The sequence below is a fragment of the Chiloscyllium punctatum genome, chromosome 11 (genome assembly GCF_047496795.1).
Source record: "Chiloscyllium punctatum isolate Juve2018m chromosome 11, sChiPun1.3, whole genome shotgun sequence".
In the NCBI taxonomy this organism is placed as follows: domain Eukaryota; kingdom Metazoa; phylum Chordata; class Chondrichthyes; order Orectolobiformes; family Hemiscylliidae; genus Chiloscyllium; species Chiloscyllium punctatum.
In genome coordinates this window covers 18,707,682-18,845,158 of record NC_092749.1, presented here as the reverse complement: position 1 = coordinate 18,845,158, position 137,477 = coordinate 18,707,682, and the positions used below count along the sequence as shown (strand labels likewise).

Below are 137,477 nucleotides of genomic sequence, written 5' to 3'. Positions count from 1 at the left end.
TTCTCCAGAACCAAAAAGTGTGCAAATTCATTTCAATAGATTCTCAGTGAGGGACTCAGTCTGAATTAATAGTCCTTGCTTCACCGGGATACTGTTGAACCATTTCCCATTTCCTTTGCATTTGATACAGGGAAAAAAATGGCTTTATTCTGGGAGGTAAAGTTATCATGCAATACAAATGCCAAAATAGACAACATAATTTTATATTCTCATGAGACAAATGGTAATTTTTTTACTTTATGTAGACAGTAATTAATAGCTGTCACAGGGCTGCCAGGAAGAGGTCCAGGTCCAGATTCTGAACTGGTTGATGGTGGTGACAGGGTGTTCTCAGTGGGAGTAGAGAATGATTGATCTTCTAGCACAGCATAATTGACCAAATGGTTCTCCCAAATCCTTTTTAAATTTTTGTGACTTTATGTTGGATCAAATGTCACTTATCCCTTCATGGGATTGCAAAAATGGGGTAATCAATATAAATTGTCACCTGAAAGCACTGTTTCTTTTAGCTTAAAAGCTATCTATAGACTTCACTAAAGACCATGAAACATTGTAGGCCATTCAGCCCTTCAAGTCTGCTTCACCGTTCAATATGATCATGGTTAATCTGATAATCTTCAACTCTAATTTTCCACCTTTTCTCCAAATTTCCTTGATTCCCTTCCTGGTTAAAAATGTGTCATTCACAGTCTTGGATATACCCAAAACCTCAGCCCCAACAGCCCTCTGCAGCAAAGAATTCCACAGATTCACTACCCTCCGTGAAAAGAAATTTCTCCTCATCTGACTTAAATGGGAGACCCCTTATTCTGAGATGACGCCCTCTGGTCCTAGACTCTCTCAAAAGATGGAATAACCTTTCTACATCCACCCTGTCAAGTGCTGTAAGTATCATATACTTTTCCGTAAGGTCACCTCTCATTCTTCTAAATTCCAAAGGGTAGAGGCCCAACCTACTCAATCTGTCCTCTTAAGACAGTCCCTCCATACCTGGCAACAGTTTAATGAACCTTCTCTGGACTGCCTCCCACCGTTCACAACATTCCAGCTGGGGTCTGACTAGTGCTTTGTATATTTGACCTCCCACTTTGCACTCTGTGCAAACTTGAGAACATTCAAAACATTGCTGCTCATGTCTTACTTTGCACTGAGTTTCATTCACCCATCACCTCTGCACTCACTGACCAACCTTGCTCCTGGTTAAGCAGTACCTTACTTTTAAAACTCTCAGCATTGCTTACAAATCCCTCTGTGCCATGTCTGAAGTCCTCTGAGGAATTAGCTGTTCTCTAAATTCTGGCCTCTCACATCCCAGCTTTTTGTTGCTCTGCTTTTGGCAATCACGCTGAACCTTGATCCCCGCATAACACTTGATTCCCTTCCTGACTAAAAATGTGTCAATGAGCTGAGCCGCTGAGCTCCGGAATTTCCTCCGTGAATTTTTTCTCATTTTCTCCAATTTCAAGTGAAGCAATGTTGTGACCAAGCACAGGTCCTCTGCTCATTTCTCCATGTATAGTAAAGGGTTAACTCTACATTTATGCTTATAATAAGTTACTTGCATATCAGGAGCTTTGTCATGCTGATAAGATATGATCTGCCTGGATAGCATACAAAACAACATATCACTGTCTCACAGTATATGTGACATCAATCAATCAATCAAGATTACAGGGACCTGTGTGTGTGGAGGGGGGCATTACAGGATGACCTTTCTCACTCTCTCCTGCATATAGTTATGTTTATTAAAGCTAAGCGATGTTCACTGGCATGGCTGTGGAATACATTCCATCATCAACTGGTACATCATAGTCCCTGCCTCACAGACTTGCACTTTCTGTTTAGATTAGATTAGATTACTTACAGTGTGGAAACAGGCCCTTCGGCCCAACAAGTCCACACCGCCCCGCCGAAGCGCAACCCACCCATACCACTACATCTACCCCTTACCTAACACTACAGGCAATTTAGCATGGCCAATTCACCTCACCTGCACATCTTTGGACTGTGGGAGGAAACCGGAGCACCCGGAGGAAACCCACGCAGACACGGGGAGAATGTGCAAACTCCACACAGTCAGTCGCCTGAGGTGGGATTTGAACCCGGGTCTCTGGCCCCTCAGTTGTTCCTATTATCAACTTTAATGAGTGGTACAACAAGGGAATATTACACATCCGGTGGATTGCATGTCTGTGCTTAGAGGAAACATGAGCTGCTGTCCCTCGAGATTCAAGCCCTTTCTCCAAACTCTCCAAAACATCACTGGTTCTGCTATTAGCCATGACTTGTAACCCTGAGCCTGTGACCCCTATTTGGGCCATATTTAAGACCCTCTATAAAGCCTCCTGCTTTGGGCTACCTGCCCTATTATCCAAGTATACAGGTCAGTGTCAAATCGTAATGGACAATATCCCTGCAAAGCACCCTGGGGCAATCTTTTACATTCAGTGTGCTACATAATTTTGAGTTTTTGAAAGGAAAATCAATGATGTGAGCTCTAAAACCACTGGAGGGAGCTCTCAGTATAGAAACATTTCAACTTTGCTCCATATCTCAATTTGGAGCTAAACCTTTTTGATTTTTTGAAAATGCATTTAGAAACTAAAGCACATTTTTTCTTCTTGATACCATTCGTACCATTATAGAAGATAATAATTGTCAAGCATTGGTACAAACTGCAACAAACTGACAATTATTTAGCAGATGTGAAGCTAACTTTTAAACAGCCAGAATCCATTTACTGAGTTTCGAATGCCTGCTCAATATGATGACCATATCAAATCACACAATCGTTCTTTTCTCATGGATCAGTTTCTCAGTAAGTCTCCTTGAGAACCCCCAGACAAGCTAGATTTTTAAAATATTTGTGCATGGGATGTGGATGTATCTGGCTGGACCCATATTTATTACCCATTCTGGACCACCCATGTTGATGTGACGGTCAAGAAGGCACAACAACGCCTCTTCTTCCTAAGGAGTCAAAGGAAAGTCAGCATGTCCATAAGGACTCTCACCAACTTTTATAGATGCTCCATGGAAAGCATTCTATCCAGATGCATCACTGCTTGGTATGACAACTGCTCTGTCCAGGACTGCAAGAAACTACGAAGAGTGGTAAACACAGCCGAGACTATCACACACAAACCAACCTTCCATCCATTGACTCCATCTACACTTTTTGCTGCCTCAAAAAAGCGGCCAACATCATCAAAGACCCCTCCCATCCCGGTTGTCATCTATTCTAACCTTTTCCATCAGGCAGAAGATAGAAAAACTTATACACACATACCAACAGATTCTTCCCCGTTGTTATTAGACTTCTGAATGGACCTCTCAAAATTTCAACCCTAATGTTGATCTTGTTTTTTGTGCAAGTCCTCTGCTGTAACATTGTATTCCTAGTTCTGTTCAATCACCCTATGATCTTTGTATGGTAATCTCTGCCTGCACTGCACACACAACAAAACTTTTCACTGTACTTTAGGTACATGTGACAACAATAAATCAAATCAATCAAATAATCCCTAATTGCATTTGCCAAGGGTGTGGTGATGCCTTCTGTCGAAAGAAGTAATTGAGCAGTTGGAAGAAATATTTTCACACAGCCACTGCCTCGGGTCTGAAAAGAATTACCTGGAGTGTGGTGGTGGCAGGTTCAAGGGAGGAGTGCAAGAGGCCATTAGATAAATAGAAATAATATGCAAGGTTACGGGGAATAGGTGAGAGAAAGGCATTAATTCACAATGTTCATTTGGACTGCTAATACAGGAACAATGGGCTGAATAGCATTCTTCTGCAGTACAACATTGGAATCCTTACAGTGTGGGAGCAGGCCATTTGGCCCATTGAGTTCACACCATCCCTGCGAAGAGCATCCACCCAGAGCCACCCCACACATCCCTGGACACTAGGGGCAATTTCCTGTGGCCAATCCACCTAACCCGCATTTCTTTAGATGGTGGGAGGAAATCGGAGCACCCAGAGGAAACTCACGCAACCACAGGGAGAATTGTGCAAACTCCACACAGACAGTTGCCCGAGGCTAGAATCATACCTGGGTCCCCGGCACTATGAGGCAGCAGTGCTAAACCACTGAGCCACTGTCTTGCTCTAGTGACCATAAAGGAGACACATTATGAGCTCAGCTCACTACCTTAAACAGATTGAGAAAGCCAGAAGGTCTGGAGAAAGTCAGTTCTGAAGAAGAGTCACACCAGACTCAAAAAACTCTGCTTCTCTGTCTAGAGATACTACCAGAGTTGCTGAGTTTCCCCAATATTCTCTTTGCTTGTTTCAGATTTCCAGCATTTATAATATTTTGCCTGTACACCTTCAATGGTTTCCTCTTTCTCTCAGCGCCATTATGTACTTCATCAAAAATATTAAATAAAAATTAAAAGAATTACGGACGCTGTAAATCAGAAACAAAAACAGAAGTTGCTGGAAAAGCTCAGCAGCATCTGTGCAGAGAAATCAGACATGCTGAGCTTTTCCAGCAATTTCTGTTTTTGTTTCTTTAAAGGTATTTTTGGGTCAGAAAAAAAAACGATGAGGAGGGTGACTGAAAACATGTTTGGAGCGATACAGTGTGAGGAGACTTTGAAAGGAAGAGAGATGATGTAATTGGCTTACCCAAGAAGCTAAACTCGATTATGCTGATGATCTGATTGGAGTAATTTTCCTGCCAAAATTGTGTTCATCATTTACCTTTCCCTGTAACACAAACCAGCGAAACAGGTTTGCTCTATGACTGACCCTGTCCTCTGAAGTACATTGTTTAGATATGAACAAATGATCTGCAACTCATGATTTAACTTTTCGTTTCCAGATAGTAAAACATTATTCAACATAGAAACTTGAGGAGGCATGACTAAACAGTAGATTCTTCTTTCCTGATTGGGACTGTGACTCATTCTGCCTCACATCCCCTGCTCCCTCGCACTGTTATTCGCAGCCATCAATCAGCCATCGCACAATTTTATTCACGTACTTACCTTAAGGCTATGGCCCAGTTTGGCTTCCTGAACTACACGAAAGTGTCCTTGGGTGTTATTATGTGAATAATACTTGTGTATACCTCATTCAATTGATTTGACCTGACAATAGGTTAGTTAAACTGTGACAAAACTACTGAACCGATGAAAGGAACCAAAACAGTCCAATCGCAGACAATCGACTTTACTCAGAAAGAATCGAAGGAAGTTACTCACTAACACATCTAGCACTGTGGCAATTCCTCATTCTGACCACAAAACACCAGGCTTGTCTGTGCTAAGCTCACGTATCTCAGCAAGGGTAGAAACGTGTTCCAAAAGGCTCACTTGGTCACATGCTCACCTCTAGATCTTCCTGTTTGAGTGTGGCACAGTGGTTGGCACTGCTGCCTCACAGTGTGCAGAGTTTACATGTTCTCCCTGTGTCTGCGTGGGTTTCATCTGGTTGCTCCAGTTTCCTCCCACAGTCCGAAGATCCAAGTTAGGTGGATCGGCCATGCTAAATTGCCCCATAGCATCCAGGGACTATGCAGGCTAGATGGATTGGCCATAGGAAATGCTGGGTTATGGAGATAAGGTGGGGAGGGTGCGTCTGGATGGGATGCTCTTCACAGGTTCAGTGTGGACTCAATGGGCTGAACGGCCTGCTTCCTCACTTTCGCGATTCTATGTTATGGGGTCAGGGACTTGAACACAAAATCTAGGTCAACACTTCAGCGTAATACTGAAGCAAAAAAGCAGTCCCTTCAATTAGATATTAAGCTGAGCTTTTGTTTGCCCTCTCAGATGGATGGAAACAGTCCATGGCATGGTTTTGAAGAAGGATGTGAGAGTTCCTAGTAGTTATCCCTCAAGCAGATAAAAACAGATTGTCTTTGATTATTATTGTCTTGAAGTTGGCTTGTGTGCAAATTAGCTGCAATGCATCTTCATTAATTCCTTCCACACACCACCCTCTGCGTGAAAAAGTTGCCCTTTAGGTCCCTTTTAAATCTTTCTCCTCTCACCTTAAACCTATGCCCTCTAGTTTTGGACTCCACCACGCCAGGGAAAAGACCTTAACTATTTATCCTATCCAGGCCCCTCATGATTTTATAAACCTCTATAAGGTCATCCCTCAGCTTCTAACCCTTCAGGGAAAATAGCCCCAGTCTATTCAGCCTCTCCCTATAGCTCAAACCCTTTAACCCTGGCAACATCCTTGTAAATCTTTTCTGAACCCTTTCAAGTTTCACAGCATCTTTCCTATAACAGGGAGACCAGAATATTTAATCTCTTACCTTAAGATGTATTTAAAGCCCAATTCTCCTTTAGTTTCTCATATGAACATGCTTTTCTTTCACTTGGTGCTAATGTTTGCACTTGTGCAGTATCTGTGATATTTTACTGCTATCTGGCCACAAGTTGTTTAAATTCTGCTCTCGCACCTGCCATAGTTTGAAATATAATGTTCCAAAGTCACCCACAGTGCTGTTGCTGTGGAACTTCAGAGTTTGTTCATAGTATAATTGCAGTAATGGAAACTAATCTTGATTGATGGCTGCAAAAAAAAATGATACATGAAAGAGAATGCTTTGCAGCACATCAAAGATTTCACTGCACGTTGCCTAGTTGTTGATCACCCTTGCCCCATGGCTTCATTCAAACAAATCCTTTCAAGATGCAATATGATCCACTCAACTCCAAACACCCAGGAATTATCACCTTTGCTAAAGTACATTGAGGTCATTTGCCAGGTAAATGCAGGTTCATGTGTTGTAGGGAATGTGAAACTTCAGCGCGAAGTAAATTTTTTTTTGTTTATGTCCTCTCATCTATGCCAGGTTGGTTCAATCTCATTTCAGGGTCAGATTATTGTGCGCCTCAGTGGGTTGGATTTGTAGTGTAAAGCTGCATTGAAGGCAACCAACCTTTTGATTTGATTTGATTTGATTTTTTATTGTCATGTGTACCTAGGTACAGTGAAAAGTTTTGTTTTGTGCACGGTAAATGCAGATCATATTGTCCACAGTGCATAAGGGCGATACAGCAATGCGAGGAATACAATGTTATGGCTGCAGAGAAGGTGCACAAACAGTGAGGTCAATATCAGAGGTCCCTGCAGAGTCAAAATGTGGCACTGGAAAAGCACAGCAGGTCAGGCAGCAACCGAGGAGCAGGAGAGTCGATGTTTCAGGAATAAGCATTTCTGATGAAGGGCTTATGCCTGAAATAGTGATTCTCCTGCTCCTCAGATGCTGCCTGACCTGCTGCGCTTTTCCAGCGCCACACTTTTCACCACTGATCTCCAGCATCTGCAGTCCTCATTTTCTCCTAGGAACAATTAGCAGTCTAATAACAGCAGGGAAGATGCTGTTCCTGAAACTGTTGGTCCATGTGTTTAAGCCTTTGTATCTTCTGCCTAAGGGGAGAGGTTGGAAGAGATTATAACTGGGGTGGGAGGGACTTTTGATTATGTTGCTGCTTTTAATGGGATCTCTTCTGCTTGTTTTAGCTTCCTCAGAGGGATATTCAGTGTCCCCTACCCTCCTTGAGGAACGTAATGAGTCCTTCTCTCATCCATGTCATTGCAGTTTGTGGGAGGTAGTGACTGTGTTTGTGAATGTAACTACAGCCAGTGTGCTTCAGGGAAGAATTCAACAGAGTGCTTTGAAGTTGTTTTGTTGTGATAAGAGCAACACATGGATGGAAGTCATCAGAATTATTTTTTCAACTCTTTCATCATTCTTAACTTCTCTTATCTGTTGTCCCTTTGATCTTTCAACATTGGCTTAACCAATTGTACTGTTTCCTTTTGAGATTGCCCTTATCCTTTCCATTCTAGGTGACTTACCTAGCTAATTAATTCTTCAATAGAAATGTACAAGTGAATTTAGAGAGGTGGGTGCTAATGTTGGTATTCCCTTGCCAGGGAGAATGGAAGGTTGATGGGTTGAGGCAATGATTTTTGCAACAATGAGGCGAACAGAAAATGAGAGAAGTGGTCCTTTGCTCGGTAAGCAGATTGTATAGTCTAAGAAATTTAGTTATCAGATACCCAAATGATGCACATTTTATTCCAATTAACAGAAATGATTACGTTTCATTTCTTTCCCTTTCTGTGTCTTTTGCTCACCAGCCTCTGACCCTTTTAAGTGCCACTTGCAAAGTTTTCAATGGTCATGCTAATTTTGGTTGCTGGGTTACCACAACATTATGAATATTAAGGCTCATTTATGTTTTATGTATTTACCATCCAGCTTGGTAAAAATTGTTCATACAAACAGCAGTTCAAACTGAGGATTATTGTTAATGTAATTCAGTACGTAAGGATATTACAAGAAAAATCAAGCACTGAGTTGTAAGATATTTATTTGACTGAAGTTATACATTTCACATTTCAGATCTAGGCAAGAACACTAGTTCCCAAATGTGTAACAGGTTTTATATCCAGTACTTTAAAATATCCATGCCACGCTTCAGCTCCTTCTGGTATTTATACTTCAAAGAGAAACCATTGTAATTTTTTAACTCAACCTGGTCAGGTATGACTGACACACATCTGGAGCAGGCAGGACCTGAATCCAGGAATTCTCTCCCAGAGTTAGGGACACTACCACTGTGCCACTACTGCCCCATTAAGAGATATTATAATCCACCGTTTATAGATCTCATGACACACCTCTGGAACAGGTGGGACTTGAAGCCAGCCTTCTCAGCTCTTTACTTTTCACTGAGTCCAATTCCAGGCTCAACCAATCAAGCACAGTGAGCACCAATAGTAATCAGACTCACATAATCAAACGCCAGACAATTGAACCATTGAACAGTACAGCAGATGAGATACTTCAGATGAATGACGGAGTTTAATCCAGATAAATGCGAGGTGGTGCATTTCGGAAAGTCTAATGCAGAAGGGAAGTATACAAGAAATGGCACATGGAAATAATCCACGTGACATTTTATAAATTCTTACTTTGGAAATAGAACCAGTCCGACTCAAGATTGGAATACATACAGACTCTAACCTCACACCTTTAATGCATTGTCTGAGCTGAGATGTCACCTTTTTTCATAAAACCTTTAGTTATCTCGGGAATGTGACTTGAAGGAAGGTCTGGGATTTACATATTAATGAATCAAAACCTGTAGCCCATCCTAAAAGATGAAAGACTTAACAGCAATCTATGTTTGTTCAATACACTGCATCAATGTAAGACACGATGATCTTTTGGTATAAACTCTGTATCCTATGATCCTACTTCACCAGCTACCTGATGAAAGTTTGTATTTCTGAATAAACCTGTTAACCTGGTGTTTTGTGATTTAAAGTTGAAGAGTGTGGTGCTGGAAAAGTACAGCTGGTCAGGCAGCATCCGAGAAGCAGGAGAGTCAATGATTCAAGCATAAGTGCTTCATTAGGAATGAGGGGGTGGCCCAAGGTGGCTGAGAGATAATGAGAGAGGGGTGGGGCTGGGGGGGCAATGTAGCTGGAAATGTGATAGGTAGATGAAGGTGGGGTGATGGTGATCGGCCGAAGAAGAGGGTGGAGTGGATATGTGGGAAGAAAGATGGACAGGTCTAGAGGGCAGTGCTGCTTAATCATCATAGAATCCCTACAGTGTGGAAACAGGCCCTTCAGCCCAACATGTCCATACTGACCCTCCGAAGCGTAACCCACCCAGACTCATTCCCCTACCTTTACCCCGACTAATGCACCTAACCTACACATCCCTGAACACTTTGGGCAATTTAGCATGGCCAATTCACTGAACCTGACATCTTTGGTTGTGAGAGGAAACTGGAACACCTGGAGGAAACCCACGCAGATACGGGGAGAAAGTGCAAACTCCACACAGACAGTTGCCTGAAGCTGGAATCAAACCAGTGTTCCTGGCGCTAGGAGGCAGCAGTGCTAACCACTGAGCCACCATGCTGATTTGAAAGGTTGGATCTGAGATAAGGTGGTGGAAAGGGAAATGGGGAAACTGGTGAAATCCACTTTGATCTCCTCTGGTTAGAGGGTCCCAAGGTGGAGGATGAGGCGTTTTTCTTCCAGGTGTCGGGTGGCTAGAGTTTTGCCGAGGAGGGGATGGTGGAGGACCTGATGCTGAAAAGGAGAAAGAGCATCCAATAGAAGGCATCACTCCTCTACATTGGGGAGACAGGACGCCAACTTGTGGAACATTTCAGAGAACATCTCTGGGACACATGCACTAAACAACCCCACCACACTGTGGCCAAACACTTTAACTCCACCTCCCACTCTGCCAAGGACACACAAGTCCTGGGCCACCTCCACTGCCAAATCCTAGCCACCCGCCACCTGGAGGAAGAACACCTCATCTTCTGTTTTGGGACCCTTCAACCACATGGGATCAATATGAATTTCACTAGTTTCCCAATTTCCCCTCCCCCCACCTTATCCCAGATCCAACCTTCCAACTCGGCACCGCCCTGTTGAACTACCCTACCTGTCAATCTTCCTTCCCATCTATCCGGTCCACCCTCCTCTCCAACATATCACTTTCACCCCCACCTTCATTTACCTATCGCATCCTCAGCTACCTTCCTCCCAGCCCCAATCCCCCCTCCCATTTACCTCTTAGCCCCCTCAGGCCATCCCCTCATTCCTGATGAAGAGCTTATGCTTGAAACATCTACTCTACTGCTCCTTGGATGCTGCCTGACCAGCTGTGCTTTTCTAGCACCACACTCTTTGACTCTGATATCCAGCATCTGCAGTCCTCACTTTCTCCTCATGTGATTTTAAGTAAGGCTTATGACATACTTGCCTTCATTGTGCAGGGCGTAAAGTATAAACATTGGCAAGTCACAATGTGAAGAATGAAGAACAGTATATCAAAGGAACAGGGCCTTCAGTCCACAAAGCCTGCATCTTTCTAAACTAAAAACCTTTAGCCTCTACACGGTCTGTATCCCTTTATTTCCCACCTATCCAAATATCTGTCAAGATACCTCTTAAACATTGTTATTGTATTCACCTCCACCACTTCCTCTGACAGTGCAGTTCTGGTCTCCAAATTTGAGGAAAGACATTCTGGCTATTGAGGGAATGCAGTGTAGGTTCACGAGGTCAATTCCTGGAATGGCGGGACTATCTTATGTTGAAAGATTGGAGCGACTGGGCTTGTATACCCTTGAGTTTAGAAACTGAGAGGGGATCTGATTGAGACGTATAAGATTATTAAAGGATTGGACACTCTGGAGGCAGGAAACATGTTTCCGCTGATGGGTGAGTCCCAAACAGCTTAAAAATAAGGAGTAGGCCATTTAGGACAGAGATGAGGACAAACTTCTTCACCCAAAGAGTGGTGGGTGTATAGAATGCTCTGCCCCAGAAGGCAGTGGAGGCCCAGTCTCTGGATTCGTTTAAGAAAGAGTTGGATAGAACTCTTAAGGATAGTGGAATCAAGGGTTATGGAGATAAGACAGGAACTGAGTGAGGATGATCAGCCATGATCATATTGAATGGTGTTGCAGGCTTGAAGGGCAGAATGGCCTACTCCTGCACCTATTGTCTATTGTCTATTGCATTCCAGGCACTTACCACCCTGTGCATAAAAAAAGCTGCCTCTCACATCTCGTTTAAATCTTCCCCTTTTACCATAAACCAAAATTGACATTTTTTTAATTTCAAAAATATATTTTCTTCATAAAAGTATTTGGATCTCTATACAATTGGTCATGCCATTCTTGTGCACACATTACATTGCTTTACATACAGACATCGAAATTTATTTTTCCTATATACAAGTCTATACACTTACTATCCAGCTGTTCTGCTGAGGCGTCAGCAGAGCCCAAATGACTGGGTGGGCCCCCTGTTCTTCTTAGGCAGGCAGATGTTACAAGGTGGTCTTTCCCCACCGTGCCTTGGCGGCAGCTGCCCCAAGCTTCAGCGTGTCCCTCAGCACATAGTCCTGGACCTTGGAATGTACCAGTCTGAACACTCAGTCAGGGTCAACTCCTTCAGCTGGAAGATCAACAGGTTTCAGACCACCCAAAGAACGTCCTTCACCGAGTTGATGATCCTCCAGGCACAGTTGATGTTTGTCTCGGTGTGTGTCCCGGGGAACAGACCGTAGAGCACGGAGTCCCGCGTCACAGCGGTGTTCGGGACGAACCTCGACAAGCACCACTGCATTTCTCTCCAGACTTCTTCTGCATAGGCAAATTCCAGAAGGAGGTGTGTGACAGTCTTGTCCCCCCCGCAGCCACTTCGAGGGCAGCGTGTGGTGCAGCTGAGAGTCCGGGCGTGCATGAAGGATCTCACAGGCAGACCCCTTCTCACCACCAGCCAAGCCATGTCTTGGTGCTTGTTGGAAAGTTCTGACGATGAGGCATTCTGTCAAATGACTTTGACAGTCTGCTCGGGGAACCGCTCGATAGGATCTGCCCTCTCCTTTTCCCGAAGGATCTCAAGGACACTATGTGCTGACCACTTCCTGATGGACTTGTGGTCAAAGGTGTTTTTCTTCATAAACTTCTCCGCGAAGGACAGGTGATACTTGGAGCATTCCGCGGCAGCGAGGCCAGGCCCATCCTTCGCAACACTGGGGACAGGTAGAACCTCAGTGTATAGTGATACTTGGTGTTTGCGTACCGGGGATCCACGTACAGCTTGATGCAGCCACACACAAAGGTGGCCATCAAGGTGAGGGTGGCATTGGGTGTGTTTTCTTACACGTTGCCCAGATCTTTATACATTGAATCCCTTCGGACCGGGTCCATCTTTGATCTCCATATAAAATGGAAGATGGCCCGGGTGACTGCAGCGGCACAGGTTCTGGGAATAGGCCAGACCTGTGCCACATATAACAACAGTGCCTCACACCTGATGACCAGGTTTTTTCCCGCGATGGAGAGTGACCGTAGCTTCCATCTGCCCAGTTTCTGCCTCACTTTGCTGAAACCCTCCTCCCAAGACTTGGCGTACGCCCCAGCCCCCTGAACCAAATACCCAGCACCTTCAGGTGGTCGGTCCTGACGGTGAAGGGAATCGAGGATTGGTCAGCCCAGTTCCCGAAGAGCATGGACTCGCTCTTGCCTCGGTTTACCTTGGCCCCTGAGGCCCATTCGAACTGGTCACATATGCACAAGAGTCTGCGCACGGACAGCGGATCTGAGCAGAAAACGGTGACATCATCCATGTACAGGGAGGCCTTCACTTGTAGGCCCCCGCTGCCAGGAATAGTCACCCCTCTCAGGCTCGCATCCTTCCTGATGGACTCAGCAAATGGCTCTATGCAACACACAAACAAGGCAGGAGAGAGAGGGCAGCCCTGCCTGACTCCAGATCTGACTGGGAAGCTATCTGATTCCCACCCATTGATTGAGACTGCACTGACAATGTTGGTGTAGAGCAATCTGATCCAATTGCAGATTCCCTCCCCAAAACCCATTTTGGAGACATCATCTCTCATATATGTGTGTGATATCCTGTCAAAGGCTTTCTCCTGGTCCAGGCTGATAAGGCAGGTGTTCAACCCTCTGTCCTGCACGTAGGCGATCATATCCCTGAGAAGTGTGAGACTCTCAGCAATCTTCCTGCGCGGTACAGCACAGGTTTGGTCAGGGTGAATCACCGACCCCAGAGCAGACCTGACCCGGTTGGCGATTACCTTTGACGGAATGTTGTAATCCGCATTCAATAGTGAGATTGGTCTCCAATTTCTGAGTTCCTCCCTCTCCCCCTTCCGCTTGTAGATGAGGGTGATGATGCCTTTCCTCATGGATTCACTCATGCTACCTGCCCGAAGCATACTGACATACACCTCCAGCAGATCCTGGCCAATCAAGTCCCATAGAGCAGAATAGAGCTCGATGGGTAAGCCGTCACTTCCGGGAGTTTTGTTCTTTTCGAAGGACTCGAGGGCCTTGGTCAGCTCGTCCAGAGATAGCGGCTGGTCCAGCCTCTCGCGTGTTCTGTCGTCTAAGACCTCTGTGATAGAGGACAGGAACGACTGGGAGGCCGCGCTGTCAGTTGGCTTCGAGTCATACAGACTGGCACAGAAGGATTTGCTGATCCTCATCACGTCAGCCTGAGATGACGTTATCGAGCCATCTTCTTCCTTCAGGCTGCTGAGCACGGAGCTCTCTTTGTGCACCTTCTGGAAGAAGAAACGTGAGCACGTCTCGTCCTGCTCCACCGAGCGGACCCTGGACCGGAAGATTATCTTGGAGGCCTCCGAGGCAAAGAGTGAGGCTTGCTGGCCCTTCACCTCCTTGAGGTCCTCTGTGACATCGACCCCCATCGACTGCAGGAGGCGCAGGTTCTGCATACTTTCCTGGAGCTGGGATAGTTTTCTCCGCCTCCTGAACACCTTTGAGGATGAAGAACCTCATGATGTTCCCTTTTACTGTTTCCCACCAGTCCGCTGGAGACTCAAACAGGGGCTTCACGGTTCTCCAACCTGCGTGGTCCCTCTTGAGCTCCTCAATGTTTCCCGGGGTCAACAGCTTTGTGTTCAGCTTCCACGTTCCCTTACCAACCTGCTGCTCGTCCTGTAAGTGACAGTCGGCCAGCAGGAGGCAGTGGTCAGAGAAGAACACCGGCTTGACGTTGGTGGATCTGACCGAGAGCGTTTGGGACACAAACAGGTAATCTATCCTTGAGCGGATAGACCCGTCTGCCCGTGACCAGGTGTACCTACGCTGCGCTCTGTCTGCAAGGGTGCTGAAGACGTCGTGCAGCTTGGCATCTTTTACCGTGTCCATCAGGGCTCTGGACGTGGCATCCAGTTTATTGTCACCCTCGACGGATCGTCCATCTGCGTCAATGATACAGTTGAAGTCTCCAGCCAGAATGACCAGCCTGGACGTAGCCAGCAACAGTGGAAGCTGCTGCAGGACGGCCAACCGTTCACTCTTACCCACTGGGGCGTACACATTAATCAGTCTCAGGGGAGCATTCCTGTATATGATGTTGGTGACGAGGAGGCACCTGCCCACCACCTCCTTAACCTCAGAGATGGTGAAGTTGCCTCCTCGCAACAGGATACCCAGGCCGGAGGCGCGGCTATTGTTGTCCCCCTGACCAAACTGACGGCCCATGGGCCCACAAGCTCGACCATCTCTTGTAGCTACTGAGGTGCGGTATCCCACACTCCTGCAGAAACAGGACCTTGGCTTTAACGTTGGCCAGCAAGGCCATTGTAGATACACATCACGCAGCAGATTTGATGCTACGCACATTGATGCTGGCAATTTTTATCCCCATTTTAACAGTTTATGAGGTTACCAGTGTCCATTTACTGCTGGTCTTGCCTCTCTGGGGTAGCTGTGTGCATCCCCGTGGTGATGGCAAACTACTGGACTCTCCCAGGGTTGGGGGTGTGTGTATGTGTGTGTGTCCTATGATCTTGCCCCACTAGCTACTTGATAAAGGAGCAGTGCTCTGAAAGCTTGTACTTGCAAATAAACCTGTTGCTGTACAACCTGGTATTATGTGATTTTTAACTTTGCTCACCCTAGTCCAACATTGCCACCTCCACATAGAGTCATAGAGGTCATAGAGATGTACAGCATGGAAACAGACCCTTCGGTCCAACCCGTCCATGCTGACCAGATATCCCAACCCAAACTAGTGCCACCTGCCAGCACCCTGCCCATATCCCTCCAAACCCTTCCTATTCATATACCCATCTAAATGCCTCTTAAATGTTGCAATTGTACCAGCCTCCACCACATCCTCTGGCAGCTCATTCCATACATGTACCACCCTCTGCATGAAAAAGTTTCCTCTTAGGTCTCTTTTATATCTTTCCCCTCTCACCCTAAACCTATACCCTCTAGTTCTGGACTCCCCGACCCAGGGAAAAGACTTTGTCTATTTATCCTATCCATGCCCCTCATAATTTTGTAAACCTCTATAAGGTCACCCCTCAGCCTCCGACGCTCCATCTTGATTTCTATTGGGATTTTATGTGTAAAATTGGAAGCTTATCTCTTCCTGGATGAAAGACGGAACAGGTCTTGTTCCAAAAGTTCTATGAAGGGCAGACATGCTTCTGAAATGTCTCGCTTTTTGACAAAAAAATGAATAAAATGCATTCCACTTACTGCAATTATGCTGGAATTTGCCACAAGGATGCAATCATGTACATTTTATTTTAAATAAGTCAGTGGGAAAACCAACATCATTGCAAGAACTGAAACCACGCCAATAAAAACACCCACCGACTTACATTTTTATAATTATACATTCATGTCCTGAGAGGCTCTGTGTGATAGGACACAGAGCAGGAGGTTGACACCACAGACTGAGGTGAGTGGGAAATAAAATAAAGTAGAACAGGAATGTTTCAGTAAGAGGGTGAGTGGGGGACATGGCAGAGATGCTTAAAATGAAATAAAAAAAGGAAGGGATGTACTCCTGCGTCGTTTTTCACGACCATCGAATGTTTCAAAGTGATCTACGTCCAAAAAAGTACTTTTAAAGTGTAGTCACTGTTGTAATGAAGGAAACACAGGAACTAATTTGCATACAGCAAGTTCTCACAAACAGCAACCTGAAAATGACCAGAAAAATCTGCTTTTGTGATATTGATTGAAGGATGAATATTTGCCATGATGCCAGGCACAATTCCCCAGTTCTTCAAAATATTGCTGTGGGAACGGTCACATCCATCCACCTGAGGGATTTTGGTTTAATGCCTCACCTTTCACTGTACTGCCCTGCAGCATCAACCTGGAGTTTTGTGCTCGGGTCCTGGAGTGTGAATTGAAACCAGAACCTTGTGACCTTCGACAGGAAGTTAAAGAGAGTTAAACCGTGACTGAGAGGACAGCTGGAAACAGTGGGATAGAAGGAGAAAAGAAGAAGAAAAGACTCCTTTGTGGACACCAAAATGTTGGATTTAGGAAACAGTTTTCATGTAGCATGTGAAAGGATGGAAAAGACGTGGAGTTGATATGAGATGGAGCAAGGCAATGGAGGAATATTTAAACAAAGGATGAGGATTATTTTTAAAAGTGGAGGTGTTGCTTAACCATGATTCCATGTAGTTAGTGAGCGTAGGGACAATAGGTGAACAGATCTTGGGACAAGTCAAGACATAGTTTTGGATGATTGCAAGAGTGGGAATAAAATAATGGATAAAGAAAATAAGCCACGGGTTGATGATGGACTGCAGCAGGAATTCATCAGCAATGGTGGGATGGGCGAAGCTAGGATCAGGACATGGGCAATGTTCCACTGGATGCAATATTTGTTCAAACTAACCAAATCATTTGTTCCAGCTGGTTCATACTAGTGCTTGTACACAGCATGAGACTCCTCCCACACCTCTTCATTAAACTTCACTTTGATAAACATCGATTCCTCTTTCTCTTTCTGTTTATCAAACCTATGCTTAAATGCATTTCTCTTTGCAGTGTGGCTCTCCAACCAGAAACCAGCATTTTCAACCATCTTGTGTCATTCACATGTTCTTGTTTTTCTATTTCAGTGCTGTTCAATTACTGAAATAGTGCGGAACAAATACAGTTCTGTTAATGATTAAAACTCTCCTGTTCAAGCAAACTTTCCTCATTTACAGCATTAACACAGCAATGGAAACAAAAGCACTCTTGTCTTCCACTTTGACCCTGCATTACTGTTCTCAAGTGTGGATTTTGTATTAGGACATCTCTAAGCAGGTTTCTTTTCAGACCATTCAAACTGCATGTGGCACACTGCCAAATGGTTTATTGCCCAGAGAACAGAGTTACAATTGCAATGCTTTGTTCCTTACATCCTTCAAAAAGTATTGGCTTCACTCTGTCCCATAAGAATTCCTGGATCAACCTTCCGCACCATTGGTTGGTCTGTCACCTCAGACAAAGTGATACGTCTGCAGTCCTGCATATAACTGATCAGCGTCAATGTTAATATTTTTAGAAATATTGCCATCAATCAGAGTTGCTGATGCTTACCCCTGTTTATACTCCAAGCCAAACAGTATAAAACAAGCATTTATTTTAAGATGAGCAGCTATAAGGTAAATATCATTGTTTCTTTGGTGATGAGGCGAGGGTGCTGGTCTAAGTACCATTTCCAGTCAGACATGTTGTCCGGGGGTCCCTGTAGTTCCCTCCAGCCTGTTTCTGCATTCACTGACTCCAGCTGCTCACCCTAATTCCATATCCATCCCAACTTTCTGATTAGTAAAAATCTATTGGGTACAGATTATAGAAAAGTGCTTGAATATTGATCGCAAGAATTTGTACTGCTGCTTATTCAATCTTTCTTTCCTGTAGAATAAGTTGTTGTGATCTCTTGAATTTCTTGAATGCCTTCTTGCATTTATCCTGATGAGTGCAACACAAAAGGCTTCTTATCAGCATCCTTTCTCCCCTAGTACTCTACCCCCAGTATTGCCTAATACTGTCCCCTCCACACTTCACTTCAGCTCGGATGAAGAGTCATCTAGACTCAAAGCGTTAGCTTGCTCTCCCTCCATGGACACTGCCTGACCTGCTGTGACCTCCAGCAATTTTTGATTTCCATCAATATGTCACTATTCCCCACAATGTTCACAGATTTAAAATTATTAACTAAGCAAATATGTACTGGAGAGAATTCCATTTTACTACCACCCTTTAGGTGAATTAATGTTTCTTAACACTCTCCTCACCATTACAATGTCAAATGATTGAGACATACTTTAAACGTATTAATCATTGAGGGATTAGACAGCTTCCAGGCTGGAAGCTGCCTTTTTCCTGTCTGGAGAGTGCTGATGGAGTAAAGGGATCAAGTGTTTAGGATTAAGATGAGGAGAAACTTCTTCACTCTTTGAATCTTTCAAAATCTGGATGCTCAGTTTTTGAACATACTTGAGAGATCAAAAGATTCTTGGACATTGAAGGAATCCTGTAATAGGAGGATAGATTCGTATTGAATGGCAAAGCAGTCTCAAGAAACTAGATCACCCACTCCTGCTTTGCTTTTTTGTGTGTGTGTGCGTGTGTGTGGTCATAGCCACACTTTGCTGCTCTCTTGATGAAATGGCCAAGTCAATGGAAAATAAACCGACAGAACCAGTGATTCCCTACAGGGGGCGCCTACTGTTCATGGAGCGGGGCTGGGCTGGCTGGCAGTGGGTGAATCACTAAGACAGATCATCCTGTTGTCCTGCCTTAAAGAACCAACACCCGAGCGGAACCAGCATAATAGAGTCCAGAGAAAGTTCTGGAAAACAAAAGGAGAGTCTGGGACAAGGAAGGCTACACTTGCATTTTGCTGGAAAGCTACATTTTTACCAATTACTCACAATCTGTTCTTCATGGTTGTGATCAAGAAGAAATCTTTGAAGGAATGGATTGATCAACTGTCCATTTATATCTATGTCTGTCACCTGCATATCCAACTATCCATCCATCTATCCAACTATCTATCTATCTATCCCTGCACATCGTTACTCCAAGCATCTCTGAATACATTTTGCTGAAAAAAGATTAATTTTGCCAAAGTCTTGCCCCCATCAGGATACTTTGCAGAATACCAACTCAAGCTCGGTACTACTAAACACTTATTTGCATCACTAAAGGCTTACTCATTTGAACTGATGGGTGAACAAGGAACATGGGGTCACCCACCTTGTTGATGAATGAAGATTCTCTCCAATAACACAACCATCTGAAAGTCAGGTCCAGTACTTGTTTTGTTGTAACCAACACAGTGTGGACTGGGGTAAGAAGGTAGTCTGGTACATGGAGAGATAAAACCCTGAAGCTGTTTATATTATCTTTCTCGAGGAAGTTGGTAGCACTGCCATTTTAACTGTGGGGGATAGGAGGATCCTCACAAAGGTGGTGCAACAAATTAGTTCCTGCAGATCCTTTCAGTCTCTGACTGGAATTTACTAACCGATTGTTTTTAACAAAACAGTCAGGCATTAGGTTCTAAAAGACATCAGCAAGCCCTAGCTGACTCACTGCTAATTCTCAGACAAGTTATACTAGACCTGCAGGATTGACCATAACCCAGTTTCCCCGGGTGTTTCTATGATCCTGAGATTGAACTCATTGAGAAAAGCAAAGTATCAGCACTTCAGATGTAAAACATCCAGCTGTATAAATATGCAGGTTCACCCTCAATACAAACGTTAGGCATAATTTAACTCATTTTATACATATTTCCCTCAATTATGCACCACTGACAGATGTACTAAAATATAGAAAATAACATGCTTAAAAAGATCACACACTATTTTGGAAAAGGAAAATACAATATATCTGTGATATTAATCTATGGGTTAGTAAAACCTTGTGAATTCTCTGAGTGAATTCTCTTCTGATGTAGAGACCTAGTGGTGGTCCCACCTGATTGCAAGAGGGATTTTCAGAAATCAGTGAAGTTTATGCAGAATGACATTGATCCAGTGAGGAATCCCTGAATACTCATGTCACAAGCAGCTGACTGACCTGGTCCAAATCCCTGGGCTGTCATTGGACAATGCCCCTGACTGATGACTTCACTGTGGATTATTCCCCTTAGACTTTGGAATGTGGCCATCAGCTGAATATATTATATACAATGGTATGTTTGTCACATGGTGCAAATATGACATTGACATAGCACACTGCTGTAGAGCATCATTTCCACCCCATTGACTGTCCACTGCAGGCAAACTGTCTGGCTTTGTACCTGCATTAAAAAAGCACGCCAAGGCAGAAGTACTGTGAGTCTGTGAATTCTGAACAAGGTGCCAATGTGCAAACAGGCAAAGCAAGGCAGAGATGCTGTGAACATCCAAATAGATGCAATGTGAGTGAGCACACTGAAAGTAAGTTAAGAGGTCTGAGGTGCTTTGGTGTAAGAGGTGGGTGCCTGTCCCTATGTGCCATGCAGCAGCATTGCAATGTGAGATATCAATGAGCTTCAAAGGCCAGTATTGAAGTGAGAGTCATTGGACCCAAAATGTTAATTCTGTTTTCTCTGTCCACAGATGCTGCTAGACTTCCTGAGTTTCTCCAGCAATGTCTCTGCCAGTATTGAAGTGGTGCACTGTATTGTAAGAGAATCAGAGATGTGCCATGATGGTGTGCTGAGGCTAGTGCTTGGCCAATGCCATCCCCTCTGAATGGAAGGTGCGAGGGTCACTGTTTATGGAGTGTGCCCTGAGATTTTGGGCACTGTTGTCCAAGGTGGATGCCCAGAGAAGACGCAGTGAGCAGCAGCTGCCAAGTACCCTCTCTGACCTTCATACTGGGATTTGTCCACTGTCTGGTTTCTGTTCACTGCCTAAGAGAGTAACTAGTTGCACATAAATGAAGTGGTGGAGATAAGGTGAAGGAACTACACTTAAATGAGTAACTTAAAATAATTTTACCAAACAAAATGGACATTACAACCTGAAGGCAAGCCATTTGGCCTTAGTGTTCTGTGGCATTGCTTATCCTCCTGTATCCTCCAATGCCAGTCCTGTATTTCTTCTGAATCACAGAGACACAGAACTATTATAGTTCAGGAGTTCTTTTGGCCATCGTGTGTGCACCAGCTCTCTGAATGATCAAATCACCTAGTGCCATCATCCCACTATCTCGTTACACAGTCTTCCCCTTCAGATCACAGACTCATTCTCTTTGGAATGCTTCAAGTTGATCCTGTCTCTACCACACTCTCAGGCTGTGCCTTTCAGACCTTAACCACTTATGAGTGAAAAATCTTTTTCTTGTGTTGCCTTTGCTTCTACCCACCGGTAGCAACTCCTTCCCTTTTTCTTCACCTTTCACTTAACTATTTATTTTTGTTATTTTAAAGTCTAGTCCTGACCCCCACACACTGAGCAAAGAAATCAATTTTGGCTTCAGTCCAGAGTATCTTACACTTAATATTCTATCGAGGTCCCCTTGTCGTAGGTCATCTGATTACTAGGAATAAATCTGTCTCTCTTGGATCACTCCATGATCATTAGTATTAGAATTAGATTTTATTGTCACCTCTATCAACCACTTTAGATTGTAAACCTCTCTCAAATTCTGTGATCTGTTTCTTTCGGAGCAGACCACAGGAAGCTGGGCCTGTCTCCAGACTACATTGTATGGACACTTACACTGACTATAATTTGAATATTTAGCGTGATTCAGCCTATTGAATCTAGCTTGAAAAAACCTCAGTCCTTCATTTCTAGATTCATTTTGTGATTAGAATGTGAAATGGCAAGATTATTGACAAAATGTATTTGTTATTCTCAACGCCCCTTGTAGTCCCTGATGATGTGCAGAATTTTTTTTATATTGGATGGGTAAAAGTAAGGAATTCTGAGATTGCTGATTCTGTTGGTAAGCAATCGAGGCCACTGAGATGGCCAACTCAAGCAGCTTTTACAGTGGAGTCTTCCCACACTTGCTTACAGGTAAAGCTTCTTTTTGAAGTTATTTGACAAGAGAATCAGGCGTAATCTTAATATTTTGCTGGATTCAAGTGCAACAGTGCCTAAGTTCAATTACTGATGGCATCTTTCTAGTTTCATAGCATCTGAAAGATTAAATGAGTTTGTGCTCAATTTTTCTTTCACATTAAAGACTTGGCCAGTCATAAAGGGAATGGTTCTCGTGGATATTTTTACCAATGCTATCCACCTAAAGAGAAACAAAAATGCTGGATAGAGACAGCACAACCTTTGGAAAGGGGAAATAGTGTGCCAACACTTTGGGTTAAGGGACTGCAAGGTCTGAAATTGGACCATCATCTGAAATGTTAGGCTACCTATGGGTTGATTTACAATGGGGAGCTTCACCCAGCTGCTTCGCCTGTTGCAGAATTAAGGCCACGGTGTTCTCAAACTTTATAACGACTGATTTTAAAAGATGAAAGATCAGGGCCGGGCAGCTGTGTTCTTCATAACTAAAGGCACAGCCAGCACCTGGCAGTAACACAAACTCAAAAAAAAAATTACTCCCACCCCACTCCTTTGTCTCTTGACATTTATTTCAGATTTTCAGCATTGAAAATATTCTCTCATGGTATGAAGAATGAATTGGAAACAGGTTGCTGACAGACAAAACAGTGAAGGGTTATGGGGACCGGGCAGGAAAATGAAATTGAGACCACAGCCATGGTCAGCCATGATGAAGCAGGCTCAATGGTCTAAACAACTTTCCAAATTCCAATATCTTTAATCTAAGGAGGCAGATCGGAGGAATTTAATCCATATATTTGCAATTTCTTAAATCCCATCTTTCTGATTCATTCAATCTTAATTTATTTAATTCTAATTTACCCAAATGCCTTTAGTGTTGAAAGGGCAATACACTTCCTAGCAACTGGAAACCCTCAACAACCCTCATTTAAATGCAAAGGATGAATCTGATGGTGAGTAAGGGTGAGCTTGAGGTGTTTGGGGAGGTACAAGGTGGACTGGGGAAGTTTGATCCAATAGTTTAGGGCCAGGAAGATTGAGAGCAATTAGAATCTTAAAGGGATGAGCCAGATCTATGGTTTAATGAGATTTTCATCTGAATAACTTCCAATAAAATATGGCAGTTTTCTATTTTAAATTATGTAGCGCCAGAGATTGTGATGTGCACATCAGTCCTTCACTTCTAGATCCATTTTGTGATTAGAATGTGAAACAAGAGTGTTGACAAAATATATTTGTTACTCTCAATGGGCCTTTTAGTCCCTGATGATGTGCAGAAATTTTTGTTTCTTGGATGGGTAAAAGTAAATGACTCTGAGATCATTGATTCTGTTGATATGCAATCCACTGCTGTTCATTTTCTGTGTCAAGAGTGGGGTGCCGGAAAAACACAGCAGGTCAGGCAGCATCCAATGAGCAGGAGAATCCTGTTCATATTTTGTACTTTGTGAACAAGCCTTTGGTTGGGATTACAGAGCAACCTAAGCAATACCTTCTCTCAGGTACCACATCCTGTCTTGATTCAGTGTTTACAAGACCTGAGCACAAATCTAGGCTGACACCTCTCACGCAATACTGAGAAGGTGCAGCAGTGTCGGAGGTGCCACCCATTATTCAAATAAGACATTACACTGATGTGGAGATGAGCTACATATGACACCATGGAAGCCAGACCTATGACCACAGATTTAGGATATGGTCAAAAAAAGTAACATTGCCTTGTCTGAACATTCAGAATTCTGCAAAATCTTCAAAAGAATTGCCTACTCCAGAAAACCAGAAGACTACATGAAAGAAAATACTTACAGATACAGACCTACAGCACAAGAAAACCACCCTTGGGCCCATCGCACCGGTGCTGGTCAAAATCAACCACCTTACCATTCTAATCCCATTTTCCATGGCTTGGCCCATAGTCTTGGCTTTGCAAGTGCACATCTAAATGCTTCTTAAATGTTATGAGGGTTTCTACCTCTACCATCCTTACAGGCAGTGAACTTCTGACACCAGCCTCTGGGTGAAAAGGTTTGCCTCACATCTCCTGTAAAACCTCCTGCCCCTTCCATTCTGTCTGTGTCCCCGACACTGAACCTTCCATCAAGGGGAAAATTTCCTTCTTATCTGCCCTATCTATGCCTTACATCATTTTATACATATCCAAGAGGAAACCTTCAAAGCCATCAATGATACCCTTACTGGCATAAAATTCACTGAAGAGGAGGAAAACAACAACAAACTGCCATTCCTAGATGTCACAGTAGAGTGAACAGCCAATGGGGAACTTCAAACCAGCATCTACAGGAAAACAACACATACTGACTAAATAAATTTGCTGCCAGACATACTGACTAAATACTGAACTACAGAAGCATCATCCCAACATCCACAAACAAAGCTGTATTAGAACATTATTTCAATGAGCCATTACACACTGCAGCACAGAGGAACTACACAGAGCAGAGAAAAATCACCTATACAGTGTATTCAAAAAGGACAGGTACCCAATGAACACAGTCCACCGATTCCTCAGCAACAAACCCGAACAAGCAGACAAAATGCGTCCAGAAACCCTAGCCACGCTCCTCTACATCAAAGACATCTCGGACATGACTACCAGACTACTCAGACCACTTGGCATCATGGTAGCCCACAAACCCACCAACACGCTAAAACAGCAGCTAATGAATTTGAAAGACCCTATACAGACAACAAGCAAAACTAATGTCATTAACAAGATACCTTGCAAGAACTGGAACAAACACCACATTGGACAAACAGGCAGAAAACTAGCCACAAAAAGACATGACCCACTCTCACTCTTATCTTTACATACAGATGAGGAAGGACAAACCAAACAGAGCCATGCACAAGAATCCTAGAAGCATGGTATTCCAACCAGAACTCTATCAACAAAAACATTGACTTGGATCCCATTTACCACCCCTGAGAAAAATAACAGGAAATGACATCACCGACCCAAGAAAACCTAAATACACAACTAAAAAGTTGGCCATGCCACCAGTGCTTCATTCGGAGGCTCACTGATGATGTTACCTAGTAGGGTGACGTAATGTCTGAAAACAAACCTTCTAGCTCAATGAGCAAACTTACATTCCATATCTCCATCACATCCTTCTCAATTCCCTTTGTCATAGAGTCGGAGTCATAGAGTCATACAGCAGGAGACAGACCCTTTGATCCAACCAGTCAATGTTGACCAAGTTCCTAAACTAAACTAGTCCCACCCACCTGCCTTTGGCCCATATCCCTTCAAGCATTTCCTATTCATGAAGTTATCCAAATCTCTTTTAAATGTTGTAACTGTCTCCACGGCCATCACTTCCTCTGTCAGTTCATTCCACACACGAACGACTTTCTGTGTAAAAAGGTTGTCCTTCATGTCCTTTTTAAATCTTTCTCCTCTCGCCTTAAAAATATGCCCCCAGTTTTGTACTCCCCCGTCCTCAGGAAAAGACCCTTGTCATTCACCTTATACATGCCCCTCATGATTTTATAAATCTCAATAAAGTCACCCTTCAATCTCCTACATTCCAGTGGAAAAAGTCCCAGCCTTTCCAGTCTATTTTTGTGTCTCAAGCCCTCCATTCCTGGCAACATACTGGTAAATCCTTCCTCAGATCCTCTCCAGTTTAATAATATCTTTGCTTTAACAAGGTGACCAGAACTGCACACAGTACTCAAGAAAAGGCCTGTGCTGTAGGGGAAACAATCCCACCCTATCCAATCTCTACTTTTGTTTTGATGGAGCAGCCATCTTCCATGATGGGCATTCATGACATTAGAGGTCACTTGCCCCCCCCAAGATGATGGTGTGGGAAATCTCCTCAAGGTTAGCAGTGAAGAGTTCACCTGCAATTAAGGAAATTAGAGTCCTCTAGAAACGTTAATGGACCGACTACTGAATTCAGCAGGAACACTTATCCTCCAGAAAGGACATCTACGAGATAATGATCCTCCAGAGAGAAATGATTTTTAGATAATAAGGATCAAGATCAACAAGCTTCAGCTGGAGATTTGCCAATCTTCCCAATCAGAACAAAATGGCTTTTGGGAAGAATTCTGCAATCTCCAGATTGTGAAGTCAGAGACCCAGGGACAGTAGGATAGTGGTAAATGAAACCTGATTGTGTCACATGATCTCTGGGTGGAGAAACAAATTAGTTTTGCACAAGATCCTGATGGGGACAGAGATGATCGACCTGGTTCTTGACAGTTGCACCAACAACCCACAGCGACATCAGGGTGTACCAACCCACAGCGAAATCAATGTGTACCAACTCACAGCGATATCACTGTGTACCAACCCACAGCAATATCAGTGTGTACCAACCCACAGCGATATCACTGTGTACCAACCCACAGCAATATCAGTGTGTACCAACTCACAGCGAAATCAATGTGTACCAACTCACAGCGATATCACTGTGTACCAACCCACAGCAATATCAGTGTGTACCAACCCACAGCGATATCACTGTGTACCAACCCACAGTGATATCAGTGTGTACCAACGCACAGCGACATCAGGGTGTACCAACCCACAGCGATATCACTGTGTACCAACCCACAGTGATATCAGTGTGTACCAACCCACAGCGATATCAGTGTGTACCAACCCACAGCGATATCAGTGTGTACCAACCCACAGCGATATCACTGTGTACCAACCCACAGTAATATTAGTGTGTAACAACCCACAGCGACATCTGTGTGTACCAACCCACAGCGACATCAGGGTGTACCAACCCACAGTGACATCGGTGTGTACCAACTCACAGCGATATCAGTGTGTACCAACCCACAGCAACATCAGTGTGTACCAACCCACAGCAATATCAGTGTGTACCAACCCACAGCGATATCACTGTGTACCAACCCACAGTGATATCAGTGTGTACCAACGCACAGCGACATCAGGGTGTACCAACCCACAGCGATATCACTGTGTACCAACCCACAGTGATATCAGTGTGTACCAACCCACAGCGATATCAGTGTGTACCAACCCACAGCGATATCACTGTGTACCAACCCACAGTGATATTAGTGTATAACAACCCACAGCGACATCTGTGTGTACCAACCCACAGCGACATCAGGGTGTACCAACCCACAGTGACATCGGTGTGTACCAACCCACAGCGAAATCAATGTGTACCAACCCACAGTGATATCAGTGTGTATCAACGCACAGCGACATCAGGGTGTACCAACTCACAGTGACATCAGTGTGTACCAACACACAGCAATATCAGTGTGTACCAACTCACAGCGAAATCAATATGTAGCAACCCACAGCAATATCAGTGTGTACCAACTCACAACGATATCAGTGTGTACCAACACACAGCAATATCAGTGTGTACCAACTCACAGCGAAATCAATGTGTAGCAACCCACAGCAATATCAGTGTGCACCAACTCACAACGATATCAGTGTGTACCAACACACAGCAATATCAGTGTGTACCAACCCACAGCGACATCTGTGTGTACCAACCCACAGCGACATCTGTGTGTACCAACCCACAGCGACATCGGTGTGTACCAACCCACAGCGACAACGGTGTGTACCAACCCACAGCGACATCGGTGTGTACCAACCCACAGCGACATCGGTGTGTACCAACTACAAGATGCACCACAGCTACTCACTGAGGCTGTTTTGAAAGCACACTACAACACAAACATCTCTAATGTCTAGAAGGACAGTAGCTGCAGATGTTTGGGAACACCACCATCCCCAAGTTCCCCTCTACATCACATTATCCTGACTTGGTTATATGTCACCATTCCTTCAGTGTCACTGGGTCAAAAACCTGGAGCTCCCTCTGTAACTGCACATTAGGTGTCCCTATAACACAAGTAGCCCCAACAGTTTAAACAGGTAGCTACCACCACCTTCTTAAGGATAATTAGAGATGGGCAATAAATGCTGTCCTAGCCAGCAATGCACAGGTTCCATGAATGAATTTAAAAAAAAATAATTTATGTAAAGCATTTTACAACCACCCAATATCTCCAAGCAGTTTATGGTCAATGAAGTACACTTGAATCAATGGATTACTGCTATGTTGTAGGAAATGAAGCATTCAAGTTTCTGAACAGTATGTAGAAATGACCGATTTATCTGTTTTTGGTCATGTTAATTCTAGAATGAGTATTAGGCCAAGTCACTGCAGATAACTCCGTGTTCTTCTTCAAAGTCGTGCCATGGACTCTGTTACCTTCCCCCAAACATGCAGAGGTGGCTTCAGTTTAACATCTCATTCAAAAGACGGCACGTCTGACAGCGCAGCACTCCTTCAGAACTGCACTGTTATAACAACCTTTTGGGCTCAAGCCCTGAAGTGGAACTTGACCCTAGAATATTGTGACTTACAGCCAGTGGAGGGACTGTCCGAGCCCCATCTCAAATACAGAAATCAAAGAGAAAAACCTTCAACAGGGCATTTGGTTTTCAATTTCTTTAAATACTTTAATTTATTTGTTGTATAAAAATGACAAGAGCTGGGAAAACAAACCTGCTTGACTTGGTTAGAAGCAAGAGGTCATGTGATAAAGCATCCAAATGAACTTGGCTGACCCTAAGTGTATAGTAGTAACAAAGAAACATTGACCTCAAATTGGCTGAGCAACATATTTGCAGCAATGTTTGATCACTCATTCATGAAGTACAGCTGTCATGCTCATACGTCACTCCCACAAGATTTATAATTACCCTGTCATTATTATTCAAACATCAAAGTCCCTGGAAAGAAACAGATAAATATGGAGGAGGGCCTGACATTTGAAGAAATATTTGATGTAGAATTGTAGCGTGAAGGTGTACAGTGTGTCTGGTACTCCTTTCTGCTATCACGCAGATTGTGGGCTTTATGTGTTACTGCTGTTCATCTCACTCAGCAGGACATGCAGGGGCTGGCAGAGGTGGGAAACATTTTCTTTGCAGCTTGTGTCGAAAATAAGTCTTCAGTTACGGAAATACAGCATCAAGAGTGACTTTGTTACCCTAATATTTACCCATCCATCTAGAATAAGTTAAAGTTTGCTGCTTTGCACTGCCCTACTTCATTTCCCCCAACCAAATTACAAAAAAAACCCTGGCCTTTATCATGTTGCTGCAAGTGGGATCTTGCTATGCACAAGTTAGATCCTGCATTTTCAACGACAGCAACCATACATCTAAAGTTCTTCACCGGCTACAAAGCATCCAAGAGTATGATGGACGCAATTTGATCAACTTTACTTTTTAAACTTTATTTTCTCTTCCTCAGTCTGCTCCCCACTGTCCTTACTCCCACCACCCATTCTGCAGGTTAGAGCAGCTCTCCAGCCATCGCTAAGCAGGTACCTCCAACCAGAAAGTTTGAATGCAGATTTTGTTTTTTTAAATTATGGCCAGTTGTGCCTCAGTTAATATCTGACATGGTTTTTCAACGTTAATGAATATCTTCTATGTGCCTGAAGGCACCCAAGTGGTTAAACAGTGTTCACGATGCTCACAGGATTGAAATAAGCTTGTGCCCTTCAAACACACCCTCTCCTTCCCCACAGAACTGAAACCATCATTCTTTACGACATATTTTATCTCAGTCTATAATTGTACTGTGTAACGTTCAATTTCATTCCTATCATATGTTTAACCAACTTTCCTTTGAAGGAAATGTTTAATGCAATGTTGCATACTTTCAGTGGGAGTTTTCACCAACTAGCTACACTGTGTGGGCGCACTTGATTTTCCAATCCCTAATCTTGTTCAAAGCTTGTTAATTTGGAACCTTTGAACTTTTAATTCTGAACTCACAGTTAATAACTTACTTGCATCTGTGTTTTCTGTGCCTCTTAATAATCTAAAGTCATAAATCTCACCCCTACCTGAACAACATTCCTCCTTTGAAAACAAGCTGTTTTACAATTTTTCGATTCCCTATCTCAATATCACACACACACATAATATATCGCCTCAACACCAATTAACCTACACTATGCACAATTAAAAGTCTCAGAATTGTTACAGTGGGAAGTTGGCCATTCGGCCCATCATGCTTCCACTGGGTCACACTGAACTCAAGAAGTTAACTCTGTTTCTCTCCCTACAGATGCTGCCAGACCTGCTGAATTTCTCCAGCACTTTTTATTTTAGCTTTAGATGTCTAACAGAACAGTCCAAAACACAACATCTCCAAATTCATTCTTACTGCTTTGACTCTTCCACCAAACCCTCAATCTCTGAGTAAAGCTGACACCTTTTGGTTGTTTCAGATACATTTTTTTCTGTTCAAACCCTCAAATTGTTCTAAGTAAGAGATTTTATATTCCCTGACTGTCGCAGTGAATGTACAGAATACATCAAATGATGAAGTTATTTATCTGTAACTTACACATGTAAAGGCTGCACATATAAAACATAAATCTGGTGAGTGGAGCAGCCACTGTGGTGGAGGAGCTGATGTTCGAGCTGGTGAAAGTGTTGTCAATACTAACTGGGCCTTGCATCTGAGTTGAATAGACTGCAAAGGGCAGCAGGTTGGCTCAGTGGTTAGCACTGCTGCCTCACAGCGCCAGAGATCCAGGTTCAATTCTACCTTTGGGTGACTGTCTGTGTGGAGTTTGCAAATTCTCCCTGTGTCTGTCTGGGTTTCCTCTGGCTGCTCTGGTTTCCTAGCACAATCCAAAGATGTGCAGGCTAGGTGGATTAGCCATGTCAAATCATCCATAGTATCCAGGGATGTGCAGGCTAGTTTGATTTGGGGTTATGGGATAAGATGAGCCTGGAATGCTCTTCAGAGGGTTAGTGCTGACTCAATGGGCTGATTGGCCTCTTTCTGCACTGTAGGGATTTTATATGACAGGGCGAGGGTGTACAGCTCATAGAAAAACAAGTATCATACAAGTTCCATGTTAAGGAATTAAAATGATCAATGCACCATCAGAGGAACATATTTTCTCTGAGGATAACGAATCTCTGGAATTCTTTACCACAGAGAGATGTTGAGGCTGGGTCATTCAAGACAGAGATAGACAAATTTTTCGTCAGTAAGGGAATTACGTGTTGTTGGGATAAGGTGGGTAAGTGGAGTTGAGAGTTATCAGATCGGCCACAGTCTCATTGAATGATGCAGCAGACCCAATGGGTGGTATGGAAATCGATGTTTCGGGCAAAAGCCCTTCAGGGCTTTTGCCCGAAACGTCGATTTCGAAGCTACTTGGATGCTGCCTGAACTGCTGTACTCTTCCAGCACCACTAATCCAGAATCTGGTTTCCAGCATCTGCAGTCATTGTTTTTACCAATGGGTGGTATGGCCTAACTCCTCTCCTAGCTTATTGGAAATCTCAGAGTAATTGTGTAGTTTCTCACCGTGCACAGGTAATACTTGCACCATGTAGCACATGGTATTCTCAATAATAAAACAGCCATCCTCCCAAAGTTCAGTTAAGTGTGGAAACATCATCACCAGCGCGTCAACAATCTATTCTTCGAAGGGTAATTGACTATAGCAATATACACTTGTGATTGTAACAAGGAAGAGATATAGGAGATATATCTGTGTGCTTAATTTAGTGCTGCTTCCATGGAAACAAATTGATATCTCATCACATTAAAAACCCAGACTGATCACAGATTGGGAGAAGTATGGATCAACATTTAACACACCTCCTGTAAATCATGCGAGCAAATCATTAATTTACCTGGAAAAATGGGATAGTTAATATTATTTTAATTGTGTTAGGAAGGTTAAGGGTATCCAGATGGGGAGGAATTGGTTGATTAAGTACCTTGAGCACATATAAAGAGGATCTTTACATTTTGTAAGTTCAACATGAACATTTGATTTTTTATTATGTAGAATCCCTACAGTGCGGAAGCAGGCCATTTGGCACAATGAGTCCATACTGACCCTCCAAAGAGCATTCCACCCAGACTCACTCCCACTATCCTAACCCTGTAACCCTGCATTTCCCATGGCTAATCCACCTTGCCTGCACATCCCTGGACACTATGGGCAATTTAGCATGGTCAATTCACCTGCACATCTTTGAACTGTGGGAGGAAACTGAAGCATCTGGAGGTAACACATGCAGACACGGGGAGAATGTGCAAACTCCACACAGACAGTCGCCTGTGGATTGAATCAAACCCAGGTCCCTGGCGCTGTGAGGCAGCAATGCTAACCACGGAGTCACCGTCCCTTTAAGGGGTTCTCTTTCTTTAAATTTTGTTTAATTTGATTAGTTGAGTTTAATTATTCTGAGAAATATATAATAAGAGAGATTTGCCCTTAATGGGCTCTGCATGCAAATTAATCAATTGGAAAATGTGGGTGATTTGCTGCTGGTTAATAAAAGAAAGAGAACCAAGTGTTATTTGGTAATGAGAGAAAAATAACATTCTAAAAGTGCATCTGGATGTACAAAAAAGAGAGACTCCTAGAACTCTGACTGTTGGTTAGGAAGGAGGCAGGCATTTGTAATGTTGCATTCTGTAGGTCAACTTAGTATTGTGTAGAAGATTGGTGTCTAATTTCCTTCTTCACCAAATTGCCTTCATAATGAATTGATACCCATCAGTTGGAGTAAGAATTGATTCATTCAAATGCGCAGGGTTCAAATAAACCACATCTCACTTTAAGTATTTTCTACAATGCGTCCCAATGTGATACGTTTTAACTCTTGGAAGTTACTGTGATCTTAAACACAAGCAAAAACAAACAAATCATTATAATAAAATGCAGTTTATATTGATTAAAATTTGTGTTTATAGATCATCATATTGATATGAAAATTAGTGTTTTTAAAGTACTTTTCTCTTATGTTGAGCCTACCTCGAATTATCCTCATACCCTGAGTCTCTTCAATGATATCAGAGTGTTTATACTTAGTGCAGCCAACAAGATGACTGTAATCATTCTTAATCAGCGGTAAAGAAAATGCAGTTACCTGTTTTACAGCACCATTATTGCCTGTTTGGGTTGAGACAGGGCCTCTTCCCTAATGGGATTCATTCTGAGGACAGTTGAAATGGTTTCAGATCAGTAAGCTCGTTTTTATTACATAGATTATCGAGTGAACACAAAGCAGAAAGGAGTCACTTGAATCAGTGTGTATTATTGATGTTGTAAACTCAGCGGGGACATTTCACCTGGTCACTGATTGTTATTGACATCATAAACACAGTGGCAATTAGCTTTACAGTGGCCACAGTTTTTAGTAACTCGTAAACACATTCTAAAGGAACTTATTTCTGAATCTGTGGGAAACAGTGAACATGACCAACTTTCTGATGTGGCATTCAGGTTTATGTTCTATTATAGTGCTACTTAAGTAGTGCTTATGATACTGAACTGCTTCAGATAGTAGGGCTGTGTACTCGCCTCAGCTCTTGGCCTTGTGTGAAACACTTTATTTATATTGTGGAATAGACTCCATAGCACTGGCAGATAAACATTGGAACCGTGCTGTTGTCCAAAGGTTGTCAATCATGTTTGCATGTCAGATGATTGTTACATAACAGGGAAGGTTATGTACTTCATGGCCTGGCAATTGGGAGATGGCTTGGTGCAGATAGATCTATATTAATCATACTGTGGAGAGGGAGGAGGCTATTCAGACTGTTGTTTCTCTGATAACTATTTGCATAAATTATCCATTTAATTCATATAGGGGAATGGGTCTGGGTGGGTTACGCTTCGGAGGGTCGGTGTGGACTTGTTGGGGCGAAGGGTCTGTTTCCACACTGTAAGTAATCTAATCTAAACAAATTTTGCTCTTTTCTCCTGGCCTAGCAAACATTCCACTTCAAATATTCACCCAATTCACTTTAGATCATTTCTGCAGAATCTGTTTCCACCACCCTTTGAGGATCTGTATTCCAGATCACAACAGCTTGCCATGTGAAATGTTTTTCATCATATTGGTACCATTTCTTTTGCCACTTTCCTTCCATTTATGTCCTCTGGTTACCAACCTTCTTGCCACTGAAAACAGTTTCTCATTATTTGCTGTATCAAAATCCTTCACATTTTAAACCACCATCCAACCTTCCCTGGTCTCCCTGCTCTAACGGGAATAATCCTAGTTTCCTCAGCCTCTCTCTGTACAAGAAGTCCCTCGACCATGATGGTATTCTGTGAACTTGTAATGCACCCTGTTTAAGGGCATCTTTAGACATCCTCCCTGCACAATTTTCCAGCTGGACTCTGACTAATACCATATAAAGTCAATCACAACCTCCATGCATTTGACTCCATTTGCATCTACATATAAGGCTGGAGGAGGGGGTAGGTGATCTTGGATGGCTGGTTTCTAATACAAAGTAAGACCAACAATATGGGTTCGATTCCCACACCAGCTGAGGTTCCCATGACAGCCCCACTTTCTCAATCTTTCCCCTCACCTGGGATGTGGTGACTCTCAGGTTAACCACTACCATTCATCTCTCTCTCTAATCATGGTTAAGTCCTAGACTCCATTAGGTCTATGGCAAGTTCAGCTTCTGCAAAGCTAAAGATCTTGCATGTTTTTTTTAACCATCTTCTCAACTCAAGCAGCCTGTCCATGGCTACAGGAAGCAACATTTACATGCAGGGTCTGCAGACGGATCCATCAGCCTGGTTGTTTTCAAGGCAGTCAAGCTGATATTGAAGTTGGAGGAATACTAATCATTCTAAAAAACAAATATGCCATCAGTTTCTTCTTAATATTGCTCTTATTATTAAGCAGCTTAACGAAAGAAGTCTAAGATTGTATTGTAACCTGATCTGCAGCATAGAGAGCCAAACCCTAATGATTTAATAGTTAAAGTTAAACGGTTGTATCACTAAGAACTACCAATCAATTATTTAGCTGTGTGTCTAGGTAGAAATAGGAGGGGGCCATTCAACTTCTTGAACGTGTTCTGGCATTCAGTCACACCATGCCTGATTTGTAGCTTTATCCATGTAATCCTCAATACCCTTGCCTAAAAGAGCTAAAATCATGGCCTTGAAAGCGCCAATTGTTCCATAGCCTTACAGAATCAAAGAATCACAAATGCGCTTCAGCACAGGAGGAGGCCATTTGGCCCATCATGTCTGCACTGGGTAATGAGGGAGAAAGAGTTCCATGTCAGCTAAAAACATTATGTATTGCACAGAGAAGTTAAATATGACTCTTCTTCAGAAATGAAGGAGAGTAGGAAGAAGCTGTCAAGAGGAGAGAAGGGAAGGATGGACAAAAGTAAATGTTTGGGACAGAGAAGAAGTTAAATAACAAAGAAGATAAGGAACAAGAGTCAAAGAGAGTCGCAAGACTGCAGTAGAGAAAGAAAGCCTTTGCCACAGATTAAATAAACTGATTAATCTGATAGGTTGACAATTCAATTGCAGTTTTGGCAAGACTAAATTTTTAGATGTTGTGCGTTTAATTGCTTTCTGAAGGACTTCAGAATCTTTTCGGGTATAATGTATGTTAGTATTTAGAATCAGAACCATTTCACAATATATAGTATATATTAGTACAGTATATAAAATCAGAATAATTTCTGAGTATATTATTACACGGAATGAGAATCATTTAGCATTTACATTTAGAAGCAAAATTCAACCTCAATAAGTTTTTAAATTTTTCAGGGTTTTATGTTGCCTTTGCAGCTTTGTCTGAAAGGCTCCTAAAATTAGAAATATTTCTTGATTTCTCAATCATGAAACAGTTTGATTCAGATCTTTTTCATTGAACCAAGACACTTATTCACTAAAGAGAACAGCAGGAAGATGAAATTCTCTGAGAGGCAAACGTAATTTTAATACAAAAATACATTTATTTTTAGTAAGTCAGGGGAAGTGTATTCCCCCAGCCCCTCAGTGTTTTTCATAAAAACTAGCTTGAGAGTTTCCATTCCAGTGTTGTACATAGGTGCTTCTTAATTTACACCAGAATTGCTATTGATTAGATATTTGTCAGAATGACAGGGTTTAGCTTCTGTTGATGTTTTTTGCTGGGATGGTGTTTGGAGGACAATTGATAGTTAATCTGCATTTTGGAATTGATTAAAGATCCTAATTAATTCTAGTTGATAAATGATTACTGCAAAAAAATTGTCATTTAATGAGCAACAGTACGGTATGCAGCTAACATAAATCATAAAGTATTAATCAACGGCATGTTAGTTTCAATACAATGGGGAGTTAGGAATGGCAGTTGCAGAATATTTTAGGGTCAAAACTTTGCTATTTCCATTGATGTTAAAGTATGCTGGAATTTTCCCATGGTTTACTACTGTCCATGTTTCAGCGCATTAGCAGCTGATCATGGAATGTACTGTTGCTAGGACAACAAATAGCCTCAATTGAAAAGAGCCAATCTCTTTATATTGTAGCAAGACGGTCTGAAAGCTGCTTTGTTGGATGATGTAAAGCGATGTATACAAAATGAACAAACAGCATAATTCTATTTAGAAAATCTCCACTGACTCCCAAGGCTCAGCCAAAACAGTAAGGCCTTCAGGGCAACATACAATACTCGCTGTGAAGTCAGTCTCCTCACAACAGGTGTACCTGCCAGAATGTTTCACAAACAAGAGCAACACAATAGCTGAAGCAACCAATGGGTTTATTATATCTGAAGCTGTTGACCCCGGGAAACATCGAAGAGCTCAAGAGGGATTACGCAGGTTGGAGAACCGTGAAGCCCCTCTTTGAGTCTCCAGCGGACTGGTGGGAAACGGTAAAAGGGAACATCAAGAGGTTCTTTATCCTCAAAGGTGTCCAGGAGGCGAGAGAGAGGCGGGGAAAACTGTCCCAGCTCCAGGAAAGTATGCAGAACCTGCTCCTGCTGCAGACGATGGGGGTCGATGTCACGGAGGACCTCAAGGAGGTGAAGGGCCAGCAAGCCTCGCTCTTTGCCTCGGAGGCCTCCAGGATAATCTTCCGGTCCAGGGTCCGCTCGGTGGAGCAGGACGAGACGTGCTCACGTTTCTTCTTCCAGAAGGTGCACAAAGAGAGCTCCGTGCTCAGCAGCCTGAAGAAAGAAGATGGCTCGGTAACGTCATCTCAGGCTGACGTCATGAGGATCAGCAAATCCTTCTACGCCAGCCTGTATGACTCGAAGCCGACCGACAGCGCGGCCTCCCAGTCGTTCCTGTCCTCTATCACGGAGGTCCTAGATGACGGAACACGAGAGAGGCTGGACCAGCCGCTATCTCTGGATGAACTGACCAAGGCCCTCGAGTCCTTCGAAAAGAATAAAACTCCCGGAAGCGACGGCTTACCGGTCGAGGTTTATTCCGCTCTTTGGGACTTGATCGGCCAGGACCTGCTGGAGGTGTATGTCAGTATGCTCCGGGCAGGTACCATGAGTGAATCCATGAGGAAAGGCATCATCACCCTCGTCTACAAGCGGAAGGGGGAGAGGGAGGAAATTAGAAATTGGAGACCGATCTCACTGTTAAATGCAGACTACAAAATCCTGTCAAAGGTCATCGCCAACCGGGTCAGGTCTGCTCTGGGATCGGTGATCCACCCGGACCAAACCTGTGCTGTACCGGGCAGGAAGATCTCTGAGAGTCTCGCACTCCTCAGGGATACGATCGCCTACGTGCAGGACAGGGGGGTGGACACCTGCCTCATCAGCCTGGACCAGGAGAAAGCCTTTGACAGGATATCGCATACATATATGAGGGATGTCCTCTCCAAAATGGGCTTTGGGGAGGGAATCGGAAATTGGATCAGACTGCTCTACACCAACATTGTCAGTGCAGTCTCAATCAATGGGTGGGAATCAGATAGCTTCCCTGTAAGATCTGGAGTCAGGCAGGGATGCCCCCTCTCACCCGCCTTGTTTGTGTGTTGCATAGAGCCATTTGCCGAATCCATCAGGAAGGATGCGAGCCTGAGGGGGGTGACTATTCCTGGCAGCGGGGGCCTGCAGGTTAAGGCCTCCCTGTACATGGATGACGTCGCTGTTTTCTGCTCGGATCCGCTGTCCGTGCACAGACTCGTGCGCATCTGCGACCAGTTCGAACGGGCCTCGGGGGCCAAGGTAAACCGAGGCAAGAGCGAGGCCATGCTCTTCGGGAACTGGGCCGACCAATCCTCTATCCCCTTCACCGTCAGGACTGACCACCTGAAGGTGCTGGGTATTTGGTTCGGGGGGGCTGGGGCGTGCGCCAAGACCTGGGAGGAGCGGATCAGGAAGATGAGACAGAAACTAGGCAGATGGGGGCAACGGTCGCTCTCCATCGCGGGAAAAAACCTGGTCATCAGGTGTGAGGTACTCTCAGTATTGCTATATGTGGCACAGGTCTGGCCTATCCCCAGGACCTGTGCCGCCGCAGTCACCCGGGCCATTTTCCAATTCATTTGGAGATCAAAGATGGACCGGGTCCGAAGAGACTCTATGTACAAAGACCGGTGCAATGGGGGAAAAAACACGCCCAATGCCACCCTCACCCTGATGGCCACCTTTGTGTGTGGCTGCATCAAGCTGTGCGTGGATCCCCGGTACGCAAACACCAAGTGTCACTACGTACTGAGGTTCTACCTGTCCCCGGTGTTGCGAAGGATGGGCCTGGCCTCGCTGCCGCGGAACGCTCCGAGTAGTTGGACCGTTCCGTATCACCTGTCCTTCGTGGAGATATTTATGAGGAAAAACACCTTTGACCACAAGTCCATCAGGAAGTGGTCAGCACGTAGCGTCCTTGAGACCCTTCGGGAAAAGGAGAGGGCGGATCCTGTCGAGCGGTTCCCTGAGCAGACTGTCAAAGCCATTTGGCAGAATGCCTCATCGCCAGAACTTTCCAACAAGCACCAAGACGTGGCTTGGCTGGTGGTGAGAAGGGCTCTGCCTGTGAGATCCTTTATGCACGCCCGGACTCTCTGCCGCACCGCACGCTGCCCTCGAAGTGGCTGCGGGGGGGACGAGACTGTCACACACCTCCTTCTGGAATGTGCCTATGCAGAGGAAGTCTGGAGAGGAATGCAGTGGTGCTTGTCGAGGTTCGTCCCGAGCAGCGCCGTGACGCGGGAGTCCGTGCTCTACGGCCTGTTCCCCGGGACTCACACCGAGACGAACATTAACTGCGCCTGGAGGATCATCAACTCGGTGAAGGACGCTCTCTGGGCGGTCCGAAACCTGTTGATCTTCCAGCTGAAGGAGTTGACCCCGACCGAGTGTTGCAGACTGGCACATTCCAAGGTCCAAGACTACGTGTTGAGGGACGCGCTGAAGCTTGGGGCAGCTGCCGCCAAGGCGCGGTGGGGAAAGACCACTGTGTAAGATCGGCCTGCCGAAAGAAGAACAGGGGGCCCATACAGACGTTTTTTTGGGCTCTGCTGATGCCTCAGCCAAATATATGTATATATACAAGATTGAAAAAATGCACAGGATTGTAAAGGACAAGAATAAAGTCGAATCTGTGTTTGTAAATATGGACATATGTATGGCATGATCCAATGTACAGACCATCAAATCATTTATGAATAAAGTATATTTTTGAAATAAAAAAAAAATATCTGAAAGAAAATGTTTGGCGAGTTTCACATAAAACCACATCACTGGGGCTTGGATAATTAACACTGGCTGAGAAATATGACAAAATTCATCAATCAAATACTGCACAGGAATGATCAACCATTGCACGGAAGACTGGTCGATTGCTTAGTCACTCATGATAACATCACTGATCTGATGCGATCCACTCTGGAAGATCTTTTCCTCCAAGTCACTTTCAATGATACTTCCAAATTCCCAGCTGCCTAGCCTTTGGCACTGCATTCACCACATTACAATTACAGTGACTAGTTTTCACAATCATACTTCACCTCCATCTCTGATGCCCGTGACCTCAATACAAGCCTTTCTTCTCATTCACCCTCGTACTTCCAATTGGATTGGTCACCACGTTTGGTCCCTTATGTCCAAGGGACACTGATTAGGTTTATAGTGCACAATTGATGTAGCTGTTCGTCGCCAGATCTGAATATTACTCCCTGTTCTACACTGCTGAAATGGGCTGTTTTCAAAATTCTATTTTAATGCAAGTATTTTGAATATAATTTGTGTGAAACACACAAAACAATTCTCATCAGCATAGCAAGGAGGTAGATTGTATTTTACAAAGCACCCTTGTAATTTTAGACCCATGTTAGCAATGCAAATCAGGAAGTCCCAAGTTCACTTCCTAGTCTGTGCTGAGTTAACTAGAACACTTGTCCAGTTTTGTTCAAGACCCCTCCCACAGCTCTTTCCCTAGTATGCTGATGATATCATTAGTGCTGCTTCCTCCACTCATCCAGAATTGAAAAAATTAGTCAATTCTGCATCTGATTTCCATTCTTTATTTATTTTCACCTAGTTCATCTCTGGCTCTTCTCTTCCCTTCCTTGGCTTTGGTGTTTTTATTTCTGGGGATATCCATTGCAAACCCACCATCTCCTGCAGTTACCTTGATTACACCATCTCACATCCTGTATCCTGTAAAGACTCCATTCCATACTCCCACTTTCTCTGTCTTCAGTGCATCTGTTCCAATGACACCACTTTCCACCAGGCTGCCTCTGACATGAACTCTTTTTCCCTCAATCAAAGAGTCACCTTCATCTCAGTCCTATACAGCCCATTTTTCCACACTGTGTACTCACTTCTTCTCCTCACTCCCAGAACCATGATAGTGTTCCTCTTGTCCTCACTTTCACCCCAGCAGCCTCTGCATTCAAAGGATGTCAATCTACAGCAGGATACCAGCACTGCACACATCTTCCCCTGTTCCCTGTTCTGAGGAAGGGTCACTCCACCCAAAACGTTAACTCTGATTTCTCTCCACAATGCTGCCAGACCTGCAGAGCTTTTTCAGTAATTTCTATTTTTGTCTCCCCTGTCTTTCAGCACTCCACAGGGACTGTTCCCTGGTTCACACCTCTGCCACTTGTAACACTTCCTCAGCCCCCTCCATTTACCGCCTCTGTCCTTGCTGTCCAATGTCCCGAACACTTGTACTTTGTTCAATTTAATCTACCGTAGTTGCTGATTACAATGCGGTCTCTTCGACACTAATAAGAATAATTGCAGACTTGGTGATCGTTTTGTGGAACACCTCTACTCTGTCTATAGGAATGATCCTGACCTTCTATTACAATGCACCATCTTGTTCTCATGAAAACAGTTCTGTCCTAGGCCAGCTGCAGTGTTCCAGAAGAACCCAAAGTCAGCTGTGGGAATAGCACCTCATTTTCTGCATAGGCACTTTATAGCCTCCAGAACATCAAACTTCAAATGACGATCTCTGCCCCCACTCCTGGCACCACCAGTTTTTGTTTGCATGGGCTTGCTTTTTCCATAATCAATTTCTGTTCTACTATTCATACCTAATATTAACACTTCTGTTGCACCTATATATCATCCCTACTACCGTCAGCGCTCCCTCTGACTTCACCATCTGTTCCACTAGTTCTTCCTTCCCCTTTATCAACAGCATAAAAAGCATCATTATCCAGCTCCTCTGGTTCCAAAGATGAGTCATATCCAACTCAAAATATTAATTTTATTTTTCTCTTCACAAGTACAGCTTGTCTTGCTGAGTTTCTCCAACGCTTTCTGTTTTTTAAGACAAAGGATTATCGATATGGAATGGTTAATCTGAACTAATCTGAGGCACCAGCCCGTTTTGATACCTAACACTGTCAATGGGTTGAGCAGACAGCAGACAGCAGACTGTCACATAAGATCATAAGACTGTATGAGCTGAATTAGGCCATTCGGCCCAGTGAGTCTCCTCTGCCATTTGATCATTGCTGATATGTTTCTCAACCCCATTCTTCTGCCTTCACCTCATAACCCTTGATCCCCTTACTAATGATGAACCTATCTAGGCGGTACGGTGGCTCAGTGGTTAGCACTGCTGCCTCACAGCAACAGGGTCCCAGGTTCGATTCCAGTCTTTGGCTACTGTCTGTGTGGAGTTTGCACATTCTCCCTGTGTCTGCGTCGGTTTCCTCCGGGTGCTCCGGTTTCCTCCTACATTCCAAAGATGTGCAGGTCAGGTGAATTGGCCATGCTAAATTGTCCATAGTTGTTAGGTGCATTAGTCAGAAGGGGGGGTCAGTTACTCTTTGGAGGGTTGGTGTGAACTTGTTGGGCCGAAGGGCCTGTTTCCACACTGTAGGGAATCTAATCTCTGTCTTAAATACATTCAATGACTTGGCTTCCACAGCCCACTGCGGCAATGAGTTCCACAGATTAACCACCCTCTGACTGTAGGGATTTCTCCTCATCTCAGTTCTAAAGGGTCATGCCTTCAATCTGAGGCTGTGCCCTCGGGTCCTTGCCTCTCCTACCCAGTCTCTCAATATTCTGTAAGTTTCAGTTAGAGCCCACTTCATCTTTCTAAATTTCATCGGGTACAGACCCACTTCTCATTTGGCAAGTCGTTCATCCCCGCGATCATCCTGATAAACCTCCTCTGGATTGTGTTCAGTGGCAGTATCTCCTTCCTTAGATAAACTTGCTCATAACACTCCAGATGTGAGCTGTGTATCCAGCCTCAGCCGTATATCCCTGCTCTTGCATTCTAGCCCTCTTGAAAGGAATTGCATTGCCTTCCTAACTACTAACTGAACCTGCATGTTAATCTTAAGATAATCCTGAACAAGAACTCCTCAGTCCCTTATGCTTCATATTTCCAAAGACTTTCCCTACTGAGAAAATAATCAATGCTTCTCTGCTTCCTAATAAAGTGCATGACCTCACACTTTTCCACATTGTATTCCATGTCTCACTTCTTTTCCCACTCTCCTAGCCTGTCCAAACCCTTTATGCAGCCTCCCCGTTTCCTCAACTTTACCTGTTCCTCCAACTATTTTTGCATCATCTACAAACTTAGAAACAATGTCATCTGTTCCTTTGTCCAGATTGTTAATCTATCACGTAAATGGTTGTGGTCCCAATACTGATCCATATGGAACTCAACTAGCCACCAGCTATCATCCTGAAAAAGACTGCTTTATCCCACTCTCTGCCTTCTGCCACTCAGCTTCTGATAGCTATAGCCTTGCCTACTTTGTGTTCATAGTTAACATATCTAAGAGTTAATGTAACCCATATTAAATTACAGTTATATAATAAACCATAACACAGAAACCTTTGAAGAAACACAGCAGGTCAGGCAGCATCTATAGAAAGAAGGCAGAGTTAACACTTTGAGTCCAGTGACCGTTCTTCAGAAAAGAATAAACCACATCCTATTAGTAAGGACAAGAACCTCTTCCACTGAGACTTATTCATGATCCATCCTCTTCCACAGATAACTGATAGCACTGGATTGTGGCAGCACTTTACCCAAGTCACCAGCCACCCGTGGTTTGTACCCAGGCATTACATAATATTGTAACATGGTGAAAACAATGGGTTTTTCATCACCGTTATGACATTAACTACCTGAAGATTGTACAAAGGAGGAAAGACAGAGAGGAGCTGCATTTTTAAGGTCATGGAAAGCAAAACGATGGAGAATATTTGACGAGACTTTGTTTCAACACATTAAGTAGGAGAGAAATATCAGATAATGAGAAATGAACGTCTCTTGTGACTTATTTTAAAAGACCTTGTCATGAAGCAAAAACTGGCAGCGAATTGCAATTGTCGCAATAACTTACGTTTATTACTTCACAAGAACCACATTGTATACTGAGACGCTACAATGAAAGGAAACTCAACTGTTATTCTGCTTTAGGCATTCCAGCATTCAAATAATACAACACAGAAGGGGACCATTTGGTCCATCATCGCCATGCTGCTTCTTTGGCCACCCAACTACTCCTGTTTCAGTATGTCTAATGGTTGCGACAAAATAAAGACAACACATTTACAGTAGAGGTAGAGATCACCTGGCTCACGTAACACAGCTAGTATACTATGTACAAATGCATATCTCTAAATATTATTTGCATATTACAATTACCCAATATTCATGAACAACATAGAAAAGATATCATGGATAAATCAATTTGTTAGGATCCTTGTCTGTTTCACTTTCATCAGTTTCTGCACATGCATTTAATTCAGTATGTCTGAAGTATTTGGGTGCATGTGTGCGAGTTATTGTCAGATTGTCTGGTATCTGGGTGATGTTCCTTGGGTGATGTTCTCTCCCTGGCTTGCTGAGGCCATTGACTCCTTTATCTTGTTGTTCAGGCTGTGTTTGAGAGAAATTGGAAAATCTCCTCAGCAGTTGTTCTGTTTATCTCACACTCTTGTCTGCTTTGAGATGATGTTTAGCAGGAATACACATATGAGAAGGTCTTTGAAATCATTTATGATCTGCTTAGAGATCATTGGCTTAGCAGTCTGCAAAATGCTGGCAATCTCTTCTGGTATGTGTAGGGTTACCAGTCCAAGTGTTAGACTTGCTTCATTCCTGAAACATCGATTTTCCTGCTCCTCGGATGCTGCCTGACTTGCTGTGCTTTTCCAGCACCACTCTAATTGTTGCTCTTGCTTCATGTGTGTTGAGTGGATTTGCTTATTGCCTGCTATCTGGAAGTCCAGATCTGCATTCTTCCCATTGCATTGGGCTCTCAGTTTCATTTGTCCTTTGGTATGTCTGTTGTTCCATTATCAAGCCTCAATTGTTCCTTTGAGGGTATTACTTTTGGGTCCCCACCTTGAGTCACGTGTTGTATGAAGCACTCCTGTCTAGTACATTGCATTCACTTGGTGCTCTCTTTCTGTAGCCATAATTGGAACAATCACAAACCATTTATCACCTTTAGACATGAGGATGCCAACCTGTTGTGTGATATAAAGTCATTCATCAGAATCATCATCATTCCCTTTTGAAATACCTGATTGGACCTGCCTTCACTTACAATTGTCATGGCCCAACTACTCATTGAATGAAAATGGTGTTGTTCCTTCTTTTCAGTAAAATATAATTTATATTACTTTAAATTTGTGTCCTCTCATTTTTGATCCTTTCACATGAGTGAATATTATTTTCTTACTTACTTTGTCTCGACCTCTTACGATGTTTTTGAATACTTCTGTTAAATCTCCTGTCAGTCTTCCCCTCTTCAAAGAAGACAGTCTGAATTTTTCCAATGTATCTTCATAACTGAAATTCCTTATCCCTGGAGCCATCTTTATAAAGAATTCCCTAAAATAAAACAGAACTCCAGATGATGGAAATCTGAAAGGAAAACAGAAATTGCTGGAGAAACCCAACAGGTCTGGGCAGCTTCTGAGGAGATCCTTTTGAAGGGTCACTGGACTCGAAATGTTAACTCTGCTTTCTCTCCACTGATACTGCCAGACCTGCTGAGTTTCTCCAGCAATTTCTGTTTCTGATCTATAATTCCTTGCTGGGGTATACTTGGCTTTCTATATTTTGTTCACAGTAGATACAAAGTTGTGTCCATTATTGGTTAAATAAAACCTGCAGTATTAAATCAATTAAAAAAACTGGGGAAATCTCAATCCATTTCCCACTTGATATTAGCTCTGAGGCAAATGCTATTTTCATCCTGAAATTTACACATTAGATAGCTATTATTTTAAGGCTGAAGTACTGAGTTTAACCACTACCTCTAAACTAATACTGGTAACTCCAAACAGTGACCAATGTAACCTTTCCATAAGCATCACTTGACTCAATACATTAACTCTATTTCCCTCTTCACAGATGCTGCCAGATCTGATGAGATTCTCCACCACTTTCTGGTTTTATTTCTAACTAAACTACATGTTATTTGAAAGATCAAGGGACATTCAGAAACTGCTTAAAATTCAACCACAAGAGGGAACAGTGACTCCAATTATTGTCCAATATCAAAAATGGATGCTATGAATTATTAACGTTTGCAGAATGACAGATCTCAAAATTTACAACTTTATTCCCATATGAGTCATTAAAGGGAAAATGTTTACATGAGAGATCACACAAATATTGACATTAGCATACCACCGTTTAGAGCATGACAGCTATTTACTCTCAATTTTAGATGTTGACTTCAAAGCTCATTAATAGCAAGGAAGAGTTCCCAACATAGAACATAGAACAATACAGCACAGAACAGGCCCTTCGGCCCACAATGTTGTGCCGAACTTCTATCCTAGATTAAGCACCCATCCATGCCCCCACCACTCTCTGGGTGAAGAACCCACCCCTGACATCTCCCCTATACCTCCCAAGGTACAATTCATTGCATAACTGGCAATCTGAGGTAAGGCTTCTGATTATTTTTACAAGACACTTCAGTAAAATTTAGGGGGAACTGGCCAAAATGGTGCAAATGATCGGGGGGATTTAAAACGAGTTATATGCAAAACCATTTGCCTTTATGTTTTGTGCAATTTGCTGGAATCTAGACCTGAACATGAAACTAGCTGTTAATGGTCATTTTCAATGTTTTAATAAAAGTGCACCTGATTATTTTTCTGAGGTAAGCCAATAAATACTTGGGAAAATAAAGGAACAGTTATGCTCAATTACCTTACTGGACTGGGCTGGTTTATGGAAGATTGACTTGGAGAGAAACTTTTAGGTGTCTGCTGCACTTGCCCTTCAGCTCCTAGTGATCATGGTTTTGGAAGGTGCTACCAAAGGAGGTTTGGCAAGTTACTGCAGTAAATCTGTAGATACCATGGGCTTACAAGTCAGGGCAGCTAAGAGTAGCTGCAGATATGAAAATCAATGTAAACCAGACCAGGTAAGCACAGCAGCTTTCGTTCCTTAAAGGCAGAAGTGAACCAGATGGGTTTTTACAATAATTTATGGTGGTTTCACGATTTATTGACTGATTTTAAATCCCACCATATCATGAACCCGTGAGGCCAGTGCATGAGCCTGGTCCCCAGGATTACCACAATACCATTGTCTCTCCATTTAAAACGCATGTCTGTTTAAAGGTTGTATTAGTGTAGCTTTTGAAGAATACGGATGGACATTCTACTTTAAACACAGTCTAGTGTATACCATCATGAGGAAGTATATAATGATTGTCAACTGCTACACCTCTTGTTATGCAACACAGTTTCATAGAATCTCCACTGTGTGGAAGCAGGCCATTCAGCCCATTACTTCTACACCGACAATCTGACCCACCTCTATCTCTTTAACCCTGCATTTCCCATGACTAATCCACCTAGCCTGCATATCCCAAGACACTATAGGCAATTTAGCCTGTCCAACCTACATAAACAACATATCTTTGAACTGTGGGAGAAAGTTGGAGCACCCAGAGGACCACCCAGACAAGGGGAGAATGTGCAAACTCCACACAGTCAACCAAGGTTGGGATTGAACCCAGGCCCCTGGCACTATGAGGCAGCAGTGCTAACCACTGAGCTACTGTGACACCCACACAGCTATTGGATCATGAGATATATTGTCTAAGGCTTATTCATCTTGAAATCATAAACACATGCAAAAATCTCTAAACAAAAGGAAACCAACCAGATTAAAAAATAAGTGGATCCGTCACACCGAAGAGCAAAGGTTCCTCCTGTAGTGGAACCTGTGGAAAGTTTGTTCTGGGAAGTGACCAAATCTGAGACACCAATTAAACTCTAGCCCATAGAACATGGGTGAATTAAACATTTAGATACATTTTCTCCCCATTGTTTGTTTGATTACAGACAAGTCCATTGGTGAAATACAGAATGATTGCTTGTGGGGATCTGGGGACATCTCACCCACATGTGACAATATATCGAAACAAGTCAATGCTTGATGTTGTAAAACCTTTTCTTACTGAAACTGTAAAGGAACCCTGGGGTGCTGCAATATGATTAAACAAAAATACAGCTAACAAGGGTCAAAACAGTGAAACAGGAAACATAAAATTAACCAATAATCCCATCTGTACTCGGTACACACTCTAATCCTTGAGGTTTCCATAGTTGCAGAAGGCCTTGAGAATGCCAGTGGACAGTTGGCTCCCACCTCAGAGCCACCTGAGTGTAAAGTATATAGTGATTGAGAGGCAAGGCAGACCAGAGTGACCACTCTGGGACTATAACCAATCCAGACCTCCGGGAGCTTTCTGGGAAACATGGTCATTCTAGTTCCCAGCAGTCTTCACTGACATTCAAAGGTGTCCTCTTGCAGAAACTCTCATTACTGCTCAAACCAGCATGAAGAATGCCCCAGGGAACAGCACAGCCAAACACAATGACTCTTGGCCTGGTGACCCAATACAGCACTTAAACTCTTCCCTTGCTGAGACTGTTACAGAATACGCTGGGAACTGTGAGTGTATTCAAAATTTAGATTTTCTTGGTCATTTTTTGCACCCTTCCCTTCACTTCCCTGTGTTAGTATGTTCCTGTTTGGAGTGCATTTCAGTCAAGTTCAGATACACTTTTGTCACCTTCAAAGGGTTAATAGTTGGCAAATAAATATGCAAGGTTGGCTGTGGATTTCAAAATTAAGTGTGACACTACAATTAGTCATGGCACATGCCAACATTCCAATGGTGTTGCGCAATGCATTTTAATCTTTTGTAAATGGTGCCATTGCATAAAAGCACAATTTAATAAATCAGCATGTAAAGTAAACTTGTGTAAGATAAACTTACAGAAAGGAAATGTACTAAATGTTTTGTTGTCTGCTGTAATTTTTTTTCTAATTTCCTGTTCAGGTCTGAGAGTCTGGTCAATTTTTACTGATAGTACAACACATATTCTTGGGACTGAAGTGTAAGTTTTCAGAATTTACACCATGAGAAAAGCTCATCCATTATCAAATTCAACAGTGGATCATGCTTGAATAGCTGAATAATCAGTGCCTGTCCTTTTGCCAATTTATTCTACAAATACAGAGGAGCCTCAATTATCTGGCATTTGATTATCTGAATTTTGGATTATCCAAACAAGATTGCAAGGTCCTGAGGCTTGGCTAAATTGTTTTCTCCGGCATTCAATTATCCGAACATTCAATTATCCGAACAAAATACTGTCCGCCTATGTCGTTCGGATAATCAAGTTTCCTCTCTACATCATATAGACCACTCAGCAAAGCTGACCTATTTTCTACTATTCACACCTACCATTAACACCAATCTTGCATCTCAATCTCTCCTCTACTAGCATCATTACCTTCTTTGTCTTTTGCTTTAAGTACCCTCACCCTTCCTCCTCTATTCGCCCCTTCTGCAACTTTGTCAACAGCATGAAAATAAAATTTACCAGCTCCCTTCAGTTCTGAATGTCAGTCATGTCAGAGATAAGACATTAACTCTGTTTTTCTCTAATGTTCAAATGGTTCCCTCTCCATTGATACTATAACCAATCTGTTGAGTTCTCTAGCACTTATTTTTGTTTTGGATCTCCAGCATCCGTAGTACTTTGTGTTTATTACCATATTAATCTGTGCTGTAAAATTCTATGACTCATAACAATTGACTTGCCTATGTCTCATGAATGCCGTCATGGTTGAATGACTATTAATTATTTTAATTGATGTAGATTGGAGTTAGATTTAAGGTTCGACTTAAGTATCCTTTAATTCCAACCAACTCTGTAGATAATCGATATCTGAGTATCACCGCCACATTCTTACGTTATATCCAAGTCAATTACATTTTTTTTGATAGCCATTTGATAACATAATTCCAACATTCATGAATTGTTTCTAATTCTGAGCCATGTATTGCCATCAGTATAATTAGGGATGGCAGACAGGATTAATTTGATGGAGCATTGAGGTAATTATAAGTCCCCAACCCAATTTCACAATTTCTTTTCCTCCATAAGTAATAACATTCAAAAGTCCTTGTAGCTCAGAAAATATGGGAGAAGTTTTAGCTAAAAACCCATATCAGCAGGCTTATTTCTAACTGAGAAAGTAAACAAAATCATGATATTTGCTCTCTGGTCAATGGAATTACTGCCACAGGTAGAAAGTCTATCAATGGTTAGAATTTCCTGAGAGGTGGTAATTAAAAGGCTATTTGTTAATTTTTAAAAATTATTTCATAGCACGCGGACTTCACTCAAAAGATCAGCAATCATAGAATCCCAGTGGTGTGGTAGTAGCCTATTCAGTCCATCAAATCTACACTGACTCTCCAAAGCGCATCACACCCAGACTCACCCTATCCTATCCCTGTAACCCTGCATTTCCCATAGCCAATCCACCTAACCTATACACCTCTGGGTACTATGTGCAATTTAGCATGGCCAGTCCACCTAACCTGCACATCTTTGGACAGTGGGTGGAAACCGGAGCAAATCCACACAGATACAGGGAGAATGTACAAACTCTGCAGAGTTGCCCAAGGTGGAATTGAACCTGGGTCCCTGGCGCTGTGTCATTGCAGTACTAACCACTGAGCCACACATTCCCTAATTACCCCTTGAACTGAATGACTTCTAGACCACTCCAGAGGGCAGTTAGGAGTCAACTGCAGAAACATGGAGTCATGTGTAGGCCAGACCAAGCAAAGATGGCAGATTTCCTTTCCTAAAGGACATTAGTGAACTGAATGGCTTTTTTCTGACAATCAATAATAGTTGTCATAGTCACCATTACTAAAATTAAATTCCAATTCCAGATTTATTAAATGTGTTTAAATTTGGCCAACTTCTGTGAAGGTGATTTGAACCTGTTGCTTTATAGTTTACTATTGTGGGCGGCACGGTGGCACAGTGGTTAGCACTGCTGCCTCACAGCGCTAGAGACCCGGGTTCAATTCCCGCCTCAGGCGACTGACTGTGTGGAGTTTGCACGTTCTCCCCGTGTCTGCGTGGGTTTCCTCCGGGTGCTCCGGTTTCCTCCCACAGTCCAAAGATGTGCAGGTCAGGTGAATTGGCTATGCTAAATTACCCGTAGTGTTAGGTAAGTGGTAGATGTAGGGGTATGGGTGGGTTATGCTTCGGCGGGGCGGTGTGGACTTGTTGGGCCGAAGGGCCTGTTTCCACACTGTAAGTAATCTAATCTATTCCAGCAAAGTTACCATGACACTTTCCTTGTTATTTGTCTGTATCTTTATATGCTTATTTGCTGATATTAATTTTGCATAAATTTATTAACAAGTTGTTTCCACTAATGGTGCTTGCTTGAAACACTTTGAGCAGGTTCTGAGAATTAAGTTGGACTTTCTTTTTAGCCTTAAAGGCTTTTTGATAGTTTTTGAGTGGATTTCTTTCTAACAGCAAGGCATTAACTATTGCACTCAAATGATAATTCCGCATATTTTCGAAAAGTCGTTTTCAGTAATTTAAAATTAAGTTACTTCAAAGTAGTGGATTGATCCAAATTGTTTATGACAAAGCGATTTTCAGATCTAATGCGAATTTTGAAGAAATCTGGATGTAAACCACTGAAAATTCTACCCCAAGCTCGTGTAAAGCTCTGCAAACTCAGTTGTCCTGCAGGATTGGGTTTGGTCATCACCCTCTGTCTAGGGGGCACATGTCACTTACCCACGGTCAACGGCTTTAGATGCAAGATGCAATAGCTAGGAAGCAGGAACTGTAAAGCTGTGCTTCCCAAATGCTTTCCCTCAGTCACTCAATTTTGAGGCTTGAAAATATCTGTGTCCTTTCGGTGAGGACTGCAAGAATCGGGGGAGGAGCCTGAGTGAGCCGGGGCCTGTTAGAGCAGGAGCCCAGTTGTTATAATTACAGTGACAAGGGCAGTCATTGCTGCCTCAGAACTCGTGACCCCACTGGGATCCTCACCTCCACTTTGTGAGGCCAGACCCTAAATGATGAATAAAAGTGACCATAAGACCATAAGACATGGGAGCAGAAATTAGGCCAGTCAGCCCCTGGAGTCTGCTCTGCCATTCAATTATGGCTGATAACCATCTCAACCCCATTCTCCCCCTTTCTCCCTGTAGCCGTGATCCCCTTGATACATAAGAGCCTACCTATCTCCATGTTAAATATACTCAATGATCTGGCCTCCACAATCTTCTGTGGCAATGAATTCCAAAGATTCACCACTCTCTGGTTGAAGAAGTTTCTCCTTATCTTTGTTCCAAAAGGTCTTCCTTTTACTCTAAGGCTATGCCCTCAGGTCCTAGTCTCTCCTACCAATGGAAACACCTTCCCAACATCTACTCTGTCCAGGCCATTCCGTATTCTGTATATTTCAATTAGATCCCCCTTATCCTCCTAAACTCCAATAAGTGAAAACTCAGAGTCCTCAAACATTCTTCATATGTTAAGCTTTTCATTCCTGGGACCATTCTCATGAACCTCCTCTGAATACGCTCCAGGCCAGTACATTCTTTCTGAGCTTTAGGGCCCAAAACTACACACAAAACTCTAAATGTGGCCTGACCAGAGCTTTATAGAGCCCCAGAATTACATCCCTGCTTTTGTATTCAAGTCCTCTCAAAATAAATGCCATCATTGCATTGGCCTTTCTAACTACTGACTCAGCCTGCAAGTTTACCTTGAGAGAATCCTGGACTAGAACTCTTAAGTCTCTTTGCACTTCAGATTTCTGAATTTAGAAAATAGTCCATGCCTCTATTCTTCCTACCAAAGTACATGACCTCATACTTTCCACATTGTACTCCATCTGACACTGCTTTGTCCACTCTCCTAACCTGTCCAAATCCTTCTGCAGCCTCCCCACCTCCTCAAAGCTCCCTGTCTCTCTACCTGTCTTTGTATCATCTGCCAAGTTAACGTGCTGTAAATGATTGACCTGGTTAAGGTAACACAGGATGAAGTGCCTGCAAGGATCCCTCTGCTGGATAAGGCAAGACCCTGTCTCATTTGAAGCATATGAAGATGTAAGTAGAAAAGATAAGGCTATCAGTCGAGCAATGATTTACAGAATGCTGTAGGTCTGCCTGTGTCCAGGCATGGATGATGAAGCATGCCAGACATCAATTCCATTCCCAAGCATATTCTCTTTGAATCAAACAACCTAGTGTTACTTCTAGGCCCAAGATAGGATTACCATCAGTTCTGATCTGAGTTAAATATCACCCAACACCAGGTTATAGTCCAGCAGGTTTATTTGGAAGCACTAGCTTTCAAGGCGCTGCCTCTTCATCAGCTGGTTGTGGAACATGACCATATGACACAGAATTTATAGCAAAAGGGCTACAGTGTTATGGAGTTGTAATGATATATTAAACAATTTTAGTTAAAATTTTTGATCAGGCCAGTGAAAAGTAATGGGTGAGGTTACACTGACTGCATTGTCCACATCATAACCACTCAACTAAAACATGCAGTTCAATCAGGCAAAGAAATCTCATGTGGAGAGACACATCTCAAACCCAAACTCCAACTAACTAGTGCCAGCAGCTTTTGTGACATGACCCAGAGTAGCCAAAGTAATGTGCTTCTGTCATCGTGCTGCCGAAAGGATATTCATTGATAGCTGTTGCCGTGTTCTGTTACGCTGCTTAGCCAACTTCCAGGATCCCCACTGCTCATCCCAAATTCTCATTGAGAGGCATTTCCAGGGAGTCTGAGTATGGTCAAGCAGTAGTAGCTCATAGAATGCTCCTGGTGTGTTATCTGAAAGTTCACCACGTAGTTAAATCTGGAATCTGGGAGACCCTAACTCAATGGCCAGCCCAGCAGGGGACTTCCCCATCACTGGGAAACCTGGCAAGGCAGACTAATAACAGTCCTGAAGCAATCTGCTCCAGTGTGGCAGTCAGAGAGAGAGAGGTAGAGACTGGTGACAGTCCTGAAGCCATCCGTTCCTGCGTGTGTGTATGTATCAGAGAAAATCTGGCGACAGTCAGAAAGCCATCTGCTCCTGTGTGTGTATCAGAGAGAGACAGAGAGACTGATGACAACCCTGAAGCAATCTGCCCCTGTGTGTGAGTCAGAGAGAGAGAGAGAGAGACTGGTGACAGTCAGGAAGCAATCTGCTCCTGTGTGTGAGTCAGAGAGAGAGAGAGAGAGACTGGTGACAGTCAGGAAGCAATCTGCTCCTGTGTGTGAGTCAGAGAGAGAGAGAGAGACTGGTGACAGTCAGGAAGCAATCTGCTCCTGTGTGTGTTAGAGAGAGAGAGAGAGAGACTGGTGACAGTCAGGAAGCAATCTGCTCCTGTGTGTGAGTCAGAGAGAGAGAGAGAGAGAGACTGGTGACAGTCAGGAAGCAATCTGCTCCTGTGTGTGAGTCAGAGAGAGAGAGAGAGAGAGACTGGTGACAGTCAGGTAGCAATCTGCTCCTGTGTGAGTCAGAGAGAGAGAGAGAGAGACTGGTGACAGTCAGGAAGCAATCTGCTCCTGTGTGTGAGTCAGAGAGAGAGAGAGAGAGACTGGTGACAGTCAGGAAGCAATCTGCTCCTGTGTGTGTTAGAGAGAAGGGGACGGGGATTGGGCCATTTTCCTTGCCAAAAGAAGCGCGTGATTCGTGAACGTGCCCGTCGCAAAGCGCGTCCTCGACCGCCCAGAGCTCACCTCCTGCGTGGCCCCATTCACAGAATGTTGCAACATTGCGGCTGTGGCTTGGGATCTCGGTGATGGCAACATTGTGTCTACAAACTCATCAGGAGCCAGTGCTGGCGCAAGGAGCTGGTGTTCGCCTCACTTTGTAGCCGCTTCTGTAAGTTACCGAGTGTCCCTGAATCTTTACTTTGTGTCTGTGTGATTATGTATCTGTGTAGAAATCCCTCTCCTGTTTACTACTGAAGGCAGTGCCTTGACACAGCCCTTTCCTCCCCAGCTCCAAGGCTACACTGCGGGACAGTTTTCAGGCAGGAGGGGATGCTGAGGGATTGATTGATCGGGAGCAGTGGGTTAAAGACCCGTGGGGAGCTCTCAGGTCAGACTCCTGGAGGGGAGATCAGGGTTAGTCTGAGACACGTCCAACCTGTTACAGGCTGCAGATATTTGCTGTGGATCGCCCCTGCATTCTCCCACACTGGCTTTGACCAGCTCTCTCAGTTGTGATGTTTTTATTTATTTTCAAATTTCTTAACGAATGCGTCAAGGCGAGTTTCAGAATACAGCGAGTGTGTGTGGAATGTCTGTTTGAGAAGGCTCCTTTCTCTCTCTCTCTCTCTCTCCTGTTGTTCCTGAATATATAAACACAAGTTCTGGTGAGTTTTGAGTGCAGGAGAGTGAGCTGAACACACTGTTAGCAACTTGCCCGTGCTTTCTCCAGCGTTTGACTGCCTCTTGGTGTTTTATTCAGGGAGAGTTGGTATTTCTGAAGTTGGGAGTGTGTTAGTGTGTGTGTGGAAAATCTTTCTGGAGAGTACTCTGAGGAGCCAGCTATTCAGTGACCCCGGGGGAAGCTGCCGATTGTATGTGGCGTCTTGCCCGAGTTTTATTCTGGATTCCAGAAACTGGGAGTGTGTGAGTTCCTGAGGGACGTGCGGTATGTCGTCCCGAGTCTCTCGCTGGAATTAAATGGGTTTGGGCGCCTTCCTGTTTGTAACCTCCCAATTTAATCCGTGGTTTAAATACGACAGGCTATTCTTAAGCGATAATTAGATCACCTTGATCAACATATACCCCTCACAATCTCCTCACAAAACTATCTGTTGTCAAATCGTCATACTGGATCGCGAATTGTCATTTGTCAGAAAAAAAACACTGGGCTAGGCTACAACCTTAAATCCTTCCGAATGAAGGGCTTTTGCCCGAAATGTCGATTTTCCTGCTCCTCGGATGCTGTCTGAGTTGTTGTGCTTTTCCAGCACCACTCTAATCTAGACCCTGATCTCCAGCATCTGCAGTCCTCACCTTTGCCTCACACCTTAAGGGTTTATTTTAACATAATCACCATCAGAAATGCTGAAGTCGTTTCAAAACTCACCCTCCAGCTGTTGAAAGGGTGTGAATATAAACGATGTTATTTATCCCATAGTGGGAAGGGTCCGCTCCCTGAATTCCTGAGGAACGCTGTGTTCTCTGAGAGGGGGCAGACTCCTCTTTCCCCACCCTCATTGGCGTTACTTGGCCGCAAGTTTTCCTTCTGCGCGTAAACCACACTCGGTTGGGGACCCAGTTAGGCACGGAAAGGATTCCTGTGGCGCGCATTATGTTATTTTATTTTCTATACACTTTCTCTAATGGGATGTGGGCGTCACTGGCAAAGCCGGCATTTATCGCTAATTCCCTCACCGCCCTTGAATTGAAAAGCTCGCTGAAGTCATTTCAACCTTCAGTCCACATTGCTGTGGGTCTGGAGTCACAAATAGGCCAGACCAGGTAAGATTTTAATCTCTAGAAGTGAGCCAGAGGGCTTTAACCACAATCAATGATAGCTTAAAGAACATGGTGGAGAAACTCAGCAGGTCTAGCAGTGTGGAGAGAACGAAAACAGAGGCAACGTCTGGAGTCCAGTGACTCTTCATCCTCAATGATAGTTTCATGGTCTCCATCACTGCACTTCGCTTTCAATTCCTGATGCATAAAACACTGGTTGGACCTCAACTGGAATATTGGGTCCAATTTGTAGGCGCCACGTTATGGGAAAGATATAGATGCATTGGAGAGAATGCAGAAGTGATTTACAAGAATGCATCCAGTGATGAACTTCAGTTATGAGGGTATGGACAGTCCCCAGGTTATAAATGAATTCCATTCCTGAGTAAGTTTGTAAGTTGATTTGTACGTTTGTCAGAACACAATATAACAGAATATAAAATGGCCATTTCTGAGTAGGGTTAGAATCTCATTCATAAGGACAGGTATTTGTAAATCAGGGAGCGCCTGTAGATTGAAAAAGTTTTAGATTAGATTCCTAACAGTATGGAAACAGGCCCTACGGCCCAACAAGTCCACAATGACTTGGATAACCCACTCAGACCCATTTCCCTACCCAACATTTACATATGACTAATGCATCTAATACTTTGGGCAATTTAGCATGGCCAATTCGCCTGACCAGTACATCTTTGGACTGTGGGTGGAAACTGGAGCACATGGAGGAAACCCACACATACACAGGGAGAACGTGCAAACTTCACACAGACCTGAAGCAGGAATGGAACCTAGGTCCCTGGTTCTGTGAGGAAGCAGTGCTAACCACTGAGCCATCATGTTGCTCCCAATCAAAAGTTGGACTGTTCTCCTTGGAGAGAAAGCGGCTGAGAGGAGACCTGAGAGAGGTGTTCAAAATCATGAGTGGGCTGGAGGGAGTAGGTAGGGAGAAGCTGTTCCTACTCATAATAGAAAAAAGAATGAGCGGGCATAGATTTAAATTAATGCACAAGTAAAGTCAGGTTGATGTGAAAAAATGTCCTTTTCATCCAGTGAGTAATTAGGCTGTGGAATGCACTGCCTGGAACTGTGATGGAGACAGGTTTAACTGAAGTATTCAAGTTGGTTATTTGGGTAGAAATGATGTACAAAGGCAGGAGGTTAGGCTCGGTAATGATTGTTTGAAGAGCCAATGGATGCACGATGGGCCAACTGGACACTTCCTGTGCTGTAAAAACAATGACTGCAGATGCTGAAAACCAAATACTGGATTAGTGGTGCTGGAAGAGCACAGCAGTTCAGGCTGCTTGTTGGATCCTGCCTGAACTGCTGTGCTCTTCCAGCACCACTAATCCAGTACTTCCTATGCTGTAACAATGCTGGGATTTATTAATTGAATTTAAATTTCTCCAGATGATGTGGTGGGATTTGAACTCTTGTCATTAGACCATTAGTCTGGGCTTCAAGATCACAATAATAGCAAAATATTACAGATGCTGGAAATCTGAAATAAAAACAGTCCGTGTTGGAAACACTCAACAAATCTGTGCAGTGAGCAACAGAATCAATGTTTCAAGCCCAATTTGACGACAATTTCTTTTCTGAGGGAGATGAATCTGTAGAATTCTTCACTGTAGAAGACTGTGGGCGCTGTGTCATTAAATAGATTCAAGGTTAAGAGAGACACATTTTAATCAGTAAGGGAATCAAGAGTTATGGAGAAAAGACAGGAAATTGGAATTGAATGTTACTTGTTTTTTTCTGTCATTGATTCGTGGGATGAGGACATCACCCATTCCAGAGGGCAGTTAAGGGTCACCCACATTGCTCTGGCTCTTGATTCACAAGGTCAGACAAGGTAACAGTGACAGTTTCCTACCCTAGAGGATATAAGTGAACCAGATGGGTTTTCCCCAACAATCAATTATTATTATTGTTAGACTCTTAACCCAGGATTCCTTATTGAATCTGAATTCCACCTCTGCCATGGTGGGATGTGAATCCAGGTCCCCAGAACATTGCCTGGGTCTCTGTAGTCACAGTCCAGTAATAATATCAATAGGCCATCACCTCTCCTCCATCAGAGCAACCACAATGTCATTGAATGGTGGAGCAACCTCAATGGCTGAATCGTTTACTTCTGCTCCGATGTTTTGTGGACTCTTCTTCGAGCATCTTCTGTTTTTACCACTGGATTGCTAGGCCAGCCAAACTACTACCTCCTTCTCGCTGTTGTATGTAGAACATGCTGTCAAGCATCTCAGTAGAAGTAAAGAAGTTGCAAGCGGAATATTTAATTTATGCCTTTTAGAAATGAAGTCGTTGGGTGTGCCTAGGCTGGTACCGAAATTATGTAGTTTGGGAGGAACAGATTGAGGCGAGTATAAGATGTTGCATCTGGAAAAATAAATTGTGGGAAGTACTGCATGGTTGGCAAGCTTCCTATTCAATGATCTGTTGCTAATTTGATGGTAGAGGAATGTGAAATATTTAAATGACAATAATATACATTTATACAGTGCATTTAACATAATAAAACGTCCCCAGATGTTTCACAACAGCATTATTAGGCAAAAATAATTGACACTGAGCCAAAGAACAAGATGTAAGGAGGGTGACCAAAGTTTGGTGGAAGTCATAGAGTCATAGAGATGTACAGCACGGAAACAGACCCTTCGGTCCGACTCGTCCATGCTGACCAGATATCCCAACCCAATCTAGTCCCATCTGCCAGCACCTGGCTCATTTCCCTCCAAATCCTTCCTATTAATATACCCATCCAGATGCCTTTTAAATGATGCAATTGTACGAGCCTCCACCACTTCCTCTGGCAGCTCATTCCATACACGTACCATCCTTAGGGTGAAAAAGTTGCCCCTGAGATCTCTTTTATATCTTGCCCCTCTCACCCTAAACCTATGCCCTTTAGTTCTGGACTCCCCCACCCCAGGGAAGTGACCTTGTCTATTTATCCTATCCATGCCCCTCATGATTTTATAAACCTCTATAAGGTCACCCCTCAGCCTCCGACGCTCCAGGGGAAACAGCCCCAGCCTATTCAACCTCTTCCGATAGCTCAAATCCTCCAACCTTGGCAACATCCTTGTAAATCTTTTCTGAACTCTTTCAAGTTTCTCAACATCTTTCTGACAGGAAGGAGACCAGAATTGCACACAGTATTCCAAAAGTGGCCTAATCAATGTCCTGTACAGCCACGACATGACCTCCCAACTCCTGTACTCAATACTCTGGCCAATAAAGGAAAGCATATCAAACGCCTTCCTCACTAGCCTAGCTACTTGTGACTCCACTTTCAAGGAGCTATGAACCTGCACTCCAAGGTCTCTTTGTTCAGCAACACCCTCTAGGACCTTACCATTAAGTGTATAAGTCCTTCTCTGATTTGCTTTGCCAAAATGCAGCACAATGCATTTATCTAAATTAAACTCCATCTGTCACTTCTCAACCCATTGGCCCATCTGATCAAAATCCCATTGTAATCTGAGGTAACCTTCTTCGATGTCCACTACACCTCCAATTTTGGTGTAATCTGCAAACTTACTAACTGTACCTCATATGCTCACATCCAAATCATTTATGTAAATGACAAAAAGTAGAGGACCCAGCACCGATCGTTGTGGCACTCCACTGGTCACAGGTCTCCAGTCTGAAAAACAACCTTCCACCACCAACCTCTGTTTTCTATCTTTGAGCCAGTTTTATATCCAAATGGCTAAGTTCCCCCTGTATTCTATGAGATCTAATCTTGCTGACCAGTCTCCCGTGGGGAACCTTGTCAAGCACCAAACTGAAGTTCATATAGATCATGTCCATCGCTCTGCTCTCATTAATCCTCTTTGATTCTTCTTCAAAAAACTCAATCAAGTTTGTGAGACATGATTTCTCACACACAAAGCCATATTGACTATCCCTAATCAGTCCTTGCCTTTCCAAATACATGTACATCCTGTTCATCAGGATTCCCTCCAACAACTTGCCCACCACCAATGTCAGGCTCACTGGTCTATAGTTCCCTGGCTTGTCCTTACCACCTTTGTTAAATAGAGGCACCACATTAACCAACCTCCAGTCTTCCGGCACCTCACCTGTGACTATTGATGATACAAGATCTCAGCAAGGGGCCCAGTAATCACTTCCCTAGCTTCCCACAGAGTTCTAGGGTACACCTGATCAGGTCCTGGGGATTTGTCCATTTTTATGTGTTTCAAGACATTCAACAGTTCCTCCTCTGTAGGTTTAAGTCATGTCTTAAAGGAGGAAAGACAGACCATTGCTAATTTTACCAAATTTGTTGATAGAATGTAAACATCGCAGGTGAAGCCAGCATTTGTGGCACTCCCGTTATTGCCCTGAAGGAGGTGGTGGTGAGCTGCTGCCTTGAACCATTACAGTGTTCCAGGTTAAGGTACACCCACAGTCCTGTACAGAAGAGATGATGGAGTGAGGCAACTGTGAGATGGTCAAATGGTCAAAACTGGAGAGGCAGGACTCCAAAACAAATGCTAGCATCCAAGTTCAGTGGGAAGAGAAATGCAACGTTGGCTTCTATTTCAAAGGAAATGGAGCATAAAAGTTTTGTTAAAACTATACAAAACCCTAGTCAGATCACATCTAGAATAGTGAGAACAGTTTTGGTCTGTATGTCCAAAGAAAGGCTGGTAGCCCAGAGGAAGTTCACGAGTTTAATCCTGAGTAAGGAGGCACTTTCTCTTGAGGGGAGGTAGAGTAAATTGGGCCTCATTGGAGATTAGAAGAATGATGAGTAACTTTGTTCAAATGCACAAATTTCTTAGGGAACTTGACAGGCAAACGTGGAGAAATTGTTTCCTTTTATGGGTGAGTATAGGCCCAAAGAAGAAGGCAGGGTTGTTAACTGTATTAGTGTTTTCAGTGTTGAGAAGGACAGATACTCAATCAGTAAAGAATTTTGGGGAAAAGGCAGCAAACTGGGGTTGAGGATTATCAGATGAGCCATGATCTCATTGAATGATGGGCTGAATGACACGTTTCTGCTCCTCCATCTTGGCAAATTTTCAGAGAGTTGTCAATCTGGAGGAGGTTACAGAGATAGGGAAGAGTGAAGCAGTAGTGTGATTTTAACTCAGGATGAGAATTTTAATTTTGCAGGTAAACGGTAGGTCAGTGAACACAGCTGATAACTGAAGGGGACTTTGCACAAAGTTGTATGTGGTCAACAGAGTTTGACACAAGTTTGTTTACCACATTGACTTTCTGATTATAATTCTAACATAGTTTATTCAACATTTGAAGACCTAGGATTGAGCATCCCACCCCCAAATTTTCCTGATTCTATTGAAATTTCTCCATCACTGAAGTAAAAAAGAAAACTAGCTGAGTCAGTTAAAAGAGATCATGGGGACTCAATACTCAACCAGAAATGGTAAACCAAGCATCTCAAGGTACTCTCTCGTGATGTTTGTTCATTGGTCACTTGTCCAGATCTTTAGTGCTGTGGTCACAGTGATGGTTCTTATTGGACATCTTTAGCTGGTATTCCAAAATCCAGTATCTGGTTGAGGTCAGCTGCGAATATGATGCATTGCTCAAAATACCTCAGGTAAATACAAACAGTCAGAACATGGGATAAAGAGTAGAGGTTAGCCATATAAAGAAACACTGCAAGTTATCTTACATATTGTCCTGATAGTGAAGTTATAAATCACTTAAGCAGCAATCCTAATGTGCACATTTTATACCAAAGTGAAGCCAAATGTGAGAAATGAATGTGACATTTAATGTAAAATTATTATTTGTTATTGTTCTTGGTCATAACAGAACTGGAGGATTTTGCCTTTAAAGCTATGATTGAAATTATGGAACATATCAGATGCAAGTCAACATAAAGTTAAAGGATGCAGGAAACAAACTGAAGGTCCATCAGGAGCGAATTACTGCGGATGCTGGAAAACAAGAAATGCTTGAAATCACAGTGGGTCAGGCAGCATCCATGGAGAGAGAGCAAGCTAACATTTCCAGTCTAGATGTCTTTTCATCAGAGCATCCAGTACTGGGAAGTGAGGAGACCTCATGAGCAGGTTCAAGTTTGCCATGAGGGTTGGTGGGCAGGAAGAGGCTGCCTGGGGAATTAAACCGTGAGCAGGTTTGACACCTGTTGTGTAGAGGAAAGGAAAACATGGAGAGGCATTTTTTGTTTATGGTGAAGATCCATCTACAGGGAGAAAAGAAAATGAAGTCAAAATTTTTTCTCCCTAGATTCTGGCTGACTAGTTGTGTATTTTCAGCAAGTTGTATTTAGTTCAGTTGGAAGAATTTTAACTTTTCTTGTCCACAAGCAAGATAGCCACAATAGGTACGGTTTCAGTACTTTTATACTCCTTTCCTGTTAAAGACCTTGCACTCCCGGAACAGCTTTTCTGTGCGTGATTTTTGACATATTCTTAATGCCAGTGTTTACAAATACAATTCCTGATGTATGTCACGGCATTGTTGCATGTCTCCAGCCCCCTTCACTGTGGAGATGTGCAGCCTTTTGTTCAACTCTCTTGACTGTCTGCCTATCTTGTTAGTTCCATAGCTTTCAATTTCTCTCTGTTTTTCCAGCCTGGTCGATATTCCTGTCTGAAACCTCGGCTCCTCTGTCCTTCCTGGTGCTGGCCTCTCAGTTCTTAAGTCTGATTCCACTTCCTCTCCTCTATACCATGACTCCCAAACCCACTCCATGAGTTAAATCCTCAGAAGCCTCTTCTTGCTCACCAATCCTCATGGCAAAACCTGAACCTCTGCATGAGACTTCCTCACTTCCCAGTACTGGGAATGCTGCATCTACAATTCTTTCAAACTTTTCACTGCCCCATCTCTAGCAGGTTTCATCACTTGTAGCTGCTAACAACACAGGCCAGAAATTGTTCATGCTTGGGATGGGCGTAGTAAAGAAAGGAAAACAGAGATCTGCTCTGCTGGTATGTGACAAGTTGCAGTGATCTGTTCTGGAGCTTCAACTTAAATTACATTACCTTGTTGATGACTTGGGTGAAGTCATATAGAGTTGTGCAGCAAAGCCTTGCTAATATCACAAAGGGCAGCAGCTACAGTAGGGAGGTTACGCTGGGAGGTTACAAAGGAGCATAGATTCTGTAAGCGGACAAAACTGTGGCAAGAGAAGGTCAGTGTTGGCTGAGTGCAAAGTCTTGTGTTTTAGATCCAATGACAGCATGGCTGAATGTCTTTGAAATGGTGGGAAACTCCAAACTGTGGGTGAGATTTCAATCCCCTCCAATTACGATGGGCCTGAGTCAAACTGTTGCCAGTCACCAGCCATAGAGATTTGCTCTTTCAAACCAGTGGTATTGGTGTGACATATTAGTGGCCTCCTTATGTGCTGCATAACTCTATGACCTGTCTTCCCAAACCTAGTCTTCCAGTTTGTGTTGAAGTGCTTCGAATAATCCACCAATACTTTGCCTGTCTATCATGTGCGAGGATGGTGTGTGCATTATTAGCATCTTCTGTACCGTTTGCTGTTTTATTCCTTCTAATGCACTCTATAAACATGTTTCAAGAAGGCAGAATAAGGCAATGCAACAGTTCATAACATTTGGTACAAGTAGCCACTTCTTAAATCTAGGGACTGTTCTGAATGACTGAATTTGGTGGCCTTTGCTAATTTGAGCATCACTAACCCAGCTCTGAAATACTCCTGTTGGGGAGTGAAAGGCAAATGAGTGCAGTTGGCTTGAGCATTTAGTATCAGTGATGCTTATTGATGCATCTAAAAGACAGGTGCATTACTTTGCAATCTATATAATGTTCTGTTGTTTCTGTTCAGCCACTGTTCTGTTCAATTAGAAAAATACTTCGGGAAACAGAAACCCTTCAGACATATGTTTAAAAAAAAGCAGTCTTGTGGATTCAGGAAACACATTAGAACTGAGAAATGAGCATTGACCTGAAACATTAACTCTTGCTTCTCACTCTGCAGATCCTGCCAGATCTACTGAATCTCCAACACTTTTGGTGTTTATTGCCTTTGCTTTAATGCTGGCTGTTGAAAGTGATTGGCTTTCTGCAGTTTTGCTGCATTTATGGATCATTTTTTAGTAATGCCTGACTTTGTGATGTGCTGCAGCATAGAAATCATTTTTCCAAGTTCATTATCAAAAGAGTATCTGAACCAGTTAAAATCTGTTTAAAAATTCACAGACAGTAACAAAGGCATTCCAAATGGGCAGAATGCAATGTGGGACTATCGCTAGCTTAGTTTCTCTGCAGGAGTTTGTGTTACAGTACAATCAGCTAAATTCTTATTGGGTTTGCATCTGAGTTTTGAACAATTTAAATGGTATTGAATATTGTAGCTGGTAATGAAAAGTCTTGAGAAAATATAAGAGAAGCTCTTTGATTTACCACATGGGAAACATGAGTCTGTTAACAACACCATAATCAAATGTTGAATGGAAAAGCAATAACAGATTTATTGGCTGGTTCCTAGTGGCATTGTTAATTTGAAGTCTGGAACATATAGAAACATAGAATTTAGGTGCAGGAGTAGGCCATTTGACCCTTGAGCGCGCTCCATCATTCAATATGATTATGGCTGATAATCAAGCTCCACACTCTAATTCCGCCCTCCCCCATATCCCGTGATCCCTTTAGCCCCAGCAGCCAAGTCCACCTCATTCTTGAAAACATGTAATGATTTGGCCTCAACCACCTTCTGTGGTAGTGAATTCCACTTGCTCTATTTAGCTGTTGAAGGTGTTTAATCTCGCTTTCACTTTTGGGGTTATTCCTCATACAAAACATTGTATTGAATACTGGGATCACAATTTAGGAAGTGAGTAGAGAATCCAGGGACAAGGGACTTAAGTTATGCTGAGAGATTTGTGAAATTGGAATTGCTGTCCTTAGAGCATGGCAGAGTAAGGGGGTGATGTAATCAAGCACACAACATTACGAGGGGTTCTAACAAAATAAAAGGGGAGAAGTTGTTTCTGTTAGCAGAAGATTGGTAACTAGAGGACACAGATTTAAGGTGGTTGGCGTGAAGAATCCAGGAGGGATACAGAACATTTCTCATAACAGAGTTGCTGTGATTTGGAACGTGCTGCCTGAAAGTTTGGCGGATGCAGATTGAGCTGTAACTTCCAAAAAAGAGCTTGGTATATTTTCTAAAGGGAAAACCAACAGGGAGGAATAGAGCTAATTGGATAGATGGGCTGCATGGACTTTGTCCATGTTATATGATGCTGTGATATGCTCAGATATAGATTACATGAAGTGGGAGAATACAAACTCATGCTTTTTAAAAAAAAATTGAAAAACTTTTAAAATTCTGATTTCCGATCTGAATTGAGTTGTTTCACTCAGCCAAAGTAAGAAGCCTATGTCTTTTATATTGGCAGCATGGATAGCTTTGACTAGGTGGTGTAATATTTCAGGCTTGCCTGCATGCTTTTTGTTATTGACTCTGGAGACAGAATTGCTATCTTTCTGCTTTGCTTTCTGTCTGCTGAAGAAGGGAAGGAATGGCATGTCAGTCTGTAATCTAACTTGATTCAGATCCGAGTATTTGGAGCTGTTGGTGGACGTTTCTTGTGTTTGAATGGACCAGTGATTTTTTTGAAGGGGTACAACAGCTGTATGCACACATTTCAGATCACAGATATTTGTGAACTTGTAGAAGGATGTTTCCTCTCGTGGCAATCTGGAAGTAGGGTGCAAGGTTTCAAAATGAGGAGTCTCCAACTTAAGGCAGGAATGAGAAGGAATTTATGTTCTGAGGATCATTGCTTTTGGAATTCCCTCCCACAATGAGAAGTGGAAACTGAGTAGCTTCAAGGACTGAGGTAGATAGATACTCGATTGACAAAGGAATCGTGGGTTGGTGGGAGCAGGCAGGAAACTGGAGGTAAAGCCACTCTGTGAACTTACTGACTGATAAAGCAGGCTGGAGGGGCCGAACAGCCTACTCCTGCTCCTACTCTCTGTGTTCTTAACTGTGGAACTGTTATGTTTCTTCTTGTCTCCTTCATTAAATTCATATAGAAAGAGTGGTCAGTCAGTGGAGCAGTTGATGGTTGCACTTTGGGTTCAGCTAAGAGCCAAAAGAGACTGTTTCTGGTCTAAGCAAGGCTGGCTATCCCTTGATTCTTCTCCCCTGGATGAGCAATTCCACCCCATTCATTATTCATTGGGCATTTGATGTAATGCTCTGTCTGTGAGCTCATGTGTTATTTGTCCTATTTTGGAAATATTCAGACTTTCAAGATACATTTGAAGTGTTCAGTCCACCTGCACAGCTCGCAGATTATCCAAAAAATGTACCTGTGTCATACTTCACATGGTTGGGGTGTGACACACAAACAAAGTAAATGGAACTGGGCCACTGATAACATCAGTTTGGGATAACCCTAATTTATTGTTTCCTGCAGTTTCCTCTGATCATTTCAGTCATTTTAATTTGGAAGCAGAAGCATTTGTTCAGCCCATTTTTCATCCGTAGGTATTTATTTTAACTTGTGTCTGACAGGATAAGTGACCTATGACAGCATCTACCTGTGAGTGACATTCCTAACAAAAGGCAGAATTCTACTGGAACTAAAATGTATAATTAATGGAGAAAATAAGGAAGACAAGTGTCTTAATCTTCTCAGTATTACTGCATGCATCCTGCTTACTCTTTCTCCCACGTCTCTTTCCCCAATTCACGAACTGCATTAAATCATTTGACAGGTTCCCAGCCTCCTGTTCCACACCCGAGATCTCCAATAACCAGGGATCATTAACGAAAAGATCTTGGGTGCAGATGTCATGGGCAGCAGCTGTTCACCACATTTTATTTTGATAGTTAAATCTCACTTAGCTCTGTTTGAGTCAGTCATGTTGTTTGAACAGTTCAAAATCCCAACTATATAGATTGTTCTGCAGAAACCACAAATATAAGTCTGCACAGACAGTGGCCATAAGTCTTATTTCCAGAAACAGAAACAAAAGGAGTTCTTGTTTTAATTCTGAGCTAATCTAATAGACCTTGGGACACTGAGTGTTACTCCAAAGTGCCCTCCGATCTGCACCTAGCTCATGCACCAAGGTTTGACTATAGATTTTGGACTTTAAGACTGAACTCAGCTCTGATGAGATATGATATGTGAACAATGCAACTGGCATCTGAACTATTTAGGTTTTTTAAAAAATGATAAAAATCAATCTTTAAATATTTAAAGTGGAACATGACAATATTTTACTTAATTGCTGAAGGGGCAAATCTGCGAGATTTGTGTAGCGTTTGCATAAAGAGGGGAGGGATGTGGGAGATTCTGGCATCGAGGTGATCTATTACTTTGGGTGGACATTGGTTCAATTCCTACCATGGCAGCCGGTGCACTTTTAAATTCAATTCATAAAATCTGCCCAGTAAAATAAGTGGTCACCATTACAACAATCATTGATTAGTGAGCTAGATGGACTTTTACAATAATGTCCTTCAGGGAATGCCATCCTGACTTGGTTTGACCCACACGTGACTCCAGACAAACAGCTATGTGGTTCACTTGGGATGCTCTAGAAGTCGGTTCAAGGGTAATTGGGGGTGAGCAACTAATGCTGGCCCCGCCAGTGACTTCCACATCCCATGAAAGAGTAATGAAGAAGACATGCCAGTACCTCCAAATTGGAGCAGAGTTGTTCCTGTGTCATCCACAAACCTGTCTGCATCTTTTGACCAGGGGAAACTGGGCTGCTCAAAGCCCTATTTTAACACACTGTGATTGAGCTACAGGAATCACAATTCCTACCGCTGGGAATGTCAGGAAAGGGAAGATCACACAATATAAAAAGAGACATGCCTCAAAGCATTGTTCAACCAGTTTATTCACCTGCAGTATCTTGGGAGTCTTCATCCACATGGTTGTGTCTTGTCCAAAGCTGCACATCTCCTTTCCAAAATTTTTCTCCTTCCTTTCAAAAGGAAGTGGTTTTGATTTGAATGATGTTTATTTCTCCCTGTGTTCCTACAAACTGCTTGGCAGCAGTGCTGAAGAAATAAGTGGTTGTGCTGGTGGTGGGGAGGGGACCAATTGAGCTCCCTTATGTGATCACTTTAATTAGAGCAGACAGCTGTCTTCCTGTTGGCAGATTAAATGAGCAGGTTACGAGTTTTCCATACTCAGGTTACCCTCAGTACACTTACTGACTGCATTGCTGGCTGTCTGGTTTGGGATGGGGGCAGGGAGTCATCAGAAACATACATTTATTGCTGTCAGAGCTGAAAAATGTGTTGCTGGAAAAGCGTAGCAGGTCAGGCAGCATCCAAGGAGCAGGAGAATCGACGTTTTGGACATAAGCTTTCAGGAAAGGGCTTCAGGAATCCTGAAGAAGGGCTCATGCCCGAAACGTCAATTCTCCTGTTCCTTGGATGCTGCCTGACCTGCTGCGCTTATCCAGCAACACATTTTTCAGCTCTGATCTCCAGCATCTGCAGTCCTCATTTTCTCCTAGTTGATTTATCGCTGTCACCAGGCTTACATGGTGTGTTGCTTTATGTACATAGATTCCTTGGGTTTCTTGCACCGTTGCTACAGGGTTAGTAGGTATCACCTACACATCAGAGACCTGAGCCCCTAATCCAGACTGAATCTCCCAATACAGTGCACTACACACAGTGTGCTGGATTGTTGGAGATGCCTTCCCTCAGACAGGATGCTAGGCCAAGGCACCATCTTGCCCTCTCAAGTAGATGTCCAAGGTCCCACTGCAATCTTACATCTGACTCATGCCAGAGACCTGAGCACAAAACTCCAGGCTGGTGCTTCAGTGCAGTACTGAGGGAGATTTCCCCGCCCCCCCCCCCCCGTCAGAGAGTCAGTACTGAGGGAGCACCACATTGTTGGAAGGTCAGTGCTGAGGGAGCGCTGCATGGTCCATAGACAATAGACAGTAGATGCAGGAGTAGGCCATTCAGCCATTCGAGCCAGCACCACATCCATACTGAGGGAGTGCTGCACTTTTGGAGGGTTAGTACTGAGGGAGTGCTGCACTGTCAGAGGGTTAGTACTGAGGGAGCACCACACTGTCGGAGGTTCCGTACTGAGGGAGCACCGTACTGTCGGACAGTCAGTGCTGAGGGAGTGCTGCACTGTCTGAGGGTCCGTACTGATGGAGCGCCGCACTGTCGGAGAGTCAGTGCTGAGGGAGTGCTGCATTGTCTGAGGGTCCGTACTGAGGGAGCGCCGCACTGTCGGAGGGTCAATATCGAGAGAGCATTGCACTGATAGAAGTGTCATGTTTTAGGGGGGACATTATAACAAGAGCACTTCTGCACTGTCAGTTAGATGTTAAAGGTCTGATGGTACTGTTCCAAAGAGGGTCAGGGGAATATTCAATTGGGTCCTAGCCAATATTTATTCCTCAAACAATACTACTTTAATAAAAAAAACGATTATCGTGTTGTTAAAACTTTGCTTTTGGAACCTTGTGATGCACAAACTGGATGCTACACTTCCCAAATTGCAACAAATGGCTGTGGCAGTGCCTTGATATCTTAGGATATCTTAGGATATTCCAGTCATAGAGTCATCCAGCATGGAAACAGACCCTTCAATCCATCTTCGATGAGGTGACCAAGCATGTGGATGAGGGTAGAGCAGTGGATGTAGTGTACATGGATTTTAGTAAGGCATTTGATAAGGTTCCCCATGGTAGGCTTATGCGGAAAGTCAGGAGGCATGGGATAGAAGGAAATTTGGCCAATTAGATAGAAAACTGGCTAACCGGTTGAAGTCAGAGAGTGGTGGTAGATGGTAAATATTCAGCCTGGAGCCCAGTTACAAGTGGAGTTCCGCAGGGATCAGGTCTGGGTCCTCTGCTGTTTGTAATTTTTATTAATGACTGGGATGAGGGAGTCGAAGGGTGGGTCAGTAAATTTGCAGATGATACGAAGATAGGTGGAGTTGTGGACAGTGAGGAGGGCATTTGTCGTTTGCAAAGGGACTTAGATATGATGCAGAGCTGGGCTGAGGAGTGGCAGATGGAGTTCAACCCTGCCAAGTGTGAGGTTGACCATTTTGGAAGATCAAATAAGAATGCGGAATACAGGGTTAATGGTAGGGTTCTTAGTCAGGTGGAGGAACAGAGGGATCTTGGGGTCTATGTACATAGATCTTTGAAAGTTGCCACTCAGGTGGATAGAATTTGTAAGAAGGCCTATGGTGTATTATCGTTCATTAGCAGAGGGATTGAATTCAAGAGTCGTGAAGTGATGTTGCAGCTGTACAGGACTTTGGTTAGGCCACATTTGGAGTACTGTGTGCAGTTCTGGTCGTCTCACTTTAGGAAAGATGTGGAAGCTTTGGAGAGGGTGCAGAGAAGACTTACCAGGATGTTGCCTGAAATGGAGAATAGGTCGTACGAGGATAGGTTGAGAGTTCTCGGCCTTTTCTCGTTGGAACGGCGAAGGATGAGGGGTGACTTGATCGAGGTTTATAAGATGATCAGAGGAATAGATAGAGTAGACAGTCAGAAACTTTTTCCCCGGGTACAACAGAGTGTTACAAGGGGACATAAATTTAAGGTGAAGGGTGGAAGGTATAGGGGAGATGTCAGGGGTGGGTTCTTTACCCAGAGAGTGGTGGGGGCATGGAATGCCCTGCCCGTGGGAGTGGTAGAGTCAGAATCATTGGCGACCTTTAAGCGGCATTTGGATAGGTACATGGATGGGTGCTTAATCTAGGATAGAAGTTCGGCACAACATCCTGGGCCGAAGGGCCTGTTCTGTGCTGTATTGTTCTATGTTCTATGTTCTATGTTCTATGCTGACCAGATACCGCAATCTGGCCTAGTCCCAAATGCCAGGATTTGGCTCATATTCTTCTCAATCTTTCCCAACCTTACACCAGATCCCTTTTAAATGTTGGAATTTCATACAAGTCTCTCAAGAGTTTTTTTTAAATATCAAAGAAGGATTTGTAAACATAGAACACCTTCTTGGCTGTTATTAAAACTTGAAGCAAGTTAATGACAAAGAGAGAATCTCTTGGGTGTATTTATCAGGATTGAAAGATACACAATATGAATATTTCACGTGACTTATGTTTACTGAAAGGCTTCGTGCTTTTTGCTATAATTTTAGAAACTCATGTCGATATTGTTTCTGGAGTTTTCAGATTAGGCTGGTGTTTTCCTTTTCAGACCACAGATTGTGTGAGTGTGTAATTCTATCATACACACAAGTGCCAACTGTAGAGTTGCTAGGCTGCCAGCTAATCTCTGAGCTTTAATTTGCTTGGATACCACCTTGTACTCATCAGATTAATTCACTCCCAAGTCTCTGAGGCATCTCAAAATGGTCAGGGAGGAATTAAACCATTCTCTTATCAGATTTTTCCTGCAGACACTGTCTTAACCTTGGACTTTCAGCTATCCATCCTCAAATGAACCTGAAGATTGGTGTCACCAATGGTTAGTCACAGTGACAGGAGAAACAATTTGCAAACTACGGGAGATTTAACAAGTGGAGGTAACCTTACAGCTGCCACTGTTCATCTCTGCATATGACAACTTGATGTTACAACAAAGGGTCACTGGGCAGTGATCAGGTGTGGAAATCTTTTTGTGGTTCCTTTCATAACAAGGCTCTTCCTCACTGGGGAGGGGGGCACGGGGGTAATTGGAGTGCTCCTGTTACTGTCACTGCTGAGATGAGCAAACATGATACAATTGCCCTCATCCCTTCCTGACCTGTGTGGCTCAAGAGCTGAACCTTTTTACCTTTGCTGGCTTTAAAAGCAAACCCTCCAGATAACACTGGGCCTCCTGTACAGGACCACCTGCTTTTGCTGCTGAGGCTGGTGACTGAAGTGTGAGACATTGAGAGAACTTAAAGGTTCTCATATTCAGTGGGGCGGGGAGTTTCTTGGGGAGGAGGGAGGAAGGCGTGGTGTGGGAAAGGGTATAGGAAGCTTTTACACTTTGGCCTGAGATAACATTGCAAAGATGGCAGCCGCAAAGTACACATGCAATGAATGAAGTGAAAATGCTGAAACCTGGAGGTAGTGGAGAGCAGGATATGATGGAGCTTTATGGGGGAGTTAGAGCTTCTGTCACTTTCTGAAATTCCACAGTTTCCTGAGGACTCCACTGATGAAGGGAAATGGAGCCACAAAGACAAACCTGAGAAATTGGGGCTCTTTACCTCAGTATTAAAAAGATAATAGAGTGATTTCATACTGTTTACAATTGTGATGGCTTGGGACGTAGATGTGAGAGTATTTCACAGTGATCCAAGATGTAGGACAGATACATTAATTTTTATTAATTATTAATTTTCTGCTGTCACCTAGATAATAAAAATTAACAATAAATTGAATCCAGCGTATCTATCCTTGATTATGTTTTGTCAGCTAAATACTAGAATAACTAACTTCATCCTCGTCCATTACAGTATTCAGTGATTTTCAGCATCTCTTCACAAATATTTCTCTTTCTTTCAATGCTGTGGAAATCCACATCATTTAATATTGTATCAATAAGTCTAAGACAATGCAAATTGGGTATCTTTTGGGAACCAAACTTGGAGGGCAGTGGAATCAATGGAAATGGTCCCGAGTGAAATTTAATCTGCTTGGGAAGGAATATAGGCTATGCGCACATTGTAGATGTACCTTGCCTTTAAGAGAGATTATTGTTGAGGGTTAGGATTAGTACATATACAGTGTTGATACTCTGTCTACTAGTTAGTCTGCTAGCCATGCGTGTAGCAATCTTTGTTCTGCTGTCATGTCTGCTTCAATCATTATAACATGCTTTCCTGTTTTAAGTGAACTACTCCATGGAGTTGGTCAATCCATATTCAACCACTATTGTTAAAATGGCAGCACTTACTTCATGCCTAGTGCCGACACAGCTTAGAAAGGTGTCTAAGTGGGCTCCACATACACAACTAATGTAGTGCCACAATCAACAAGGCAAAAGAATATCAAACAATATAACCAAGAGAGCAAACTACAAGTTGGAGAAAATCTTCACCGAACTGTTTCGCAGCCTAGCCAGACCTGTGTATTTTAAGCACTAAGTCCATTCTTCGTTATTCAGGAACAGAAAGAAGAGTCGAGTGAGAAGAGATGGTGCTATAAGATTGCTTCTGGTTTATTAGGAGAAATGTACTTTGCCTGGCAAAGTAACAGCCTAAATAACATACATGTTGTAAAGAAGACAAAAGTAGTATCATGAAATCCTAGAGCACAGAAAGGGACCACACAGCTATCTAATTCAACCCATACCCTGCACCTTTCCCAGAGCCCTGCAAACATTTCAGTTATAACTCCATTTTGTTTCATCCCCCTTTCAGAACTTGTCAGTTTCAAGTGATCAATATTTTGGAATGAATCTCCAGGCAGATTGGACTCCAAAGGACAGCTGGATGGTGGTTGAATGGAGGAAGTATGTGTACCAAATGGTCACCTTCCTCTGTACGAACATTGTAAAGACTGATTCAGTAACCTGGATCCCTTAAATTTCACTGACTGTTTCAGGTGATTGTCACATATTCATCAGAATTGTTAGGTTATTATGAGAATGTAAGATATCTTTTACAGTTAAGAGTCTGCAAAGAATAACTTCCTTTTACTCTAGTGTGCATTTTGGGACCTGTTCCCTATTATTGAAATAATTTTGTGAAAGGGGATTTTAACTTGAAGTAGTCTCCTGTTTTGGAATTCCACTTGTGTTGTTTGTTCTGCGTGTATTGGACATGGTACGAGAGAGAAAACTCCGGATTCTGGAAATCTGAAACAAAGACAGAAATTACTGGAGAAATTCAGCAGCTCTCACAGCATCTGTGGAGGAAAAGCAGAGTTAACGTCTTCTTTACAAAATGTATGTTATTTAGGCTGCTACTTTGCCAGGCAATAAACCAGAAGCAATCTTATAGCACCGCCTCTTCTCACTTGACTGTCCTTTCTGAATAACTAGGAATGGACTTAGTGCTCAAAGTACACAGGCCTGGCATTTTAGGTCCAGTGATCCGTGTTATGAACTAACATTGTAACTTGTTTAGGTTTTTGGGTAACCCCCCTGGACTAGATTGTCATGCCAGTCTCAGGACCCCGTTGTCAGCCTCAAATGGGGGGGTCAGAAGTGGGGGTCTTGAATTCCACAATTTTGACCCCATTATGTTGATGCAGGATGGAATTGGGCCAATTGTTTTTGGAGGCAGCCAGAGAGGCTGCCCAGGAGTAAGGGAAACTGCTTCGAAGTCCACCTTGGTACTTTGCAACCTCTTTCTAGTTGTTAGTTCTTAAGGCTCTCTACCTCTTGCCCTTCCATACTAAAATTGTCTTCATTTACAGGGTCCGTATCCCTCTTTTCCCTTCCTATTCATGAATTCATCCAGGTGTTTCTTGCATGCTCCTATTCCATCTGCTTCTACCACCTCCGCTGGGAATGCATTCCAGGCCACTCACCAGCCTTTGTGTGAAAACCTTGTCTCACACTTTTAAACATTTCACCCCCCTCCCCGCCCCCCCCACCTCACACCAGCTCCCGCACCTTGAACTTGTGTCCCCTAGTAATTGACCTTTCTACCCTGGGAAAAAGCCTCATACTTTTTACTCTATCCATGCCATTCACAATCTTATAAACATCTGTCAGGTCACCACTCAACCTCCTGGATTTCAGTGAAAACAAACCCAGTCTATCCAACCTTTGCTAAAATCCCCCAAACCAGGTAAACATCCTGTTAAATCTTTTGAGTGCCCTCTTCAAAAAATCCACATCTTTCTGATAGTGCGGTGACCAGAACTGTATGCAATATTCCAAGTGTGGCCTAACTGAAGTTCTATAAAGCTGCAGCATAAATAGTCTATTCTTATACTCAATGCCCCTTTCAATGAAGGCAAGCATGCCATAAGCCTTTTTTACTATCTCATCTATCAGCTCTGCTTCACTCAGATCCCTCTGCATATCAATACTCCTCAGGGTTCTGCCATTCACTGTATAATTTCCATCTGTAATTTTCCTTTCAAATGTACCACCTCATGTGCTCATTGCCAAACAGACTGAGACATGTTTCTTTGGAGGGCTTCTGAATGGTTTTGTTTTTCTTCCTTCATTTATCTTGGCCAGCCCTTTCCCCCTTGAAAGTATGGATTCAACTGGATGTGGAGGGCCATTTCTTATAGCACCTACTGGCTTTAATTAAAACCATATTCACCACACTGACTTGGGAAGTAGCAGGAACATGTTCCTTCACCATGACTTCCTAAAAACGGTCAAAGTTAGCAGATACTTCCCAATCAGTCTGTTCAGAGATGTCATTACACAACTCTGGAGTGGGTGAGACTCGAACCTATGCCTCCTGGTCCATAAGTATGGACACTACCATTGCAGCACTTGAGGCCTTGTCAAAGTGAGCAGGTGAAATTATTCTACTGTATTTACCTGAATGATGTAGGTTTGGTCAGGAACACTGTAGGCAATATGAGGGATACCGTCTGTTCCATGAGGAGTGGAAACTGCTGCTAGAGCACAGAAATGGCGATGTTCACTACCTTACCCAAGTTGCTGCTCATCATGTGCAAGTTTGAAAAGAAAATCGCAGCACGTTATTTGACTATTTGCTTCCAAATGCTCGCAAGCCATGGTGTACTTTTCAGAAGAGATCATTGGGTTTTGGAATGGGAAGCCTTGTTAATTTTGCTTTCCTTCCATCGAAGACAAGGGTCACTGAGATGACACATGAGCTTCTCCCTCTCTCTTCCTTACCCATCTCATTGTGGGTCACCGCTCATTCAGCACAGGTCAGTGAGTGCATTTCGGACTCCTGTCTGCCTTAATACAACATCCTGTGCCAAATCTATTGAAGTGGTAGTCTGGTAGCTTGAGCAGAAAATGGGTTCTCAAATTTATCATGTTTTATCACTGTTTCAGTTACATTATTAAAAATCACACAACACCAGGTTCAGTTACATTATTCTGAGTGAGAGACCAGTAACGGTAACTTCATTTTATTCTTGACTAGTTAACTTTTCTTTTCTACTTCTTGAGTGGTGTGATCAGAAAGGTCCTGAATAAAGAAATGTTCAGTTTGTTTTCTCTGCACAGTTGCTGCCAAACTTGCTGAATTTCTCCAGCAATTTCTGTTTTTATTTCTGATTTCCTGCATCCACAGTACTTTGTTTTATTTTGTATAGTGTAAGTGATCAACTAGACTGATGTCAGGGTGTTTTCTTTTTGAATTTTGCAGCATGTGTTGAAGTTAGAGGGAACCATATATGGGATAACGTTAGCCCTTGCTGCATGTGCACTGACTGAGTGTCTTTGGTATTGTGGAACAATGCGTACTCCAGTCAGGTGTTCTGTCTGGAGTGTACACTGCTGGGTACATCCTGGTACATTACGTATAATGCTTTAATTATGCATGTACATATTTTCTTTACCCTTGGAGGATCAATGACACTTATCTGCATTTTATATTGTATTCCATTAAAGGTGACTTGTATTCCTTCAGCATCAAATGATGTTCAATCCGAATGAACACATTAGAAAGTTTAATGAGAATAATTGTGTCACAAACAAAAACAGAAATTGCTGGAGAAACTCAGCAGGTCTGGTACATCTGTAAAGAGAAAACAGAGTTAACACAGGAAGGGTCACTGGACCCAAAACATTAATTCTGATTTCTCTCCACAAATAATGCCATACCTGCTGAGTTTTTCCAGCAATTTCTGTTTTTGTTTCTGATTTCTATTGTGTTGGCTTTACATCCTTGAAATGTTTCCCTTATAGCTGATTACGATCACTGCATTTAGATGTTTCAGAGAGTGAGAAAACAAGTTTTTTTTCCAAGAATAACATGCAAGCAGTTTGTGCCTGTTCTACCAACCACAATGCCAACACCTGTGACTCCCGCTGAGGTTATGTTGCTCAGATTCCAGTTGGATTGGACCCTCTGGCAATAGCACCTTTGGTGAAATCTGATCATTTTCTGCATTCCCTAGAGCTGTGAATTTCATTTATTTACAAGGAATTGTGCAGATGAAAACACTTGATCAGCCCAAAAGGTTTATGAGCCTTCTCCCACTCTGTATCATCTAACTCTTTCATTAAAACCTTTTATTCCTTCCTTCTTCAAAACACTTTTTTGTAAAAGATTGAAATCCTCATATTGGTGGTTTACTTCTGATAAAACATTGCAGCTGCAAATCCAACTGTTTTCAATTCCAGTTGGCAATAGTTTGTAGAAAGTGTGTAGCAGGGGTGTTCTGTAGATAAAGATTTCAGTATCGATATAAATTCCAATCTAAAGCACAAAGGTCTGTCACATACCTAATGCTTCTGATTTCATTGAATTCCTGCAGCTTGAGTCACTAATGTACGGAGGTTAATGCCCTGTAACTTGTGTGGAATGATCTTCATGGTCTAATACTTACCCAGCATCAGTTAACTAATCTTTGTTTGATTTGTGATACAGACAAATAATGGCTTTATTGAATCAGGCGCCACTCTTTTATCACACATGTCTTTAATAACCGCACTTTGGATTTGAGATACAGAGTGGACATTCCTGGCATTCTTCATGAAAGCCTCAAAGTTAATCTGCTCAAAACCTGACGACAAAGGTTCTACAGTTGCCCTCAGTACTCCTGGGCATTGAAGCAGAGAAATTCAGAATAGTTTGTGCTGCACCGGTGACTCCCAGTAGAAACTGACCAATCGGGACAGATGGGAAATCAGTTGTGATGCTGCCTTCCACAGGTGAATAGCTCTTCAATGCTCAGCACAGGGAGTGGTTAGAGACTGAGACAGGCAGGTGCAAAAGATTTGCACCAGAGGCTGGTTTACCAACTCAGTGCCACTCCTGGGGCATTTCTTGGAGGCAGCAAGGGGAGTGGTTGAGGTTAATGAGGGTGGAAGGGGGCAGTACCCAAACGTAATTAGCTGGTAGTGACTTTGCCAAATTAAGGAGCTGTTGTTGGAGGCCACGTGAGGAGCCCAGCATTCCAGAGACACCTTGGGACCACTCATTCCTGCCTGGCTTCAGCTCCAGCCTGTCCTCCCTATCAAAAGAGTTCCCCACTCACTGCATCATGACGGCATCTGCACGTTTTTATCAGAAATTCAATCAATTGAGAGGAGGCCACCTCCTGCATTAATTATTCACCGCCTCCTATGTCTGAGATGTTGGCTCACTGGCCAATTCGGGAAAATCTCCGGCGCTTCACGAACATCCACATGGTGTGACCTTTGCCCCCTGCCCCTGCACCCCACCCCCACCCCCACACCAAACTGATTGTGATGGTAAGCTCTTGCCTGAAAATAAAACACATTCTGTCGAAACTTTCCGCTTGCACTCATCAGGACCACTCGCAAGAATATCAGCTAATTTTCTCCAATACACAAGGAGAATGCTAATTGTTTAGAAAATGGGTTCTGATTTAGAAGAGGTGTTGTAATGGAGCATGCAACAGTTAATGATGATTGACTATTAACTATCAGGCTTTCAATCAGAATCCACTTGTCAACCAATCAGTACACTCCTCTCATACAGGAAAACAAATGCTGATTTTTTTTTTGTTCTGATTGGTGTTTTGGTAGTTTTGTGTATCGTTCTGATCAATGAAAACCTTCCAAAAAAAACTTTATCGTTTTTTCAGCAATACTCAACTTCTTTACGATATTTGAAAAACACGTGTGTGGTGTGAGGTGGTTGAGGAATGTTCATCTTTTTGAAGCTTTGTGGAATCAGTCTGAACTCTGCGGGGTAGAGCAGCAAATGAATGTAAACATGGAACAGGATTAGACTGTATAGCCCATTGAGACTTTTCTAGAAAAGGAGAAATCTTTGGTTGAAAACCTAAACATGGATTTAACATTGATGGATTTGTTCAGCTGTTCGGAACTAAATATCTACACCACAGTCACTCAATGCTGCAAAGGGCTGGGGTTTTTTTGCCTGACTAGAAGTTTTCCTTCGTTGCAGGAACAAAGGGGATTCTTGCAAATTTTGTAGAATGTAACTCTCATAAGTATGGATATTTTCCCAGTGAATTTTCCTTATTTGCTCAGGAGTGAGTTATTGTGAGTCTACCCAAATTTGTAGGAATGTGTATTATGATCAAAGAATTAGAGAGAGCATACTGATTGCAGATAAACTTTAGTTGATAATTCTCTGATGAAGGTGTTCTGTTCGTCTTTTCACAACATTTTGGCATTGGGAGGTGAATGAGTAATATTCCTTTTGTCTTCATATTAGCGTTAGCACAAAGAACAGCACATGAACAGGCCTTTTGGCCAATCAAGGCTATACTGTCACATGATGCCTTTCCAAACTAAAAGAGTCTTACCCTCTACACGGTCCACATCCATCTGTTCCCTGCCTGTTCATGTGTTTGTCAAGAAGCTTCTTAAACGTCGCTATTATATCCACCTCATTCACCTCCTCTGGCAGCTCATTCCAGGCACTTACCACCCTCTGTGTTGAAGAAACCTGTCTCTCATATCTCCTTTAAACTTTCCCCCTTTTACCTTAAACCTATGTCCCTGAGTAATTGACATTTCTACCCTGGGAGAAAGACTCTGACTATCCATTCTATCCAGCCTCTCAATTTGTAACCTTCTATCAAGTTGCCCCTCAGCCTTTGGTGTCCGAGTGCAAACAAACCAACTTTGCCCAATCTCTTCTCATAGCAAATACCCTCCAAACCAGGCCACATCCTGATAAACCTTTTCTGTCCCCTCTCCAAACTCTCCACATCCTCTGGCTGCATGGCGACCAGAACTGTATACAAAACTCCAAATGTGGCCTAACCAAAGATTTTTACAGCTGCTACATTACTTGCAGATTTTTATACCCTGTTCCCTGACCGATGAAGCTAAGCAGGCCATTTGCTTTCTTGACCACCTTATCCACTTGTGTTGCCCCTTTCAGGGGACTGTGGATCCTGTACATCTACATCCCTCTGTCTGTTAATACTTCTAAGGGTTCTGCCATTTACTGTGTACTTCCTGCCTGCTTTAGATCTTCTCTGGATTAAACTCCATCTGCCATTTCTCTGCCCAAGTCTCTGGCTTATCTATAACCTGCTGTATCCTCTGGCGACCATGCTCACTATCAGCAGCTCCCCTAACCTTTATGTCATCCACAAACTTACTAATCAGGCCGTCTACATTCTCCTCCAAATTATCTCTGTATATTACAAACAACAAGGGTCCCAGAACTGGTCTCTGCTGATTACCACTGGTCACAGATCTCCAGTCTATAAAACATCTCTCTACCGCTTTACTGTCTGCTTTCTATGACTAAGCCAGTCCTGTATCCATCTTACCAGCTCAGTGCGGACCCCATGCGACTTCACCTTTTAAATCAGCCTGCCATAAGGGAACTTACCAAACACCCTGCTGAAGTCCATACGGATAACGTCTATCACCCTGCCTTCATCAATCATTCTCCTCCAAATAATTTATACATATTGCAAACAAACATGGCGTATGTGGATCTGTTTAAAAGCCACTCTGCTTAGGTTTTTTTTGGTATAGCATTTGCTGTAACCATGTAAGATTGGGCTTTGCTACTATTCGTCTTCAATTACATCAGTTTTATTTCCGATGGGAAGATTTTGCTCCTGGTCTGTGTCTGAGCAAAGGACAATCTCCGGATGTTGGGACTTGCAGCATTTTTCTGGTTCCTTTTAAAAAAGAACCTTATTTGTTGTTGGAGCAATTGAACACCACCTAAACAAGCAGCTTATGAGACCTAAATCCGGATTTGTTCAAAGTGGTGTGTGAATCCATCTGGTTTCAGAAGCAGACAAGTCTGTGTTTTGACTGGCAGTGTGGGCATGGGAGAGAAGTGTTTGCTAATATTGAATGTTGACTTTTCTAAAAAATATCAAGTTCAGAAATGGAATAGGAATTGATGGTACATGTGGAGATATAAAACTGGCTCAGGTGGTGTTTGTGTGTGAGAGAGCGTGAGTTGGGCACAATTACAATGTTTAAAAGATATTTGGATAAGTAAATGAATAGAAAAGGTTGAGAGGGATATGGGCCAGGAGCGGGCAGGTGGGACTAGTTTAATTTGGGATTATGTTCAGCATGGACTGGTTGGACCGAAGGGTCTGTTTCCAAGCTGTGTGACTGTATGATTCTATGTGTGTGTGTGTGTGTGTGTGTGTGTGGGGGGGGGGGGGGGGGGGGGGGGGGGGGGGGGCGGGGGCGGGGTAGAGAGAGAGAGAGAGAAACAGACTGTGTGTGTAAATGTGTGTGTATGTGTGCGTGTGTGCACACACATACATGTGTGTGTGCATGTCTATATGTGTGTGAGATACTGTGTGTATGTAAATGCGCATGTATGTTTGAGAGAGAGTATGTGTGTGTTATTGGCCCCTGTTTTATGTCAGATTCTTCAATGTTTTCAGATCTTCAACTTGGTTTTGAATCAGCTGACTGAGATGGATTATTCTCTTTCCAAGGTTCATTGGCAGGAATGTTGAATGTATTAAGCTTGGATCTTGCATCTTTTAGAATTCTTTGCAATTGCTGGCATTTTATTTTCAATTACTGTTTAAGAGCTATTAAAGAGCTGACTGCAGCTCGTGAATATGACTATTATAGAGGAAGCCCAACCATCATCACATATTTTCAAACGGTAAACCTGTTTAAACTATTCATTATATTTCTTTTTACTCCATCCTCCAGCTGCTAAATTATTTCTTTAAACATCTTTGGGATGCCAGTTTTCAAGGAATTATTTGCATCTGTGTTGTGCAAGCATCTAACCATGTGGTTTGAGTTCACAAGGATGGGCAAAGCTCCTTGGATTATGAGTTGAGCCAAATATGAAGGGGATGGATTATTAGATACTAACTTATCCAACAGTATTTTTTGATGTCCGTATTTGTTGCTTAAACATAAACACACAAAGCTCAGTAACAAATGTATGCTCTTGTAAATTAGTGCACTGGTGATCAGACAACTTTTGAGATTTGAATATCTTGTACAATATTTAACCTGGCACAGAGCCCTGCTTTCAGAAACCTGCTCATGTGAATTGATCAAGTAAAAGTTTGCTGAGAGGTTTACAAAAATAAATTGGAAAACTTGTGAATTTTCTTTCTGCTTTGTAGCTCACTAGAAAACTTTGCATTTTGTGTGAAAATTATGCATAACCTGAATTTGTGGAAGCAATGTTCACTTCCTGAGAGATTGCAGCATTGAAAATCGTACTTTTAACAATTTAAAGCACTTCAGAGAAGTGTTACCATGACTCAGTCACATAAAGAGGTTAAGGTCTGGATTTTCATATCTCCAACTGTGTCAGAATGGAGTCAAGTGGGTTTTAAAAATGGCAGATGGGGCCTAATTCTAGAACTTCCTCTGCACCTCAATTCTTGCCACCCAGGTTTTTTTTAGTGGGTTTGCAGCCAAAAACTCAGACTCCCATAAAAAATTATGAGAGTGACACTAAACAAAACATCAAAGAACTGTGGATGCTGGAAATCAAAAACAAATGTAGAAATTTCTGGAAAAACTCACCAGGTGTGGCAACATCTGTGGAAGAAAAGCAGAAAAAGCATTTTGGGTCCAGTGACCCTTTCTCAGAACTGATTGTTTCTGTTTTTCGTCAAAAGTCACATGACACCAGGTTGTAGACCAACAGATTTATTTAAAACCACAAGTTTTTGGAGCACTGCTCCTTCATCAGGTGTAGTGCACATCATCTGATGAAAGGCAGTGCGCTGAAGGCTTGTGATTTTAAATAAGCCTGTTGGACTATAACCTGGTGTTGTGTAATTTTTGACTTTGTCCACCCTGGTCCAACACCGGCTTCTCCACATCATTGCTGTTTTTAGTTGTGAGAGTGAGTTTGTTGATGCAAATGAAGAGAAGATTGACAGCTTTAAGGCGTTATAATAAGCCTTTTAAAATGTCTTTTGTCAGTAGCTCAGATTATTTGCACAACCGTGAAGAGAAGTCTTGCTTATAGTTTCAGTTCTTGATGTGTTTAGATTGATGTTTTTCTAGAGTTGTGGCAATAACTAATTTTTAAACAATTATGGCTTTTAAGCAGGTCCACATCCATGATTTTAGGCCTATAATAACCATGCTTGAAATAACTGGGACAAAACCCCAGAGACACGACATGGGCTTTTATAAACAGTCCACCTTGACACTCAATCACCCCTGAGGCTCCCCCGATCTGGTTCTGGTGGTAAGACTGACTGTACCACACTTCCCCAGCAGATCTGAGAATTGGGCCTGATGAGATGTTTTCTGCAGAGTGGGGTTATTAGCTGGCTGAAATGGTGAAAGTTCAGCTGTATGACTGGTGACCAGGATTTTGAGGAAGGGAGTGAGGTGAGAGGTTTGGACAGGGAACTCTAACATTTGGGGCCTAGCTGACTAATGGCATGGTTCCCAACAGTGAGGTGCTGGAAATCAGGGGTGAAAAGAAGGCCAGAATGAGAGGATTGCCAGACATGGGCTACTGAAGATCGTTCTAGAAAACCATTTTTCTTATGAAACAAAAGACACTCTAATAATCTGTTGACAACTTTGAGAGAACAGAAGTTTTTTTTTGAGAACACCCCCCCTGCAATCAAATACTCTTTAAAACCTATCTCTTTGACCAAACTTGTTGTAGGGCCAAAGTGACCTTCAATGGCACTCATCTCAAAATCTTATTTTGTTGCATAACATTTGAGCCAGTGCTGATGTGAGTTCGACTTGGGTCACCAGGATTCTATTAAATACATCCCTGTTTCCTTCACTTTCTTGGACGTCAGATGTGATTATTATTGTTGGTAACACATTATCTGTGGTCATGACTCCTTAACTGTGTCTCCCTCTACGTGCCCACATCCACAAGTCCCATTCCATCACATGTTTTGTTTTAGTTAATTAAAATTTCAATTAATTAGATGAAATGTGTCATTTGGCAGGGAAACCAGGCCAGACTGGATGTGGTCCTATGTTCGGTGAAGAGACATCATAACAGGCGGGAGGCAGCACTGGACTGGACAGAGATTAATTAAACGCCAATCTTCCCACAGACCCAGCATGAGCAAGCAGCTTTTTCAAAATAAGATGATGTCAGGCCAACGCATTGTTTCTGTACTCCTGCCAAACAAGGAGCAACTTGAAATTCTCATTGGGGTGAGTAAAAATTTCTTTGTGATTATCAAAACGGGTTGACTGGAGCTCAGCATTTGTTGCAACAGTATCAATCAATTTTATTTCCTGTTGTGAATCCTTCGGAGTTTTAGTACAGATACATGACACACACCTGGTTAAACTATGTGGACTAAGGCCAGTTCATTATATTATTATGCTACTTGGTGGTGTCAAAAGACGAGTCTATTCTCTAACAGTCAGCTGAAAAGCACTGAGCTGTTCCAGCCTCTCTCGACCAGCCACATTCTTATGATGCTCTGACAGCTATTGGTATTGCAGCAAGTTTACAGCCTGGTTTAAATGCCAGGATGAGTGTGGATGGTAAACATAATCTAATACAAGTCAAGCACAAATTGAATCTAAGTTTCCTTATTCTTGGATTCTTGAGCGTTTAACTTTATGCTACATTTTCACATTTGATACTTTTTTACACTTTGTTATAGTGCCAAAGCAATATAATGTGAAATTAATATTCATGCCTTGTTTTGTATTCATAAATCCTTTTTGATATACCTGTCGCCTCCTATGAAAGGTCAGAAGCATTTTCTACACACCCAGTGTATATCAGTCTGCAGAAACCTCTGCGCACTGTGACTGATATAAGCAGATGCGCCATGAGGAATCCAGTTAGTAATTAATGAATTGAGCATTAGTATAAAAGTAATTGTAAAGGTTGATCTGAGCACCTGGTTCTTTCCATGGGAGATCAACTCTTTTACCCTTTGCCACTACCTCCTACTGATTGAGAGAAGTGAATTTCACTTTCATTCACAAAGCAACACTACTAAATAATTCAGTGTGGAAAAGACAATGTGAAGTCTATGAACTGGGCTTTCTGTTCAAAGTACTCTCTTCCTTGTTTCTGTCTTCAATTGAAACATCTTCACTATTTAACAACGGTTAATTTTTTGATTTCAGTGATTTTCTAGTTTGAGTTGCTCAGATTTGAATTTTTTGAGGAGGTAACCAGATATATTGATGAGGGTAGCACAGTTGATGTAATTTATGTGGATTTCAACAAAGCCTTTGACAAGGTTCCACATGGAAGACTGAAAAAGAAGGTAAAATGCTCATGGGATCCAGAGTAATTTGGCAAGTTGGATCCAAAATTGGCTTAGTGACAGGAGACAGAGGGAGGTGGTAGAAGTCTGTATGTGTGAATGGAATCCGGTATCCAATGGTATACCACAGGAATCAGTGCTGGGTCCCTTATCGTTTATGACATATATACATGTTATTAATGAAAACGTGGGGGGATATGTAAGTTAGTGGATTGGCCACATAGTTGACAGTGAAGAAGAAGGTCTTAGGTTGGAGGAAGATATAGATATAGATGGACAGATCAGTGGCAGATGGAATTTAATCCTGGTAAATGTGATGTGAAGCATTTTGGAAGAAATAACAATATCAGGAGGTAAGCAATGAATGGCAGGACACAAGGAAGTTCAGAGGAACAGAGGAGGGATCTTGGGGTGCTTGTTCACAGATCCCTGAAGATGGCAGGACATGTTAATAGCATAGTTGAGAAGGCATGCAGAGACTTGCCTTTTTCAGTCATGGCATAGATTGTAAGAGCAAGGATGGTATGTTGGAGCTGGTGAGGAGCACTCTGTGCATATCTAGTCACTGCATTATAGGAAGGTTGTGATTGCGCTGGAGAGAGTCAAGAGGAGATTCACCAGGATATTGCCTGGGATGGAGCAACTTAGCTATGAAGAGGGACTGGATAAGTTTGGGTTGTTTTCTTTAGAGCAGAGATGGCTAAGGTGGAAGGGTGGGGGGGAGACACTTGATTGAGGTATTAAAGATTGAGGGGCATGAATGTGGATGTGAATGTCGAGCTGTGGATGTGGTGTATATGGACTTCAGCAAGGCATTCGATAAGGTTCCCCATGGTAGGCTCATTCAGAAGGTCAGGAGGAATGGGATACAGGGGAACTTAGCTGTCTGGATACAGAATTGGCTGGCCAACAGAAGACAGCGAGTGGTAGTAGAAGGAAAATATTCTGCCTGGAAGTCTGTGGTGAGTGGTGTTCCACAGGGCTCTGTCCTTGGGCCTCTACTGTTTGTAGTTTTTATTAATGACTTGGATGAGGGGATTGAAGGATGGATCAGCAAGATTGCAGATGACACAAAGGTTGGAGGTGTCGTTGACAGTATAGACGGCTATTGTAGGCTGCAGAGGGACATTGACAGGATGCAGAAATGGGCTCAGAGGTGGCAGATGGAGTTCAACCTGGATAAATGCCAGGTGATGCATTTTGGAAGGTCGAATTTAAAAGCTGAGTACAGGATTAAGGATAGGATTCTTGGCAGTGTGGAGGAATAGAGGGATCTTGGTGTGCAGGTACATAGATCCCTTAAAATGGCCACCCAAGTGGACAGGGTTGTTAAGAAAGCATATGGTGTTTTGGCTTTCATTAACAGGGGGATTGAGTTTGAGAGTCGTGAGATCTTGTTGCAGCTCTATAAAACTTTGGTTAGACCGTACTTGGAATACTGCGTCCAGTTCTGGTCGCCCTATTATAGGAAAGATGTGGATGCTTTGGAGAGGGTTCAGAGGAGGTTTACCAGGATGCTGCCTGGACTGGAGGGCTTATCTTATGAAGAGAGGTTGACTGAGCTCGGACTTTTCTCATTGGAGAAAAGAAGGAGGAGAGCGGACCTAATTGAGGTATACAAGATAATGAGAGGCGTAGATAGAGTCGATAGCCAGAGACTATTTCCCAGGGCAGAAATGACTAACATGAGGGATCATAGTTTTAAGCTGGTTGGAGGAAAGTATAGAGGGGATGTCAGAGGTGGGTTCTTTACACAGAGAGTTGTGAGCGCAGGGAATGCGTTGCCAGCAGCAGTTGTGGAAGCAAGGTCATTGGGGACATTTAAGAGACTGCTGGACATGTATATGGTCACAGAAATTTGAGGGTTCATACATGAGGATCAGTGGTTGGCACAACATCGTGGGCTGAAGGGCCTGTTCTGTGCTGTACTGTTCTATGTTCTATGTTCTAACACAGTGGAAAGAAAGCAGCTGTTCCCCTTAGTTGAAAAGTCAGTAATGAGGAGGCCTAATTTTAAGTTAAAGGACAGGTGGGTTAGAAAGGATTTGAGGAAAAGCCTTTTCATCCAGAGTGTGGTGGGAATTTGGAATGTGTTGGAATTTGCCACAGAGAATGGTTAAGGTGGGCACAATGTTTAAAAGGAATTTGGATGGGCACTTGAAATGTCATGACATTCCAGACTATGGGCCAATTGTCAGAAAGAGGGACCAGTGCAGGTTTAGATTAATTTTTTGTTGATGGGGACTTAATTGTTTGACAGGCCTCTTCTGTACTGTACGATTCTGCAATGTTGGTACAATCTCACTAGGTTCCTTAACGACTGGACACAAGGCCAACAGCCGTGCTTCCAGCAAATTACAGCAAGATTACAGCAAGAGGCAGCAACCAAACAATGCTGTTTTGTTTCTTCATCTACGTTTATATTTCACTCAAACCCTTAAGATTGTTTGGAGGCTAACTGCTTTTTGGTTTCTAATTTAAAATCAACAAGTAAATTTTCATTTTCATGTAGATATTTCAATCACGTTGTTTAAGTATGGGCGATGAAAAACATAGGATTAGAATTAGGATTTAATTTAGTTCCATATTGAGAACTGTTAAACAACAAAGACGTGCCAATTTCTTTGCGTGGTGGGGACTACTGTTGTTTGCTCTCTGTTTATTCCCCCTTTCCCATCTGCCCTCTCCCAGAGGTGGTTCTTTTTGTTGGGATACAGTTTTACTATAAGCAACACATTGGTTTTGAAGGGGAGAATTGGAAGGCTGTTCAGTGGAGTATGAGAAGAATCAGAGGCGAGATTGATCCTATGTATTCTTGGCAGAGGGATTACTGAGCAATACTAGGAACCCTGGCACTGGTTTAAAGAGCCACATGCAACTTGCTGTGTTCTTTTCCTTTGTTGGGTTATTGCCTGAACTATTGTGTATTTGCAGCATTTTCTTTTTATTTCCTTTTTAATGCTTGCAGGTTTCTTCAAAGACTGGGAAGAACCCTCCTCACGAGTCTTGACTTTACAATTACAGCAAACTGTTTCGTTTAGTCTTTATTTCTGCTCCAGTGTAGCAGTTATATGTTCAACGATTTTTAACAAACATTTTGATACATAATAATGAGTTCAAAACATTGAAGTTGCTCATTCATATATATTTAAGCTGATTGTTTCGGAACTCTGCAGTGGTCTTTGAGCATTTTCTCTCGTGCAGTAGAGAAATAAATCAAATTTTATAGCACCTTACTGAACCTTATAGAGCCATAACACTTAGGGGCAGAAGTAGGCCATTCAGCCCATCAAGTCTGCTCTGCCATTCAATGAAATCATGGCTCATCTGATAACCCTTCACACCACTTTCCTGGCCTTTCCCCATAACCCTCAATTCTTTATGAACTTCAAGGTCAATGAACTACTTTTGAGCTATAGTCACTGCTGGAATTCACAGACGTTGTCACATTGCTAATTTGCTCCAGTTAATACGTGAATACTGTGATCCACCAACTAATGTACCAATATCCTGACTGTGGGATACACATTTCAAAATGAATGCTCTGATCTAATGCATTAGTTAACACTGCCCACATTTAGTTATAAATATTTATTTTTCTCACTGATAACCTGTTGCAGTCTTGTCAAGATGAGTTTAAGAATAGAATTGTTTTTGTGTTCAAATTTGGAACTGCAAGGGGAGACGAGCCCTGTTCAGTTTGAAAACCAAGTATCAGCATTGAGGGTTTCCAGTAAAGTGCTACATGTGTGTCACCCACAACAGCACAACCACCTCAACCCAGTGCATTGTTTCCCATCTCCACTCTCCTCTGAAATTGGCAGTGACTGATTTGGAACAATTTTGACCATTGGAGCTGCCTTCACAAGGAACTGAGTAGAATCTGAACACCCTGATGTAACATGGTCCTTTACAGCCCATAGGCACTAGAGTTAATTACGCTGGCAGTCTAGGCTAAACTGAAACCCTCATTTAGGTTAACATGGACGTTTGTTCAGTCTGAAGACATCTAAGAGTGCAGATGATTACTTTCAGCATTTAAATCTGATGTCCATAACTTCTAAACTTTGAATGATAATGACTTCTCTGGGCTCATAGTGATGATTACTAGTGTACGTTACTGTGTTTTATTCCCTCAATGTCTTGAGCTATTTAACTACTTTGTTAATCTCCTCCAGTAGTTGTGAGTACGTACTGGTATAGTGTCATTTAGAGCTGGGGGCAGACTGACCAGGAAACTTGGTTTAAAATGCTTTGCACTGTGCCTCCCTGACTTTGACATGTTTGTTTATTTTATAGGTAAAAGCTACAGGTCAGGATCTCTACAATCAAGTCTGTGATCTGCTGAAGATCAGGGAGGGTCACTTCTTTGGTCTGAGCGTGGTGCAAAGTAAGACGTGATTCGATATTTTCCAACATGTTTTTGTGAGAAAATAAGATGACCTCCAGAGAACAAAATGTCTAGGGAATGATTCTTACCGTTGTTTTATTTTGCCTATTTATGGTAGCATTACATAATCATTTGCTCAATTTGTCTGTGGCTTTTATAATTGGTCTAAACATTTCTTTTTCTGGGACTTTACTTACTAAAAACATAATTGGATTTCAGTGTTTCCCATTGAGGGTTTGAAATAACTGCACAGGGGCTGATATCCCGTCACAAAGTCACCCTTTATTTACAAGTGCACTGGCTGTGAGTCAGTTCCTGAAGTCAGGAGATTCACTGGGTCCCCTGTTATATCAGTCAGCCAGGGCTCCCTGCTTGGCCCAGGTTAACAACCCTGATCAAGGCTCTCAGAGCGAATAAGATCCACATTGTGGTAAAAACAATGACTGCAGATGCTGGAAACCAGATTCTGGATTAGTGGTGCTGGAAGAGCACAGCAGTTCAGGCAGCATCTGAGGAGCAGTAAAATCGACGTTTTGGGCAAAAGCCCTTCATCAGAAATATTCCTGATGAAGGGCTTTTGCCCGAAACATCGATTTTACTGCTCCTTGGATGCTGCCTGAACTGCTGTGAAGATCCACATTGTTCCAATCACTACTGAGTTATCTAACTGTACTATAACGAATACTTGGAAACTTATAAAGTAGCAACAGGAATGAACCTTTCAAACCATCGAGCCCACTCCATTAAAATGAAACAAAGAACTGCAGATGCTGGAGATCTGAAAGAAAAACCGAAATTGCTTGAAAAACTCTACCGGTCTGGCAGCATGTATCAGAAGAAAGCAGAGTCATTGTTTTGAGTCCAGTGATTCTTAATCAGAACTGTTGACAACTAGGACAAGATCATGTATATAGTGAAGACGAGGTTGAGGAAGAAGGTAGATGGAGGTGGAGCTCAGAGAGAGAGAGAGAGAGATACAAAAGGGATTAACAGATAGGGGATTGTTGATAGTAGATTAGGTCAGACGAAAAGCCAAATAAGTGAGAATAAGAGTTAAGAATTGGAGAAACTGGGTGAGTTTAACCAAAAACAAACTGTATAATGGGATAATAGGTCTTTAAACAGGTGAGAATGGGTGACTGTTAAAAGCAGCCCATGTCATAACAAGACCAGGTATGGGGTGGGTGAAAGAACATGGAAGGATGGAATCAAGCTCGAAAGTTATTGAACTTGATGCTGAGTTCTAGAGGCTGTAGGGTTTTGAGGCAGAAAGTGAGATGTTGTTCTTTGAGCGTGCACTGAAGCTTACTGGAACATTGCAACAGTAATTCTGACGTGGGAACACAGTGGGGTGTTGAAGTGGCAGGCAACTAGAAGCTCAGGGTCATTTTTGTGGATAGAGCGCAGGTGTTCTGCAAAGCAGTCTCCCAGCATGCATTTCATCTCCCCAGTTTCGAGGAGATCACACTGTGAATAACCAATGAAAGGTGACTGTCTATGTGGAGTTTGCACATTCTCCCTATATATGAGTGGGTTTCCTCTGGGTGCTCCGGTTTCCTCCCACAATATAAAGATGTGCAGGCCAGGTGGATTAACCATGGGAAATGCAAGGTTACAGGGATAGGGTAGGGGGGTGGAGTCTGGGTGGGATGCTTTTCTAAGGTTCAGCATGGACTTGATGTACTGAACAACCTGCTTCCACACTGTAGGGATTTTATGACTCTATGAAGTACAGGTAAATCACTCCCCCACTTGGAAGGTACGTCTGGGACGTTGGAGAGAGGAGGATATATGTTCACCTTTTGTGATTACATGGAAAAATACAGTGGGAGGGGTGTTGGGAATGGAGGAGGAATGGATCAGAGTGTCCCGGAGGGAACAATTCTTGTGGAATGTTGACAAGGGACGGCAATATGTGTACGATCATGGTCTCATATAGGGGATGATGGAAATGGTGCCTTATAAACTATTGGTTGCAAAGGCTGATAGTGTGGTAAGTGAGGACCTGAGGACCCAATCATTATTGTGGGAGGGAAGGGAAGAGGTGAGAGTAAAAGAGCGGGAGATGAATTGAACATGACTGTCAACCAAATTAGTGGGGAATCCTTTTTAGAGGAAAAAGGTGGATATTTCTAAGGCTCCCCTCTATGGAAGGTGGCATTGTCAGACAGAGGCAGAGAAACCCACCCCACACCTGGTCTAGTCATGACATGAATTGCTTTTAGCACAGTCAACTCCTCGATCTGTATCACATTATATGGGGTGGCGAGGCTGGCTGAAACATGCAATTAAGGTACATATCTGCTTATTTCTTGTGAAATTGTGCGGCGGGTGTGAGGGGCTGAATTTAAAGTTCCCAAAACACTCTGACTTTAAAGCCTACGTAATATGATTTGGGGAAATGTATAAACATAAATTTGACCATTTTTGAATCTTTTGCTGGGGTGAACAGTACCACAAACATGTCCCCTTCCAGGGTATTGTTTGAGTTGCCTTTCTGTGTGTGTGAGCCTATTTGCAATTGCTTGTTTGGCACATTACAGCCAGTCCAGATTTTGTCTTTACCACAACCTTCAGCAGGGATCTATCTTATTCAGCAACCAGTGGCAAGAAGTCTGGCTGTTCTGTAATACTCTTTAACTGACAAGTACTGTGACCTATTCCCTTTGCAGTTATGACCTGGTACTCAGCATAGAGCAGGAATTGAACTGGGATCTATTTCGGCCATAGGACATGTTAATTGTGTCAATTGAAGTTACATACGTGCAGGGGAATTGGATTATTACTTGAGCACATAGAGTGAGAACTGTTGTGTGCAGTGGTACTGTCCCTGCCCCTGAGCCAGGAAGCAAGGATTCAAGCCCCACCAGCTCCAGAGATGTGTAATTACAAGTAGATTTTAAAGTATCTATATTAAACAGGAGTCCTGCACAGTGAGGCGGTTCTGCAAAAGGGCTTGAGCGCACATTTCAAAAGACAGTTACTGTGCCAAGAAATGAGTAGAGTCAGAAGACATATATCAGCAGTACTACATTCTGTGAAAAATGTATTCCAAATAAAGGCTTATCCTTCCACATTTGACTTTCAGGATATTACAGGACACAGCCACAGGTTCTATTAATCAGAACAAGGGCTATAACCAAATTGCTCCTTTTGGGTCTGTGTTACTTATTGGATCAGGTTAGGCAACAGAACTGGGCGGCATGGTAGTACACCAGTCAGCGCTGCTGCCTCCTAGTGCCAGAACCTGGGTTCGATTCCACCCTCGGAGATTGTCTCTGTGGAATTTGCACGTTTTCCCTGTGTCTATGTAGGTTTCCTCCTAGAATCCAAAGGTGTGCAGGTTAGGTGGATTGGCCATGCTAAATTGCCCATAGCGTCCAAGAATGTGCAGATTAAGTGGATTCACCATGGGAAATGCAGGGGTAGGGTTGCTCTTTGGAGGGTTGGTGTGACTTGATGGGCTGAATGGCCTGCATCAACACTCTAGGAATTCTATGATCTGGAGAAAGAAAGAGACAACATTTTGAATTTTGAATTTGAACCTTATTGCACTGGGGAGGAGGAATTTGCAAAGTACTGTGACAACTCTCTGATGGACAATATCTGTATGTCAGAGAGTGCTTAACAACTTCAGATATTATGTTACTGAGGCTATAATTTTAAAGCTCTTTAAAGCTAAACAAATTGCATAGCTATTATTAAAATAAGTTATTTTCTTCTGTCACAACTCACTACAAGTATGAAGCTCAGCGATATGTTCATTAAATCTGGAATGTAGATGGCATTCCTTTAATCAGGGGAAATGAATAGCATTGTAGATCATGTTGCTTTAAGACAGTGACTTGTTTTACCTTTTTATTTTCAGTGACCTACCTTCTGTTGATGACGATAACTCTTTGTAGGATATGGCTCAATTAGCTATGTCATCTTTTTGATCTCCCAGTCAAAAGGTCATACTTTATATGTAAACCTAAATATTCAATCTCAAGGTCCTTGCAGATCATTGTCACAACCATATCAGGCATTTCCACAGAGTGCTCCGTGAATTTCCCTCATTCAGCCTGCCTTTAATCTTCTGGGGTGTTCCCATTTAAAATTACCAACAGCAAAACTTTAGTTTTAAGCCAGATCAATGATTATTTTATTACCAACTAATAATGAAAGTTGCTGAATTTTTTTAAAAATGATACAGTGATTAGCTAAAGTCCAGATACAAAGATCAAAAAAGTTAAAAGGCAGCCTGACATGTGAGGCACCGTAAGGATCAATAGTTGGGTCCCACTATCAATGTCAGTGATTTGGAGTTGGGCACCGAGTGTAGTACGGTATTTCCAGATTGTGGATAATGAGTGGAAATGTGTGAGAGATAAGGCAGCTCCAGTTGAGTTCAAACAGGCTTAGTGAAAGGGTAAGAAAATGGCAGATGGAATATAATGTGGAGAAATGTGAAGTTATCCACTTTGATAGGAGAACTAGATGAGCAGGGTATCTCTTAAATGGTAAGAGACTGAAAAGTGTAGATGTATAAAGGGACTAGGTATCCTTGTCGATAAGACTAACATGCAAGTGCATCAAGCTATTAGGAAGGCTGGTGGAATGTTAGCCTTTATCACAAGAAGATTTGAATCCAGGAGTAATGAAGTTTAGCTTCAATTGTATAGGAGCTTAGTTATTCCGCACCTGGAGTAGTGTGTGCAATTTTGGTCTCGCAATCTACAAAAAGAATCCATTGCCACAGAGGGAATGCAGTGAGTGTTCACCAAACTTGTTCTTGGGAAGGCGAGACTGTCCTGTGAAGAGAGATTGGATAAACTGGGCTTGTATTCTCTGGTGTCTCGAAGAATGAGATGTTATTTCATAATGTTTAAAGGGATTGCCATGGTAGATGAAGGTAAGATGTTTCCCCTGGTTAAAACCAAGGTGTATAATTTAAAAATAAGGGGGATGCCACTTAGGTCTGACATGAGGAGAAACCTTTTTACTCAGAGGGCTATGAACTTTGAAATTCTCTAACTCAGAGAACTGTGAAAGCCCAGTCTTTGACTCTGTTTAAGCTAAGAGATTGTACACCAGTGGGAATCAAATCTATCAGAGTTATGGGGACGGGGTGGGTAAAACGCATTAAAATGTTAGATCAGTCGGGACAATATTGAATGCTGTGACAGGCTCAGAAGGCTGAATGGCCTGCTCTTGTTTTTATATTCCTATAATGGGATAGAGAAAAGATGCTTATGAAGACAAAAATAAGATCAGTCTGCCATTGTTGCAAGCCTTTACTTGCTTAAAGGTTTCTCTTTCTGAGATGAACTTGCAGTCAGAGATGTGATGGTTTCTGTGGTTGAGTAGTTAGAAATTTTGTGTACACGTAGACTCAGTAAATATATCAGGCTTTGAGAGAGAGAGAGAGGGAGAGAGGAGGTTTCTTGTTGTTCATAGGTTATGTAGTTATGGCACATTTTGTTCATCTGGGCTTTTCTGGGAAAACAGCAATTGATTTATGATAGTCTTTCTCTTTGTCATCCCCATGGCTAAGAACTCTTTTTCTGAGGGTGTTTTTCATTTTCCCATCCTGGGAAGTTCTGACAAAATGGTCTCGTATCTTATGTTCCCACAGTCAAAATAATATGGCTGCTGTATTAACTTTGGTCAATCATTGTTCCAAAAAACAAGGTCAATTACGCTGGAGATCTCTCCAATGTCCTTCCTGTCTCCTTTTCTTTCTCTCTCAGAAGCTTTGAATTCTCATGCTACAAGAAGTCATTGTCCAAGGTTCATATAATTCTAAACATATCACTTTGTGGTTAATTCTGAGATAAAGCATTAGTCTGCTTGTTTTTTTTCTGCTGTACTGAATCAAAAAGGACAGTCTTGTGACTTCTAGGATTCACTTTTCAGAATTGAGTCAATTTTTGCCTTCTTTTAGATTAGATTACTTACATTGTGGAGACAGGCCCTTTGGCCCAACAAGTCCACACCAACCCTCCGAAGAGCAATCCACCCAGACCCATTCCCATACGTTTACCCCTTCACTCAACACTACGGGCAATTTAGCATGGCCAATTCACCTAACCTGCACATTTTTGGAATTTGGGAGGAAACTGGAACACCCGGAGGAAACCCACGCAGACATGGGGAGAATGTGCAAACTCCACACAGACAGTAGCCTGAGGCCAGAATTGAATCTGGGTCTCTGGTACTGTGAGGCAGCAGTGCTAACCACTGAGCCACCGTGCCTCCCATCTTTACAAAATGTATAATTTTATAATTACACAGTCTTGACGTCAGACTAATTGTGGCACAGTGGTTAGCACTGCTGCCTCACAGTGCCTGGGTTCAATTCCCGCCTCAGGCAACTATTTGTGCGGAGTTTGCACATTCTCCCCGTGTCTGCGTGGGTTTCCTCTGGGTGCTCTGGTTTCCTCCCACAGTCCAAAAGTGTGCAGGCTAGGTGAATTGGCCATGCTAAATTGCCTGTAGTGTTAGATGTAGGGGAATGGGTCTGGGTGGGTTGCTCTTTGGAGGGTCGGTGTGGATTTGTTGGGCCAAAGGGCCTGTTTCCACACTGTAAGTAATCTAAACTTATCTAATTCCAACCTTGTGTGACATTATTATGTGCTCCCTTTCAGAGTAAGGATCAGGAGATGGTGGTAGGAACAGGAACATTGGCTGGTATTTTTAAATCAACGGAGAAAAGGAGGACTGCAGATGCTGGAGATCAGAGTCGAAGAGTATGGTGTTGGAAAAGCACAGTGGTCAGGCAGCATCCGAGGAGCAGAAGAGTTGATGTTTCTGGCATAAGCCCTTCTTCAGGAATTCCTTTGTTGACTTTCCTGCTCCTCAGATGCTGCCTGACAGGCTGTGCTTTTCCTGCATCACACTCTTTGACTCTGTTATTTTAAATGTTTTCTTTTTTCTGTTCTCTTACTCCAGCTTAATGAGGTAACTCCAGCACCCTCTCAGGCGTAGATGAGATCTGCTAACTAAAAGATTTAGAGGGAAATGGGGTTAGCGTTGATGGACACTTTGTTCGATGTGGACCAGTTTGGGCCAAAGGGCCTGTCTCAGTGCTGTAGGCCTCTATGACTCTATGACTAAAGTAGAAATCAAACCTGAGACCATCCTTGTCCCTTGTGGATTTTGGCGCTTTAATCATTTGAGCTTCACATATAAATTATAAAGCAATTCAAAGTGATGAACACGCTGTCAGCTTACTTGTTAAGTATGTATAACAATAGCAGCTGGAGAAATAGTGGTAAGAGTAATGGTGGTAACGGAATGATATGATATTTGACAACTGGGATGGAATACAGGTCAGTGTGTCTTTGGTTTCTTCTTCAGTGTCCACAGGAAGTGAACGCTTCATGCTCAATTATTTGGGACTTGCCTGTTCAAATTTATTGGTCTTTTGACGAGTTTTAGTCCTGAAGGATGGAAAATTCTGTGCTCTGTTAGACTGCTCCTTTTGAAACCAGTCCAGTCTAGTCCAGTCCAGTGCAGGGCAATGGGCAGCAAGACTCTGCCACCAGCCTTTGTCCATCACGATCTCTGCTCCACTCAGTAGATGACCTGCTCTTGAAATTGCTCCTTTATTCAAAGGCCTTCGTTTCCCATCTGGAAACCAGTCAGTTGCCACTCTGGCAGGGTGATTATCCTGCTCATCACAGTCATCTCTGCATCACTCCTGAGAAGGAGGCTGAGGAGAAATCTTTCCACTTGGGTGCCTGAATTTCCTGCCTGAAAGGGTGGCAGCGTCAGAAACTCTCGGAACATTGAAGCAGTATTTAGATATTCGTTTGTGTTGGCGTAGGCCTCAGGGCTGTGAACCAAAATTGGATTAGCTTGGCCAGATCTTTGTTGACTGGCACAGGCATGATGGGCTGAATGGCCTCCTTCTGTGCAGTAAACATTGGAGATGGTATGCAGGTGCCTCTAGCCCTGTGTGGTACTACTTCATTGCAAGAATTTAATTTGACGAAAGTTTAATATTTTCAATTGCACAATTTTTAAAGTGCTCATTGAGAAACACTTGCTGGTCATTCAGTTAATTTGCAGTGAAAGTCTGGAAACTGTTTTTCTGCTTCGATAAGGTGGATTGATTTTTCAGTCAGATTGTGGATTTGGAATTCTGAATAGTTGGAAGTCAAGTTGAAAGGGAATTTGTGTGTCCATATTCAAATCGGAAGTGTGCTGAATTCTTCGTTTCTGTGTTTTCCCATGTGCCGTGCTCTCCAATTCTGACTGCTTTACTTAATTACTTATGAATCTCCCTTGGGCTATAGGATAACCAGCTGAAAGCTCTGTGTCATCAGGAGGGTGATGTGCAAAAGAACCTCCTGTTGACAGATGGTGCTCATGGCTCGTAAACAAAAGCAGAGGAGTGCTGCAAAATATTCTGTCAGGGAAGCCTGTTACAAGGCCGGGATGATAATTGTAGAACAGTGCAATTAGCTAGACAGTCTCTGGGAAAGAGTCAGGAGAAAACGGAGATGTATACTTATCTGTAGAGGTTCTACAGGATTTGTTATTCATCTGTAAGGCAACTAAAGTGTTAATTTGGATGCATTTTTTGCGAAGAGGATGATTTAGGATTAGGTGATTAATATCAATGGAATGGAAGGTATGCAAATAAAGTGTGACATAATTATGTTACAGTTTAAAATATTTAGTTTTTAGTGCGAAATGTTCAATAGACCATTAAATACTTAAGGAAGTATTGCTGGGATAAATCAGAAGGGACTAAGGGTAATGGAAGTTGATGTGATTAAATGAGCACGTAAAGAGTTTTTTTTAACAGAATCCCCACAATGTGGAAACATGCTAAACAGCCCAACAAGTACACACCATTCCTCCAAAGATCATCCCACCCAGACCCATTCCCCCACTTTCCATGGCTAATGTACCTAACCTACACATCCCTGAACACTGGGCGGTTTAGCATAGCTGACCCTCCTAACCTGTACATCTTTGGATTGAGGGAGGAAACCACAGCACCCAGAGGACACAAGGAGAATGTACAAACACCACACAGACAGACACCTGAGGCTGGAATCAAACCCGGCTTCCTGGCATTGTGGGCAGCAGTGCTAACCATTGAGCCACTGTGCCATCCCACTGAGCCATCATGCTGCCCCGTGGTACTGCTAGGATTAAGAAGAAGGTTTTCAACGGACCCGAGAAAATTACTGGGCAAAAGGACTGAGTACAAGTTAAGCAGTGACAGGTTTTATGAAATAGCTTATGAGTGACTAATGAGTGTGGAGCACATTTTGAGTGGCAGGGAAAGGTTTTTCATTGCTTCTCCCTTTTTGCTTTTAACAGTGCACAGTTCCACAGAAGCTGCCAACAGCCTTTTACTTCCCTGGCCAACAGTACTTTGGGGTGAGGGTAAAATTCTAAATTCCATGCCTCCCCAATTCACTACTACTGCCACACCCATTAATTCTCCTGAATATGAGCTAGTTGCAGAAAGCATTCCAGCCAAGGTGGATTTATCAAGCATTTTAACACATCTGTTATTTACAAAGTGACTTCTTGTTCACATTGTGACATTATGTTGCTCAGCAGTTTGGCTTGCATTGTCCTTCACTCATCCTGAGTAACTGAGGTGTTTATTTTCACATTTTTAGACAATGAACATGTTTTCATGGACTTGGAACAGAAGCTCACTAAATATTTCCCCAAGGAATGGAAGAAAGAAATGAGCAAAGTAAGCTTTATTATTATTTGGCAGTTCTGCCTTGTGACTGTGTAGCCTACTTTGAATTACTATGTTTGCCTGATTTGTGGATTTTTGTGTGTCTTGTTTTGCAACTGAAATGCTGTCACTAGGTACCTTTTTAAAAAAAAATGAGAACTCAGTGGCACAATAATTTTGTATATCTTTGTATTTGAACAGTAGATAATCACGTAAGACTATGGATATTGCTGTCCCATTAGAGGGTGACAATTGATTACATAGCTTGAGGGGCCCTATTCCACATTAAGCATGGGGTAGAGGTCCTGGAACAGGACCTCCATAAACCAGGGCAGTTGGTAAAGGGGTTAAACCCTGAATGTCTTTCTGTGCCACACTCTTGGTTTCTAATGACCTGAGCTAACTGGACCCCACTGGACATTTTGAACTAATTGGATCCAAATCTGCTGCAAGACTGTGAGGTTTCGCTGTGGAGTGAATTTGGGTCTGTTCTCCACTTGTCACTTCAACAGCGTCTTTGACCACCTTCTGTATTCCTGCTTCTGATACTTTATCCCCAATGTGACACGCTTGGATTGGTTTGTTAATGGCAAAGGCACTTTATAAATGTGGTAGACCCAAGAATATTACTCCAAATCAAACCAGGTATATAGAAGTAGAGAACATAAACTGAACTCAGCAGATGATAAAGCTAATTATGTGAAACAGCCCCTACCCCATCCCCACTCCTGTAGGTTAGGTTTAAATTGGAATTTTAATCTCAGCAGAAATGTATTATTATGTTCTAGTGACACTTTTTTTTGTTCCCCTTTTCCTTTTTTTTAACAGAACAATGAAAAGTTTAGTGCTCCATTCATGGTTTGTTTCAGGGTGCAGTATTACGTTGAAAATGGAAAAGTAATGAGGTACAGAGTTCCTGTTACGTTGTTAAATTTGAAAACAAAGTGAGTGCATCTATTCTGTGATTATTTCCACACAACTCTTCCATGGTCAAATCTTCATAACAAAATAATTGCTGTATAATTATTTTCCTATGAAGAGACTCTGGCGGTAATGAGTATATACTTCGCTATTGCTGAAAAGAGATATGTTTTGCCAAGATTTTTGTCCTGTATGCATCAAGAAACTTTGCAACAAGCACCAATAATGGGGAAAACCAACCCTTACACTGACAGCCAATTGAGGATGATCAATGGGGTTGCATCAGCGCATTCATGCAACTGGAAGCTGCACACATTAACACTCAAGGCCTTGATCTTTGCACATTGAAAGGAACATGTCCCTGATCCATCGACCTGGTTTGAATTCTAAACAAAGCCTGGCAGTTAACTGTCAATAGTCATTAAATGCTGGCAATATCTCTGTCAATCCGAATCCACTTGCCAACCAATCAGCACTTGACTCTTGTACAATGGAAAAGGTATTAGAATTATAGATCATAGAATTTTACAGTACAGGATTTATTAGGTATGTCCAGGATGTTTTTTGAAACAATATGTAAATAGTCCATCTTGGGAATGGACCACTCTCACTCCTGATGAAGGGCTTATGCTCGAAATGTTGATTCTCCTGCTCCTCGGATGCTGCCTGACCGGCTGTGCTTTTCCAGCACCACACTCTTCGACTCTGATCTCCAGAATCTTCAGTCCTCACTTTCTCCTAATGGACCATACTAGACTGGTATTAGGGAATGAGCCTGGCCAAGTGGTCAAAGTTTCAGTGGGGGAGCATTTCAGGAACAGTGACCACAATTCCATAAGCTTTAAGTTATTTATGGAAAAGGATAAGAGTAGTCTTTGGGTGAAAATGTTAAATTGGGGGAAGGCTAACTACCACAATATTGGGCAGGAACTGGGGGAATGTAGGTTAGGGACAGCTGTTTGAGGGTAAATCCACATCTTCGTGTGGGAAATTTTAAAAGCCAGTTGATTAGTGTTCAGGATTAGCATGTTCCTGTGAAAATGAAGGATAAGGATGGTAAAATTCGGGAACATAGGATGACAAGAGAAATTGAGGGCTTAGTCAAAAACAAAAAGGAGTCATTACATCAGGTTCAAGAAAATGAGATAAACAGAGTTCTCAAAGAATATAAAGGAAACAGGAAACAACTTAAGCAAGGAATTAAAGTGTCTAAAAGAGGACAAGAAATGTCCTTGGCCAACAGGGTTAAGAAAAATCCCAAAGGATTGATACTGATATAAAGAACAAGAGGATAGCTAGAGAAAGGGTAGGCCCACTCAAGGACAAAGGAGAGAATTTTTCCAAGGAGCTGGAGCGAGTGGCTGAGGTCTTTAACGAATGCTTTGCATTGATATTCATAATGGAGAAGGACATAATGGGTGGTGAGTCTTGGGAGTGGTATCTTAATATTCTTGGGTATGTCAATATAAAAAAGGTGTTGGGTGTTTTGAAAAACATTCAGGTAGACAAGTCCCAGATCTATCCCAGAACACTGACGGAGGCAGGTGAGGATATTGTTGGGGCCCTGTACAAAATTTTTGTATGCTAGGTAAAGTGGATGCAGAACAGGCTTGGTCATGGAAGACAGAGAGGAATGGTGGAAGGGCGTATTTCTGACTGGAGATCTGTGACCAGTGGTGTTCCGCAGCGATCAGTGCTGGACACCCTACTGTTTGTAGTATATGTAAATGATATGGAGGAGAGTATTAGTGGCCTGATGAATAAGTTTGTGGCTGACAAAAAGATTGGGGGAGCTGAGAATAGTGAGAAGGATTGCCAGAGGATATGGCAGGATATAGAGAGGCTGGAGACTTGGGCAGATAAATGACAGATGGAGTATAATCTGGAAATGCAAGGTGTACATGCCTATGTGTACATGTAAATGAAGGGTGACTTGGTGATGGGATACCTGCCTTTGTGCGGCTATTTCAGCTTCTATGAAATGGGCCTAGTTTAGTTTGGAAAACTGGTTAGCATGGATGAGTTGGATAAAGGGTCTGTTTCTGGGCTGTATAAGTTGGAGAATATGAGCTATGAGGAGAGATCAGACAAACTCTGTTTGTTTTCAGTTGAATATGAAGGATAGAAGTTCACAAAAATATGAGAGTGTAGAATCGATAGTCAGAGATTATTCCCAGGATAGAAATATCGGTTGCAACATGACATAGGTTTGAAGTAAAAGAGGGTGAGTTTAAAGGAAATGTGAGAGGCAGCTTTTTTACACAGAGGATGGTAAGTATCTGGAATGCACTGCCAGAGGAAGTGATAGAGATGGATACAAAGCAATGTTTAGGAGGCACCTTGACAGATCCATGAATAGGCAGGAAATTGAGGGCTACCGACCATGTAGAGGCAAAGATTTTCAATTTAGAAAAATATCATGTGTCAGTGTAGCCTTGGTAGGGTGAAGGTCCTGTTCCTGTGTTCTACTAATCTTTGTTCTAGAAGGAGGCCATTCAATCCATTGTGTCTGTACCGGCTCCTGAAAGAACTATGTAGCTAGTCTCATTCTCCAACTCTATCTCAGTAGCCCTCTAGGTTAATTACTTTCAAATATATATCTAATTCATCTTTTGAAACCTCCAATGAATTCTGCCTCCTCCACTCTCCCAGGCAGTGTATTCCAAATACTAACAATTGAATAAAGAAGTTTCTCCTCATCTCACTCCTAACTCTCTTGCTGACAGTTTTGAAATTGTGACATCTAGTTACTGATAAACCAGTTCGTGGAATTAGGCAAGAATTTTCAAAAGTTGATTGGGGGGCGGATGTTTGCGACTAAAGGGATGGCTAGAAAATGGGAAGCCTTCAAAAATGAGATGAGAGACCAGAGATAATATGTTCCTGTTCCTGTTCCTGTAAAGGTCAAGGCTGGTACTTGTAGGGAATTCTGGATGACTACAGAAATTGAGATTTTGGTCAAGAATAAGAAGGAAGCATATGTCAGGTACAGACATCAGAGATTGAGTGAATCCCCAGAAGTATGGAAAGGCAGTAGGAATATACTGAAGAAGGAAATCAGGAGGGCAAAAAGGGGATATGAGATAGCTTTGCAAATAGGGTTAAGGAGAATCCAAAGGTATTCTAAAAATACATTAAGGATAAAAGGGTAATAAGGAAGAGAATAGGGCCCCTTACAGATCAGCAAGGCAGCCTATGTGTGAAACTGCAGGAGATGGGGGAGATACTAAATGAGTATTTTGCATCAGTGTTTACTGTGGAGAGCGATATGGAAGACAGAGAATGTGGAGAAATAAATAGCGACATCTTGAAAAAAGTCCACATTACGGAGGAGGAGGTGCTGGATATTTTAAAATGCATAAAGGTGGATAAATCCCTGAAACCTGACCAGGAGTACCCTGAACTCTGTAGGAAGCTTGGGAAGAGATTGCTGTGCCCCTTACTGAGATACTTGTATTATCGATAGTCACAAGTGAGGTGCTGGAAGACAGGAGGTTGGCTAACGTGGTGCCACTATTTAAGAAAGGTGGTTCAGAAAAAGCCCGGGAACAATAGACCAGAGAGACTGACATCGGTTGTGGGCAAGATATTGGAGGGAATCTGAGGGGTAGGATTTACATGTATTTGGAAAGGCAAGGACTGATTAGGGATAGTGTGTGGGAACTTGTGTCTCTTTAACTTGATTAAGTTTTTTGAAGAATTAATGAAGAGGATTGTTGAGGGCAGAGCGGTGGACGTGATCTATATGGACTTCAATAAAGCATTGAAGAAGGTCCCTCATGATAGACTGGTTAACAAGATTTGATCACATGGAATACAGGGGCAACTAGCCATTTGGATACAGAACTGGCTTGAAAGTAGGGGTAGAGGGTTGCTTTTCAGCCTGGAGGCCTGTGACCAATGGTATGCCACAGGATTGGTGCTGGCTATGCTGCTTTTTGTCATTTATATAAATGATTTGGATGTGAACATAGGAGGTGTAGTTAGTAAGTTTGCAGATGACACCAAAATTGGAGGGGTAGTGGACAGCAAAGAAGGTTACCTCAGAGTACAATGGGATCCTGATCAGATGGGCCAATGGACTAAGGAGTGGCAGATGGAAATTAATTTCGATAAATAGCTGCATTTTGGAAAGGCAAATCAGGGCAGAACTTATACACTTAATGGTAAGGTCCTAGGGAGTGTTGCTGAACAAAGAGACCTTGGAGTGCAGGTTCCTCAAAAGTGAAGGTAGATAAGATGGCGAAGAAGGCGTTTAGTATGCTTTCTTTTATTGGCCAGAGCATAGGGTATAGGAGTTAGGAGGTCATGTTTGCAGTTGTACAGGAAATTGGTTAGGCTACTTTTGGAATTCTGCCTGCCATTCTGGTCTCCGTGCTTTTGGAAGGATGATGTGAAACTTGAAAGGGTTCAGAAAAGATTGATAAGGATATTGTCAGGATTGGAGGGCTTGAGCTAATGGGAGAGGCTGAATAGGCTGGGCTGTTTTCCCTGGTATGTTGGCAACTGAGGGGTGATCTCGTAGAAGTTTATAAAATTTTGAGGGGCATGGATAGGCTGAATAGCCAAGGTCTTTTCCCTGGGGTGGGGGAGTCCAAAACTAGAGGACATAGGTTTAAGGTGAGAGGGGAAAGATTTAAAAGAGATGTAAGGGGCAACTTTTTCACACAGAGGATGGTGCGTGTATGGAACCAGCTGCTAAAGGAAGTGGTGAAGGCTGGTACAGTTACAACATTTAAAAGGCACTTGGATTGGTATAAGAATACGAAGGGTTTAGAGAGATATGGGCCAAATGTTGTCAAATGGGATTAGATTAATTTAGGACATCTGGTTGGCATGAATGAATTGGATAAAATGTCTGTTTCCTTGCTGTACAACTCTGATTGTATGACTCTAAATTGTTCATAATTTTGAACACCTCAGTAAGGTCATCTCTTAATCTTCTCTGGCCCAAGGAGAATAAGCCCAATTTTTCCAATCTTTCCCTATATCTAAGATCCGGCACTCTTGGTATCATTCTAATAAGTCTCCTTTCCATTCTCTCTGGGGCTTTAATATCCTTTCTTAAATAAGATGCACAGAAATCAACACAATACTTCAAACATGGTCTTTGTAGAGGTGGAGCATCACTTCCTTGCTTTCATACCTGATGCCTCTATTCATAAACCTAACTACAAGCCTTCTTAACAACTGTTACTAATTGCCTGGCCACTTTCAGAGAATTAAGCACCTGAACCTGCAGGTCCCTCTGCTTCTGTACTCCCCTGATAGTTGTATCATTGAGCCTGTCTCTCCATGTTTCTTCTAATAAAACACATTACCTCACATTTTTCTGTATTGAATTTCCTGTGCCATTTAGCCAACTTGTCAATGCCCCTCTGAAGTCGCTCAGCATCATCCCTCGCTTAGAATCACCTGCAAAGCTATAGATTTTGCTCTCAACACTCATCTTCAAATCATTTTGCCCTCATCACCCATCTCCAAAACCACATTTGTCAGCATTGTTGCAAATGGTTCTGATGAATGCAAGACAAAAAGCTTTGATAAAATGTCTGTCTCTTTTTTTTCCTCCAGTAGTACACTGTAGTATGAACATACATTTGTTGTGTGGTTGTTCAGCATTGTCATTGCCAAATGACATAAAAGTAAATAATATAGAGGTCAAATCATTTTGTGCAAATAAAGTAGAAAGTATTGAAATGGATTGTGTCAGCCACTGATGGATTTCTAATTTTCAAACAAACTGGTGCCTGCAAAATGAATGATAATGTTGCACTTCATTTGGATGTTAAAATAAAAGTAATGTCAGGGTTCTTACCTGGTGTATAGTTGCCGCTACATGTGAGGATGAGGGAGCATGGATGAAATGCTTGTAACACAAATCTGATCCTTTGTTTCCATCAATTTATTGGCTACTCTTTTCCAACTTAATTTCTTGCAAAGGTGTCTCTTGCCTGATAGGGTACAGTTTTGCGGATAACCGATGTTTTCAACTCCCAGTGCTTGCATTTTCAGGTGCATACAGTGACTCTTGGGATAGAGGACAGCGTAGCTTGATCCTCACTTGATAAGCAATATGGGCATACTCTGGCAGGGTTGGGGGTTTTGAGTATAAGAGGTATAGTTAGTAAGTTTACAGATGACACCAAAATTGGAGGTGTAGTGGACAGCGAAGAAGGTTACCTCAGATTACAACAGGATCTTGACCAGATTGTCCAATGGGCTGAGAAGTGGCAGATGGAGTTTAATTCAGATAAATGCGAGGTGCTGCATTTTGAGAAAGCAAATCTTAGCAGGACTTATACACTTAATGGTAAGGTGCTAGGGAGTATTGCTGAACAAAGAGACCTTGGAGTGCAGGTTCATAGCTCCTTGAAAATGGAGTCGCAGGTAGATAGGATAGTGAAGAAGGCATTTAGTATGTTTTCCTTTATTGGTCAGAGTATTGAGTACAGGAGTTAGGAGGTCATGTTGCGGCTGTATAGTAATTTTGGTTTGGCCACTGTTGGAATATTGCGTGCAATTCTGATCTCCTTCCTATCGGAAAGATGTTGTGAAACTTGAAAGGGTTCAGAAAAGACTTGCAAGATGTTGCCAGGTTTGGAAGATTTGAGCCAAAGGGAGAGGCTGAACAGGCTGGGGCTGTTCTCTCTGGAGCATCGGAAGCTGAGGGGTGACCTTATAGAGGTTTACAAAATCATGAGGGGCATGGATAGGATAAATCGACAAAGTCTTTTTCCTGGGGTGGGGGAATCCAGAACTAAAGGCCATAGGTTTAGGGTGAGAGGGGAAAAATATAAAAGAGACCTAAGGGGCAACGTTTTCACACAGAGGGTGGTACGTGTATGGACTGAGCTGCCAAAGGAAGTGGTGGAGGCTGGTACAATTGCAACATTTAAAAGACATTTGGATGGTTATACGAATAGGAAGGGTTTTGAGGGATATGGGCCAGGTGCTAGCAGGTGGGACTCGATTGGGTTGGGATATCTGATTGGCATGGATGGGTTGGACCGAAGAGTCTGTTTCCATGCTGTACATCTCTATGACTCTATGATCGGAATAAAGAGATATATCCGTGACTGACTTTCACCCCCCTGCTCTCATTCCATCATATTTTCTTACAAGTTGTAGACTCTTGTCACGGTTTCAATTAGGATCAGTTTTCACAGTGCAGCATTACCTGGGCACTGGCCTGTGTGGCTCAGTTACCACAGTGTTCATGAGCCAGATTATAATTCCTTGTTTAAAACAATATCAATAAAATGTGTGTAGCTTGGATCATCAGCCGTTTAGCTCATTTCCTGACTTTCATATCCCTGCAGTGACAAGAAAGCCAGACATTTCTACTATTGCCAACTGAAAGAGCAAGTTTTAAATTCACGGTGCACAAGTAAAGAGGAAGTCTACTTTCTGTTGACAGCATATGCTCTGCAGGCTGATCTGGGCAACTACAGAAAACGTGTGCACACTGGAAAATATTTTGAGCCTCAGCATTATTTCCCTCAATGGGTGAGGAAAACTTATTTGATTTTGGTTCCTTACATTCACTCATTATTTCAGGTATTGTGTGTGCAGCTGCAAGATTTTTAACATGTTATTAATTTGGAGAAAATAGTCTTTGAGATATACTTGTGGACTGCCCTTTCCCAGGGATTGAAGATGTATTGGATTTGCACAGTTGGTATTTGGACCAGGCAGCATTATATTGCAAACCCAATAAAGGTGAAAATGAGTATAATAGTTGAGATTATGTAAAATGCCCAAAAATAATTGTAGTGTATATGAAATAAACAATAGCACTAATCAGCTCATATCTCATTGTTTAAGATTGTAGCTCAAGAACACAAATTGCACATTATTCAGATTAAATCAAGAATTAAGCCATGTCTGGCACAAAGAACATACTTCCAGTCCAGAATATACACCGTGTAATTACGTAGAATAGCACAGAATTGATGGCACAGGAACAGCACTTCTGGCCCAACCTATCTGTGCTTATGCTCCATTTAAGCCTCCTGCCATTCTTTCTCATCTAAGTACAACTCTCTGTTCTCCTTCTCTTTCCTGTGTGTGTCTAGTTTCCACTGTGCTATTCATGTGAACTGTGGTAGCAAATGCCAATTTCTTGTCACTTTCTGGGTAAAGAAGGGTTTCCTGAATTTGCTATTGGACTTCTTGGTGGCCACCTTAAATTGTTGGCCCTGTCATCAAAAATATACTATCCACTGCACACCAGTGGAAAAGTAAAATAGGAACAGGTATAGGCCATTCTGCCCTTCAGTTCTGCTCAGCCATTCAATATGACCATGGCTGATCATCTAATTCAGAACCCTGTTCCTGCTTCCTCCCCACACCCTTTGATTGCTTCGAACATAATAACTATACCTAATTCCTTGAAAACACCACAAACTTTCATACAGTTAACAACTTCAATGAGATCATTTATCCAACATTTCATAAAACACATTTTTAAAAATTACACAAAGTATCACTCCCCAGTAACATATGCCAATGGAACAAGAACATTCTGATTCATATCCTTTGTGTCATGCAAACAAAAGAAAATTGCTGCCTATTCAATGATGCATAACATAAAGTTAATGAAGCTTTTATTGGAAAAGAGTCTAATGAATACTTCAAGGTGGAAGATACATTGAAGGAAATTGGTGAATGTAACAGGCTGTTTTGCCTCAGACCAGGATTAGGAAATTTTACATATTTTCCCCAAGGGTTTGTACAAAAAAAGTCTTTCTTCCCAAGTGCGGGTAGATGTTGGTGCTTGAGATAACAAAATGTAGCAATGGTGAGAAGGCTGATCTTTCAGACTGGTCTGAGGACTTTGTGCACAGCACATAATGGAGATGATCTCATTGAAACTTACAAAATACCTAAAATAATGGACTGGGTGGATGCAGGTAAGGTGTTTCCCTTGGCTGTGGAGCTTAAAACCAGGAGGCACAATTTAAAAATAAGGGGGATGCCACTTAGGTCTGAGAGGAGGAGAATTTCTCTTTTACTAAAAAGGTTGTGAATCTTTGGGATTTTCTACCTCAGAGAACTGAGGAAGCTCAGCCTTGACTTTGTTTTAGCTTGAAATTAATAGATTTCTGATTAACTGTGGTACATAGGGCTATTGGGATGGGTGAGTAAAACGTATTGACGTGTTGAATCAACCATGATTGTGTTGAGTTGTGGGGTAGGTACAATGAGCTGAATGGACTAATCCTGTTCTTGTGTTCCCATGGACACCGCCCAGTTTGAAACACATTAGCTGTCCTCCTGGAAACTCTTCAGCTCTGCTACCACTGCAACCATCCCTAAGTTAACCCAAGTCCGTGTCTGCCCTGGTTCCCTCAGGGCGGGTAGTCAGAGACTAAATTTCACGAGGTGTCAGAACAGCTTTTGGAGTAGTTCCCAGAACTGCCTGGAGAGTGGCTAGCCTCATTTTTGTAGCTAATGTCCAGAAATGATGGCAATGGTGAGTCGACAGGAAGAGAAAGAACACCTGAGAACAAGAGCGAAGCTAGGAGAGGAGCAGGAACTTCCTTTCTGGGCCGTGTGTGAGAAGGGGCAGTGATAATGTGACAAACAGGAGAAGCAGAACAAGTATCATTTTATTGATTTCAATCTTCCTGTACACAACATCACAGAGACAAAACTATCTATTCCATAGAACTTTTAATGTTCTGAAAGTATATTCAATAGTTTTAATTTTATCAGATGCAGATTTATTGGAAAATCTGCACAATAAACCAGTAACACAATTTTGTTCTAAAACAAACCAGATAGACCAAGAAAGTATCAGTCAGTAACCAAGCTTCTGTCACAGGAATTCCATCACCTTTCAGTTCTGAAAAAGTCATGCTGGACTCAAAATGTTAGCTCTGTTTCTCTGTCCTCAGGCACCGCCAGACCTGCTGAGTTTCTCCAGCATTCTCTCTTCGTTTCAAATTTCCAGCTTCTGCACTACTTTGCTTTTATTGCTTTCTTATCTTTTGTGAGTGAATGAAAGATACAACTATTTGACATGACTTTGGACATTCCGTTGTGGTTATGTATAATGATGTTTTAAAAAGCACTTCCCCACAAACCTGTTTTCCCTCCCTGTTCCGAAGCGGAACCGTTTTGTTCACGCACAATATATAGCCAGGCAATGAATGGTATGTTCTATTTGAGTTCCAACTAGACCTAGTGACATTCTTCAGGTTTGACATCATAAACAAAGCTGTGCTCTATTAGGCCTGAGTCAGAGTTCAGAATTCAATCCAGAGATGCAGACAATGCTATGTTTTATGTGGGTTTTGTTTCTGGTGTAGGGCAGATGTAAATGTAATTGTGTGACACTTCCACTGGTCAAAAGAATGTTCGAGAAATAAACCCAGCAATTACAGCTTTAATATCAGTGATGAGGGAATGTCTGGTGTATAATGCAAATTATTGTGTTAGTAATAATGTTTATACATGATGATGCACCCCTGACATCAATGTGCGAAGAAAGGAGAAATGGAAGAGCTGTGATCAGTATACTTTATGAGAAAGAGTTAACTGAGAGTGAAAGAGTTACTGTGAGATGAGGTAAAGGGAGAAATTCTCTATGGTCTGTTTCCTGGGATGCACGTTGAGACAATTGTCAACTGCGTATGGAGGACCATTAACTTGGTGAAAGATGCTCTTTGGTCTGCCCAAAACTTCTTGATCTTACAGAATAAGGAGTTGGCCTCGACTGAATGTTGCAGCCTGGCAAATTCCTAGGTCCAGGACTACGTGCTGAGTGATGCGCTAAAGCTTGGGGCAGCTGCTGCCAAAGCGCAGTGGGGAAAAAGACCACTGTCTGAAGTTTTCCTGCTGAAGTTAAATGGGGGCTCTGTTCAGTTATTGGATGTTCCTTGTGCCTCAAATCTTTGTAAATGTAGTCTGGTTCAAGTAAGAGATGCCTTTGGTTTGTTTGGATAGTCAAACTCCAGTGTTTGTTTGTTTTCTTGATATGCTACTGTACAGAACTGTGTCTATGTGTGTGTTTTTATATAAATACAGATTTTTATATGAATAAAGTATATTTTGAAAAATTAAAAATATATAGATGCAGCAATCTCACAGTAGGAAGAATCTAGCTGGGTTGAGCAACTTCCTAAATGCAGTACGGATACTCAGTGCCCAGATAGCAGGCAGACTCCAGACTTCAGCCCATGGAAATAGCACAGACCAATTGTATCAGCACACAGAAATTTATCAAGACAATAATCTAGCTAAAGATCATTTTGGCATTTGGAAAATTATTGACAATAAATAAAAGTCAGTGTGGCTTTGTTCAAGATAAATCATGTTTGAATAATTTAAGTTATTTTAACATATGGGCCGATGAAAGTAGTTGGTTGTGGTTAATTCTGTGTATATGGAATGTCAAAAGATTTTTTTTACAAAGTACTACATGATGTACAATAGCAGTATGATCCAAAAGGGAGGATAATGATAAATTGTTGTTTGTCAGAGTGGAGAGAAGTGTTCAGTGATGTTCCCTAGTTGTCAGTATTGGGATTACTGCTGATTTTGATACATTTCAATAATCTAGACTTGGGTATACAGGATATAATTTCAATGTTTGCAGATGACATGAAATTCAGAAATATATTTGGAGTAAAAGTTAAGAGTAACTATACTCTCAGTTTAAGAAATGCACAGATGATCAAGTAGATACCCTTCCATCACCCCATCATATGAGCACTTTTGAAGGCAGGTTTTACACCACACTGGAGTTACATTCTACAGATATTAAACTTGAGATTTGAAAGGACCTCCTCCAGGGGTCCCATCATATTGAGCTCCAACATTGGGGAAGACCCTACTCCAGTGTTGTACTCAATCTTTAATGTTGCTATAAAGTAGAAACAGCTTCTTTTAAAAATAAACGCATTATAATACTCTCCTATTATCTTGTGTTATTTTTAAAAAATCTACCATTAGCTGGTGACTTTGAACAAATTATAGCAGAATAGAATCTTTTGAAGTGGTGAATTATCAAAGGATTTATCCCCTGGACGTTTAGGTGATAAACTGCCACATGATAGGGAAAGAAGAAAAGACCCATTTAACCTAAAATGATTTTGGTGATGCTTTTAATTTATAAATATATTAATGCTAGACCAGAAAACAGCAGAATGTCATTGTTGTCTTGTTAGCTTGAAATGTTCTCTTTAAATTTGGAGGGGAAAGCATTTATAATTACACTGCTGAAGGAAATTCCAGCTGAATGCTTTGCTTGCATCTTGCTTTCACAGCTTGAGGTGCAGTCAGTGAGGGAAAGGATGGCAGTACTCATCATGGCAGCATCAGAATTAGTTTAATGAGCACCACAATTATTAGTTGTTCAATTTTTTTTTCCAATTTTGCAAATAAATATTAAAAATAATCTGTTTCATTAAAAGAAGCAAATAAAATCTATTACTTCACGTGCTTAACTAAGAATGATTGTTTTGATCTATGAGGATGAAGCACTGCTGCGTTGGCAATGAAATATGATAGACATGTTTTCCAGTCCCCGTGACTATATTAATTATGATGCTTAGAGCTTTAACGGAAAATTGGAATAATGTTTGCTTTGTTGTACATAGGTAATTAACAAAAGGGGCTGTGACTACATTTTGAAGCACATTCCAGAAATGCACAGAGAGCACCGTGGCCTGACTCATAAAGAGGGGTTGCTGAGGTTTATTAAAGAGGCTTGCCTTTTGGAGGATGTGCCTGTTCATTATTACAGGCTCCAGAAAGTAAGAGACATATTTTCTTTTCATTCACTATTATTATTGTTACAAAAATCAGAGGAGGAAAAGTTGCAATTAGTGTGTACACAGTTTGTTCTGCAAGATTTAAAAGTAAACCTATTTTCCTCTGCCCTTGGCTACAGTCCTGTATTCCAGTGGATCCTGTGTTGCCTGACGGTGAATGCAGGCTAAAAGAATTTTCCTTCATTGTGCATTATTGCTTTGACTTTATTTTTGGCATACTGGTGTTGTGGACAGGTGTATGGACATGCAGCACAGATTCCAGTGTATATGTCTGCAAATGGTAGGTTGTGAGCCAAGAGCATTTAAATTTGTGAAGTAGCAGTGGATACTTGAGGTTATTTAAATATGCTCTTGTTTGCATGGTGTCACAGATTATGAGAATTTCATTTGTAATATTAATCAAAGTATACTAAATGCCATCCCTTGCAAATGCAACATGGTAATGTGATTCATGCACTGGAAAAAGAATTTGAGGGAGTATTGGACACTACCATTGTGCAAAGCAGGGTAGATCAAAAGAAATCATGACAATAACAACTGCAGAATAAGGAGATATAAATAAGATGTAATGTTGTGGTTAGAGTCAGAGACATAGGGTGTGGGGGGAGAGGAGGTGGTAGCTAGGGAGGAAAAAATATAGCGTAAGGGGTTAATGTACACATGTGACTAGGATAGCTCTTGTGATTGTGAGATGGTTCTTGCTAACAGCTTTGAGACAGGTGGTTTTATTCTATCTAAATCAATATTTACTATGCTTAAGTTTCATCCTGCTTCAAAAAACATTGCTTCAATGTTCATCAACCTCTCTCCTGGATCCAACCATAATAAACTCCATATGGTGGAAGAACAGATCTAGTAGCTTAAAACTGGGCATCCATGAGGCACAGAGGAGCACCACATTCAGTAGCATTCATGTATACTACCATTATCTGTAAAACCATGCCCTGTCTGGGATATCCCTCCATCACTACCAAGCTAACTAACCAGTCCTAGTAGACAAAATGAGGTGTCAACCAATGAAGCTACAAAGCAAAACTAAAGTATGCTCAGGATCAGTTTGTAGCTCTGCAATCTTGTTACAAGTGATCGTAGACAATTAAGCAGTGAATGGGAGTAGGAATTTCTGGGAGCATCTGTATTTTCAGCCTTATTTCCCCTCCCTCAACTCTACATCAATATTTAAGTTTTATCATACTTTATAGCTTTCTATCTAAAAAAGTAGTTTTTGTCTATATTTCTACCATACTACTAATCAAGTGGAAGTGAATTCTATATAATTATAAACTAAACTCTCGAGGACATTGGAGCTGAGTTTCTGCCAGTTGAGCCATAGAATTGCAAAGAACTACATTAGCCTGAAGCATATTGCCTTATTACCTCAATGGAATGTCTGGTACTAATACATCTTATATTTACAATAATATATAATACCTGAAAAGTAATGGCAATGGAAGTTACAAATTGCTCTAAATTTATATCACATTGACTTTCACATAATATTGATCTCTTGAGCAAAATAAGGTAGTTAATGAGAATGGATAATTTTGAATTGCCAAATATGTTGCAACATAGGTCATTATTGTAATAAGATGGAAATGAGAGTGATTTTGTAAAATGAATGTCATACTTGCTGCTGACATTTTGATTTGGTGTACATAGACTTCAACTGAAATGTTTCTCTTCGGTGCTGTCAAAGAATGCTGACCTCTAGCAGCAGGATTTAATTTAAACTTTCATACTTGTCCTTCAGTGAAGGAAAAAGTGAAATCATAGAATCCCTACACTTCAGATAGAGGCCATTCAGCCCATCAAGTCTGCACTGACTCTCCAAAGAGTATCCCATACAAACCCACCTCCCCACCCTATTCCCTTAACCCTACATTTACCCCACATTCACCAGCCTGCCCATCCCTGGATACCATGGGGCCAATTCACCTAACCTGCACCTGTATGGACTGCAGAAGGAAACTGGAGCATCCCCACATACACAAGGAAAATGTGCCAACTCCATGCAGACTGTCACCCAAGGCTGGATTGGACCTGGTTCCCACATGCTGTGAGGCAGCAGGTCTAACCACTGAGCCACCGTGCAACCCATCATATGACAATTTTTAATTCTAAAATATTGACCTTTTTGAATAAAATGCTTATGGGTGAATCTGTTTTATTCCTTATTCTCATTCTGTATCTGAGCTAAGCAGATTTACAATACTCTGGCCAATTTATCTCTTTAATGGGATCCATTAATTGGAGTGCAAGGTTCATCTATTCAGTTCCAATTAACTTTATAAGCCTCATGGTTATGATTGATCAGAACAGAGGTAAGACTCTGCATCAGTGAGCTACAAGGTTGCACCAGTACAACGTATAAACTTGGGTTTATTCTAGGTGTGACTATTGCCAACCTGCAACTGGTTAAGTTGGATGTCCCCAATGATAGAACTTGGTTTAAAGTTTTGCCATAGAACTTTCCATGCTATATGTTCAAGTTGTTCTCTTTGTACACACAAAGGTGGCCCTTAGCTATTGGTGTTTTTGATCAACTGTGGAAAAAAAAGCAATCCAATATTTGTACTGGTGGCCAACAATCTCAACTACAACAACAACTACCTGTAGCAGTCTTAAAGTAGTAAAACTCCACAAGTCTTTTCAGAGGCAAGTTGATAATTAAAGTCTGACACCAGACTACATAAGACATGTTAGGACAGAGAGGGTCATGGAGCTAGGTCAAACAGCATCTCAAAGAAAGAAAGGGTAGAGAAATGGGAAGCAATTCCAGAATTTAGGGCATGGGAATTGTAGACATGATTATCAATGAAGAAGCAATTAAAATCTGGGTCACTGAAGAGGTCAGAATGAAAGTTGCTCAAATTTGGGACATGCAGGGCTGCAGGAGTTTAGAGAGATAGACAGGGGAGAGTAACTTGAAAATAAGCATGTAAATTTTAAAACCGTGGCAATTATTAAGTACAGGTCTGATGGGTAAATGGGATGCGGTATGAGGTAGGACATGATCAACTAGCCCTGGATGATGTCATGAAAATCATTTTGCCTTTGTGCACGTAACAATTTTATTTTGTTGCAGGATAAGAAAGAAGAGCATCCCTCTGTAGTGCTTGGGCTCACTTTGAGAGGCATACATATTTATCAGGTACAAACTGTGCAAAAAAAATGGTCATTTAATGCTTGCAAAGTGACTGTATTCCACTGCATTTCAAATTCCTATTTGTTTTGGTGCAATTAATAGTCAAGCACATTCTATTTAAATTCTTATCTTGTTTGTAGGAATCTCATAGTGTCCGACAATTGCTGTATGACTTTCCGTGGTCAAATGTCGGCAAGCTTACTTTCCTGGTAAGTAGAGAAATGTTGTTCTGCCAGCTTTGGAACTTGTAAGTCTAGTTTTCAACTATTCATTCTTCATTCCAAAAGTTTCATTGTGCAGTCAATAATAGTTTCTTATTCCAAATATTGCTTAGTATTCATTTTCAAGGAATCCTTGGTCTTACTGCATTGGTTTTGCCCTGTGATGGCATCATAATATGCATGGGATTTTTTGGCACATTATTTAAAATTGCTCTTGGCATTCAATGTTTTTTATCCTTCTATAAAGTACCATGAGCTGTGTAAAAGCAAATTCCTTTATTACTGAACTTGGTTTCAATGGCTGAAATCAGCCTTGATAGTTTCAAGCTTTAACACTCTTATATATGCACAAAATCAACTCTGCATTTATGCAGTGCCTTGAGTAAAATGATCTAGGTTGTTTCATCTGGGCATATTTGAACCAAATCTACAGTAAGGCATGTGAGCGATGTAGTGCAGATGATTAAACGTTCTGTTAACAAGGTAGGATTTAAGGAACGTCTTAAATGAGGTCAGTGAGGAGGGAGGTTCAGGATGGAATTCAATTACTTAGGGCTTTGGCACTGTCAAGCACAGCTGGCAGTGGTTGTATGATTAAAACTGAGAATGCTCTAAAGACTAGAAGTGGAGGAGTACAGAAATGTTGGAGGAATGTAGATGGAATAGATCAGAGGGCTGAGTGGGAGGCTATGTGAATAAACTTGGAAACCAGGATGAGCATTTTAAAATTGAGGTGTGTCTTAACTGGGAAGCAGTGTAGGTTAGCAAGCACAGATGAAACAGAAACCGCATTTGGCAGGAGTTGGGATATAGGCAGTAGATTCACAGTGTATAGTAGGAGGGCAACCAAAAACACATTGGAATAGGCAGATCGAAGGGGTATGATAGGTTTGGATGAGAATTTTGGAAGCAGCTGAGCTGAGGATCTAACTTTTCTTTAAGATTTAGAATTTAAGATATGATATTATAGCTCAGGTTCTGTATCACTAACTAAATTAATTTCACAATCCTCCCTGGTCATTCATTTTAAAATGATGCTTTTGAGAAAGAATAGAAATTATCCTTCCATTTCGTTTCTTCTGTATGCACTGATTTTCTAACCACAAAAGCAAGTGTTGGAGCCTAATACTTATTGCAGGAAAGTAAAGATCATCTACTCCAGGGTATCTCTGATTTGTATAAATAGTTACCTGTGAAGGGACAGCTTATGTGCTTTACTTCAGAATGTTTGCATAGACAAAGTAACAAAGGCAATATTGATGAATTATAAACATATTTGTCAACATCTAATATTTCCAGGGCAGACTGTTGATCTTTAAAGTAGGAATCAAAAGGCAGTGGTGAGTGTGAGGTGTTTATGATTGATTTATATATTTTCTGCCACATGGCGTGGATGTGATAGGCTAAATAGCTTTTACTTGCTCCTAGGACAGTGGTAATATTTGCATTGGAATCCCACTACTTGCCAAGTCCGATACAAGATATACACCATCCAGATGAGGAACTATATATCACTAGTCCTTCATTCTAGCTGGATCAAAATCCTGTATTTGCTTTCTATGGCACTGTGGATGTTCCTGCACCAGATTATCTGCAGTGATACAAGAAGGTAGCTCACCACTACATTCCCCAGTGCAATGGAGGATTGAGAACAAATGTTACTTTTGCCAGTGACATGGACAACGCATGAAAGGTTTTTCTTGAACAAGTGATTCATAGGAGAACATTATAGGCTTTTTCTTTCTTATCAATTAATGGGTTTTTTTTCCATCACTTTACAAAATATGTCCTAATTTTTTATGGAACTGAGCAGATATAACTGAAAGGAACTAAGCTAGAATGGTCTTTTTGATGCAGGGAAAAAAGTTTGAGATCCAGCCAGATGGTTTACCCTCCGCCCGGAAGCTGATCTATTACACAGGTTGTGCATTCCGATCCAGGCATTTACTGCAGCTCCTTAGCAGCAGCCATCGACTCTATATGAACATTCAGCCTGTGCTCAAGCAAATTCGAAAAATTGAAGAAATGGAAGGTAAGAACATAGAAAACAACCTGGGTACACAGAAAACATCAAATGTGGTATTTTAAACTTGTACAAAGTTCTTTTTATGTCAAACAATAAGTTGACTCAAGCAGCCTGGAATCTTCAGAAATGCTCCAAGTTACCTGCAAGTTGTTGTAGTACCTTCCTCACGTAAACTTTGTCTACTTCTGTTTGAAGAAGAACATGGGAGGTCTTCTATCCAACAGGCCTTTCTTGACCAATGCTATCACAAACAGGTCATCTGGCCCATTTGTTTGCTTGCTGTTTCTGAGTTTTTGCTCTGTCTATACCACAATTAAAAAGGAACTTGTTGGCTGAGAAGGACTCTGGATCAATCTGATGATGTGATTAGGAACTATATAAAAGTAAGTTCTTCCATCTGGTCTTTCTTGCCTTAATTTGGAAAACAGTACAACTGACAATTGGAACCGGCATATCAAATGTACAACTTATTTCAGATCAACTTTAGTTTCCTTTCTTCAGTGGTCATAATATTTTCTCAGAGGGGTGCCGTGTTATCAAATCAGCATCTGGCGAAGTGCATAAGTTTTGTTCGAGTAGAGCTATTCAGTGCAGAGTAAATCCTTTCTCCTCAGTGGATGCTGCATTGAATATGTTTGTGGTAAGCTGTTTTGAATGGAGGGAGTGTTGGTGCAGGGTCAGCATAGGTCATTTAACCATTCATTTTTTAAAATTCAAAACTGAAAGAATTGACCTTAGTCAGACTGGGCAACATATAGCAGTACAGATTAAAGGAAGAAATAGAACGGGAGGAAGTTTTATTTCTGGATTCGGGTACCCTGTGGGAAGACTCTTTGGAATAGGAATGAAATTGTTGGTTTCTCTCCTAGACAGCATTGACTTGGGGAGCGGAGGTTTTTGTGGGAGGGGTAATGGGATTTTGGATTGTTTTCCAGACTGCATTATTTAAATAATTAAATAATCATTTTTAATATAGAGTAGAGACAAACTATAAGTTTTACAATGTTGCAATTCATGGATTCTCTGGCTCAATTAGTTCTGGAATTTGTGAATATTATTCCCACTGTGTGCCCCTCTCAGGTTATTGCTGCTGAAGCTGCTGCCATCTTGTGTTGTGTTTATGAAAGTCCACACAGCACCTCATTGCTTGCTTCTGTCAGCAAGAAATCTGAAACATTTTCCCAATTGTTAATGATGAGAGTAATTTTTAGTAACACTCCCAATTCAGATTTTATTTTTATTCTCAGTAGCTAAGTTGAATCTGAAATAATTTGTTTAATGTGTACAGGAATTCCACCATAGTTTTGTGAGAACCCAGTATTTTTAAAGCATTATGAGAAAGTGTCTCATTTTGTGACCTTACTTTCAAAACTCAGCATAGACACGAAGCTTCCCATCTGTCTGATAATTCTGTACTTTCTCAATTATTTGAGAGAGTGAATAATGTAACCAATTTATTTTGCGTTATTTTTTGGAGATATAATGTTTGTATTAGAGCTTGCATTCCTTCACCTTTGTGCAATACAGAGAAAAAGCGCTACAGAGAATCGTACATCAGTGATGCCTTTGAGATGGATCTTGAGCGACTAGATGAGCATTCTCATGGCAGTGAAAGCAGTCATGGAAGCGCAAGGAAAAAGCGGCTCTCCCGTCAGTCAACAATTAGCCATGGTAGTTCGCATACCTCTGGAATTGAGGCAGATTCAAGGCACAGAATGTCTGTGGAGATGACAGTGGATGAACCATTCTCCACTGAACTCATGCACAGTATAGTTAAGCATAATAGCTCAATGATGAGCCGCAGGAGTTCTTACACATCAGGAATAGAGAGTAGCAGCAAAGAACGGACTGACGATGATGGTAAGAATTTTGGCAACCTGTACTAAATCATTTTAGTTGTAGCACCATTCTCCCAGTTTGATATGATCACAGCAGTTTGTACAAAACATTTAGTAACAAGTACAGAATTTAGCATTGTGTTCTGCCTCTTTTGAGTGACATATTATTGGCACCACAGCTGATTCTGGTTAAGAGCTGCCTAGACAGCTGTTGGGGTGAGACTGTCTTTCATTTTAAAAAATACTTTGCAAATTGATGCATAATCTTTTACAATGGAGTGAATCTAAGACCAACCTAAGAGTTTTCAGAAAACATTGGGGATGGCCTCAACTTGATTCAAAACCCATCAGGCAGACACCACTTTGTCAAGGAGAAACGAGGCTAGAATGCTTTTCATTAATTTAATTGAAAGTGCTGGTAATCCATATGTCCCAATGGTAGATGAATAAAATTATTTTACTTTCCACTGCTGATAAATTCTAAGGTGATAACAATTGATTTTTGATAAGAATTACAATGATTTACACAAGGTTAAAGCATTGCAGGATCTTACATGACATGGGAAACTTACAAACCAAACTTTGAAAATAATTCCAAGTTAACTACACATAAACTGCACTGAGAAAATTGTTAAAGTTTACATCCAATATGTTGTGTGAAATATACATAAAGTACTGAATGTTTTACATTAGATCAATACTCATTTACTTCAATTTTTAACTTTCTAAATCAATCACCAAAGGCACCAGTCATGGCTCATCCTTTAAAGGAGTAAACTAAGTTTTATAAGACTGTTAGTTGTTATTCCTAATTACGCAATAACTAACTCCCAGCATTTTGTGTTACAGAAGTTGAAGTCCCTGTTGATGATCCTCTTGAGACATCTCAAGATAATGATATAATCAAAGGTGAATCTGTTGATTATCCCATTTTAAAGCCGGACTATAGGCAAGGTAAATTGAATGGTCATTGGATGTATGCTCAGTAATGATGATTTCTAATGCAGTGACTTTCATTTCAGTTTGGGAGGAAGGTTCAGTCTGAAATTCATATCAAATGAATGAAAATTTACAAAGATTAAAGCAGGGTTGAGTGTCAGTTGAAACAAAGGTCACAGGGAAAATATGCAAAAGTTATAATCATTGTGGTTAGGCTCTGATGAGTAGCATAAAGCACACTGGAGCATAAAATAAAAGGCCAATGGAAATTACAGAGACAGCCTGTGGTCCAATACTTTTATAATAGTGCTCTGAAGGAGTCAGGCAGTTTCTCTTATTATTATGCATTTGATGTGGTGCATCATTGTCCAGGTCATCATTTTATTGCCTATCACTAATTGCCTTGGAGAAGGTTGCTGCAATCCTTTGGGTCGTTGTGACCTTTAATGCAGTGAATTGACCCTCAGGCACTTCAGAGGAGACAATCAGGCAAAGATTTGCACCTAGCCAAGAGAGATAATGGGATAGGTGATTAAAAGTTGAAGAGTGTGGTGCTGGAAAAGCGCAGCCAGTCAGGCAGCATCCGAGGAACAGGAAAGTCAACGTTTTGGGCATAAGCCCTTCATCAGGAATGAGGCTTGTGGGCCAAGGGGGTTGAGAGATAAATGGGAGGGGTGGGGAGTGGGGATGGGGGGTTGGAACTGGGAAAGCGGTAGATTGATGATCGTAGGGGTGAAAGTGAAAGGTCAGAGAGGAGGGTGGAGCACATAGGTGGGAAAGAAGATGGACAGTTAGGACCATTCAAGAGGGTGGTGTCAAGTTGGAAGGTGGGACTGGGATAAAGTGGGGGGAGGGAAATGGGGAAACCTGGTGAAATCCACATTGATCCTTTTCCCCACTTCCCCACTTTATCCCAGTCCCAACCTTCCAACTCGGCACTGCCCTCTTGAATGGTCCTAACCTGTCAATCATTCTTCCCTCCTCTTTGATCTATCACTTTCACCCCCGCCTTCATCTACCTTCTCCATTTCCCCTCCCCTCACCTTATGCCTGTCCTAACCTTTAAATGTTGCATCACCCTCTTGAACGGTGCTCCCTGTCCATCTTCCTTCCCACCTATATGCTCCACCCTCCTTTCCAACATTTCTCTTTCACCCCCACCTTCACCTATCTATCGCATTCCTAGCTACCATGCCCTCACCTGCACCCCCAAAAGCCTCATTCATGATGAAGGGCTTATGTCCGAAATGTCGACTCTCCTACATCTTGGATGCTGCCTGACTGACTGTGCTTTTCCAGCACCACACTCTTCGACTCTGATCTCCACCATCTGCAGTCTCACTTTCTACCAAGTGATTAAAAGTTTGGTCAAAGTGGTACATTTTTAAGAATGTGTGGAAAGAGAGAGAAAAAGATGGCTGGGTTTTAGAAGGGAATTCCTAGCTTTAGGGCCTGGATGCTTGAGAACAAGGCTGTCAACCATGTGGTGACGAAAACTGTGACGAAGAAGATTGAATTTGGAAGAATGCTGAATTCTCACAGAATTGCAAGGCTGGAGGAAGTTAGAGGTGAGGAAGAGCAATGGGAGGGATTTAAACAGGAAGATAACAAATTTTTCAACTGTGGGATTAGTGCACCGGTAATAATCAAAGCTCAATGAGCACATGGGTAATGATTGAAAGGGATACATTGTCAGATGGGATATGTACCTTGTTAAGGACCAGGCCAGACCCCCTTAAAACATTTCAAGAAAGTAGCCTGGACACTAACTTTGCTCATTGTTTTAAGCAGGTTGTAGTGGATATTCCAGGAGGGATGCAGCTGGCCCAATCCCTTAGTTTCAAACAAACAGAATTTATTTGCAAGATTACCGAATGAAACACAAACAAAAGAGAACAGAATGTAGAATAACTCATCTGAAAACCCAACAGACTATCCAACTTAAGGACACTGTTCAAAATACTTGCATCAAACCTCACAAACACCCCATTGCACTAAAGGAAAAATCAAATACAGGGTCTTAAAGGAGAGAGAGAGAGAGAGAGAGATGGCAGAGGAAGTCTGCATGGAACACCCTCTTCTGTGTAGCTGCTTCTTGGACCAGCAGCCTCAAACTGACTGCCTGCTTTCAGTGAATAACCAGACTGGTAAAAACCAAATCAAAGAAAAGCTGAGCTGGGAGAACTGGCCACTCCCTTTCATTGAATAAGTGTTTTTTAAAAACTTTTTTTTCCCCTGAGGCACTATCTTAGCTATAATCAAATTGGCCCTACAACCCTTCAAACCCAGACTTTTCAGAATTGCTGCTTTTATGACCTTTCTGGAAAAAAGCTAAGGATAGCATAACCTTGTTAAAGGAGTAGCATCATTACAACCTTGGGATAGTCAGGTCTGGAGGTAACAGGAGTATGGATGAAGATATCCATCAATGGATAGACTGCATTGTGGGAGGATACTGAAGAAATTATGGAAATGGAATAATATCGTTTTCATGGTGAAGGGATTGGCATTTGAGCTAAAGATTAAACATGACACAATATTGTAAGCAGGTTGAAAAAGTGAGACAAAAAGAGATGGACTTGGTACCTAGGGAATGGAGTGTGTGGTGAATAGTTTCAAAGTAAATAACCAAACAGAAAGGACTAATTCTTACTCTAAAATACATAAATTGATGGTTTTTATTTAAAGTTAAAATTAGCTACAAATGTTATGAGTAAATTGTGTGCTAGTCAGTACTTTTGATATTGTTTTCTTACGTCTAGAATTAACAATACCAACACCCTTCTGGCCAACCTCTTACATCCCACTCTCTAAATCTGAATGTCACTAAAGCTTTGCTGCCTGTACCCTAACTTCCTTACTCATTACTTCCTTGCTCACTGGCTTGCATTGGCTAAGTCTATTTTGATTTTGGGGACTGCATTCCACAAACCACAAATCAAGTACAAGCTGTCACTTGGAACTCTTTCTTACAATTCACAGAAGAGATTAATTGAAAATCTTAACAGCTGAGTATGTACCAACAACATCCAGCCAGCACCTTTAACATATTAAAACATCTAAAGGTACTTCACTAGAGTGTTATCACCTGTTAAGCATATTCTAGATCTTAACTTTCACATCCTTTTTTTTCAAATCTGCCAAGACAATACTCCTCCTTTCTCTACAATCTCCTCCATCCATGTTTTAACCAATCTTTGAGCACCTCAGATTTCTAGTCAGTTCTGGCCTTTCGAGCATCTGGTATTTTAATCACTGCACGGTTGACTTGCATGCCTTCAGCTGACAACTTTCAAAGCTCTGGAATTTTGTCCCTAAACTTCTCTGCATCTTTATCTTTTTTTATCTTTTTTATGATTCTCCTTAAAACCTATCTGTTTGATCAGGCGTTTGATTATCATCCTAATGTGAAATATTATTTGATTACACTTCTGTGAAACACTTTGAGATATTTTAAGAGGCTAAAGGTGCTGGCTGGATAAAGCTGCTGGTACATGATGGGCTGTTAAGGTTTTTAATTGATCTCTTCTGTGAATTGTGTCACAGTGTTCCATAGTGATGGCCTGAGCCAAACCCACTGATTCGTGGCTTGTGGAATACAAACCCCAAAACACAAAAAAATCTGCTATCCCATTCGACAATGTAAATAGATTTATCCAGCTAATATAGACCAAAGAGCCTAATTTTAAACAAACAGAATCCCAGAAAGTGAAATAATCAAAATCTCACCTGCTTACAGAAATGATTGAGTTTTTGGTGAAAGAACCTTAAAAAGCCGATATTGAAAATATCTTAATAAAATTAGATAATTTTTAAGTGTTCTTTTAGCAATGAATTAAGAGTTTGTTTCACTTTACAGATATTAGCATTGGTACCACTGTGAGTTTGTGTGACCCTTCAGTAAAACTTCGAGGACAAAGTGTGGACTCGCTTTCACAGGTATGATATTTCAGTTTTGCTTCCTTGTTAAGAAACTAAAGTTCGTGTACTTTGCATTCACATATTAAGCCAGTAATTGTCTAAGTGTGATATTAAAAAGGTGTTCTATCAAGTAATTGGCCAAAAGAGGATAATGATTAAAAAAAAGTACCCATGTTTATAATGTAGATTAGCAGACCAATAATTTGAGGTGTCCTGTAATATTATTGATGAACCCACTGCTGTGGTATGTTTGAAACTTGCTGTTAAGCCATTTGTAACAGCAATGTGAAAACAGTTTGGGTAATAACAAGTGTTATGAATCTACATGGAAGTAAATAAAGATTAAAAGTTTCTTCTAGATAAAGTGCAAATACTTTTTCATTTTCTACTGACCAAATAATTGATGACAGAGCACCTTTTTAATATAAATATTTGACAATTACTGGTTTAATGTGTGAGTGCAAAGAACTGAACTCCAGCTTAATCTTTTAGAACTTAGAAAAGCTAAATGAATAAACATGTCTTCACTATTACAGGCTTCTCGATCTAAACCTAGAAGCTCAACTGATCGCCATAGTCAGAGTTTGGATGATGTGCGATTGTACCAACAGCAACTACCTTTAGGCTCTACGTTATCTTCAGACAGCTCTCAGAGCTACACGTTTGGTTGCATCAATGAAGACAAAGATAGCCAATTTTGCTACACTTACTCCACAGCAGACTGTAAAACTAAGTCCACCTTTTATGGCAAACGTTCAATGAACTGTCTATCTCTGGATCTTCTTGGAGAAGAACAACTGCTGGAATTTGTAGTATAATTATGGTAATGTCATTGTGATAAATTTGTTAACTAGCCAAGCCCTGGACTGACCTACTTTTGAGTATTAAATAATAATTTAAGGAAATTGCATTATGTAAAAGAATGTGAAGATGTCCTGTAATGGACCTTCACAATCAGTAAGACTCAAAAATATTGAGCCCAACAGTAATTTCTGTAAGTGATTTAGTGGAATATTCTATGCCTCACTCCTCCTTGCAATCCTAACTGAAGACGTGTCACGTTAAGCTAACAGCAGTTGTCTGAGTAATTCTCGGACTTACTGTTGTAATTTTGCAAAGGGTTTTATTTAATACATAGAAAATAAGTGGGAAAACTCTTAGTCATTCCTATTTCAGTACCAGAGAGTTTATGTCAACACTGGTCTGCAGACCAATTCTGTATTTGTCCAGGTGAAAAAAGTGTTTGTCTTGTGAGGCATTCAATATAATGGGTTGGGTATAATTGAACACTGGAGTAAATTGCATTCATTGTCACTTTTGTTCAATGTTACTTGGACTTCCCAGCAACAGATTTGGTGGGAGGTGCACCTAAAGGAGTCATGCTTAGCCAACTTGAAAGTTCATTTATAATAACCCACAACAACAAGGAATAGCAATATAAATGATCTAACAAGAATACACACTTCAGAATTACTTTCTGAACACCACTATGATTAGAGGAAGGTGTTTTAACTGTACAAGTAAATATAAATGAATGATTATTTTGATCATTTAAAGAAAAGTGTGCCTTCAGTAGCAGCAGAATGATTAATGCTGCAATGAACCAATTAACAATAAGCTCCCAATTTTTACCATGCTATCACTAGGAGATGCCAAGCAACTGTATGATGCTTCAAATAACAAAGAAAGAAAAATTGGAAATTGGTCCAGTCATCATTTACCATTGTACACCTCCAGTCGCCAGATATAGAGTAGAACCAAGAGAGAGCCAAAATCAAGATTTTATTTGCCCTCTTCACATTTCTACCCATATTCTATTTAATCTGTTTTGTACTGATACAGTAATAGAAATGGCAGGTAGCTTGCATTAAATTGGACCAGGTGGTTTTAGGATGTGTTAGAATCATTCACATAAAAACAGAATAGAAAATTATTTCTCAGTAATATTGTGTGTAAATGGAATTCAAAAATGCACTGAACATGGTAACAAAAGAATAATGTTGTACTACAGTGAAATGTATCCTCTTATGCTCATGTGTGCCTTATATCAATTTTGGAATATTATGCAATAGCATTGTTTATGTTACAGTACCATTCACTGAAATAAGAATTGAATGGAAAATTAGCAATTCCAGACTATGACATGAAAATGTTGTACATTTGCAGAAAATGGAATCTGCTTCCAAAAGAACAAGTACCTTCAGGCAATGGGAAGAAGATAGAATAAATTCTGTATCTCTTTTCTTTCTCATTCTATTCACAAGTGTTTCTGGTTGTCACACTTATAATGCTCCACAAAATTATCAAAGTTCGAACACGGAAGGTGACCCTTTCTGCCCATTGCATCTGTTTTTCAAGCTGAACTTACTCCAAGTCAGTTTATTTCTCCTTTTTTGCATATTTCTTTTTATGATTTAAGTATTTATTTAGCTTCGATCAAAATGATGGCATAAGCTCTGTTGTCAAGTCACTTTCAGCAAAAGACTCCATTTTCTAATCACTTTTTTGTAAGAAATCTGCCTTCAATCTTCTAGTGATCTTGTATTTTTGCCCTCTTGTTACTTGTTAACTTTTTACAAAAATCAAAAATCATCTTTTACCACATCAAAACTTTCCAAATTTTATAAATCTTCTCAGACCTCAATCTTTGTTGCTATTGTGAAAAAGTCCATTTGTTGAACTTTCCTTAAAATCAATGCCTAATTATCTGTAGTAATGTCCTCGTTAATGTTCACTTCTGTGGCTTCAATATTTTTTCTAATTTGGTGCCTACAACTAATCAGAGTACACAATTGTGGCCTGGCAGACTTAATTAACATTATCAAAAAAAGGTTGTTTGACCATTCTGTTAATGGGACTTTACTAGGTGGAAATAGACTTCTGTGATGGCTGTATAGCACGTAGAACTGTTAAAAAGTAATCTCATCAGTGGTGAAACACCTTTGGAATATCTTGGAATATGTCACAGTGCTATGTAAGTGCAAGGCATCACCTAACCAATTCTTTTAAAATCTCAACATAACTTCCTTGCTATGCAGTCAATACATCTGTGACACAAAGCTACATTTGACATTTTATTATCCTTTCCCATTGTTTCCATCGTTCAAGTTGAACTACAAGACAGCTTGTAAAAAAATTAATTGTTAGGCTATATTTTGTGTTTTGTCCCCCAAATTATTTCTTCTGCATTTTCTGTTTTGAGTAACTTATGCCTATTCTCTAACTTCACAAACCTATCAGTGCCTGCTTGTGATTTTCCAAAATTTACCATTTTCCCAAGTTATTATCAACAAGCTTCAACTTTATTTTTCTAGTGATCTCCAAGGCAGAACCATAATCCAGTAGCCAATCTAGAGAAATATCCATTTATCATTATTTCTTATTCTGTTACAAGGCTTTCTACGAATGTGATGACAATCCACTTAATTTCATGTGCTGTAGTTTTCCTAATAAATATCCTCTGGAGGTCTTGTCAATTATTTTTAGAAATTAAATTTTGCAAACACCTCATCTCCTTTTACCCTTTTGTATGTCTAGATTTCTTCAAACTCCAATTAAGCACGCAAGAACCAACCTTTGTAAATCAATCAATTGAACACCGTTCTATTTTCTGTCTGGATCTGCTACTGTCTATCTGTTGTTTTAATTTCTAATATTATTAATGTGGAGGTGGGCTGATCCTTGTCTATATCATAACAGGAGGAGATAGGCTAAACCAACTGCTTTGCTGTACATAATGTGACCTGCAGGACTGATCAATTTTCAGATGTTAATGATTGTGACAATATAGCTTATCTGAACATAGAACATGCTCCAAGAGTACTGCAGAAATAACAAGTAAAACAGCTAAAGCAAAGCTGTGGCTAAAATTTACAAAGCACAAATGAATCTTTTCTATATGCTAGATTATTGTTCTGCTACCTATAAACAAGGCCAGATTTCCAAAGGAAATGCTTCCCTCCAAATCTTGTAAGTTAATCTCACATTACAGTTTGGTGTTGTGCATTCCAGATTCTGCATTCCATTTTCTTAACAAGACTGCAGCCATAATTTAATGAAACTGCATCAATAATAGAACATTTGAAGAATTCAGAACTTTAAAAGGTTGGATAATAATTTTTATTTTTTCAGCAGGTCATTTTTTAAAAAATTAAAACTCTATCAGCTCTTACATGAACCATTTTTCCTTTCTCTTCTTGTTGTTTCCCTCCTTCAATGTCCCTCTGTCAGTATTTAACTGAGGAATTTATTACTTATATTGTTGCATACCGAATTATTTATATTGTCTTCAAGCATGTAACATAAGTTTTTCACAAAATATAAGATTAACATTGTTTATTTTATATCAATCTTTTACTTATTCAAAAGCAGTGAAGGATGTATGTTCTTTTCTAAGGGTTGTTTTAAAATGCCGAAGAACAATCATTTTATATTATATGAAACATTACAGTATTATGATTGACCACTGTGAAGATTAATTATACAAATGTATCTTGTTTATTTACATCTTAAATAATTAGGTAATGTTTTGTGTAGACTTGTGCCACTTTAGAAATGTTTACTAGGGGAATTATATGATGGTTATATAATATAATTGAACTCCTGTTATTTGTGTACTTGTTTAGTTTTAAATGTCAGCGTCATATTTTATGTTCATTGTCATCCTTTCTATGAAAGGAGTTCTACTATGCACATAAAGTACAAGTTATAAAGTTCAAATTTTTTTTTTGCTTCTTTACATATTTCTTTATATTCCTATCCCATCCTACCCCTGAAACTGCACCTCTGTGCTATATCCCAAAACCTTCACGATAACTCTTATCGTATCTTCTTATACCACACATGACTGCCATCATTCTGTTAGTAACAAACCTTTAATTTATCGAGGATTGTATCCTTGGAAATTTTTCCACAACCCTTTTTAAAAATCTTCCTGCCTTAAAGTGATTCCTGAAAGTTTACCTATTTGGTAACATATTTAATCTTCTGTCCAATTCCCCCCACACTTTACTTAATTTTAATTTTTCGTCCTTGGGACATTCAGTGTGTTTTGGAGAAGTAAGTTTGTTGTACATCGATATTAGTTGGTTAGAACTAAATACATTTCTCCGAATGTCTTTGCAGGAATTGGGGCGTGAATTTATTAGATGGGGGTCAGGAATGATGTAGAATAGAATCAAAAATCTAACCATTTCAGTGGATCTTCAATGGATCTTTACTATTTCTGAGAAAGCATTTGGGGTGGGATTGTCCATACCAAAACAGTGTCTTCTCTACTGAACAAAAAGATTAAAGACAAAATAGCCTGGATTGACCAAGAAGGTCTACATTAAGTTTTGAGAAGATTTGTAGCTCTGGATATAGGTTTGCTCCCTGAGCTGGAAGGTTCATTTCCAGACATTTCATCACCCTACTAGGTAACATTTTCAGTGGGCCTCAGGTGAAGCAGTATCCGTGATTCCTGGTATCTAGTTATATGTTTGGGTTTCTTTGGGTTGGTGATGTAACTTCCTGTGGTGATGTCATTTCCTGTTCTTTTTCGCAGGGGGTGGTAGTTGGGGTCTAACTCGATGTGTTTGTTGATAGAGTTCTGGTTGGAATGCCGTGCTTCTAGGAATTCTCGTGTGTGTCACTGTTTGGCTTGTCCTAGGATGGATGTGTTGTCTCAGTCGAAGTGGTGTCCTTCCTTATCTGTATGTAAGGATACCATTGAGAGAGGGTCATGTCATTTTTTGACGAGTTGGTGGTCATGTGTCCTGGTGGCTAGTTTTCTGCCTGTTTGTCTAATGTAGTGTTTGTCACAGTTTTCGCATGTTATTTTGTAAATTACATTAGTTTTGCTTGTTGTCTGTACAGGGTCTTTCAAGTTCATTAGCTGCTGTTTTAGTGTGTTGGTGGGTTTGTGGGCTACCATGATGCCAAGTGGTCTGAGTAGTCTGACAGTCATTTCCGAGATGTCTTTGATGTAGGGGAAGTGGCTAGGGTTTCTGGATGTGGTTTGTCTGCTTGTTGGGGTTTGTTGCTGAGAAATCGGTGATCTGTGTTCATTGGGTACCCATTCTTTTTGAATACATGGTATAGGTGATTTTCCTCTGCTCTGCATACTTCCTCTGAGCTACAGTGTGTGTTGGCTCATTGAAATAATGTTCTGATGCAGCTTCATTTGTGGATGTTGGGATGATTGCTTCTGTAGTTCAATATTTGGTCCGTGTATGTTGTTTTCCTGTAGACACTGGTTTGAAGTTGCCTGTTGGCTGTTCGCTCTACTGTGACATCTAGGAATGGCAGTTTGTTGTTGTTTTCCTCCTCTTTAGTGAATTTTATGCTAATAAGGGTATTACTGATGGTCTTGAAGGTTTCCTCCAATTTGCTTCGTTTAGTGATGACAAAGGTGTCATCCACGTAGCAGACCCAAAGCTTGGGTTGGATGGTTGGCAGAGCTGTTTGTTACTGCCTCTGCTAAGAACCCTGATATCGGAGAACCCATGGGTGTTCTCTTGGTTTGTCTGTAGGTTTTGTTGTTGAAGTTGAAGTGTGTGGTAAGGCATAGGTCCAGTAACTTGACAATACTGTCCTTGTTGATGAAGTTAGTGGTGTTTGGAGTATGTGTCTTTGGGTCTTCTAATAGTGTAGGCAATGTTTCCTTAGCCTGGTTAATGTTGATTGATGTAAACAGAGCTGTTACAACAAAGAAGACCATTATTTCATCCTCTTCTATCTTAGTGTCTTTGATGGTCTTCAGGAATTCTTGAGTGGAATGGATGGAGTGGCGTGTGTCTTCTACTAAGTATTTTAGTCTTTGGTGTAGCTCCTTGGCTAATCTGTAAGTTGATGTTCCATGTAGTGAGACTATGGGTCTGAGGGGGACTCCTGGTTTGTGAATTTTGGGTAATCCGTATAAGCGTGGTGTGTTGGATCTGTGTGGTTTCATGTTTTGGAAGTTGGTCTTATTTATTTCTCCAGATTTCTGAAATATATTGAGTAAGGTTGTCATTTGGTTCTCAAGTTGTGGGGTTGGGTCTATCGCCACTTGTTGGTAAATGTTAGAATCTGTAAGTAGTGTGTTTCCTTTTTCAATGTAGTCTCTTCGACTTAGAATGACTGTCAAGAGCCCTTTGTCTGCAGGTAGGATAACAATGTTTTTATCTTTTTTTAGTCTTTCCAGTGCTTTCCTTTCTTGTGTACTGAGTGTGTTTCTTTACTTTTTTCTGCTTAATGTTGGTGCGACTATCTGATGGCTTGCTTGGTTTCTTCTGTGAGTTGGTTGTCTTTTAATGTTGTTTCTAATGCTGCTAAAACATCTTTCTTGTCCGCATCTTGGCAGTTGTAATTTAATCCTCTTACTAAGACAGTTTTTTCAGTGTCTGTTAAGGGTCGGTCAGATATCCTAGTATCCACTAGTATCCTTACATACAGATAAGGAAGGATACCACTTCGACTGGGACAATACATCCATCCTAGGACAAGCCAAACAGAGATACGCACAAGAATTCCTAAAAGCATGGCATTCCAACCAGAACTCTATCAACAAACACATTGAGTTAGACCCCATCTACCACCTCCTGAGAAAAAAGAACAGGAAATGACATCACCACAGGAAGTAACATCACCAACCCAAAGAAATCCAAACATATAAATAGAAAGCAGGAATCACGTATACTGCTTCGCCTGAGGCCCACTAAAGACGTTACCTAGTAGGTTGACACAACATCTGGAAATGAACCTCCCAGCTCAGTGAGCAAACATACATCCAGAAAGTTTACATTTTCCCAGCCCCTGAACGATTTGGGCAATAACAGGACAATTGCAAAAGTAGAGTGAAAAATGAAAAAGTTCAATTCTTGATGTTGCAGAAATAAAGGTCCAATTTTGCACATAACAATTCAACAGTGAGGTAGACATTTCACAAATGAGCGTTGAGGGGTTGGTTTGCATGAATTAGCGTTTCATTATAACCTAATCACACCTAATTTATCTGCGGGTTGCTATTTTCTGACGCAGGGGATGAGAAAATAGACAGCAACTATTCCTGATGTGAAAAGTCAGAGGTGGGTACCTGGTGGCTACAACTTGGCAACATCATCTTCACATATTCATCTTGCCTAGTAGTCCCCAACATATCAGGTTATCCTCCATGGACAGTGATGGCCTTCATCTTCCAATCACGGATGCTGGTATTGGCCAAGCATCAGTTTCACCATCTCATCACGGCACATTTCCAACACTTATACAGTTCTCAACTTCAATACCACACTTTAAGCCTCACCAACATCTTTCATTGCAAGACCACTTAGTGCATCGGGATCACCGGAATGTCAAGGACCACTGCCATGGTGGGGAGGTCAATCCTGGAGATTGGAGTCAGCATGCTGGGATAATGACTGGACAATAATTTTGAAGAGGGTGACTCAACATGTAAGGCGAGGAGATAATAGTGCATTGGAAGGCACAGGATACTGCAAGAAGGGGTGTCATTGATGATCACCACCATCCTGGCTTTGATGAGGAGGCCAGGTTATATTCGGTAGCTCAATGGTTAGCACTGCTGCCTTATAGCACCTAGAACCTGAGTTCAATTTCATCCATGGGCGACTGTCCGTGTGCACTTTGCACATTCTCATTGTGCTTGCGTAGGTTTCTGCTGGGTATTCTGGTTTCCACCCACAGTCAAAGATGTGCAGGTTAGGTAGATGGGCTTTGGTAAATTGCCCATAATGTCTAGAGATGTGCAGGTTAGGTGGAAATGTGAGGTTACAGGGATAGTGTGGGTTTGGGTGGATGCTCTTCGGAGGGTCATTGTGGATTTGATGGGCCAAATGGCCTGATCTCATGCCGTATGGATCCTATGCTTCAATAACTAAGCTGTAGGCCTGGAGCTCAGAGGTAAAATGGGTAGATGAAGAGTGAAACAGAACAGCCGGGTGGGAATCTGAATGCCTCAACTCACATGAAGTTGACAGGGATTGCAAGGCAGACAAGAACGTGAAAGCTTGGGGTGTCACCTGCATTTACGGGTCAATGCTGCGACTCATTCCATGAGGTGCTACATGTGTTGCATTCCATCCTCCTCTGAATCAAAAATGGCTGTCATCACACTGAATGGGTGGAGTCTTTGTTTTGAATGAGGGAGTGGACTCTCTTGGTGATAAATGTGAGGTCCTTCAAGAGGAAATTGCATTGCTCAGGCACTTGTACATTAAAAATTAATGACATCTGTAACCACAGAAGTCTGCATGTGAACATCATGCAGTAACCAACCATGTTGAATAATAATCCTCATCACAAACAAACTTGACTATGTCAATTTCTGGATTAGTGGTGCTGGAAGAGCACAACAGTTCAGGCAGCATCCAAGTAGCTTTGTCAATGGTCATTATGAATTAATTATGGTAATCTCAGTGAGGCAGAAGTAATCAAAAGTGATTTTTAAAATGTCACCTGTGGTCCACAATTTAAAAAGAAATCCAAGGTCTCATTGGATGTGCAGTGGAGTTGCTTTTCTCTTGCATTGAGCTGCATGTATTTGACAAAGAAATGGCAGTACTGTCTTTCTTGGGTAAAATAGGCGAGAGAGGTGGTCAAGGTTTCTATGCAGCTGCTTTGTGTCTGATATTCCTGACATAAGATCAACAGAACCAACACAAGAACATCCAGACAAATATTACTGTTGCTGTGGTCACTGAATAATAAAGATACAGAGAAGCTGAAGAACAAGTGTATCAATAAGCACAGGACTAGCAACAACATCTAGTGGCTACTGAATATTTAACTCTAGGTTTTCAATAGGTCAATGAGATAAGTGATTGATAGAAATATGAAATGAACTGCATGAAATGAAGTGAACACTTGTTAGCTTCCTTTCAGTTTTAAATGTCCTGTGACCATCTGTTATGTCCAAACTGCTGCCAAATTTTGTCAGTGATTCCACAAAAACTTATTTTTGTGGTGATTTCACTATTGAAACAAAACTTCTAGGTGCTTCATGAAGAAGTGAAATCAAATGAATACCGAGTAATGTGAATGATGGTGACTTAAATAACATATGTTTTAAGGACAGGGATGAAAATGATGAAAAATAGAGGAATGGAGTTGCAAAGGAGAAATTAAAGCTCTAGATCAAAAGTAGGAACAGGGCTGTTGGAAGAATGCAAGAATCAGTGAATGCAATATTGAACAGTAAATAATAAGATTGGATAAAGATGGGGAGTTTATACATATGTGAGTTTAACGGCAGCAGAGTCAGTCATGTCATTGGAAAGAGAATTGGATCATATCCAAAAAGGGTATTAAAGAAGGGGCAGTGACAGACTTTTCCAATACTTTTGTTTTGTGTGTGGAGTGGTGGGGGTGAGGCATTGTTTGAAACGGATATCACGTGAATTACTTTTGTAACTTGTAACTTTTACGAAAAATAATCAGGAAGGTTAATGGATTGCGAAGCTTTATATCTAGAAGACTGGAGTACAAGTAAAGTTGCCATTGTTCTATTGGACCACATGGCTGCTCTGCCATTAGACCGGTGGTTTAATCTGAGGGTTATCACAACTCAGCTGTGGGGAGAGGTTGAGGTCGGACCCTTTATGGTAACCTCAGCCAGTGCAGGAATTGAATTCACACTGTTGGCGTTACTCTGCATTACAAACCAGCCATTGAGACAAATGAATTAAGGAACCAACAAATTGGAGTATAAGTAATTGGGGGTGGGGGAAGATGTCCTTGTGGTATTGTCACTAGACTAATAATCCAGAGCTCCATATAATATTCTAGGTTACCCAACTTCGAATCCTGCCATAACAGATGTTGGAATTTGGGATTAAGACTCTAATGATGACAATGAAACTGCTGTTGATTGTTGTTAAAACCTATCTGGTTCACTAATGTCCTTTGAGAAAAGAAACAGCTGGCCTACATGTGACTCCAGACCCACAGCATTGTGGTTGACCCTCACCTGCATTCTGGGCAATTCGAGATGCCAATAAATGCTGACCTAACCAGTGACATCCACATACTGTGAATGAATAAATTAAAGTTATGCTACTGCTATACAAAACCCTGGCGAGACCCACTGGAGTACTGTGAATAGATCTGAGCTTAAAAATGTGTTGGTGGAAAAGCGCAGCAAGTCAGACAGCATCAAAGGAGCAGGAGAATCGATGTTTTGGGCATAAGCCCTTCTTCTGAGCACCACTTTGTATGAAAGATAGTATGACTTTGGAAGGAGTACAGTGTAGGTTTACAAGAATGATATGTGGACTTCAGGAGTTAAGTTTAAGAGGAAGGATTTTATAAGTTAGGCCAGTTTTCTCTGGAATTTACAGAGTTAACAGGAGATCTAATCAAAGTCTTTAAAGTATTAACAGGAAAATACCGGAGATAAACTAACTCCATTGATTGGAGATTCTAGAACTGAGTTAGTTAGGGCCCTAAATGTTAGGGCCAGAACATTTCAGGAGAAATGTTAGGAAATACTTTTACATATAAAAGTTTGGGGACTCTCTTCCACAAATGTAAATGGATGCAGGATCGCTTCTTAGTTTTAAATCTGAGATAGATTTTTTTGTTAAGCAGGGGTATTAAAGGATACGGGCCAAAGGCAGGTCTATGAAGTTAGGCCATACTCATGATCTCATTGAGTGGGGCTAAATGGCCTACTCCTGTTCCTACGTTTCTGTAAATGAGGGCAGTTTGAATGATTACCTTTCCTATTGCAGCCATTCTATGATCCTATAGATCCAGCCAACTGTTTTCTGGAACGGCACAGTTTAAAAGAAACACTAGAACCCCAACTGTCAAAAAAAACTAAGTTGACAGCTCCACCACTGGCAGTTGCTTTTTAAATGTGCCCGCGGCCTGACTGACTGTCCAATGAGAAGCAAGTTTGGAACATCCATGATG

The 137,477-nt window shown here is 41.8% G+C and overlaps 1 protein-coding gene and 1 long non-coding RNA gene across 6 annotated transcripts; one reads left to right on the top strand and one right to left on the bottom strand.

The window, feature by feature from the left end:
- The first annotated feature begins 21,044 nt into the window (after nucleotides 1–21,044).
- On the top strand, nucleotides 21,045–130,301 carry LOC140482781 (FERM domain-containing protein 6-like). 5 transcript variants are annotated; one of them, XM_072580389.1, is made up of 14 exons: nucleotides 21,045–21,150; nucleotides 84,410–84,623; nucleotides 90,002–90,092; nucleotides 99,722–99,801; nucleotides 100,618–100,694; nucleotides 108,033–108,219; nucleotides 113,319–113,474; nucleotides 116,578–116,643; nucleotides 116,778–116,846; nucleotides 118,716–118,890; nucleotides 120,412–120,744; nucleotides 121,572–121,676; nucleotides 125,521–125,600; nucleotides 126,119–130,301. In XM_072580389.1, the coding sequence occupies exons 2-14, from the start codon at nucleotides 84,528–84,530 to the stop codon at nucleotides 126,398–126,400; spliced, it is 1,797 nt and encodes a 598-aa protein (XP_072436490.1). In that variant the 5' UTR covers nucleotides 21,045–21,150; nucleotides 84,410–84,527; the 3' UTR covers nucleotides 126,401–130,301. The 5 variants fall into 5 exon arrangements, with proteins under 5 accessions (XP_072436490.1, XP_072436492.1, XP_072436493.1 ...); XM_072580391.1 differs by lacking the exon at nucleotides 21,045–21,150 and adding an exon at nucleotides 46,540–46,558; XM_072580392.1 differs by lacking the exon at nucleotides 21,045–21,150 and adding an exon at nucleotides 54,538–54,867 and having other exon boundaries at nucleotides 84,521–84,623.
- On the bottom strand, nucleotides 44,021–56,162 carry LOC140482782 (uncharacterized). Its single transcript, XR_011961788.1, has 3 exons — nucleotides 56,086–56,162; nucleotides 45,345–45,492; nucleotides 44,021–45,125 (listed from the first exon to the last, which is right to left on the bottom strand). It is a non-coding gene; the product is annotated as an uncharacterized lncRNA (long non-coding RNA).
- Nucleotides 130,302–137,477: the final 7,176 nt, after the last annotated feature.

Excerpts from the sequence above, each read along its gene's own strand:
- LOC140482781 (XM_072580389.1), top strand. The coding sequence starts at position 84,528 with ATGAGCAAGCAGCTTTTTCAAAATAAGATGATGTCAGGCCAACGCATT. Across the intron at positions 113,475-116,577 it reads ATTATTACAGGCTCCAGAAA|GATAAGAAAGAAGAGCATCC; the intron begins GTAAGAGACATA and ends ATTTTGTTGCAG. Across the intron at positions 118,891-120,411 it reads AAAAATTGAAGAAATGGAAG|AGAAAAAGCGCTACAGAGAA; the intron begins GTAAGAACATAG and ends TGTGCAATACAG.